Source organism: Homalodisca vitripennis, chromosome 1 (assembly GCF_021130785.1).
Source record: "Homalodisca vitripennis isolate AUS2020 chromosome 1, UT_GWSS_2.1, whole genome shotgun sequence".
NCBI classification, from domain to species: domain Eukaryota; kingdom Metazoa; phylum Arthropoda; class Insecta; order Hemiptera; family Cicadellidae; genus Homalodisca; species Homalodisca vitripennis.
The window spans coordinates 17178920-17323098 of NC_060207.1; the positions used below are offsets into that span (position 1 = coordinate 17178920).

General features: G+C 32.7%; 4 protein-coding genes across 7 annotated transcripts in view; 3 read left to right on the forward strand and 1 right to left on the reverse strand.

Annotated features, from left to right (window-relative positions):
• The window catches only part of LOC124357789, a 14454-nt gene extending 2752 nt beyond the window's left edge, over nt 1-11702 (forward strand). Inside the window, exons 2-7 of the mRNA XM_046809847.1 lie at nt 5720-6074; nt 6987-7093; nt 7614-7767; nt 8629-8876; nt 9877-10042; nt 11498-11702. Coding sequence (XP_046665803.1) covers nt 5720-6074; nt 6987-7093; nt 7614-7767; nt 8629-8876; nt 9877-10023 — 1011 coding nt within the window. The 3' untranslated portion in view covers nt 10024-10042; nt 11498-11702. The remainder of the gene's footprint in view (nt 1-5719; nt 6075-6986; nt 7094-7613; nt 7768-8628; nt 8877-9876; nt 10043-11497) is intronic.
• Nucleotides 11703-32131: 20429 nt separating this feature from the next.
• On the forward strand, nt 32132-56486 carry LOC124357798. 3 transcript variants are annotated; one of them, XM_046809855.1, is made up of 6 exons: nt 32134-32467; nt 40497-41033; nt 41470-41986; nt 44759-44920; nt 48666-48797; nt 55311-56486. In XM_046809855.1, exons 1-6 carry the CDS (start codon nt 32403-32405, stop codon nt 55890-55892), a joined length of 1995 nt encoding a protein of 664 aa, XP_046665811.1. In that variant the 5' UTR covers nt 32134-32402; the 3' UTR covers nt 55893-56486. The 3 variants fall into 3 exon arrangements, with proteins under 3 accessions (XP_046665824.1, XP_046665811.1, XP_046665819.1); XM_046809863.1 differs by lacking the exon at nt 32134-32467 and adding an exon at nt 33105-33132; XM_046809868.1 differs by lacking the exons at nt 40497-41033; nt 41470-41986 and having other exon boundaries at nt 32132-32467.
• Nucleotides 56487-61813: 5327 nt separating this feature from the next.
• LOC124357817 lies at nt 61814-101931 on the reverse strand. 2 transcript variants are annotated; one of them, XM_046809877.1, is made up of 6 exons: nt 101749-101931; nt 96950-97039; nt 65478-65607; nt 65061-65191; nt 64307-64465; nt 61814-62890 (listed from the first exon to the last, which is right to left on the reverse strand). In XM_046809877.1, the coding sequence occupies exons 2-6, from the start codon at nt 97029-97031 to the stop codon at nt 62778-62780; spliced, it is 615 nt and encodes a 204-aa protein (XP_046665833.1). In that variant the 5' UTR covers nt 97032-97039; nt 101749-101931; the 3' UTR covers nt 61814-62777. The 2 variants fall into 2 exon arrangements, with proteins under 2 accessions (XP_046665833.1, XP_046665841.1); XM_046809885.1 differs by lacking the exons at nt 96950-97039; nt 101749-101931 and adding an exon at nt 77540-77644.
• Nucleotides 101932-115400: 13469 nt separating this feature from the next.
• Nucleotides 115401-127990, forward strand: LOC124357830 (midnolin-B-like). The gene is made up of 2 exons (XM_046809897.1): nt 115401-115830; nt 127869-127990. Exons 1-2 carry the CDS (start codon nt 115595-115597, stop codon nt 127966-127968), a joined length of 336 nt encoding a protein of 111 aa, XP_046665853.1. The 5' UTR covers nt 115401-115594; the 3' UTR covers nt 127969-127990.
• The last annotated feature ends 16189 nt before the right edge of the window (nt 127991-144179 follow it).

Sequence of the window (144179 nt, forward strand, 5' to 3'; positions counted from 1 at the left end):
CACATGTATGTTTCTAATGGGAATCTGAATTATAATATCAATAATAAATACAATATTTAAATATAAATCAACAAATGTTTTCAGTATATTAATATTTTAATTTATTACAGTACAGTTAACAATAATAAATATAGAGACGGAAATAGAACCAAATAGTTAAGAACTCAAAGCGTCAAAGTTCAGTTTACTGGACGCTTTGAATAAAGTATACTAAAAATTCAACATTTTATATTTTAGAATTACTTAAAATCAGCTCACATTAAAAATAAACGTTTCCTGTTAAACACAACTGATCAATTAGTAGAAGTGAAAAAAACAATCAATATGGCTGTGCATCTTGTTTTTAAACAAAAACAAAATTGATCTAATAATTTTATATTTAGAGATGAGAAGCTAGATAAAGATTTTTTACGTGTAGTTGAAATAAAGTAGTCTTTTTGAGTGTGGATTGGTTGCATTGAGTGTAAGATTTTTTTTACTACTTCATTGGGCATTAACTTATATATTTTTAAGCATAATCTAAAGATTTTTGCTTTATTTGGAATAATGTTTTAAGAAAATTTTGAGTACAGTATGTAAAATGTTAATTTAGGCCTACACAAAAAGAATTATAAAAATAGGCTGAAAATAACAAGGACATGACAATTTTTAATCATTGCACAAAATTGCTGAACAATATAACCAATGTTCAATCAGATTCCTTATATGATGATTGGTATTTCAATGTTTTTCTTCTCCGATGGAGTTCAATTGAGTAGGCTATAATATCATGTAATTTGATCTTCTTCAATTTCTAATAGTTCAAGCTTATAACATCCCTTGACCACTTATTCCTTGTCTACTTACCTCACTTTTACCGCTTATTGAGGACTGGATCTAGATCTATCTAAATGCTTAGTATGAGACATACCATATCAACTAAGAGGTAAATTCCACAAGATCTTCTGTTTTGTTGATCCGGGTCAACCACCCACAATAATCTGTTGACTGGGTACTAAAGATTGAGATATCTCAATGAAACTTGGAACAGAGATATCTCAGTTGTAGTACCTGGTTAACATGTTTTGTCAGTTGTTGACACGGGTCAACAAGCTTAACGAAAGGTGCTTAATAATTAGGCACTTAACTCTTGTCTGATCGACTTAAAAATTTCAGGCGAAATAGAAAATCTTGTAATACATTTTTTTGTTCCAAGATAATGTAGTTATCGCAATTTTTAGGACCCAACCAACAGGCTATTGCCTGTTGCTGACTTTGATCCACAAAATAGTCAGACCCCAATTCCACAAGTAACTCTAGCACCTTGTAAAAACTGTACCACTCCTTGATCCTTCCTTAATCCCCTGTAGGCTACTGTTGCTTTGTTGACTATAGGCTCATACATTAGTTCAAAGTCATTACATACCACTGACCTTGATTATATTCTATTTCACTACTAATTTCATTATTCGGCATAATTAATTTTAACTTATGTACAAGATCTTAGCAGGATAAAAGCAGGGAATCTTGAGTAACAACGGTTGAGTGCGGGAATAGAGATCAGCACAGGGACTGATATGAATGAAACTGATTGAATTCAGTATTCAACTTATTGTCTGTACGCAACTTTTATTAGAGTGTGGACTAAAGCAATATTCTGATTAAATAATTGGATAATTGTTCGTGAGCATCTGAATGTCTGATTTGATACTAGCATTGGATATTTTTCATTCTGATTTGTCGAGGCTGTACTGCAAGGTGCAGAAGTAACAGATTAATATTCCAAAAGGTCTGATCAGGAATGCCTACGAACATCAATGTAAACTGTAGCAGCACCGTTCTGACCAGACTCTGTGTAATCTTGACATTGCCAATAAGCTGCTAATGGTTCTGTAAATTGACTTTCAGCAATTAACACATTTATAATGAGTAACAAACTTCCTTGGTGAATTTCAGTATGTAATGATGTAAAGGTGTCATTGTAATACATTTAATTAAATAAAATACATCTTTTAGACAAATCTTGAATTTTGCTTAGTATATCTTATTCAAATATACATGGTAAGTAATAAATTAAAAAGTACATACTACCTTAGTCTTGCTTAGCATCATCGTCAAAATAGTTTAACGACTACCGTTAAAATTTAATTATTTTATTTTTGTGCTACCTATATGATACAGTGTAAAATCAAAGTATTTCTTGTAGTACTTAATGCTTAATGTCCGTATTTACCTTTAGACCTCCAGTTAGGTTTATGACTCATATATTTACTTTTATACAGTGAATGATTATTTATACGTTATAATTTCATTAAGAAGTACAACATAGTAATAAGAAATAATTTGGAAGCAATTAAGTTATTAATGATTTTAATCTTACACCAAATTGTTTTTGTTCTGAATAAAGTAATGGAAGATGTGTTAAAACACTTATAATCAGGCCAATACAGTAGGGCTAATATTTATAAAATCTTAGTTAATTTGATATAAAAAGAATCTCCCAGTAAACCTGATTGTTAAAGGAAATAAAATCTCACATAGCCTAGGTCAATATAATTTTGTTACAAGTAAGTTAATTCTTTAGTATCAGTTTTGTCAATACCTAAATTTTTTTTACTTGTAAACAATTGTAAATTTTAGTTGTTGTGGATGAAAGGAATCAAATTCTTTTTAAAACTGTTAATATCAAAATATATTTATTCCTGGCTTATTCAGGATGGAATTTATTTTTTTGGTCTTAGTAGGCCTATTGATAGAAAACTACCTAGCTGACATTGTATGTATTAACAACGAAAATAAGTGTCTTTTTTTGTAACTATGGTACTCAAAATTCATTTTTGTAACTTACATCACCATGTTCATAATTTTCTAACACCTCTTGGCTTTGCCTTTAACCTAAGAAGTCCTTATGTAATATGACCATTGATATAGTGGTCAAAGCTATTATATAGTTAGGTGTGAGAAAGAGCGTGCACTAGTGGATATTAACTTGTTTAAAAAAACCCAGCTGCATTCTAAAGCAGTTTACATACAAATGTATAATAGATCATATAGTATACAAACGTAACTAAAAGATGTATGGTAGACCAAATCATTTACTAGAGCAGCTGGTCGTGTAGGCCTCATACACAGTTTTCCCCCGAGGTTAACTCTAAAACTAGGCTTTACCATTTACAGTGTTTTATTTTTCAAAAACTTCTTGGAATATATGCACTGTTTTGAAAGTTAATAGTCGAAACATTTTTAGTGGAATGTTTTGTGTGCGGCTTTACACTACCTTGTTTCACTAAAATTGGCAATTCATTAACTGCCTATCATACAGAGAAACTAATGACATGCACCCTTCACTAAAAAATGCTAAACAAGTTCAAACTTGGTACAAAAATAAATTTTATAAATATCTCGCTTATAATATTTTTAATCCTCTTGTTATAAACAAGTTTTTGTATCTCGGACAATTTTATAGATATGGAGTACGTGTAAATCCATATGAATAAATTTATAATATTTCACTAGTCACCAAAACCTACCTTCTTCTGACTGAACCGGAAGAACTATTTCCAATTTAATTTTTTTATACTTGATAACTTGGACTTCTAATAACAGACCAGTAAATGTTTATTAAAGACTTAGATCCATCAAATATTTATGTTAAGAGAATGAGGAAGTGCAAAAACTGTTCCAGAGTCCAGAATAAATAGATTGTAGCCTAGCTCTGCCCATCTGGCATCACAGAGATAGAAATAGCAAATTATATATTTTAATGTGCCAGTGAAATTTCTGATTACATTATAGTACTTTTATCAGAATAATTATAGATTTACCTCTCTATCGCTAATATGTGATATTTAACAACTTAAGCAAAAGCTCACATACAGTAAAATGTCTTACTTCTGGTTTTCTTGAAATCAATTTAAGTACAGCAACAGACCGTACTCATCTTTATTCTTCTTTTGTTGGTAATTTACTTCTGAACCCATCTCCTTTCATGAATTTTAGAATTTATATAGTCAAAAACTTAATTCACTCACATTGAATTAGTGTAAAAAAGTTTGGTTCTGGAATTTTTGCTTTGAAAACTCTTCATCTCTGGAAACCAAAAGTTTATTAGCATTTTATTATGGGCTATTTCACTCTTATCTTAATTACTATTTTACTTATCTGGGGCTACAATTATGTAAAATCGGACCTAGGCATTAAACTTCAAAAAAGGGGCTTTTCGAACGACAAGTTCTGTTTATTAGAAAAAAATGTTCTTAGTTCTGTGTTCTCTCTAATTGATTATAGTTATATACTTCAAACAAATGTTTTTAAAAATCTTAAATTCGAATCATGTAGAACTACTGTCTCATGAATATGTGACCCCTCAAAGAATCTTACCCATAAGCTATGGTGAAGATTTTTGTGTTGTTGCGTAATCAAGTCATTGCTACCAACAGTCATTAAAAGCTAATATATTGTTAGTTACATTTCTGCATCTTGACCTTTTGTTTTCTGTCCAGTAAAACTATTTAAAAATATGAGTGAAGTAAATACATGCAAATTAATCAAATACAAATATTTTTGTGATAACCGTGACATATTACAGTCACAAATAGTTTTGCGGACTAGAATAAGAGGACTATGTGCTTCAACACAGATGTCTGACAAGCCTATGTATACACCACTGGTGTGAGAGAAACTGCCCTGCTGATTTTACCCATTAAACAACAATTAGCTTACAGTGCATTGTTTTTAAGAGCACGAAAGTTGTTATAAATGCGAATTTGAGAAACCGTTGCATAATTCACACATTGAATCTTACACTGGAAGAACACATTAAATCAATAGGGTACTGGAGTTGGCCTTGAGTTATACAAGTGTGCCTATCAATTGACTTTGTCTCATTAAAATTAAATTTTTTTTTGTTAAAATTGAATAATTTAATACAATTTATTTCTGCTACACATAGCAAGAAAAACCATGTTTGTAGACTATAAAATATAGGCCTATATACTTAAAATTATCTTCAACATTTCTGGCCCACTTCCATGTATCTAATTTAAAATGTGCCATTTTTTGACCACATTAAAGTGAATTATACATTGTTAGATGTTTAAAATTGAAGTAAACTTTTAACAAATTAAAATGTCAACGATAAAAAATAATACATTTTGAATTAGTCCATCAACATATGTTCAATTTTCTCCATTCAGTTTGTGAAGGACATATTAGGATTTGTATTACTGAGCACATTTTTATAATTTTAAAATTTGTTGATTTTATAGCCAATGTCCAAAGTCAGGTGTGACGCTAGTCTTAATTCCCCCCTGTATGCGTAAGCTTACTTCATGTACTTAACACAGAATAGGCTACTATTTTTTCATCATCACTCAAATACTTTTACTATACCGTAGTATATATTATCCTGAAAGTAAGAAGGTTTTAAAATTTGAAATATGACTATTAGAAAAATACTTTTCAATACTTGGTACTTAATAATACATATGTTATCAGGTACCTTTAAGAAGAAAGTAGCTTTTAAAACGCCTATTCCCTCCAAGATAAAATAGAATAGATATGAAAGCTTAATGAAGAAATCTTCATTGTCTTCAGTGTAATATTCTAAATTTATAATTTGTAATGATTCAATTAAAAATCACAATATTAGGTACAATACGTGATATGGAATAAGATTATTTAATACAAAATTATGGGATGAAAAGGCCAAAGAGTTAAACACGTCATTTTTTTGTTACAGAGGGCAAGGATTGTCTTCGACCCGTCGGACAACAATTTACCAACTCGTGTAAATAAAAAGCGAGGTCCAGGAAGGCCCCTAGGATCTTTGAACAAAAGCACTACTGCCAACAACACAAGCACGTCATCTCCTGCCATTTCACCACCCACCAGCAAAACCCCCACTATTACACCGGCCTCCCCCACTCCCAAGTCCAGCGTTACCACCGGAACACAAGTGAAGTCCTTCAACAAAACCTATGACATCAGCAACACGCCCGTCAACCCAAGTCTGTGCTTCATCTGCCGCTCTTATGGCATCAGAGTCAAAGGTGTTCCTGAAAGACTGATTTCCTGTTCTGACTGCATTACTAGAGGTAAACAAAACATTATATTTGTCTGTAACTGAAAGCTGATTAAGTGTCTTGATATTATAATCACATATCTTAGTGTATTCCCACTAAGAAACCCTCATAGTGAGAGAAGTAAAAGCCAGGAGAAGAAAATGTGTACAGATCCACGCTTCTAGAGTAATTTTTTAATGGGTTTTCAAATACACAAATATTATAGTAGTCTCTCCCAACCGACCCTGATGGGACCAGGCGTTTGATAACCTATTAGTTGTTAAATCAAAACTTATGAAAAACCAACTTCAGAAAGTTTAGAATCATTGCTGTAATTTAAATTGATTATATAAAAACATAAGATCAGTTATGATATTTATAAACAAATATTATATAACAGTACAGCCCGAGAGATTCCATGTGGTCCTTGGCCCGAAGATGCTCTGTAGCCTACTGGTCATGTGGAGTGGAGGGGGACGTCACGAGCTCAGTCTGTGAGCTGAATCCACTCCACCGCCACTCCCCCTCCTTGCTAGGCACGATTCCTATCTGGCACATCTAGGATACCACGAATCTCTCAGCCTGTAACAATTTACTGTTTAATATCAACAGCACTCTTTTAATATTTTTTTAAAAACTACTTGCAAGTTAGGTTATAACATAGATAAATTATTGCCTACAAGAGTTGTGGTAACAAACGCCATTACAAACTTTTTTATGTAGCTACAAATTTATTGCTAATCTTGGTGTCAACTTCGCTTCAGAGTCCATATGTCCAAATGTATATAGGTACAATTTTCATCTGTTTTAACTCTTTTTGTCATGGTTTACTAGTTATATTTTTATCCATACAATTGTTTCAGCTAACTTTTTATAGCCGACTGCGGGTGTGTTTGTCTGTTAAAAATCTTGAGTTTTTCTTATTCGTTTATTATTGTTTTTCAGTTCACCCAAGTTGTCTCGAGAACAGCAACGATGGACCAAAACGAGATGGAACATGGCAGTGTACTTCTTGTAAATTTTGTGAAAAATGTGATGAAAACTACGCACTGGTAAGTAATTAATCTTTCTCTTCTGTTACATAGAACATTAGAGTTCATACATTATAGCACTTAATGATCTTTTAATAGCAGATAGCCTTGTAATAGAGGCAAATGAAAAAGGCTTTTTTTTCAATGTAATTGAGGATTTTTTTAAATTTAGTGATTTAAAAATAATAAATTAGGAAAGATATCAAGAAGGAATGACAAACATGCAAAATAACAGTGTAACTCTCATGTTAGAAAATTATGTGTGGTCAATTGTTTTACTGATGTTTTAACTTTTACGTATTTTATTTTAGTTTTATATTTCTATACAAATAACCAGTACATCATATATGACCATAGATAGCTATATGCCATTTGCAATCAATAATGATCAAGATGTGTTCATAACTATTTAAACATACAAACATCAAACAATAGATGGAAATTTATGATATTCATACAAAGCGTATTGAATTGTTAAAAGGCATATAATATGGTCTAGTACAAATTTTGACGTGTGTATGATTAGTCGGTTCTGCTGCAGGGAGCCAAGCCGCTGGCTATATGTGTCGTCTGCAGAGACGGCTACCACTACCAGTGCCACACTCCTGCCGTGCCAGAGCGTGCCAGGTCCAAACTGACCCCTTGGCACTGTTTCCGATGTCTTCCACAAGAGCCTCCTCCACCTGTCATCAAAGGTGAGCTATAAGTTCATAAAGATTAGGCCTAAATAAAGATTGCTTTTAACATAATAGAGTTTCGGTTTGGCCTCTAATCATAAAGAAAACTAGGGTATCTTCAAAATACAAGGTTATTTTTATGGCAACTTGTCTCAGAATTTAAAATGATAAAAGTACACTCCTTGAGATTTTGAGTAATATAAACAGATTTTAAGAGAAATACATTTGCATTTAGGATGCATCTTGTTTTTTTCAATTTATGTATTTGTCTTATTTTTGCAGATACTGGAATAGTTGCATTTTGTTACCATTACAATATATACCACCACATATATCCTAAAATATTGTTGTATATCTCTTACAATTTCAAGTTAATCCTCTAACATTTGCAGACATTTGTAACTGAGTTTATGAAACAGTTTGATAAAAAAAGTTAATAACGCTTCACTAATTTTCGTGTTAACATGCTTTAATACTTCGTCTACCAAGTAATACAGATGTGGAATCACTACAATTATTACTGTGGTCTGATATTGGAGTTTATCTACCGTAATCAGAAATGAGGTCAATTCAGTATTAAACCTTAATGTATATCGTGCATTGTTGCAATTTTATCATTGTTCCGACTCTTACACAAACACTTTCTACCCTTCTAATTCTTAATAAGAATAATGTAAAGTCGAAGCACTTTTCTTTTTAACTGTACATAATTTGAGTTTTCAAGCCAATCATTTAAGATTTAGATTACTCCAAAAAGTTATTTTTAACTGTCTCAGGTATATTGCTGTACAATGATGAAAACTTGAAATTTATAGAATAGAGTTTATTAATAATTAATAAGTAAATTAATCAGTTTCTTAACCTCGTCTATGTCTCCAGATGAACCTCCTGTGAAGGAGAAAAGTGAACCGCCAGCACCACAGAAGAAGGAAACTGTGACATCACCTCCCCCTCCCGCCCCTGAAGCTAAACCTCGTGACGTCCCGGCCAACTGTCTTCAAGACCCTTTTGAGGACATCCCTATTGATGAAACCATCCCTGATGCTAAACACTGGACAACAAACCAAGTTTACCAATATTTCTCAACACATTTCAAACCAGACCTAGCTCAGGTGTTCAAGGACCAGGTAATAATTCTTGTCATTATATTAATTCTTCGATTAGTTATTTTTTAGCCTGATAATTTAAATTTAGTTTTGTGTAAGGGTAATCTTTAAATTAATGCAAATTTGATTCCTTGTTAAATTGTTTAAACATATAGTGTATTCGTAATCAACAGGAATTTTGTATACACTTTTAGAGTGTAAATTTTTAGTATCCATTTAAAACTGATGCAAAATTTTCAGCCTTTCTAAAAACAAAATTTTAGAAACATTTTTGTTTTTGAGGTGTGTACTCGTGTCATTAAATGGCCGTGCCAAATTTTGCAGTTTGCCAATGTAAATATCAAGTTTTGTTACAAATTGAAAATTTCCTTGGTGCATTTCTGATGTGAACTTGAATGCAAGTACTGTGTAGTACTTTGGCCCTTAAAATTACCTCTAGAACTATTACAGTTTATAAATACTGCAGCAGCATATTAACCTTTAGATCTATAGAGTTAACTTTATTAATTGATGTATTTTTCAGTATTTTTACAGTTGTTAATTAAGAAAAACAACTATAATTTTCTATGTAATTCTGTTAGAGGGTTCCATCAAGGGTTAACACAAAATATATTTTGAGATCAAAAATTATTTCTTTTTTAAATAACAGAAGAGATTATTTTTGTTTTAACTAACTTAATTTATAATTTTGTATGGTAATACTTCAGATATTAGTGTCAAAAAAATTTATTTCTAAATTTGTTATATAAATTTGGCTAGTGAAAATTATATTATAGGCTAACTGTCCATCCCTAATTTTGATTGTCATATTTTTGGTTTTCTAATTTTTGCTATTACATTTCTTTTACTTTCTCTTAACACATAATGTATAGTAAGCTTTGTTCGTAATTTTCTTAGTCACAAATAACATACACAATCTAGACTCAGTCAATTTTTGGAAGTGAAAATTTTCTTTTCTGATTTCATAGTTCTCAGAATATTTATTCTTGTTCTAAAATCACTGAACATGCTTGTTGGACAGGATATCGATGGACAGTCACTGCTGTTGATGAAGCGGATGGACATCCTGACGAGTCTGAGTCTCAAGTTAGGTCCTGCCCTCAAGGTGTACGGCCACGTGAGGAAGCTGCAAACGCGCAAGAGTCACCCCAAGATACTCTGGTCCTAGTCACGGCGTAGAACTCAAGGTGGGGTAGCGATTCAATATTTAATGACATAACGTAGCTAGCTATGGTTGGAAGGGTTGATTCATTGTGAATGTTGAGTTTAGCTCCAATTTAGCACCGAGACAATGAGAATACCTCTTTACATACATTATACTATATTTTATTGTCTAGATGTCAAAACGATGTAAAGAGTTCATTTTTAGATTCTTTGTCACCAACATTTTCTGGATCAAACGAACATGACTCCAGATTCCAGGAGTCAAGTCTGTGACAGTTTCAGATTCCAGACGCTGCACTAAGAGGAAGGTGGACTGGAGCTAAACTCAATATTCACAATTTTGGTCTTGTTGAATTCTTGATTATAGTGATGCCAGGACATTACCAGTATTCATGTTGTGTGTGTCAATTAATTGAATATAAGAAAGATGTCTTTCCATCTTTTCTTTTGGCAGCCAGGAAGTCTTCTGCCATCAGGGTTTTCTTTCCAACCTTGCTTGATAAAAGCATCAACTCCCTTTCTTATTGTGTGCCTGGCAACCATAAAAATTAGCATTTGGCTTTGGCTGCAATGTCTGGTACTTTGAAGATTTATATAATTTCTTTATTTTGTTTTTTTCTACACATTTTATTTTATCATGTTGATCAAAGATATTACTGTTTTGTAATTTATTTTCAAAAATTTTTAGCTTTAACGCTAAGTTTTTGTTAACACAAATATGTATCTATTGGCTGAATTTATTGTACTTTGAATTCCACTTTGTTCACTTTTTGTGGGAGTTGATTAAGGTGCTAAGGTATCTGAATTCATTAAATTGCTTGAAGTCGTGATTCTCTATTGCTAATGTCTCCAGTTGTCATAATATCAACCAAAATATATAAATTTAGGTTTTTCATTACTAACTTTGAGCGCTACTTCAAGGGTATCTCTTATTTGTATTAAGCCTTAAGTACCCTCTTTACTCCGTGCCAGAAAACTAGGTCAAGAACTAAAATCTAAGTTCTTTTATCTAACTTTATCCATGTTTCAACTATTATCATTTTTACTTATTATTATTAACATTACAATCTCCTTAGTATGTTTTCCATTTGAGTTAATTTTAGTGTTGAAATGAGGTGTCTTGATCCAATATTTATTATTATTATGTTATAAGGGCTCTATAAAAATGTAATGATCTTTATGTATCAAGTAGCACTGAAATATTTCAGTCTTCAGAGATTGTAATTAAAAATTATGTATAAAGTGATTATTGCATATTGAAAATCAGTTTTGAATTAGTATTAATTCTTAAATGAAGTATTTATGAGAGTTTATAATAAGAATGGTAATAAGGAACTGTTGACAATTTTTTAATTTTCTTAGGATGTACCGTAAACATAACTACATCTTTATAGCTAAAAAAGTTGTTTTAGTTAATTTTTTTACAATTAATTAATTATATTTATTTATATATTCTTACAGAATTGTGTATTTTGCAGGCTGTGGTCCAACTTCCTACCTGTGGAAAAACCGGAGTGATCGATTCGTGGTTAAATGAAGTTATTTTGTTTTCTATCAGTATTTTTGTTATACAGCCACAGTGTATTCACGCCTATATATACTGTATTTATAACGTACTAAAAATATGTTTCATGTTAAGATAAGCAGTATTGATTTTCCGATTAAATTCAATATTGTTACAAATACTGTGGATTTTAATAATACCCTTTATTCCTTAAAAGTGACTGATAAATTGTGCTTTTGTGTATTGTTAATTTGAATATAATTATATTTTTACATCTCATAATCTGTTTTTTTTTTACTAGCTATGGGATTTTTAACACTTGAAAATTAACAAAAATGGCAGAAGTGGTGGACTTTGGTTATTATTCTGGACAGTTTCTTAACTCATATCAAGAATATAGTCACTGCCTCAACAACATGAGTACAAGCTGATTCTTATAAGATTTCAATTTGATATTTGTTCAAATAATTTACATCCAAAACTCTTGACAATTGAAATTTAAAAAATGTTACCCATCAAGATATAGACAAAATTTAGATTTATAGTATTGTCATTTACAATTTGGCAGGAAGCACACTTAACCCTCCGAGCGTCGGCCGACTTGTTTTAAGTCGACGGTACCTTTCTCTAAATGTCACCATCTTATTTTAAAATGGCGGGCACTTACCGATCAAAATAATTCAACCCGCACTATTATTGGTGTAATATTATAATATTATATTAATACATATATATAATATAATATAACAACAGTGTTTATTTTAGAAGAGGGCCTGTGTTAGCAGTAGGGTACAAACAAACAAATAACCTGAAAACCAGTAGTCAACAGCTTGTCATGCCCAAGACCTACGGGTTCAAAAGTCACCATGAGGCTGTAAAGCCATACATGATACAGCAGTATAATCTATACATGGGTGGATTGGACATGAAAGATAAATCCATCTATCACATATCATGCTCGCGGCTCACCACTCGCTATTGGAAAAAAATCTTTTATAATCTCCTTGACATGGCAGTGTTTGACTCCTTCATCTTATATTCAAAAAACACAAACAAGCCTATGCCCAGAAGAAAATTTGTGATGGTTCTAATTGATGAACTCACAAGAACAGCACTAGAAGAAGTAGCCCACCAGCCTGCTCAAATATCAGTAGAACATTTTATTGTTGTGTTACTTAGCAATACCAAATAGGCAAAAATTCAAATTTGTGCATATCCATGTAAGTTTGTATAACATTAGGAAAATATTCACAGAACCCTATACTTACTTACTCGTACTCTTACTCTTACTCCCAGGGCCATTTATATCGGAGGTGATATTTAGCCGCACCAACAAAGCTCCTCCATCTTAAACGGTCCTCTGCATCCTCCTCTGAAGCGCCCACCTTCTCCATATCAGCCTTCACCTGGTTCCACCATCTCACTTTCGGTCTCCCACGGGGTCGTCTTCCTTCTGGGTTACCGTACATTACCCTCCTCAGTTTGCATTCCTCTTCTCTTCTCAAAACATGGCCTGCCCAACGGAGTCTTCTGCACTTTATTTCTCCTATTACATCCGTCCTATTATAGAGCTCCCTGATTTCTCTATTATGTTTTCTTCTCCATACCCCTTGTTCATATGATGGCCCATAAATTTTACGTAAAATTCTATTCTCGAAAACTAGAAGCTTTTTCTCATCCTTCTTATTTAGCCTCCACGTTTCGGATCCGTACAAAAGCACTGGACATATAATTGTTTTGTATATTCTAGTTTTAGTTTTGTGAGAGAGAGATTTGGTTGAAAGTATCCTATTGCATGCATATACACATCTATTTGCTGAGTTGATCCTATTTTGTATCTCTGGTTCATCTGTGTTTTTATTTGATATTGTGACCCCAAGGTACTTAAAGTTCTCCACTTGCTCGAAAACATGCCCATCAATTTGTAGGGGTCCTCCTCTTTGATTTTGATTCCTTCTAAAGTGCATATATTTAGTTTTTGCATCATTCGTCTTCAACCCCACTTTCTCTGCCTCACTCATAAATAGTCTAGTTAGTGACCTCAAATCATCTACATTTTCTGTAAATATGACAACATCATCTGCAAAAGCTAGGATGTTTAGTTTAGCTCCAACTTCCACCCCTAAATCTCTCTCTGCTACACTCTGAAGTGCTTTTTCTATGGCAATATTAAATAAGATTGGAGAAAGACCATCTCCTTGTCTGACTCCTGAGTTTATCCCAAAAGGTACACAGTCCCGACCATTAATTCTTACTGAGCCTCTTGACTCTGTGACACTCATCTTAACTAAGTTTATTAATTTTCTCGGGATGCCAAATTTATCTAGTTGTGCCCACAACTCCTTTCTGATTATGCTATCGTATGCTTTTTGAAAGTCAATAAATATGGCAAAAAATTCTTTATTATATTCCCAGTATTTAGCTAATATTTCTTTGAAAATGAAAATCTGATTTGTGGTTGATCTGCCCTTTATGAACCCTGCCTGTTCTTCCCTGATTATTTCATTTGTATAATGTTCAAGTCGGTTTAAAACAATTTTGGATAAAACTTTATATGGGATGCTGAGTAGTGAGATACCTCTGTAGTTACCACACTCTTCTTTTTCACCCTTCTTGTGTATAGGTATTATTATTGCTTCTTGCCATTCAGCTGGCATTTCTTCTTTCTCCCAAATACGAAGTATTAGTTTCCATAGATTTTCCACTATTATTTCTCCTCCTTTCTTTAAGAATTCTGCTGTTATTTCATCCTTCCCAGGAGCTTTGTTGGTCTTTAACACAGAAACACAGAACCCTATATAACCCTGTATATTTATGTGTTCATGACTGAATTTGCTGCAATTTGCATATTATGAATTTGTTCTAGAAGTAATTTAATAACAACATGTGGATACTTTTATATTAAAAAATTATTTTCTAAAATATCTTTTCCCTTTCACAGCTGTTGCAAAAAGAAAATTATTTTTTAAATTTTTATTTTTATATAATCATATTCTGTGATTCTTTACTAGAAAAATGATGTACAGTATAATACTCTATATTTAAACCATTCTTAAGATTTTTTATGAATTATTCAAAAGAAGACTGCAAAACCTATAAAAACAGGTGGATGTTTAGGGAAATACGATGGACGCTCGGAGGGTTAATACAAAATTACCAAAGAATTAACATTTATTATGTTAACCTCTTCACTCATGTTGGCTGTCAGATTACAAATATATTTTCCCTTTCTCTATCACATGTGGACTGCCAGGTGACTCCACATTTTGTTTTTAATTACCGTAAATCTGGATGCTCAATTCGAGTGCCTTTTAGCATTTCTCTGTCGTACTTTATAATAATTATTGTGTATGATTTTCTTAATCTGTAATACAGAAGTCCGCTTTTCATTACCGTTGGTAACACCCTACCACTGACTGACCACAAGGAGTAAGGAAAATATTGACAATTGTTTAATTACATAGAACAAATGAATTAATATGAAAAACCGAAAATAAAAATTTTTTAGTATTTGCTTTACGGTTACGTTCCATTTTCAAAATTCCCTGTGGAATTTCTCTGCTGAAACAAGGAAAAATGTATTCTGTTATTTTACACCTAGAACATTCGCACAAACATAATACTCGCGTTGCATGTGTTTAGTTAACCCATCCGTCAATAGCTAAGGGTGCATGAAATGGCCATAGAGGTGCAGGGCATGTCCATCCCCACTCACTGGGTGTCTCTCTGCAGCGTTCTCTCTTGGCTGTGTGTGTCTAAAAGTTGATGTGTCAGATATTTCCTGAACTCCATGAGGTGCACATTTACATTACGGTTCCTACTTTTTACATTATAGCAGTACAAATAATAAGCAATCAGTACACTGATGTCCAAAAAGTAAAAGAAATGAATATTTTGTGAACCATTCTACAGTTTTTTTTTAAGAGTCATTGTACGATATCGTCATGTCACTTTTGTCTGTAGCACCCATGTTAGTGTTGTAGTTCAACACACATTTTAATGGCATAGTATCAACAGGTAGCAGGTACTATCTGTAGTCGATAAGACGGTTACTGGACGCTTGTCACAATACTTATAGTTTTCAGGTTCACAGTTCCACAAACCCCAGTTCTGTATTCAAAGAGCCATGCAAATAATTTAGGACTAGAATACCAATTGTCGATATACACAGCATGGCTGATGCTCCGCCTTCTCCCAAATAGTCATTGCCAATGTGTACGCAATAAACTCGCAATTCCCATTTTGCCATAACACAAAACAAAAGTTTTGAATCTAAATAGTTTTCTTTTGTTAGGCAAGTATTGACGGAATTAAAACCGGCCCGGCCCTATCACAACATTAGGCTCTCATCAATAACCAAAATTTGATCGGGGTAAGGTAAAAAGTTGAATTTTCCCTAGAGGGTTCCTTTCTGACTGGTTTATGCCTTCCAATTGAACCTGTACTCGGTACACTAAAATCCGAGACAAGAAACATAATTACGTTACAAGAAATCGGAACCAATTAGCAGCTCCAAATATCAATTTACAAGAAAAAAACCACTGGTTGCAGATATACAGTTTTATAACAAATTGCCACAACATATTGTAAGCATAAATAATGATTTTAAGTTTAAGAAATAATTGAAACTATACCTTATTTAAATGGTTTTACATTCTTTTGATGATTTATGAAATTTCATAGGAGAGTTGTCATTATTATTTTAGTTTATTGTAAATAATTAAAGCAAAAAATGTATTGATGCCATTCAGTGTTTGTATGTTCATTTGCGTACAAATTTTGAATGAAGTATGATTTGATTCGAGTCAATTGGTCTCTTAAATCTGGGCAACCTTATGGATGTCCATGAGCGGCATATCACTAACCGAAAATATCGAGATTCTGGGGTGGAAGAGAAAGGGTAGTTAGATTGGGCTATAAGTACGGGGGATAACTGTTGGAGTTGTTGAGGTTCCTTAAGTGTTAAAGGCAATTGCTAGTCTAGACATGAGGGCGTGCCACCTCTGCCCTTTTTGACTTGGAGAGGGTGGTACAGAGCTGGTTCCTCTTCTATGGAGAAATGACAGAAATTAAAACCCAAGTCATTCTTCATGGATCTCAACAGGAGGTGGTCGTCCTTGTCTCCAATCTTACCCATCCAGAATATCCTGTCACTTCGGAAGAAGCATGAAGGTCCTTTTAGGACTAAGTGCAGTCTTTCAGCTTCTTGTCCTAAGAGAAAAAAGAAGTTGACCTTCCTTTTCAGATTGTTCAAATTTTGTACAACTACTCTTTGCCTGAAATTACGATTGTCATCAAACTACACCACGCGGTGCAGCAGAATATATTGTTATATTTTACAAAATGTATATAACGATGGCAAATGTCTGAAACCCTTATTTTTTCAAACCTTCCATCGTTATTAGCAGATAGTAGACAAACAAGGAGATATCTGTCTTGTGAAAATATTGGGAGTTTCTATGATGTGGTTGGTAGTAGAGGTGAGACGGTATCTCAGTAATCAGTACTTTGCAACAGTTACTTTTCTCCAGTATCTATAACGGATACTAAGAATAAAAAATACTGATAGAGATACTTTGTATCCAGTACGCTATTTGGTTTCAAGATACAGATATTTTCTCGTACAGATTACTAGTCATTAAGTACTCATATCCTCGCTGATTCCGAATACTGATTTGAGGTTGACAAATACAAAATAAATACCGAGATTGTAGTACTCCAAATGGAAAATATTGTTACTTCACAATGTAAATCACTTATCAACCGCAATTTTATATTCTTGAATTAGGTATTGAGTTATATATTGTTTCAAAGAAAACTAAACAATTTATATAATATGTTGTGTTAAAAGCGTTAATTTTGTAAACTATGATTACATATTTTATAATGGTAATTGCTTATTTAATTTTTTCGTGATACTAATCTGTGGTAATGAACCAAGGAAAATTAAAATTAGAATTTATAAAATAGAATTTTATTTTCATAACCTTAAAGAACAACCAATATTACAGCCCATTTGAATCTATTTAAAGAAGCAGAAGTTCTATTTATCGTACAACTTATTAACTGCATCTCAATTAGTAAAAACATTTTTAATAATAATAAATTACTTTTATGTATTTTTTACATAATTGTGTTGAACTTTTGAAAAATATTAATTACATCAAAGCAGTTATTAAACTGTGTGAGTACTAGGAAAATACTCAGTATTTTAAGTTACAATTAAGGAAATACTGATGTAAAGACTTCTAGAAAATAAAACACTACCATTATGGAAAAAATACTGATTTTAAGTCTCCTAGTATTTAAGATGTTACAAGGAGTGAAATACTTATTTAAAGTCTCCTACTTATCAGATTAGGGGTATTCAGTTGATCAGTATCTAATTCTGTGCTTAGTACCCCTGAGTAACAGTATCAGAAGTAACAATTACAGATAAGTACTAATTTAGCACATCTCTAGTTGGTAGACCTATATTGTTTCACTGAATTCTTTTAGAATAGAACAAAATATTTATTCAGCCACCCACAAGATATTCCACAGAGATACAAAGGCAAGTCAAGATCAATACAAGTTTATCAAATATATGCAATATAGGCCATAAATATTGGTTACAGCATGTTGTTGTAAAAATGATAAATATTCAATACAAGAGAAAATATTCATATTACTAATTCAGTTTAAATTGTTCAGACAACACTCCCTGACAACATTGTTTTTTTTTTTTTTTTTTTTTTTTATTCTGCTGCAATGAGAAAAATAAAATCAAGTATTTCATGGAATATATTGATATTTTTAACATCATTAAATACTTAATCTTTATACTTACATTTTTATCTTTAAAGATTTTATCAAATCAAATTAAGGATGGATGAGATTTAAGGAAGTCTTCATTAAGGAACAGTTTACAAATAGAACAAACTTCATTGTTATTTAGCAAGTTTTCTGCAACTTCATCATCAATTAAATAATAATCTGAATATCATTGTCTGTAATCTCAGTATCATTAGTTATGTGAGATGACTCATCAATTGATGGGTTCACTGGAAATTTATTAATGTCATCAAACCTGTCATCACAAGTTCTTTTATAAACTGAACAGATCTGTATCTGATTCAACAACATCACCATTGTTGGTTTTGCTCATCTTCGCCACTACTAATGTGATCGTTCAAAGCACCTCATATGGCATCACTTTAATCAATATAATTGTTACTATCAGCTTTGATTACCTATATGTATTATATTAGGTAATAGACAGTTTTTTTATTCATGTACATAGAGTGACAGATTTGGTTTCAAGTAGGTACAGCTAATAGTTTAAAATATTAGTCAACAAAGAAGAGACAGTGGATAAACCAAAAAGATTAATAGTTCCTCAAATTTATAAATTATTCAAGGAAGTAAAATGCTCTCTGTAGAAGCCATTCTTCGAGTTTCTACTTGAAGCATTTCTGTCCACTGTTTGGGTCGCTGACAAAGTTTGAGTCCTGCATAGCTTGGCTTTCTCTTGTACAAACCAAGGTGATGAATTAGCAGAGCATAGTTCATGGCAATCCAGATGTGTAATGTACTGTGAGACAGCATAGCAAATCACTTCAGTCACAAACAGAGATATCACAGTAAAAATTTTAAGATTTTGAAGGGCCGGCCGGCAAGTAGCCTTTGATTCTAGTCCTGCCAATATTCTCACAGCTTTCTTTTGAAGTATAGTACCCGTTGGAGATTCCTGATGGAAGATTATCCCCATTTTGCTAATCTATATCTTAGATTTGCTTCAAAGAGTGAGAAATAAGCAGTTGCTGCTGTGTCCAGATTGTTCCTTTTTTTATTCTTTTTTGAAACAAATAAGCTACTGCTGAGCTTTCTACAAAGTTGGTCTACATGTGGAGTCCACGCTATTTTGTTGTCAGTAATGACCCTTAGGTTTAGCTTCTTTTTTCAATTCAATATCTGGCAAGACATGTATTACTGCACTTGTTCTTCCTAAGTTCAGTTGTTGGGTTTTACTTTAATACAAGATTGTTTTGATGATGGTATTGCTTTGCCATGTCCAGGACTACACAAGAAAGATGACTTGGTAGAACTCTGGTAGATATTTTGGGAGGTCATTAGTTAACATAAAAAGTACTGGTACAAGGACTGAGCCTTAGGGGACACCTATGTTAATTAAAAGTGGTGGTGATCTGGTTTTATAAATGGTATTGTTTAGTGTATATGCTATCTACTATTTCTACTTTTGTTATCTGCCTATTAGATAGCTTCTGGAATATTTCAATATATTCACTTCCAAGAGGAAGAGATTCCTCTTATCCCCATATTCTTCATCTTCTTTAATATAAGGTCATGCTCTCAGCAATCAAATGTCCTACTGAAATCCAATAAAATTGTACTGATGGTAGTTCCTTCCTCTTTTTCATTCAGCACAAGCTCAGTGGAATGTATTTGGACAGAAGTTGATTATCTGCCTTTGAACAACTCATGTTGTTGGGTTGTGATGATGTTGTTGACTGGTGTGTGGTTCAAGAGTCTGACAAGGACTATTTTTCAATTATTTAGGATATTGTTGGTAGGAGGGATATGGGGTGGTATTTATCGATTGAGGTGCACAGACTCTTTTTGAGTGTGGGAAAAACTTTTTAATGTTTTGGGAAAAGTTCCATGGGTGAAAGATTGGTTTATGGTGAATGTAAGTGGAAGTGAAATTTCTTCCTAACAGTGTTTTAGTAATATGGAGGACACTTCATCAATTCCAGAGGATGGTTTGAATTTGAGGGAAGTTATGGTGTTTGTTACTTCAACAACTGATACTGGTAGAAGAGTTAAGTCAGGAACACAGTAAATTTCTTGTTCATTTGGTTGTGGCCTTTGTTGAATGTGGCCAGCAGCAATAAGAGTTTCCTCAGCCACTGAAATGAAATGTTGCCTGTTGTGCGGAGCAGTTTCAAGCAGCTCCTTAATCAGTTCATTTTGTAATAGTAATTGAAGGTTGTTTGAACCTTCTGTACACAATCTTCGTTATACTTTTGCACCTATTATAGTTGTTCACCTCCCAAAGGGCTCTTTGTTTATTTTCACAATTTGTAAGGTAGTTTTTTTATTTCTTTTTGTTTTTCCTTCACTTTTAAGTCCTATACATTTTTCTAGCAGTTATTTTTGTTTTATTTTCTTCTGAACCATAAAGTAACATTCTGTCTAGTGCTTGTAAGTAGTTGTGTTTTAGTGTTTGTATATCCTCATCAATCACTACACCAAATTTTCTTTTTTCTTTGATTTTACTTTTTTGATAGTACATGATGTATTGAAGGCTAAAATTAAAATGTTATTAAAGCTGTCATAGGCCTGATCAATATTTGTTGCAGATGTCGCAGCAGGTTACGTTGGACAGTATAATTTTTAGTTGATTTAAGTTTTCCTGATTATACTACACACATGTTAAGGACGGGAGTTTAACGTTCTGGGGTTAAACGTTGATTGTGCTGATTTGTGCTTTGTGATTTGACAACACAAACTAAAAAATATACTACTATTATTTGTGTAGTGATAAGTTAAAGCATACCATGTTAATAGATGCGGGTGAGGTTGAGGTGACTGGTTGGAGGTAGCTCTAGCCTTTCAATGTTATGACGTTCTACATATTTTCTAATTTGTTTCTGTTTTTGTTTTGTGTCAGCATGTATATATTTGTCTGCCATGGTGATGGTAGGGCATTTCCATGTAGGTATTTGGTCTAAGGTACTTGAGATTATATCCAGGGTAACTTCAAGGTTCACACTTGAAGGTCTGTAGACATTAAGAAGGTATAAATTTCTTTTCTTCACTTTAATATTAACTGCTTATTGTTCACAACTTCAGAGCTTGCGTCTTCATTTTCTGCAACATTCCCAAATAATTCATGAGTGTATACGGCCACTCCTTTTCTAGAAAGCTTTCTGGAAAACTTCCAATTAATATGTAGTCTCTTAGTTTGGTTTGTAGAAGTTGGTAATATTTTAGACTATGTTCTGTTAAGACTACAATATGAGGTTTTGTGGTGTGACGTAAGTAGTCAAGCTGGTTGGTCTTGTTCACTAATGAATAAATATTTTGGTGAAGTACTTTCATATTTTGAAGAGGGTTTAGATTTTCAGTTTCAGCTGGAAGTTTATGAAATTTTTGGTTTTTGAGGATGTTTTAGTTTTGCTTTTTTACTATGTTATTTTTATTATGAACTGTCATGCTATTAGTTTACAGCCATATGTTCTTTATAAAGTCTAGTCATATTTCTTTATTAAGAAATTCTTTAAGAATAATAATAATGTCAAATTGTTTATAATTGCAGATTGTAGTCAATAAGTTAATACAGGGTATATAATAAAGAAGTGTGTGATGGAATATCAGGCATCAGTATCAAAACCTCCAGGCTTCTTCGTTTACTTATGTGGATTCTTCCATGGTGTGTATCAGGTGGTTTACCAGGAAGTTATGAAAGCTTCTTTTCAAGCAGCTTCTTAAGCCCTTTCACCCTTTGTGGTACAACGTTCCTGAACTTACTACCAATGCATGATGGTTTTTCCTGAAAAAGCGATGTCCGATGTAGAGGTTGTGTATAATTTACTGCATGGAGTGTGCTATGTGTATGGAGGTCTTTCCCTGTTTGTACATTCAGTTGGTCAACATGCAGAATTACTTCCTGTATATATAGTGCAGTGACAGTCCTAGGGATTTAAAAACATGTCGATACTTTGTTGGCGTTTAATGTCCGCTAGGGTTCTAATAGCTTTTTTCTGCAGGAGGAGAACTCTGTTGAGTTGCTGTTGAAGATCTGCTCCAAACAGCAAGTCCATACCACAGGTTTCCAGTAAAGAATAGTAAGCCTATTTTGCAGCCTCCAGGTTGCCAATACATTTTATTTTATTCGTCTTACCAAATATATGCCGCCGCTGACTTTTTTGTAGACTTGGCTTACATGTTCAGTCCACTTAAGTCCTCTGTCAATAGTTATACAAAGGAATTTGAAATGGTTTTTTCTTGATACATCAGGTATATTAGGGATTTGGTCCTTTCTCTTTCTAAATTTGATGTGAACTGTCTTTAATGCATTTACAGCTAGGTAATTCCTTCTGCAGTACTTAAGAGTCTTACTGAGAGAGTTGGTGGCAGTTCTTCTTCAGCAGTGTCGTTCTTGATCGACAGAGTTGTATCGTCCGCATACAACAAAAGGTTGTATTATGGCAATTATGTAAGATGGAAAGTCATTCACAAATAATGCAAAGAGCACTGCCTCCAAGAAAATGCCTGCGGTACTCTACAAGTAACGGGGAGTGGATTGAATTGATGAGAGGTGGTAACATCATCAATGGTGGTGTGCAGTTTAACTATTCACGATAGTCCTGTAGAGTAACTTACAAACCAGTTCTCCACAAATACTTACATACTCAACAAAGCTGATCATTTAATTGATTTTATTTTTAATAATGATTAAATAAGAATAATTTTCAGTTAGTTAAAGATGGCAGAGAGATGGAAGATGGTTGATTTTTCAGAAATACATGATGATTTTCAATAATTAGATTTTATTGATTTGAATAGGCCATGAGTCTGGGAACAACTACTTTTTTAATGAATTTTGAGATTAGAGAGATGGGGTGGTAGTTTTAAACTTCAGATGTTGAACTTTTTACGTTTTGGGTATACTTTATAAAGTTTCAGGGGTTGGGGAACTCACCACGGCCGAAAGACTTATTTATTATGCTAACTAAAGGTGGGATTAGTTCTTCAGAACAGTGCTCCACAGTTTTTGAAGAATATTCATCCACTCCACTTGAAGATTTTGATTTGAGGATCTTTATAATGTTCCATACTTTATTAATGCACGTTAGGCTTAAGTATCAAAGTTTATCAGTATAATTTGGAGAAGCTTAGAAAATAATTCATAAGATCTTTGGACTCATTCTCATAGAATCCCAGTTTCCTTTATGTTTTTGTCTGCATTTTGTTGTATTTTCAACTCATTACATGTTTTTAATTCGTTATTGGTGTAATTTGGAATAAGACTTTTACGGTATCTTTGCCTTTGTTATCTGCATTACACTACTTATCAAGCCGTATGTACTTAATATTTTACAAAAATTTTAATACAAAAATGTTTCAACCTCTGTTGAACTTCAGATGAAAGATCAACAGCTGTTTATTGTCAGTAAAATTTGTATTATAAAATATAAATATTATAATTTTTGTTATTTATCAAATATTCTAATTTTTGTCTTCATTAAAACATTTCTCAGACTTCAAAGAATATTTTTGAAAAGAATTAGCCGAATTGGTCCAGTCGTTCTTGAGATACATATTTAGCAACATATTTACCATTTTTATTAGTAGATAAGATATATTTCATTTCCAGATTTTAAAAATAAATCTCATATTTAAATTATTATTATCAAATGTTTAGACTAAATGGTATTCCCCTCTTATATTGATAAGCCATCGAAGAATATATTGATTTACATTTTGATTTTAGTGTGTAGGTTGACTTTATATTCTTTTCAAGGTGAAACATTTATCAACTCATTGTGTGAAGAAACTGTAAACAACTGTAGAGTTGTTTACAGTTCATTTCTACAAATGTAAAATTTTAATAAATACAAAGTGAAAAAGATCAAATAAAATAAGAAATAAACAAGTACATTTTATAATTAATAGAAAATGCAGAATCAAACTTTAAAAAACTAATGAACGATTTTATGAATATATAGTCATTATATTATAATTATGAGGAATAAACCAAAATTCTTAGAAATGCAATTTAAAAATGGTAAAAGCTCTATAAGTATTTTAAACAATATATAATTAGATTCATCTGCATTAGATAAAAAAGATGGAGATAAAACATTAAAGATTGTGAAAAAAATATTAATAGTACAGTTTATGCAGATTCCAATAATTTACAAAATATTTATGCAGTAAAAATCTAAAAGTATATGGTTGTAAAATAAAAGGATTAAATCTTAAAAAGAACATCAAATATGGTTGAGTACAAATTTAAAATACTAAACATGATTTTCTCTTTACACAGTGAGTCCCAACTAAAATATTTGGATTACCCCCAAAACCTAAAATCACTTTTGCCGCCACTTATAACAACTTTTGTAGGCTTAGTAAAACAAATAATCATGGACATTTTATTTTTAAAAGGTTTATTATTAATTGTTTATACAAATTGTAAGTAGAATGTTTTGCACTATCAAATACACGTTTTATATCATTATTTGATTATATATTGTAAATAATATAATTATAAGTAAAGTATATAATGTGCACAAATTCATATATTATTTACTAATTTCCTCACCCTTTATGTTCATTTTTAACATTACAGGACAATTTGGTTTAATGAAAATGCGGGCAATATGTACTACCTGATTGAGTAAAAAGAAACCATATACAACAAAAAATCATATCATATAAATCATCATATATTGTTTTTTGGTCAATAAGTTTAAAAATTACATTAAAAAACCGAAATTAATGTTTATTTACAAAACTGTATTAATACATTATTAATAAGAGTACTATTAAATAATTATTCCAATAACGAAAAGAAAAGAAAACCTAACATTAGGTACTTCTTTACTTTAGTGTGTAAATTTTCTTCTCATCTATCTTTGAATAATTGAAATGCATAACTTGATCACATTTTATCTCAAATTCGCAACAGGACTAATTTAGTTTATTTAACTTTACTTAATCATTTCTGATAAGTTGGGTTCATGGCTTCAACCTAACGAAAATCTGCCATAAAGCCAATCTAGTTTCTACACTTGTTTTGATAAAGCACAAGCAGAAAAGGTTATTTCACATTTATATGGATTACAGAGAGTAGAATGCTTTTAGACTCTCCTCTTGATTATCATCGGCCGTTTAACAAAATTCAATGAGATTTTCATCGTTGGAAACATTTGTTTACTGTCTCATTACTATAAATCTACAAGTTCACCTTGTTCATGTTTTTTGAGGTTAGAAACCTTTTATTTTCACTGTGCATTAAATGGATATAAGGATATTTACCTAATGACAATTTCAAGAGCTATGAATAATATTGCTTGAAGGAGAGTGGTAATTTTCTAAGATGCTGATATATTTCAACTGTTAGCAGATCAAGCAAATTTGCATCAGCTCATGCAATAAACTGTTTTAGATTAACAATATTGGGAAAAATATTGGATCAGATCCTTTCTTGTTACATGTTGCTACATCTGACACGTTTTCACCACTGCTCTTTATTGGGAACTCGAAATAGATCTGCATGGTTTCCTAGTATGCATTTTTTTTTTTTTTTTTTTTTTTTTTTTTTTTTTTTTTTTTTTTTTTTTTTTTTTTTTTTTTTTTTTTTTTTTTTTTAATTAAATAGTCAAACGTATCAGCCAAGTATATGCTGAAAAAAGGTCAGAAAATTTTCATATTGCTGCCACTAAGAAATACATGTACTTTGTATCTAAGCTTACACAAATCCTGTCAACGCCCTTCCGCGTGAATGCCAACGGTCTTCAGGGTGAAGAAGAGTTGGTCATGGTTACTACCCGTTTTGCACAATAATAATAAATAAAACAGTCTTGAATGAAGAAGCCAAGTTTTGCTGTAGCTAACCACTTTTATGACTTAGTTGAATTTATTTGCATTGATTCTGGTAAGTATTTTACTACCAGAGTTTTGCCATTAATACAACAGTGTGGTCACACAGCATTTGGAGCTACAGGTTTTAACGAGCCTGAAGACCTGTTTTCTCAGTAGAAATCACTTCTGCCCCTTCTGGAGAGATGCTGATCCAGTTCTCCCAAGTAATGGCGTGTGTCTTGAAAAACTCGTCAAGTTCTGTAAACATGTCATATACAGTTGTGTCAATAATTAATATGAAAAGATGCAGTATTAAAATAATTACTTCGCCCAGATAACACAAACGGTAACCAACATTGTTGATTTTTTTTGTGCTCTTACCCAATTTCAAAGTGAACATATCACACATACTTAGTTTTTCAGTAAATTATTTATAATTGAGCTTTTATGCCAAATCCATAATTCTAAGCTGAACGATGTTATTAACTAGTGGACCAGTACTTCTTGTATATTATTACAGCTTAGGATAGCATCAACTCTGCTGCAACTGTGTGAAATTTTCAAGCCTTTGCTAAGAGGTAAAGAGTCTTCATATATGATTAAGAAGCTTAAAAGACCTCATATGAATCCAAAATTGTATTTTCATCTAAACATACACCAGAAATTGTCCTAATTGTATTTTTACTCTTCTGTAACGTTAGTTTTTTTAATATTTGTTTCTGACGAGGTTTTACAGGCATCATGCACTCATTATTAGTACAAAAAAGTATTTCCAAACAAATAACAGATTGAAATTTGAGGTTATCTTGAGCCTCGGAATATATGAAGCCAAACGTTAAATATTCACTTATTATGAAATGTAAAAAAAAAAACACAAATGCGAATTCAGTGTTTCGCTTAACACTTTCGCAAATTATTCATTCCACAAAACAAGTAAACTGTAATATATATTAGATCCAAGTGTCATTACATGCTGCTTACTAAATGTGTTGACTATCTCTTTAGTCTTTAGTTGCGTTAAAAATACCCCTGGGAGTTCACGGGCTACCAGTTGAAAACCACTGCTCTAATACTTATTATTTTTTAAATTTTAAACATTTGTATACTTTGTTAAATTTATTTATTTATACTTATATATTATTTATTATACTTTATTAAATTTTATAATATATGCTGACTTCTCGAGGATCTCAGTTTGCAAATCAGAAAATTATATTTTAAGTACCTGAATTAATTTTGTATGGGTTGTCTATTGTTTGTAAAAATTTCATAATTGTTATTGGGTTCTTGTTTTGTATGTATTGTTGCATATGTTTGTTTAAAATTTGTCCTACTTGATACGTGTTATTGATTCATTAATACAATGTTTTACGTTACCTATATAGTTAGTGTTATTACTTTTAATTTGTACTTTAGTATTATTATTACTTATTAGTAAGTCAATTTTTGCACAATATTTTAGTGTTATTATTATTATTTAGTTGTTACTGTACGATATCGAATGAACTGACCTATAGACTTGAAATTTCGCATTTCTATGAAGGCAAAATCGATTTTGTAATGATGCATGTCATTCAATGAGATTTGGGTAAAAGTTAGCGAACATTTTACATTGATCTAATGTGTAACCATGCATTGCAGAGTATCTAATTTAGTAACTGTGTACAGTCATATTACATTTTAAAATTTGACATAGTACTATATGTAGCCTGACTGTTGCTATGATTCTCCAGACATAGTAACACATTTAATTTAACTGCCTGTAATATTTTAGAGAGAGATTTCATCTGTAGACTAAATTTTGCACGAAGATTCATTTCTTCACAGATAAGAATGAGTTCTATCGTTATAGGCTGGCAAAATTTATCTTTTGTTTGCCAGGAGGATTTTAAAAATGTGTTTTCTTTGATCTTTGTCTGTATGTCTAGAAATCTGCTGTTTGATTTTGAGAAACGTCTTCGACAAGCTCAATCATGAAATTCTTCTGGAAAAACTGTGCATGATTGAAATTGGAACCATCTCAGATGATCGTATTCAAAGACATGGGCTGCTTTTGAGACGACTTCCTTTCTGATAATGCTGTCAGATTCAAGGGAGTGAAAGCTACGAATTAGATCACATATATGTACATCTACACTTTATGTTTATCCATATCCAGTATCTATCACATTGCTATATAAAAGATTATTTACTTAAGTTTTTATCACTTTGTTTGCGTAAATCTTGCATGTTTTTATTTGTATCGTAGCGTATTCATATTTATTATATGTGTAATTTATTTAGACTACAAGATAACATTTTTATTTCATAACTTATTTGTTAATTTGTTCATATATTGTTTGTGTCAGCAAAATGAATTATATTAGTATCTACTGTTATTTCTCAGATTACTTTCACTGTTTGAAGGTTATTTTTGACGATGGAAGGATTGTGAAGGAAACAGGATTTTTTCCGGACATTTGCCATCGTTAAGTGTAAACAAGGAAAACAGTAACACTACGTTTTCGAGATCTGCAATCTGATCTCTCTCTTCTTCAGGTAAAGAACTAACCTAATACATAATTACAAACTAGGTTAAAATAAACAAATCTTACTAAAGCGTTGTGGCACGCCTGAGTCAGGAATCACAACCTACATGTTGTATGTCAACTTCACTAACACTAAAGACATGCACTTAATAAAAAAACTATACAAAACACTAATCATTAAACTAAACTACGGAATACAAGGTCACAATATGTCTTCACCTCGTCTACTAACCATCCTACGACTGACCAAGAGGGGGTAGCCAATGGTAATCGTGACGGCCGGCTAAAACAAGATGGCGGAAATACAAGGGAAGGGGAACAGGAATGGGCCCTTTCGTTATTATTGGTTCATGCGAGATGAACTTCTTAAAACCATATTGTGACTCCGCATTGGTTTTATTGCAAATATCCGATCCGTTTGATACTTTTGGTATTCTCTTTAGTTCATTTTTTTAGAATTTGGCAACCAAAGCGGCCTAATCTCGACTGATGGTTTGACTGATTGTTTGGTCTGCCAATTTAATGTATGTTGCCTCAATTAATTTCCTTTTGAAGAAATGTGGTTCCCGATGTATTATGTGGGCTTCATCCCAATTCATATGATGGTCTTCGGACCAACAATGGTGTGCAATTTTTGACTTTTCTGTGAAACCCTTTTCTCGTGTTCTTCTTTGTGTTCTTTTTATCCTTATGTTTAGTGGTCTTTTTGTCTCGCCTATGTATTCCCTATTGCAAGCTACATTTTTATACTGTAAACACAGTTTTTGGAATCCTGTGTGCCATTTTTTGGTTTTGTTTTTACGAGACTTTGTCTAAGAGTGTTGTGTGTTTTAAACGGTAAAGGCACTGGATTTCGTAACTGGAAATTGAGTCGGCTGTTTCACAGTTACCCTGAGGAACAGGGGGTGAACCGCTTCCGCTGCGAGGCCAGTCTTTTTACTCAGAAAAATTCCTCCCACAAAAACCCAATTTGACAATAGAGGAGAAAAAGGCCAGGTCGATCCTTGGGAAAGATGACACGGTCAAAATCTTACCTGCCGACAAAGGCAACGCTACTGTGGTACTTGACTCAGTAGCGTATAAAGAAAAGATTGCGGAAACTTTAAATACTGGCAAATATACAGTTTTAAATAAAGACCCGACTGATTCATTTGAACGCAAAGTAGCAAACACCTTAAGAAAACATAAAGAATTTTTTCAGATAAATTAGATCTAAATTAACTCCTCACCACTCCAAAATCCCCCATATGTATGGCCTTCCCAAAATCCACAAACCTACCATCCCTCTCCGGCCCATCATTAGTTCTCGTGATTCACCTTGCAGGGAATTGTCTAAAGTCCTCTTGGACATCTTAACACCATTGGTAGGAAAAACTGACTCTTTCATAAAAAATTCCAGGGATTTCGTAGAGAAGTCAAAATCCCTAAAGTTGACTGAAACTGACAAACTGGTAAGTTTTGATGTCGAAAGTCTATTTACAAATGTACCAGTTCCAGAAACTCTCGGAATTATTAAATCACGTCTCAAAGAAGACCAAAACATTAAAGGATAGAACTAAAACTTCCCGTGCCAGTAATTATGGAACTGTTAGAACTATGCACTCAATGCAAATTTATTTTGAGTTAGAGGGTAAAATTTACCGTCAAGATGAGGGATGGCAATGGGTTCTCCACTGATCCTCCTATTTTCGCCAATATCTTTATGGAGGAATTCGAGCGAAAAGCTTTGGCTTCAGCTCAGTTCAAACCGAAGATTTGGTGGAGGTATTATGTGGAATGATACCTTTGTTATTTTTTCTCATGGAGACATTGAATTAAATAATTTTTTGAATCACATTAATAGTATTTCTCCTTCCATCCGCCTCACAATGGAAGTGGAAGTCCAAAACAAGCTTCCCTTTTTGGATGTGTGTGTATTAAGAGATAGGGATGTCCTTAAGACAACTGTTTTTCGAAAGATAACACACACAGGAAAATATTTAAATTATCAATCCAACCATCAAAAATCTGTCAAAGAAGGAGTAGCCTACTCGTTGTTTGATAGAGCAAAGAGCTTGTGCTCAGATTAAAGATGGACTAAAAGAAGAATTTAAGAAAATTGAATCGGATCTCAGAAGCAATGGATACCCTCAATTAGTAATTAATAAGTGCAAACGAACCAGAAGAATCATTCCTGAGTCAGAAAAACAGAATTGTGATAAATTTTGCGTTTATTGTCAATCCCTTATGTGCCGGGATTTATCGGAGAAAAATTAGAAAGAGTAGTAGAAAGTACAACATTAGAACCGCGTTTAAAAACACACAACACTCTTAGACAAAGTCTCGTAAAAACAAAACCAAAAAATGGCACACAGGATTCCAAAAAACTGTGTTTTACAGTATAAAAATGTAGCTGCAATAGGGAATACATAGGCGAGACAAAAAGACCACTAAACATAAGGATAAAAGAACACAAAGAGAACACGAGAAAGGGTTTTCACAGAAAAGTCAAAAAATTGCACACAATTGTTGGTCCGAAGACCATCATATGAATTGGGATGAAGCCCACATAATACATCGGGAACCACATTTCTTCAAAAGGAAATTAATTGAGGCAACATACATTAAATTGGCAGACCAACCAATCAGTCAACCAATCAGTCGAGATTAGGCCGCTTTTGGTTGCCAATTCTAAAAAATGAACTAAAGAGAATACCAAAAGTATCAAACGGATCGGATATTTGCAAATAAACCAATGCGGAGTCACAATATGGTTTTAAGAAGTTCATCTCGCATGAACCAATAATAACGAAAGGGCCCATTCCTGTTCCCCTTCCCTTGTATTTCCGCCATCTTGTTTTAGCCGGCCGTCACGATTACCATTGGCTACCCCCTCTGGTCAGTCGTAGATGGTTAGTAGACGAGTGAAGACATATTGTGACCTGTATTCCGTAGTTTAGTTTAATGATTAGTGTTTTGTATAGTTTTTTTATTAAGTGCATGTCTTTAGTGTTAGTGAAGTTGACATACAACATGTAGGTTGTGATTCCTGACTCAGGCGTGCCACAACGCTTTAGTAAGATTTGTTTATTTTAAACCTAGTTTGTAATTATGTATTAGGTTAGTTCTTTACCTGAAGAAGAGATCAGATTGCAGATCTCGAAACGTAGTGTTACTGTTTTCTTGTTTCACTTAACGATGGCAAATGTCCGGAAAAAATCCTGTTTCCTTCACATTACTTTCACCATATGTAATGAAATGTATTTGCACGTTTTTATTTGCTATGTTGTAGCTACATTGCATTGAAACTGTTCAAATTGAAAATGATTCTCCGTTGAGAAAAAATATAAATTATTAAAAAATAAATGCTTACTGGGAGCTATATGTTCTTTTTCCTTCAGTGGTGTGTGTGTAAATGGACAGTCAAAGTCAGTGTTCTGTAGTGTAAAAAAACACAGTACAGTAAAAAAACCCAATTCTTTTATACTCTATGTAACGTTGGGTTTTAACCGATTCCAACCCCATTAAAGTTACTAGGATTTAAGACGTTTGAGGCGGATAATGGACGGTTACAGAATGAAAACACGGAATTGACTTTGATTAGGCCTACTTACTCAGACGGTTCTGTAAGGCATTATGAAAGTTTAAAGTTTAAATTATAGGTTATCTTAAGTGAAGTATACATTGGTGTTTCCACACTACAGTTTGCCAAACGTTTATTTTTATAAAATCGTTTATATATTGAGGAAACAACGTAATGCGATTGATTTTGCGTTCAAAATGAGTTGTGTTTGTGAAGTTCTATCGTGTAATTCAACTTACGAACCAGGTAGAACATATCACAGGTAAGAAAGTGATGGTTATCTGGTAGATAGAAAATAACGGACATTATAAGATTAAAGGTCGACCTGGCAAATCACGAATTTGACGTTATCAACGTATTCTGCTCATCCTCCTGAACAAAAATATATATATGGTTTTAGGGGTGGAAATGACAAATAACATGGTTTTAGAGGGTATATATACATAAATAGTTGTTCTTAATGTTTCAATGTTTTGTTTGTGTGCTGTGTCTGGATATCTGTAAATATTATCTGCGAGTGAGACTGATAGCGTATCTGCTATCTGAGCGCTCTGGGGCAGAAGTCAGAGATAACGTGTAACTTACTGTAGGTTGGATCGAGTTAGTGTGTGACAATCATGGATCAACCATCCACTAGTTCGACCAATCGTAGTGAACTGGTGTGTCGTAAATATTATCTGCGGCTGGGACTGATAGCGTATCTGTTATCTGAACGTTCTGGGGCAGAAGTCAGTGCTTCACTGGATATTGTGTACTGTAGTTTGGATCGAGTGAGTGCATGACGATCATGGATCAACCATCCACTAGTTCGACCAATCGTAGTGAATTGATGTGTCACAGTGTTTTGTCGGGCATGTTAAGAGTTTACGTTTCGACCGAAACAAGATTATTATTTAGTTTTTATACATTCTGTGGAACACACTAATGGTAAGTGTTCTCTATTAATGTCCATTTATATACATATTCATATTAGGGGTATTCATGATTTATTAAGTTTTTTATGCGTTACATAATTGCCTTTCCATTTCAATTCAATTTATATTTCTGATCAGCCCCTCTAGAATTTGATATTTTACTGATAGGTACTATCTCGAGGGATGTTTTTCTTTCGTTGACACCAGCGCGGGGCAGTGCTGCCGAAGCCCGCGCTGATGGCCGGAGGCACTTGTCTCAACTCAATAACAACTAATGAATTTGTAGCTCGAAATTTAAGAAAAACATTGTTCATTTGGATCAAAATTGTGCTCATTTCAGTATTATTTTTCACTTACGTTTGCAAAGATGGCGCCACATCCGATGACGTCATCACGAGGTTGAATCATGGTCACAAAAGGTCATGTGATGCCCGATGTGGATGTAGAACATGGAAATATTGCTCCGCGCTTGAACAGTTGTTCCATTTTTGATGTTCTAAAACTTCATTATTTCTCATTTCCACCCCGTGAAGCCTTATATTATTTTGTTCTGTAGGACGATTCCAATAAGTTAATAATGCGAAACTCGTATTTTGCCGCTCTGGCCGTTAATGTGACAAATACCGAAATAACTATATGTTTAGACTAGTATAGTTCATTCATGAATCCTATGACTTCTATCTTATTGCAGTGTCATTTGCAATACACAAGCATAAATTAGCTAGATTAATAAATGCCTAGGGCTGCAGTATAAATAAGAGGCCACCACCACAATAGAATCATAGTATATCCTTAAAAACAGTAACTAAATGTTAAACTGTTTTGTTTGTTACATTTTATAGATACACAACATAGATAGGTTTTATATTATGTAATAAGCGGCCACCAACACAATCGGATTATGATTATTGGTTTTAAAATATCCATACTATCGAATACAACATTTTACCTATAGATATTCATGAATATCATTGCCAGCTTTTTTTATTTAGACTAGTGACGTCATTACCAGCATTGCTGTTATTTCTTTATGTAGGAGAAGGCTAGTGACAACGACAGGCACAATGGCGATGAATATGCAGATATTGGCTCAAAATAAATTTATAAACACTAAGCGATGTTTTAATGGTTACAAGATAATGACCTAGCTCCTTTAAATCCGAATCGTCCAGTTTGTATTGACAAGAAAAGTAAGAGCACACATGATGTATATAATAAAGATCTTGAGAAGACTTTTTTTGAACATTCTGAATTTGATAATGAATATAATGAAAAATCATGTACACACCATTTTATTTCAGAAATCAAACAAACTATGACTTTTAGTTATTAATGAATGTACTTTTGACGGCATCAGTACCTGCAGAAATGCCTTTTCAAATTGGCTAAAGTAATCGTAAGTACTAAGCTGCTCAAACGTTGTTTAAATATAGTTTAGTTATTTTATGTGATCTGAAATAAATACATTTGTTTTACATATAAAAGTATAGCTTCACCATAATACAATTTTAAAAGCATAAAACAATTCAATTTGCTCAAAATTAATTCAAAGTAAACTCGTGTTTGGAAATAAATTAAAAATTAAAATCATGTGTTTCGTTATTGACTAATGGCGGCAAGAACAGGGACTCCTTTGTTTCACAAGCAGTCACGTTTATCCTTGAAAATATATAAGGTAATCAAATGTTATTGTTTTGTTGTAATTGTATATTATATTTTAATCGTAAATATTATATTAATATTTATACTTTAATTTCTAAGATTGATAACAAGCAAAACCATATTGTTCTTTAAAATATCTATTACGTTATTTGGTGTGACATTTTGTTTTTAGTCTTTGACACTTTGCTTTCAATTGATTGGATAGTCATGAATATTGATGATTCGAATAATTCGATAATCATCATCCCGATTGTGTTGGTGGCTGCGTATTATACTGCAGCCCAAACATCACAAAATAACAATACCAACTCTGCTTACATATCAGAAAAACATTACAATACTTACAGCTTGCGCAGATAGCAGTGAGCAACCGCTTTTGTGAAATGGAGGAAAGTTTTATCCCCATGGTTAATCAGGAGCCAAACCGACATGTGTATATAGAAATATTTCATATAATTTCCTCATATTGATTGCCAGTTTTAAATTCTTAAGCAATTAAATACTTGCTGTTTATTGCTTACATTGAAACTTACTATAATGAAGTTAAAATCATATGTTTAAAAATTGTAATATTGAATTATTCATTCGGTTAAAATCAATCAATCCATTTAATAACGAAAATCGAATAACGAGTGTAGGCCGCTTATTAAAGTCTACCCTAGAGAATTACTACTACTAGATGTTAGGCTCATTTGATATTTTTAATCATTTATTAATTTTAGTTTATTTCGACTTTCGACCAACTAGTCATCTCAAATGTTATTCAAGACGTTCACTTTGTAATATATTTCAATATTATAGCACTTAAATTGATACAGTAATTGTATAAAATAATCTTTTTTGTTTGACATCTGTTTTCGTCTCAAGAGTAAAGAAAAACATTCACTTTGAAATACATTTCAATATTTAAAAAGTTGAATTAGATACAGTAATTATTTTAGAGAATTTCCCTCACATGTTTTTACTAATTGAAATTTGTTAAAAATTTATAAATTGAACCTACAGATTGGCTTCCATCAACAAAAACCAAGTACTGAGTAGAGTAAACCATTTTTTCAAAACTAAAAATTCGAAGCTAAAGTAAAGCTGGCATGCAGCAAACAATGATTCCCTCAAGGTGGGTGGAGCCGAACATTCTTCAGAATTATACTGATAGAGCACAGACTTCTTTTCACACTTAGAGGAAAAACCGGAGCCAGATTCAGTTCTGATACTGGGAGCAATGTTATTAAATGTAGTCGTTCAAACTAAATCCGGTCTAGCAAAGTGACCTGCCCTACATCCGGTGATCGGTAATGCAGTCCAGTTGTATCTAAACCTGCCGGTTGCATTCTTATGTGCATGTTCACACAGGTACCAATTCACTGGAAATGGCAGGGGAAACTTGTTTTCTTCAGTACTGGTAGTATCTCTGCAGTGGATAATCATGGCAAAATTAAAACTGACGTGTCCTAAATTGAACTTGTGGAATCTACATCTTGTTTGTAGGGCAAACAAAGTGATGAATACTAGGATAAAGTTCTTAAGCAGAAAGCCTGGAAGGAAATATTCATGCATTTTGTGAAGACTTTGGAGACTTCGATAAGAAGGAGCAAGAAAGTGCAGGTTTCGTCTAAGAAACAATAAAACAAATATTTTGACTTGGGTGCCTTCTTCTTATTTAAAGGATAAGCTTCTCCTCATTTAAAAGGGCAAGGTTAGATACCTCAGGTTAACTCTTGGACACATCCTTACTTCACACAAACTAACTGTTTACTGAACTATTTAGAGAATAGAATTGTTTGGCTTCGGTTTTGCCTGTGTGTGGGAAAACGCCCTAATATATCATGGCAATAAAGAATCTTGATTTGCGCAATGTTCAACCCTTGAGTGCCGCAGCGTCGCTAATTTTGATGGTACAAAAAGTGCATCAAGTGCCGGCGTCGCTAATTTTGTCGTTTCGTATTTCGAGACAGGTGATTCGTGCGTCTAGGCCTTCTTGAAGAGTCGCTCGTCAAGGCCTATTTACAGGCGATTTGGCTACAGGAAGTATGACTCATCGAGTATTTTGAATCCATTATGGAAGAAGGAAAGTAAAATGAAGGATAAGGAAATTACTCGTCCAAAAATAGTGGGTTGCGATAATACCGAAGTACTATGCGATGATTTTGTGTTTCAGTCATGACGTAGCGAACGAGTATCGCGTTGCGTAACGGCCATTCTCGTTTGTGTGCCGATATCCAAGCATTTTAGTAAATAAAAACTAAACTAGCACCTTATACAGTGTTTTGCAGTACTTCTTTATGAAATTAATGTATTTATATGAGTGTGTCCAAGTGAAAAACGTGAGTTCAGTGTAAATATAATGGGGTTATTTTGGTTTTTATAAAGTTGCTGATAGCCATACAAAAGAAATGTAGAAAAGTTACTTGTCTCTACATCTAATAATAATATTTATTTGTGTTATCTTTTTGTCTCATTTGATGTACTGTAAAAACTACACTATTAATTAATATGTAATATTTAAACTCTAATAAATGAAGTGCAATTTATTAAATGCCGGTACCAGGTAGTATTTTGTTTATACAATATCATGCCATGTTTCTTTTTATTATAGACTCATATTATACAGGGTGAATATAAAGTCAGGACCCCCCCTCTACTTTTTTCCATAGGTAATATAAGGAGATATCCTTTGGGTAGTGGTGCAATATGGAAATGAAGTTTCATTTTATGATTTTGAAAATCTTTTTGTCCCCCAAAAATACGAAATTTTGGGGGCAACCCAAAAATTTCAAATGTAAACCCCTATCAAGTGACCCCTCATTTTAAAGAGAATGAAAATACTGAAATAGTGGTGAAAACCAGAGATTGCTATCTTTTTCCTAATCCGAAATAATAGCCATTATTACCAGAACAATTTTAATAACTCACCACGTCACGAAGTCAAATTAAATGTTCAAACTGAAGGCCTCATACTATTTGGCAGTGAGACAAGCGTAGAGTGAACGCCTCTCTGACGTTTTGTAAAGTCTGAGGTGGTATTTGGTTGCAAGAATCAATAATCCTGTTTCCTAAATCTTCGAGGTTTGCTACTGGTGTTTTGTAAATTATGGATTTTATGTGACCCCATAGAAAAAAGTCCATGGGTGTAAGGTCCGGAGACCGTGCAAGCCATTCTATTACACCACGCCTACCACTGACCACGTAGCTGAGTTCCCAGGAAATGTCGTACAGCACGATGATAATGTGGTGGGGCACCATCTTGCTGGAAATGAACGATTTCTTCTTCAAATTCATGTTGATTCTCCTTAATAACAGTATTTATTGCAGGAAAAATTTATTCTTGTAACATTTCCAAATACAGTTGACCATTGAGATTCCCATTAATAAAAAATGGTCCTATAATGTGATTCCCAAAAATCCCGGCCCAAACATCAACTTTTTCTGGGTACTGGGTGCGAAATTCACGGAAAACATGGGGATTTTCTGTGTCCCAGTACCTGCAGTTGTGTTTGTTCACATCTCCATTGACGAAAAAACTGCATTCATCACTAAACACAGCGTTTCGAACAAACAATGGATGAGCAGAAATTAGTGCTTCCATTTCTTCACAAAATTGTAGACGACGGTCTGGATCGTCTTCGTTTCACTCATGGATAAGCTTAATTTTATAAGCGTGATATTTATTTTTTTCAGTAACTTTACTACAGACATTTGGGAAACATCACAAAGATTTGCTACTAATCTGGTGGACTGCTGCGGATCTTCAACAAATTGTGCAACAATTTCAAACTGTTTGTCACCGCCTAAAGGAGGCCGACCTGAGCGTGGGGCATCTTTGATGGAACCAAATTCTCAGAACTTATTTACCAAAGTTCTTAAGTATTTCCTTGTCACAGGTCTATCAGGATGTGCCAAATTAAAAACCACCTTTCTGCCTCATGATAATTTTCATTCGAAGCCCCGAAAGTAAATATCATTTCTACTTTATCTTCGTGACTACGTGCCATTTTTACTCGTAATCAGTATTAATTAGATAATATTATTTAAAACTTACAATGCGAAAGTGCATATAAATAAATTATTGTAATAACACTAAAACACATAAAAACTTCTCAAAATACTTCACGGAACAGTAAACACACAATACCACTGGATAATAACGATCTACTAAGATAATAACTACTGTCAAAGTATGACCTGTTCTCACAAAATTGAAACAAGGAATGGACTAGTTTGTACTAACTGTACTTCGAACCGGGAAAGCCCAGTCACTCATTGACAATAAACTTCTTATCAGGTTACTTTCTAATATTGGATTCTTCGTCCATTCCATGCCTCACTCATTGAGAACACAAACAACCAATAAACCTGTTTCCATGCAGACGGAAACTGTACCCAAACAAAATAAATTTAGGTCTAAATATTTAATTACAATTTGTATTGGCTATGTTGTTGGAAAAGAGATAGCGATCTCTGGTTTTCACCACTATTTAAGTTTTTTCATGCTCTTTAAAATGAGGGGTCACTTGATGGGGTATTACATTTGAAATTTTTGGGTTGCCCCCAAAATTTCGCATTTTTGGGGGACAAAAAAAATTTCAAAATCATAAAATGAAACTTCCTTTCCATATTGCACCACTACCCAAAGGATATCTCCTTATATTATACCTATAGAAAAAAGTAGAGGGGGGGGGTCCTGACTTTATATTCACCCTGTATATGGGTTTTCTTAGAATTTCATGGTTTTTATTATGGTATAAAGAAATAACCTTAAAAATACTGTATACACTCAAATTAGGTTCAAACATTTTATAAAAAATCTTTTTTTATGAAGATGTCTCTTTAATTTAATTAGAAAAAACAACAAAATTATAAAATCTGTTAGATAAGTAGTTATTTTACAATAGCTTTTTTCGAGCTTTTTTTCAATAGTCCGGCACTTCATGTATATGACTTGGGGGAAATGTCAGTGGCATTCAAAGGGCGAAACTTAGTTGTGAACAAGTTGTTATTTGTTTCTTTATGTTATCAGAGACATTCAGTCTTGTAGTCGATTTACATAAATAAAGTTATCTTTGAACATTTTCAGTTATCTAACGGCCAGAACAAAAACATAGGTCCTTTCTTTACAGTAAACTTATAAAATAAAAGTAAACGTACTCTTGTACGTTGTAACAAGAGTAGATCTTTATTATTTTAAAGTTAATACTGTTAAGCGTTAGAACAGCACTAGTAAATATGCATATGCTAAGAATTTAACTGAAGTGAACAATTTGTGCAGGATCATATGGATGAAAAGTTTGTGGCATACTTCATAAAATGATGTCTTTTAAAATGCAGTGTTCTATCATAGAAGAAACATTTTTTTTAACTTGGCTTAAATTGTACGTTGTTTGGAAGTTTAAATTGCTATATAATTGTGAATTTACTATTAAAATACATGTCTAAACACATATTTTAGTCTTGTTTATTTTATAGACTCATTAATAATATGTACCCTATAATTTGGTAGTAATGCAGAACACAACATCCTTTAACATTCTTCAAAAGTCAAAGTCTCGTAATTGACTTATCCATTTCAACTAATTTTTGTTATTTAGTTATGTGTATTAAAAATAGACTGTGTAAGTTTGTATGTCATGGTCATTGTAATGGGATATAGACTTCCATTTCACAGTCTAACATTAGGTCTCAGGTTTATTGTATTAAGTTATATTTGAATTTTTGCAGGTTTCCGATTGATCCTACGAGGCGCAAGGAGTGGCTTAAAATATTGGGTATTAAAGCAAAGGACTTGAAAACTGTTTCCGCTGTCTGTTCAAGACACTTTCGCTCCAAAGATTATGAATATAATAAGAGGTTATTTCCTGACGCTGTTCCTTGTTTAAGGCTAAACATTGTCACAAAGAGAGTTCAATCAAGTAAAAGTAAGCATCTTAAAGTCAATATGGCATCAAAACCATCATTCAAAAAACAAAATTCAAAATTTTCAACCAAAATGAAGAAGAGCTCAAAATATGTGAAACTGGAATCACTTACAAATAATGAAAAACGACCATGTATCGATAGTAAATCAAGTAGAAAGGACTTTGATGAACATGATGTGAATAATCTATCAAAAATTACAAAATGTTTAACTCCACAAGGTCAGTTAGAGGAAGGTAAATTAAATATTTCATCAGAGAACCACAATCAAGAATCCTTCCCTAAAGAAATAATGTTGTCAAACACAGTAGAAAATATATCAGAATCCAAACTAAATACAAGGTAAATACTAAAGATTTTACTTATTTTACATTTAAAGTAGTTATTATCAGTTATAAAGTTTATTTAATGAAATTGTTATCATTCATTTTCTTTTTTTTAATCTGTGTTTTAAGAAGAACAGACTAAAATACCAAATTTTAACTGTTATAGTAAAAATTTGGTTTATTGTTGTAAGAAATGATCCTGAGGCTATACCAACACAAATAAAATTACCTAAAGTACATTATTATAGTTCATAGCATGCATCTAAAGTGTTACTTATCTGTAATAAAGATTTCAAACTGTAGTTGATATAGTACAATGCCTAATTCTTTTTTATGTTGTTCTCGAAATCTGAAATAAATCTAAGTAATAGTTGAAATACAAAGAATTGTCTGTAATTCCAATAAGTCCTGTTGTTATAATCAAGATTTTAAAGTTTTTATTTTGATTCCAGGCGATCGCTACAACTTAATAGGTTTCATGCAGGAACAAAAGAAAATATATCAACAGGCTGTCTGTATGGACTTTCCCCAATTAATAGAAATCAATTGTCAAAATATAAATATTGTTGTGCTGAAAATGTAGTTAAAACATCTACACCAATTCACTCATCAGAATCGAGTAAAAATCCTCATAAGAGGTCTCTGGAACACTCTTGCCCTGAAAGTGTTAAAAAAAGAAAAGCCACAAAACAAAACATTTTATCTCGCAGTAAAAATTCAAAATCAACTTCTCAAAAGAATAATTCCGTAGCCCGTTTGAGAATCGCTACAGAGGATAACATTAGCAACTCTAAACTGAGTTGTAGTATAATTCGCATTGAAAAAACAATTGCGGAAATGCAAAACAGAATTAGACATTTAGAACAAAAATCGATTTTAGATCAGAAGAAAATTGAAACTTTTAAGAATGCTCTAATAGAACAACGAAGAAATGATATCAAAACCTTGATGGATGAGAAAGAGAATGAGGTAAGAAAAACATAGCATCTTAATAATTGTGAGTTGTAAAACAATCTTGTATAAAATTATTTATAACAGGAAAGCTAAAATATGGAAGAGGTTTTAAATAAACCAGGTTAATGTTTTAGTATAGTCTCCTCTTAGGACCACACATTAAATCATGGTCCACCATGTTATTATTTAATACAGAAAAGAAGCATTTTCACAATTACATTCATGTTTGAAATGAATTCAGTCATTTGAGATTTTGAAAAACAATAAAAATGTTAGATAGAAATCAAGGTAACTGAATAAGGAGAGTAGTGTACTTAAGTGTGAATTGTCTTTATTACTTTTTATGACAGAAATCCAAACAATGAAAAATGAAGCGATGAGGAATGAGCTGGTGTATTTTTGTGTGTGGAAATAACATGTTTTTAATCTATAAACCATTGACATATCAAAAGATTCCAAATTTCCCTGTAATAGTTGTCAGTGAAATAAAAATGTAACATTTCATTACTAGGTTTGGTTTTGTGGATAATTTTATCCGTGCTAAATTAACCTCAATGGAATATCTGTTACATCAATCAGAAGCTCGTGAGTTAGTTGTTCCTCATGTTTTGTTATGACTGCCTTCGATAAGAAGACCGATGTCATTTTACATTGTTTCCACCTCTGTGGTTGGAAGCACTTTAAGCACTACATAACCTTTACCTGAAACCTGGAAAAAATTGCCAAGAAAAAGCTCCCAATAAAATTAGTAACTCAGATAATAAACACAGAGCAGCATGGGACCGTATAAACCGAGAAAGATTTGCATTGACAAGTGAGACAAAATCACACTGATTTAATCAAAAACAACAAATTACTGAGGAGTACACTGATTTAATCAAAAACAACAAATTGCTGAGGAGTTTAAGCATTGTGTCAGCAGTACTACAGAAGATGCCCTAAAAGGTGCTGGCCATACAATTTTTTAAAAGAAGGAGGTACCGTATTGTGGCAGATGCTACCTTAGAAAAGTTTGGTTCTTGCAACTACCAATAAAAATGAGAAAAAGAGAAATCATTGCTTTGTTTAGAAATAAGGCCTCCTAGTATTAATAAGATAAGTGAAAAATTAGTGTAACACTGTGGTATGCAAATTGCAATTACCATAACTGTAATAATCAACAGGTTGTTCCAAAGTGATGCTTTTTGTAATCTGTACTGAAAACTGATTATTGACAAACACCTCACCTGAGCACCACGTGTTGATGAACACTACAAAACTCTAAACTCAGCTGTGTACATCTTAAGAAGAAGAAAAGATATCGAACTATCAAATATAAAATGCATTCCTTGAAGCCAATCTGAGATATGCTGTAGTTGTGTGGGGAGGTACCTCTGGAATAAACATCTAAAGAGTGAACTAATAATAAGTTATAATATATCTGTTACTATACTAATATAATTTAAACTAAAGGATATATTATTTTACCAGACAAAGTGGGGGCTAAGAAGCCCTCTCTAACACAATATAGGGACAAACAGCTTAATTCTTTTTAAGTGCAGAGATTTCAACGGTGTTGTTATAGGCTACTGGCGGGTTTATTTGCAGCACACAGAGCTGCTCTACAGTCAGCACAAATGTAGTATGTTTCTTGCCCACCACGATCAACTTTATTGATATCTTCATTTTCCAAACTGTCATCAGAATCTCTTGAATCGTCAGGTCATGGTTGATAAATTGAGTATTCATCCCGATCACCATTCTCATAAAATTTACACTGGTGAATATCTAACTTACAACGGATCTCGAAGCATGTATAAAATTGATAAAATTTTTTTATCATTATTAGAACTAATTCCTGCCATACTGTGGAACCACAATCAAAATATAAAATAAAACTAACCTGTAGTAGAAACTCTAGAAATGCAATTGAAAAAATCTAGAAAATAACTTTCTGTTTCTAATATCCAGGTTAAATTTCAACATGTGCTTTCATGATAGTTCCTTATTTAACCATCAGAGTGTATTAGCAATTGAACAGCACTACTGTCGATTTGAAGTAGCTAAAATAAACACTACTAGAGTGTATCATTTTACAGCTGTCAAACTTTGTGTAGCGAAAAAGCAGTTTGTAATGTGATACTACAGATGTATGAACAATATAGTTTAAGTGATATTTATATAATAAAATATAGATACTCTATCATTATTACCCTGTCAGAAAGGACAGGTGTAGACATATTAGGGCATCAGTGGGTTAATATAAGTGATTGAGAATAAATGAATGTTTATTTCAGCAACTGTACATGAAATACACTTAAAAATTACAACAGTAGCGCACTAAATAGAATTATTAAGAAAGCAATAGTTTTAGCTAGCTAAGATATAAATTATATAATTAATAAGGAATAAAGCCTGCATGGGCATTCAGCCTGTGTGCAGGTTTCAGTTGATCGTCGGCCACGATAACTTGACATCTTTAATGGCATTAAAAAGAAAGTGCTAGAATTTTTAATATAAAATTTATAATTGAAAATAAAAGAAGGAAAACACGATTAAATTATGTAAACTGGCGTTACGTTTAGTAAAAAATTAATAAAACACGATTTAGTGTTAGTTTCTCTATAATAATGCAACAGCATCATATCATTATGCTTGGCTCAGGTGAGAAGCCTATATACACATTTAATTTACAATTTACGACCTTGTTTGTTCACTATATGAATAGTTTATCACGTTCAATGCTGAAAAATAAGTATATACCATCTTCTATGGCCAAAATGTTCTACGACATTGTAATTTTTCTAGTTGCTGTTGCGAATGGATCTTTTGTACATGGACTACGACCCAAAGAGAATTTGCCGGCTCTGCCTCGTACTTGTTGATAAAAAAGAGTCACTAACTTCGCTGGATTCTCATCCAAAAAATCAAGCTCTCATCTCACTTATAAGGAGTGCAACCAACATTCAGGTAATTATATTATTACTTAACAAAATATACTCAAAAAAAGAGAAAAACTATTAACATTTAAGATCTAGAATCTGATTTCTTCCTTTTCTTCCTTAGGTGTAAAATGATATGACAGTTAACATTGCAAATACAACAAAGAACTGTAACATAAAGAATCAAAAAACACATTTTCTAAATTAAGAAATACAATTATAACACACACTGTCAATAATAGTCTAAGAGCTAGTGGTCGGCTACCTGTATGTATTTGACGAGACCTGGGTTTTTGTACAGTGAGGCCCCTGTACCCCCTGTACATGAGATGGGGAGTCACTAAGCTCCAGGTGGCCGACCTTGGCGGCTCTCAGGTAAGACAGGTATCAATTTTTGGGCAATTTCATAAGTATTTGATGACGTCTGCCGTTTTGTAATTTGAAACTATATTATTATTATTATCGGAAAATAACAATGGCAGACCATTATCGCGCGGATTTCATTATCAGATACTATATCAAAATGTAAAAGGATTTGAGGTTAAGAAAATTCCACAAATTAAAATATAAAGAAATTATTTTACCGGACGAAACTTATGATTCAGCATATCATAGTAGTTGTGGCAGACCATTATCGCGCGGATTTCATTGCGGCAGACAATTTTGAAAGTGCTCAAAAAAAAAATAAAATTTAGAAAGTAATTGACGAGATCTGCCATTGATATATTTTTATTTATTAGGGTCTTAAAAACTTATATTGATCATGGCAGACGTCTATATAGCGGACATACTTTAGTAAAAAAAAAACGAAAATCTTAGCTACTCCCTGATTAAAAATATTGAAAATTGTATTAAAAAATTGTAATGGGTAAAGATCATCAATTGTTGAAATACCCGTTGGGGGCAACAATTTTTTTTGTTGGATGTCAAAAATTTGAATTTTATCGCCAAATTTCTTGCGAAGTTTTTCTTCCAAATAAGATGCGTTAAATATTGATGCTGGGTCCTGAGCTTTCACTTAATTCTTTAAATATTTCAAGATACTATTTCTGCAAAATAACTCAGAAAATAACAAAGTCCTCGTTTTATCACATCATCTTTAACTAAATGACATATTTCTTTATAAACAGTTTCATGTACTTCTCGGGAGATGTGCAATGCAGTACGAACATGACTTTCCACGAGTGATCTATTTTGATACCTAAAATTTTGCAGACAAATTTCATGGTAATGTACTTCAGAGGAGAGAACACTTTCTATTTTTGTTAAAGTTTCTTGGTAAATTGTAGTATCTGGCTTAAAGTTTAATAGGATACTCTTTTTAAATTGATCCTTCTCTGAAGTCCGTAATGGATCAATTTTATATCGAAATTGTTTTTTTTTTTGTTACAAAAAAAAAACACAAATTTGAGTTTGCAGAAGCTACAGTATCGGAAGTTACAATATCGGAAGCTACAGTATTCGAAAATTGAACATTCAATGATTTTGCTGAATCTAAAAGATGGACCCCTCCACCAACGAAAGTTCAGCTTCAGCGTCGATTTCATTTTCTGCTTCTTTTGTCTCAAGAATGTTTGCATTGTTTTCAAGGGAATCATGTACACGTGTATCCTCAATTACTGAACTATCAGCTGATGTAGATGTCTGTTCAATTGCAGACAAAGACTTTTTAGACTGTGATAGAACCTTTTTTTCAACATCTGTCGTCAAATACTGCCTTTTTAATGCTGTAAATGTCTTATAACAACTACTATGATATGCTGAATCATAAGTTTCGTCCGGTAAAATAATTTCTTTATATTTTAATTTGTGGAATTTTCTTAACCTCAAAAATCCTTTAACATTTTGATATAGTATCTGATAATGAAATCCGCGCGATAATGGTCTGCCATTGTTATTTTCCGATAATAATAATAATAATATAGTTTCAAATTACAAAACGGCAGATGTCATCAAATACTTATGAAATTGCCCAAAAAGTGATACCTATCTTACCTGAGAGCCCGCCAAGTCGGCCACCTGGAGCTTAGTGACTCCCCATCTCATGTACAGGGGTACAGGGGCCTCACTGTACAAAAACCCAGGTCTCGTCAAATATATACAGGTAGCCGACCACTAGCTCTTAGACTATAAGCTTTTAGGCTTATTTATCTGTAAATGTCAAGCACAGACGTTTTTATCATGGTGGTAAAAAACCAGCTGATTAATATATGAAGAAAATTATATATAATACATGATGGTTGGACTTATTTTGAATCATTCAACATATAGAGACGATATTCTTCAGTTCATAAATTCATTACTGGTACAAACATTTTTATTTGCAGCCAAGCACTCAGTTGTCTTAGAGGTTTGTTTGGTAATTTTGTTTAGTTCTGAGAAAACAAGGAATCTTGTACCAATGAATGAATGAATGCTTCTCTTTGGGGGAGTTGGTAGTCAATGTGTTGATATGGTAGGCATGGTGTGTTTGGTAGTCATACTGATCTGTTCCTCTTTCCAGATGAAGAGTGCACAGATGGTGGGTGACTGCTAGAATTTAGAGAGAGAAAAGAGGCTACCGTCAAAATTTGGAGCTTTTAACTTATGCTGCAGTTTTCTCTTGGTTCCAATTCACCAAGAACTCAGATAGCTTTGTTTGCAATACTAAGACTCATTGAGGATTGCCTGTTGAGTACTGTATTTAATTTCATTTCATTTTATCGTATTTTCTTTACAATATTCAAGTTTGACACCAGTAAACCTGTATGTGAGAAAATGTAGGATTATTTGTCACATAGGCTCACATTAGATAACATTAATTTTCATTTAAATATCTTAATTATTAAAGGATGTCATCAACATAGTAATAAGTCTGAGTAAGGAAGGTAGTGTCTTGGAGAAACTTTCAGTTAGGTAGAGTATTTAGAGATCTTTTTACAATTGTTAATGTTACGTGGTTTAACTAAAAAAATTTAGAACTCTAAATTTTGATTTTTAAAATTTCAATCCATTTGCTGAAAATCAAAGTAACTGCTTCATTGAGAGTCATTTGTATTTAATTATAGAGTTCAAATATCAGAAATTGTTAATTTGGTACTACCAGCAAAATGAATTACTGAAATGTCAGAGAACGTCTGTGGAAGATCATTTATACATATAACAAGACCGGTCCCAACAATGGCTTCTGAAGCTAACCACGATCATTGATAGTTGAGATCGTTCATACATGCTAAATGTTTCTCTAAAAGTAAGATATTTTTTCTTAATGCTTTTACCAATTCCAGTCACAAATAGAAATTTTTCACTTTGTAGTTTTAAGTAGAGACAGTTAATATGTGTTGTAAGATGAACAAGAAAATATAATTTCCCCAAAAAAAACAAATTGTCCAGCAGTTGAGTACCAGAACAATGCTGCTAAGTCATAAAAATGTCTATGATTTCACGTATTTAAAAAACCGCAACTCTTTGCCTCTGCTCTACTAATAAACCTCATAATTGTGGGATCACCAGCGTACGCAATATCAATTTCAGCAAGAAAGTTTATTGTGGCCGTATTTAAAGGAACTTGATTGATTGAATTACTGATTTTTTTCAAGTTTTATTAAAGTAATAATAACATTCACATCACCCATGTATTTCAAATGTACTGACTATTATGATTAAAGTATTTTAATTCAATCAATGATACAGAATTAATGATTTTTTCTTCAGTGATCAAATAATCTGTCAATGAATATAAAAGCCGATGATATGTTGCTGATGAAAGCAAATGATATGTTGTTTGTACACAGATCGAGCTCGAGGATGGCCTACCATCAGGTATCTGCAGCGAGTGTCTACATCAGATAAAGAGGATAGACTGGATACAACGTAAAACTCGCAAGTCAAACACACTGATTAAAAAATTTGTAATGATGAGAAAGGTAGGTGCCTGAAACATTTTTATTTTACAGTTTTTAAGTTGATTAACCCTTTGAGAACCATTGTTTTAAAGTAATTTTTTGACATTATAAAAATATCTATTGTCACATAGAAAGGAATATGTGAAAAAACCCGCTCATAAAAATGGTTGTTTCACAACAGTTTAAAAAATCATAACTTTGATAATATTTGTCATAAATTTATGATATTTCACTTCAATGATTGAAAATAAACATACTTCATTAGAAAAATTACTTGCAGGCATAATTTAAATATTTGCCCTTAGAGAGATTGGATAAAAACATCTGCTAGCCTACTGGTAATAGACAATGATACTCAGTAAATCGCTTGGGTAGACATGTACATTTATCGAACTCTTGTCTATGTAGAAATGAAATTTCATGCAAATTGAATGGCTACAGATGAATTCGTTCTTGATATATCCTTCAGATAGTTAGACTACGTAAAGGCTCAGTCAAATTGCATAAAAGGACATGTCTATTATCAAACACAACATTGCATAAGTAGAAATGACTTTGCATGCAAAATTTAAAGTCCATAGCTCAGCCTTTTTTTATGCCAACTGTCCATAGCTCAATCCGTTCTTAACCCTTTAAGGAGTATGGACGTCATATGACGTCTTCTTTTGATAGGCTAAAATGCTTAATAAAAAAGGACTATGTGTTCTACAAGTCAATATTTCAGTACTTTTTCAAAATCAAATGTCTTATTTCCTCACTACGGCAGACTCACTCAATATTGCCTGCCATTTGGACAACAGTAATTAACTAGATGGTTGCTCAACAAATATAAGTCACTCTCACAAGATAAATATGGCCACAGTATGCAGTATACAAGGAATGGCTAGTATAACGTGGTGGCCTATTCTGACAGCAAAGCAATGCGCACTCAACGTGACCTTGAGTCAGTGGCTTCTACAAGGTAGCTACTGAGATCTGGTGGTAAAATCAGATTACAAGTGAGTGTGAGCACACACATGGAAGTTAAGTATGTTGCCGATAGATGGAACCACTACAGACAAATCTACTTAAAGGCAATCAGTAATAGCAATGCATTTACGATAATACAAAAATACAGAGGCTAAACATCATATGACGTCCGTACTCCTTTGGGTCACTATGAGAATATACGTCATATGACGTCCTTACTTATTATGTAGAGTTTACACGCACTCCTTAACCCTAGAGTAGACGGGCTGGGTCTGTGGGACCCAGGCGGTTTTGTTTTGTTCAGATTTTCAAGGTCAAAGTGACTCACGGTGGCGAGACTCCGTGTAGCTTTTCCAAAAACACTCCACAGAGTGCTCTGCCGTCATTGCTTTTGTTTCCCCAAGTCTCAGTCTCTGCGTAGTAAGTGATTGATCACGTTTTGGGTCTGGTAGGCCCAGCCCGTCCGTTGGCGTCACGTTTTTTACAGATATTTCGAATTGTTGTTATATTATTTCGTCGTCTATTTTACATCGGAAAAGTGTTTATATACGATTGTTTTTTATTGTAATGAAGTTTTAGACCATTTAAATAAATATGGCTCATGGACATATTGACAGAAGCAGTGATATTGACAGACTATTGTTACGAGACAGTGAGAGTGAATCTGATGACACCGATCCAAACTTTGAAATATACAGTGACCATGATACGGAAAGTGAATTCGATTTGGATGAAGTTTGTGAAGCAGGACAACACGAAGAGGAAAGTGACAACGAAGCTGGACAGCAAAAGAGATGACAATACTGACGATCAGGTATTTGAAGAAAGTAGAGATATCAATATTAATTTACCAAGTCCTTCTACAGCGCGTAATTCTGATCCAGTACGACGACGAAGGGAACCAAAATTTTTATGGGGAAAGATAAAAAAACAAAATGTGAGAACAAGAGCTCACAATATTGTTACTCTTCATTTACCGGGAAGCATACGAGAGGCAATGACAGTACAAAATCCCATCGAAGCATGGTCTTTGTTTTTCAACGAACCAATAATTGATTTGGTTGTAGGGTCAACAAATATATTTATAAATACTGTAAAAGAAAATTATGTTCATGATCAAAATGTAGCAAGACTTACTACAACTGAAGAAATAAAAGCTACCTTTGGGATTTTGTACATTAGTGGGGTTTTACATGGAAGTAAAATGAGCATTGAAGAGTTTTGGAGTACTGATGGAACCGGAGTGGAAATATTCAGGGCGGGAATGTCCTTGAGACGATTTAGGTTCCTGACTAGATGTATTCGCTTTGACGATATTGAAACAAGGGAGCTCAGAAAAAGCCAAGACAATTTTAGCTCCACTCAGAGAATTGTGTGATATGTTCGTTTTGAACTGCAGAAAATATATTATTCAATTTCGGAATGTGCAACACTAGACGAGTCTCTTGTTCCTTTCAGGGGAGGATGTAAATTTAGGATGTATATTCCAAGTAAGCCAAAAAATATGGTGTAAAGGTATTTACGCTGGCATGCTCGAAAACTTACTACGTAAAAAAACCTGGAGGTTTATTGTGCAAAACAACCGGATGGCTCCTATTCAGTAAGTAATAAAAGTCAAGGATGTTTTGTTGATAGGATGGTTGGACCTATCAAGGGAAGTAATCGGAACGTTTTACCTTAGATAACTGGTTCACCTCGTATGAGTCTGCCAATGAGCTTTTAAAAAACCAAAAAACTAACAATTGTTGGGACTTTAATAAAAAAACAAACCCAGATACCCCCATGCTTTGTGGAAAAAAGGGGAAGAGAACAATACTCCAGCATTTTCGGATTTCAAGGACCATATGACCTTGGTCTCTTACGTACCAAAACGTAACAAATGTGTCATGATGTTGTCAACGATGCACCACAGCAATGAAATAGATCCAACTACTGGTTACCAGAAAAAAACCTTCGATAATAACATACTACAATTCCACCAAAAGTGGGTGTAGATGTTGTAGATGCTATGTGTGCTGAGTATACAGTTGCAAGAGGTACACGACGTTGGCCACTGTGTTTATTTTATTTCTTTATGAACATAGCAGCATTGAACGCCTATGTGGTCCTAAAAGGGAATCAAAACAACATTGTGAGACGTACCTTTATCAAGGACTTAGGACGGTCACTATTACAACCTTACATGTCACTTCGGGCACAACAAGGCAACTTACCTAGGGAAATTCGAGCCTTAGCTGCAAAAATTTTCGGGAACTCCTATTCTGCAAAAGAAAACCCTGAACCAGGAAAACGAGGCAGGTGCTTCTTTGTGCAAAGACAGCAAAACTAAGTATTTTTGTAAGCAGTGTAAAGTGTGGCTGTGCTTGTCTCACGCGGAAACTGTTGTGCCGGGATTGCGCTGAGTAGATCTAAGATAAGGACACAACCGACACCTACAGCTTGTATCTATGAGTGTAAAAGTAATTTAGTATTTTTCCCCCCTTCTTAAGTTAGTTATAGTGATAAAATGATAAGTTTAGTTGTGTAAATATATATTTGTAGAGTAAGAAACAGTACTTGTCTTCATTTTGCTATTCTTTATACGAAAATGTACATTTGCAAAAGTAGAATCTTTACGCCTATATATTAAGAAACCGGTTTGATTTCAGGAAGATTTTACATTTTTTATTTTATTATTTAGTTCTTTCTTATTTCAAAAATATGTATAGTTTAATTTTTATATACACATCATGGTTAGGATAACGTGTTTTTGAAAACATTTAACATTTTAAGTAAATTTGTAAGATCTAGTTAGCTATTTTTTTATAAAAGCTTTTCATTTAATTACGACATTAAAAACTAGCCAATACTAATACAGTCATGCCTGTATTTTAATGTAAAAATAAATTTGTATCAATAAACTGGCTTGAACATATTTTTTTTCATTGTTTTTATTTGGGTCTGTCAGACCCAGCCCGTCCTGATAACGTAACTTTTTTTGCCCGTCTACTCTAGTGTTAAAGGGTCAAGATATCCAGCAGAATCAGACATATAGGCAGATAGAAAAGGAATTTTGCCAGAACCCTTAGTGATAGTTAATCAAAATATACAAAATGTCAAGGTTAAGTTCAATTCATTCTTGAGATACCACCCTGAGTTATAGCTTTTTAATGCTTAGCCAAACCCCATGAAGAGACATGCACTACCTTTAAACTTTCATACAGATAAACTGATACAATAGAGTATCAAAGGACTTAATTTTTGCATGCAATCTCAGCGAAGTTATTACGTGATACGTGGTGTGGCAGTCGCCTACCTTGTATGGTAATAACAGAAGATTTAGAATAAATAAACATATCATCAAATTAAGCAATTCAGGCACTTTTAATCTAATCCACTCATAACTTCTTAACATATTAATAAATACAATTTGTATTATACAAATACTTGTATCTTTTAGTTTAACACCACTCTAACCTAGTGTGCACTTTTAACTTTGTGTATTTTTATTGGTTAAATAAAATAATATAATTTTTTTCATAGATTTGTTTTCAAACTAAAACATTGTCAAACCACTAATCAGTGTGTATAAATTAGAAGGTGCCAAACTACAGAATCTTATAAAACATGGAAAACTCACTATCATGGGAATTAGGTGTGATTAGTGATGATCTACTGATCATATTAGTGAATGAGATTCATAAATTCTGATTAGTAGAACTTTAAGGAGCCGGTCCAGATTCTAACACTTTGGTAGGAGGGGGGGGGCAACAAAGATATGGGTGGCCCGGGAGCTCAAATACAATAACATAACTTTTTCGTTTTTCTTTTGTTCTCTTAGAAAAAGACACTTAGAAATTGCATCTAGTCCTATAAGCACCTTTGTGCTGCTTCTAGAGTGACAGGATATTCTGGATAAGTGAGGTTGGGGGTAGAAGCTGTTTCCTGTCAAGATCCATGAGGAAGAATTTAGAGCACTAATTCTCAAGTCATGTTTCCTGGAAGAGGGGAGAAGCCAGCTCTGAACCAGCCTCTCCAGTCAGAGAAGGCAGGGGGTGGCACACCCTTATGTCAAGGCAAGCAAGAACCCTTTGATCTTAGAGAACGAACACCAACTCCAACAGTCGTAGTAGACTAAACCTATCGAATTACCCTTGCACCCCAGAATTTCAACATTTGCGGTTTGTTATGTGCCGCTCCTGGACATCCATAAGGTTGCCCAGATTTAAGTGACACATCTGTTTTTTCTGTTCCAAGTATGGGTTACAAACCAGCCAGAAGTGAACCCTCCTGGGTAAACTTTTTCCTTACACGTTACTTATTCAGTACCCTTATTCAAGTACCCTTCAAAATTACACTGGACAGTCAAAAAGGAAAACCGGCCTTAACCCTACATCGGGTGCTAAACAGAGTTTTCCTCCGTGTATTTTTTATTATTAAAAATAGTACTACTTTTCTGATGTTGGCAGTCGTTTCCCGCAGTGTTCTTCACGAGCATCTTTCGGGGAAGCGAAACAATAGCCTCCCGCTTGTCTTTGTCAAAATCTGTCAGTATGAGGTCTACTTCTGTGCGAGACTGGATGATTCCTCCGTGAGCGCCCGATGTTGTTTTGTAGTGCTTGGACGAAATCTCCGTGAGCTCCTTATAGTGTTTAGTTTCTATGGAGTAATAATCCGTGTGCGCCTAAATGTGTGACCTGTGATGGTTTCTTTTTAAGTTTTAGAATATATTTTATTTGAATTTTGTGAAATGGAGAATGAATACGAGAGACTTGTCAGTACAGTACCCGTGTGCTAGGGAACATTTCAGTACTGTTTATGGAGTGAACATTGTCGTTATAAGGACCAGAAGGAAAATTTTTTGAAACTTTGTGTAGTGTTTAAAAAAATTTTTAGTAAAGAATAAATTTTGATTTTAGAGTAATAATTGACATTACAATTATATAATACTCAAGTTAAACATTTTTACAATTAATTGCATTATTCCTTAAAATAAATCATGTTGTTATTATACAATAACATTACATTTGGAAAATGGAATATTTGGAAAATTCATTACATAAGAGAGAAATTTTTATTTAATTTCTAAAAATGAATATATTACATTGTAATTAAATCAGTATGAATATTTAAACAAATGAAAACAGTTTAAACTACTATGATATCCATTATTCGCTAACATGGAGGAAACCTCCGTGAGCGCCAGATGGTGTTTCTAATTTTAAGCACCTGATGGAGGGTTAATTACCAGTCCAAGGTTTAAATACGATTACCCATCCTCCCATTGTCTATCAACCATCTGCAAATGCCCAAAATTCAACTTGTTTGAAACCGTATGTTTTTATTGTCAAATACTTGTAGACAAAGTCTAAGGCAGAGCAGCTTGTCTAGTTCCAGATATAACCCTTTCACAGAGCACACAGAATTACATTTTTATCTTTTGTCCACCCTAAATATATAAAATTTATATTTTCATCTTTCTTTTGAATTATCATATTTTTTTATAATAATCCAATGGCATAGGCACTAATTGGGTTAAATTGCAATGTTTAGTTAACTGAAACTGATGTAGACTTAATTTTGCAGAACTTGAATGAAAACTGCAGCACTGGATCATCTTCAATGAACACATTGGGAACTGAGAAACTGCTTCTCAGCGATAATCTCTTTGATGAAATTGAAGAAGAGGAAGGAACAGATGTGTTCAAAATTGAAGATGTCTTCTCTCTGGAGAGTTCTACTGATACAATACCATTTGATGAGACGACAATCAAGCAAGAGGTGTTATCTGATGAGGAGGAAGCCAAAGAGGATTTCATGAGCCATCTGTCTTCTGTTGAACCGGTCATTCCAGTCAGGAGAAAGCGGATATGTAGACAATGTCAGACTAAGTTCACAAACAGCTGGACATGGATCAAACATTTTAAATATTGTAACGGAACATTCCAGTGTTCAGAGTGCAATAAACGGTTCTGGAACGCTCGGTTGTTTCGGATCCACAAGGTGAGACGACAGTCGTGTGTGTGTGATGAGAGCCTAAGGTACTGCTACGATTGCCAGATAGTGTTCCGCTGGAAGTGGGAGCTTGTATTCCATGTTTTCCGACATGGGTTGGAACCTTGTGGATGTGTAACTGGTGAATGTTGGGTCCTGACGAAAATTGAATAACCATGTTCCGCGTATGCACTCCGAGCAGTAATTTCCAGTTACACATGGTATGGACCTTTCAGAAAACAATATATTAGAAATCTGTTTAACTATTCTTTTTTTCCTGGTTTGTAATCAGAAATGGTTTAGTTCACTGTGCATCTAAAATATTTTTGACTAAATTATTGAAATATGTATACCTTATGTTAGAGCATAACCTGTGATCAACTGGGACACATTTCTTTATTTTTAGACATCCACAGAATTTTTAATCACGGAGTATTAGTTACTATTATTTAGGGATTTTGAGACAGGTCTAATGCAAATAGGCCAGACCCAGTTTACTCAAACATGTTGACCATGAAGAGTTTTATCCTTCTTCTCCACTTTGGGCACTAATTTTAGTTACCTTGTTTTGATTGGCTTAAGATTTTTACCATTAACTTCAAGATAAGTTAGTTAGTATGATTACTTATTATTCGTGTTCTTTACAGTTCTCGTGGTTTAAGCCATTGAGGCAGTAGTTATATGTGCCTCTGCAGGCCTAGTAGCATTAATTAATTTAGGTGCAAATGTAAGTGTTTAGTTATAACGTATTAACTTTTTTTAAATTTATCATAAAGCAATGAAATTTTAAACATTGTTTAAAATAATTGTTCCTCTATATTGTTATATAAAATTTAAAGAAACAAAATGCTTTATATAAAAACTTTTTGTTATGTTAATACAATTGGCAAAAAATAAATCAAAATAAAAAACCACACACTTTTTTAAAGTGAAACAGTTCAAACTGTGTATTCACCACTTTTTAATATTCCATATCCTTTTTGACACAGGAAAAAATAATTAACCATATATCTAAAAATTTAACTTAAAACAAACAATATTAAACACTTGCCACTGTTTTTTTTTATTGTTCCACACAAAAGTCAGTAGCTATAGTAACTATGATGTTTTATGGTAACATCCTAGTTCATAACACTGGATGCAGACAAGTCCTTTTTATATTAGATATTAAAAATATTAGATGAACCTCCATCCTCTGATCTGAGTAGTCCTAAAACTAAATAGTAAAACGATTTCTAGATCCGGGTAAAATGAATCTTCAATGCTTTCATCACTATCACTGTAACGTGAGTTATACTCACAATCACTGTACAACTTCAAAATCACGCAAGTTTTCACGTTCCATCATTACACATAGAGTAAACAAGCAGTCAGAGAACACAGTACAAGATGAGCTATCAGCTGCGAAACAGACACAAAATATTTGTTTTAATCAGTTTAGCCACAGTATGAAAATAAAATTACTTATTTGTTTGTCGCATGTAAACACTTAGTAAGAGACATACCTACGATATCTAGTGGAAATACGGTGAACTACGTGAACAGTATAATGTGAAATGCTGACCATCTAACCAACGTGTGACTTGGCGTTTGGTCCCGGCCGAGCCATTACCACGATTGTATTGCACTTACTATATACTTTCTATAAAGCAATTAAAATCAATTGAATATAGATTATCATGATTATTAACTTGTATAAATATAAATCTCAAAATCAATTCTTATAAATTAAATAACTGTATTTAAAATTTAGTTTTGTATATTACACACATGGTTTTTATATCACTACAAATTTAATATTAGTTTTCTTAATTTATTTTAGATCACTTAGAATACACATCCTAGATTATTAAATTTATAATGTCAACCAAATATAAATTAGAAATCTAGTATGAAACTAATATATTATTATTTAAATATTACTAAATGTTAATAAAAACACTACTTTTTTCCAAATTGTTTATTTTTTGGACGAGGCCTTTCGAAACCAAAGGTTTCATCTTGAATATTTAAAGAATTTTCCAATTGCTCCAAGAGTCTACAATATTATTATTTGTTATGTAAATCGTAAATGTTACCTGATACTGTATTTTTTATGATTGGGCCTTATTTTTACCAGCAATTTTAAACAATTATTGGCAAGAGAGTCAACTAAGTGGTAAATAATTGGTAACATGTCAGTTTTCAGTGTGATATGCTACCACTGAGCCATAATCTTATGTAAAATATAATAACATTAGCATGTATCTTCATCAAACATTTCAAGGTACACGTTAATGTTATTAGTCAATCAGCAGTTCAGGCCATATAACATTGAAAATAATGTAATAACCTCTAGTCAGTAATATTTTTAATTCTTAATTTAACTTTATTTTAATTATATTAGTGCCTATAATTCCTATTAGTATTTTCATTTACTTCTTTTACTATTTATTAATTTATATAATAATCGATGAAAGATCACATATTTCAGATCATGTTTTTAGTTTTTATAATAAAAGTACTTGTTTGTTGAATATTTTTTTAAATTTATAATGCTTTAAGTTTACTGTAATTATTGTATTTGCTTAATGAAGAATTGTATATTTGACTCATTATTGTACTGATTTTTTTATATTATTACTTTTATCACATTGATGTGACAGTCATGTATTTCAGCAATTGACACAACTGTTTAGTGAAATAGTGTCAGTTATGTTGTAAATAAATAATGTTTAGACAAAACGTTCTACTGTTTCTATTCACCACACTCTGCCTTTATTCCTATTAAGATGTTATAACGTACTATGGTCTGAAATCAAAATGAGTGGATTTCTGGTGTAATCAGCTTAAAGTATTGGACTCATACAAATTTGTAGTGCATCAAACAAGCTGTTGAATTGTAAAAAGTTGTAAAGAGAAAAAATTGAACAGTATATCTTGATTTTAATGGAAAAGACATTTTTTATACTTCCACATTAAATTTATTTAAATTACAAAGCAGTATATCTTGACAAAGTTGCAATTGTCACTGGATCATTGACTATTTTATTTTTAGATCTTTTCAGTTTTAACATGCCTTTGTTTTATTTTGTTTTGTTCATTATTTATAAATTTCCATGCTGTTTTATTCTCATTGTTTGTTTTGAGAATATCAGTAACATGTTTTGGCTTTATCAATTTGAGTACTGGCCTGTGAAGTCTTTTTTATATTCTTTAGAATTTACATCTTGTATTTTTGTAATTATTACTTTAAAATCTGAGGTTTTCTTTTGATTTAATAACACCCTTTGTTCTTTAAGAGTATTATTATATTGAAGTATATAAAGAAATTAATTTAATACGTTAAAAAGAGAAAAATAGTTACAATATTTTAAATAGGCATGGGCTGATACCAAAATAATTAATTTTTTTACAGACACCAAATAGTAGTCTTGATTCGTAATTCAATAATGATTCCTGTTATTTATAACTTAAAGAATATAGGCAGATTCTGAAACATTGTATCACCATTTGAAACATGGTGCAACAAACTAAAAAATACTGGTACACACTTTATTATAAAGTGTCCTATTAGTGTAATTGGATCATAAAACTTAATAAATAAATAACAATAGTAGTAAATACAATAATGGAACGCTCGCCAAATGTCAGCAGTACATTCCACCATATTATGTTTCAGCTAAACAGATGAAAGATGTCATCACAATAAAACGTGATATTGTCAGTAAATCTACTTTGTTATATTTTTACCCGTTGAACTATTCATTGAGGCCTTGCAGGATCAGTAGCAGCAATAGAATTGGGCAACAATGCAAGACCCAGGTTAAAGCTGTCTAAAACAACATCCATAAAACATTAAGAAATAATTTTGTTACCAGCAAAATGTCTTCACAGCAAAATTTAATACACTATATTTGTAATACAATTTTTTTAACAGTTAATTTTGTAAATATACACTTTTTATAACAAATATTTGTATTATTTTTTAGTTACTTTCTAACTAACTTTAACATTCTTCACCTAAAATATGACAATAAGTTTTACATAAAGAAAAATATTATGAGTTTTTTATGATTTTGCTGAACATGACTCAAAATTCTTGTTTCCTAGGAACAAGGGGGAGGAATTTCAGATTTTTTTTATTCACTGCATACAAAATTATTTTACAAATAATAAAAATACTCTACAATTGTAAAATAATCCTAATAACCTTCAAATTCTTCATCTTCACACAAACCGTGAATCCGTAAACAGATTTTGAGAATGGGAAATGATAACCTTCCAATGATGATCTTCCACACTTTCATCACTATCACTGATATCAGAATTGCACTTATAATCAGTGTCTAATAACAAAGCAACAATAGAATCCCACAGATTTTCCAAACATCTGTTGTGAGACTGTAATGTTTTTTTTATAGTTACTATAAAAAAAAAAACAATACATCTAACTTCACATTTAGCAGCTGACTAACGAAAACATTGACGAAACGTTCACAAAATAACAGGTGGTTAATTCAGTGTTGCCAGTAGCAAAACGAAATGAAATTTATTATTTTCTTATTAAAGGAAACAGTAAAGACCATGACCATATGTTGGATATTTTCAGAATTACAACGGTCCATAACAGTAAAGAGTGGTTAAACGACTACATAACCAGTGTATAGCTTGTTATTCAGTCTTGAACCACTCGGTAAGTAACCAGTGCTTATAGCTTCTCCAGTGGGTTGAATGTGAATATTATAATTCATTATTGTGAGCATTGTGACTGCCATTATCAGTCTGATTCTGTAAAAGGAAACACTAGATTATATATCACTTCAAGGAAATAATTATTGATAACCGAATTTGTCTAATCTTTAAAATTGTACTTGGTTATAACTTGCATAGAGATTGTTTGATTTATATAATGACTACTAGAAATGTTACAGTTCATTGAAAGCTCGCATTATGAAATATGAATTTTGTTTATTTCGTGTAAAAAAGTATTAATTCTAGAAATGGGATTGAAAACAACTTCATAATAAACAATATGGCACTGATGTGCCAATATCCCATACACATTAAGTAGTGCCGATACGCCCTAACAAGAACTAATTATCCAGCCGCTCAAGCAGAAAACAGTGCTTAATTTATTACTTCATAAAAAAGTTGTCTTTTTTACTGTTTTTATTTAGTACAGTTCTAAAGCTTAGAAACATGTTTTCAAAACTAACACAGCCTAAAAGATCACAATACGTTTTAAAGGTATTTACTAATATGATAAATGAAATGTTTTTAGTTTTTTCGTCTCAGTTTGTGAAGTAACTGCTCTATTTTTATTGTTAAAGTTGCAAGAATATAAAGTAAAATAATTGTAAAACATTCTTATAACATTAACTTATGTTAGAGCTGTCTAATTCACGACAACCAATGTCTATTTCGTTGCAACCAATGTTATGAATTGAACTCACTATATTTGTGAAGATAATAAAATATCATTGCAAATAACCACGTGTATAAACATAAACAAGCAAGAGAAAAATAAAAAGAACGGAAATATTCTGCAACTACCAACTAGTTGAAATAGTTCCCAGTACGACATCTTGAGCACTGCACTTGTTAAGGAAGTAACATAATGAGAAGTTATGAATAGGAGGCAGATTCAGACCAATTATACAGGCGGCGTGATCAGCTAATCGATTTGGGCCCCTTGTACGGAAGAGGGTTAATACCTTCATTGCGACTGTAGGCTACACGAGACTGGACAGATGTACAGCCTCTGAGTGGTATGGTGTCGGCTGCAGTCAACAAGTTAAATTGTTCTTTCTACAGATTATTCTGTGCTTTAATATTTTATTTATGAAACAATGACGACAAATAAATATTGTTACTTTATAAATTTATTTAATTAATATTGGCAAAATAACAAAATATTCGCATTGGAATCAAGTAAAAGTCATGGTATCAAGAACCCTCAATACCGAAACTATCGGGGTATTTAGGTATTGAGTATTGGAATCAACTAAGTCCTAATTGTAAGTATAAGCTTTATTTTAGAAAAAAACCTTGATTCACATCTATCTTACAAAATATTTAGTGGTTAAAGGGCTGAGAAAAGAATGAGATGCATATTTAAATAAAATTATAATTTATAATTGAATACATTTAAACATTTACATTACGATAACCCATACCTTTGTACAACAATGATTACAACTTAAATAACAAAACAAAAAAAACAATGACTGAAAGTATTGAGCACTACTTCATACAAAATTATATACAAGAAGTGATATAACAATAAAAGAAACAAAATATACAACAGACAGAAGAAAATGAAGAAATTCTGATTGTTTAAATCTAATAGAAATAACTAAAAATGTACAACAGAAATCAAAGAAAATATACAAATCACTGAAAGAGAAGGATAACTGATTGTAATATCAAATAAACTAATATTATTAACAAAGCAAGTTATGCTTTTCACTTAATTAATATTCACAGAATATAACATAGTGATAATATTCATTCATGAATACAAAATTTTACACACACAATATTGAATCATTAATATAATGTCTTTTTAAATCACCTCAATTCAATCAAAAAAATATTGTGAAGAATCAAAAATAATATTATTAGGCCAACATGCAAGTTTATAATTGAATACATTGTACAATTGAAGGATAAAAATAGTAGTTAAAAATTAAAATTGAATTGTATTGGCATTGAGTAACTATAACACATATTTGTATAACTAAAGTTATTTGTACTGATTTCAACCATACTGATATCTGTATAATAGTGTTACAACTAATTCTCAAGAACTTTAAAAAACTTCTGCGGTTTAACTATTATAAACATTCAACACGTAACACAAACACTGAAATTTCAAAAGTTCCAAACATTATTTTCATTAAAACAATGGCAGTTTCAAAATCAAGCTTACCGTTTACATTTTACATGAACCACTACTGAACCGTTTACTCAATTTTTAACCTGAATTCTGAGAATTTCTAAAAAGCAATCTGCACTACTAGTCCCACGGAGGATGGCATAACCTTTGGCATAAGCTGCTTGCACCGGTGTGGCAAGTCAATTCACCAGACTCTGGATGGTGGGCACCGGGTCGGATCTGAGTCTGGCCGTCTCTCCCTTCTGCAGCTTCAGCCAAGTCTCGCCCAGAGCCTTCGCGAAGTGATCGTCCACTGTAACAATTATTGTAACGTTGAATAAAACTGAAACACTACACCTTAAAATGTACTCTTTTTTTGTATATATGTATGTTTGGTACCTCATAAAATCTTTGAATTAAAAATTAATTAATTTTCTTGGGAAGGTTTGATTTTCATTACGTTGATATTAAAAGCCAAAGAAAAATGTGGCATAAGTTCACCCAATTTAATAAATACTTGATAAAATTATTACAACCTGGCATTGATAAAATATAAACTTAGGTTGAACTATAGTTTTCTAACGTTCAATAGATTATATAAAATACTTTTTTCAATATTTTTGTAGCTATAATTCCTCTCCAGAAAGGTTCTGAGGCAAAAATTAACCAAATTTACATGAATTTTGCATTTTTCAGGAGGAACAGCACAAACAATGAACATTAAAGCACATATCGTTAACAGTATGCATGACATAAATTTAATAAAATTCAATTATTAGAAAGCTATTATAAAAATAACATATCAAGTATGTAATAAAATTTGAGTTTCTTTGACAGTACTGAGTTGAAAAATTTTCTTTTCAACTTTTAAGAACGGATTTCAAAGTACTGATCTCACAATGTTATCCACCTTAGATAATCTATCTTAGAATGGACAATTTTAATACAAAAATAGAACATAACACTTACTGTTATTTTTATTACGTTTATTATTCAAAATTATTTTTATGTTCAATTCTTTGTTTATTGAAAATTCCTGAAAAAAAAAATTGTTGAGAACACAGTTAAAATTCAGAAAGTGATATAATCTTTGAAGGTGTTGCAATCCAAGCAGTTTTCCTGGCAACAGCCTTGGTTCTAACTAGACTGTGTGATTTGATTCTCTAATTCATTTTGTACCTATAGCCGATCAGTTCCGTTCTATTAATGGACATGAATGGATAATGTACTTTAAGGACACAAGTTCATTTTAAACAATATGGTGTGTCCTGCACCCAAAATGTGAAGTTTTACATATTATAAATGAATTATTGAATTTGATTTACTGTTGTATTTTAACTGTATTTCATAACGTGTTCAACTATGTCAGTGTTGAATTTAGCTCTAGTTCACCTTCCTCTTAGTGCAGCTCTGGAATCTGACACTGTCACAGACTTGATTCCTGGAACTGGAGTCATGTTTGTCTGAAGAGAACCAACAAAATTTGGTAACGTAAAAGCTCAAAATGAACACCACATCGTTTCAACATCATTTGCTGGATCTCTTCAGACCCACATGACTCTAGATTCTAGGAGTCAAGTGTGTGACAGCGTTTTCAAACGCTGTACTGCAAGGAATGTGGTACTAACATATTACACAGATGTATTGCAATAAAATCACATAGGTGTATTTAACTTTAGACTAATATGTGATTCACCGACCACACTTTTTGTAAATTATCATTTATTACCTGACAGAGATGAAGCAGTGTCCGGGGAATCCACGGTTACGGTGTTGTCAGTGGCTGGTTTCTTTATTCTGCCGTTATCAGCAAAAACGGACATGTAGTCTTTGCCTAGCGATCGACGGAAGTGTTCGTCTATCACTGGATCGCAGACTCCTTCTTCTTCTAATATAACAAAATTATCTTTATACACCAGTAAGAAGACACAAATTACGAATGCATTAATATTCAATATTTAAATTAATTGGGAGTGCCGATAGCTGAGCGGTATAAGACGTTGGACTTTGAATCTGAGTTTAGAGGTACTGCAGGTACAAATACTGTCTGTGACCATAGAACTTATTATCAGTACCATCGACCTTGTACTCTATCAGCTCTCCCCTTTATTCTTTTTGGAAAGATCCACACACTTGCACAGTCTAGTGGCCCATAAGGACGGGCAGAATAATGCTTAAAAGGGGATCAGCCTCTCCTTTTAAACAAATTGTCTTTGAGTGCTCAGTACAACCAAATTATGTTACACATCTGATCAACAAGAGTCTTCAATTACTTTAAATATTTCAGAGAAAAAGTTTTGTTTTGTGGTAGGGCACATGTTTCTAGTAATGTTCTCATAATCTTTACAGACAAATATTGATTAATAAACATTTAATTTAACTCTTAACTAGTATAAAAAATTGTAAGCATTACATTCTTACTGCAAGCAAAGTTCCTGTAATTTTTGAAATGCTTGTTTTTTCTGATCTGTCATTTGACTTACCCACAACTCCAGAGGGTTGCTGGACTGGAGTGATGACTGAGGGCCGGCGCACGTAACACAGGGACTGGGAGTAGGAGGGGGGAGATCCCCGAGGCCGCCGTGTCGACATGTCGATCGGTTCACTGTGGATACTGCAACAGTTACATTCACTCAATTTCTTTGGTACAAAACTGAAAACTAATATACTTGTCTTGATAGTTAACATGGCTCTATCTATGGGACCTAAATCCTGCTTGACAATACTTTATATTACACTTTTACCAGTTATCAAAAAAATGGAAAAAAACTACATGTAACAACTATCTGAGACTACCAAGCAGTACTGACTGTTACAGGAAGCGTATAACAACTCTCTGAGACAGCCTGTGATGAAATGTGATCAAACTATACTGTTACAGATGCAACCCTGATACTAACCCTGGGGCAGTCTTGTGGGGATACTCTGGTGGTGGTGCTCCTATTACCCTCTGTCTCCGTTCTCTCCTCCACTTGCCTCCACTCACAGGGCTCAACACTTCCTTGCACTTGGAGTATGAACGGGCTTCATCTGTAACATCACATATACATCTGTAACACCACATATACGTTACAGTTTAGTAACAAGGCAATAAATATTTCTTTGTGTCACTTTGGAATTATGTTTTGTAAAAGGGTTCATAAATTACGAAAAGAAAACAAGTTTTTTAAATCTTGGGATGAGTAATTTATAAATGATTAAATTATAAACAGTACTAGGGTTGCAGAGACTAGGGGGTCAATGTTAAAGGATAAATTTTCTCACTGGAGAAAGGCGGGGTCAGCCAAAGGACCATGGGATTAAATGCCAAGAAACCTGAGATAATCAACCACCTTGTTTTCAACCCCCACCCTGAAGCTGAGATTTGAAGGTCAAAGTTATTAAAAGGACAGAGTATTAAGTAGTTACAGACCAGCACCACCAGACTCAAAAGTAACCTGGCTGTAGAAATCTGAAAGTCAAGATATTTTGAAATCAAAATATTCCAAAAACTTAGAAGTCAGAGATCAGAGATCCAATTTGCCAGCTCGAAGGTTAAAACAATTTGATTGATCTGTAGATCTGTATTGGTTTAATGACAGACACAGTTTGGTAGAATAGGCTACATGTGTTGTAGTAATTTTCATACTAAGTTATTATCGTTCTATCAACCAATTGCAATACCAGATACCCCTCTATTATCTAGTTTGACAGACAGTATGAAGAGCCAAACTTCAGATATCTGTGGTGTAGGAATGCATCAGTTGCAAAGCACTTTCATTACTAGACGATCGGTTTTAAACTATTGTTCCATGTGGATCAGGAATGCTATTGTTTATGGAAACAATGGGTTTACTGACTTGGCATTCCTCCGAGTATATTTTTTTTGGCCGCCGAAACAGGTTCCCCGTCCTTGGCGAAGGTCACAATCCGACGGCCCCATTCACACACACACGCGCACGCGCGCGCACTGACGCCACGCCGTTCATTCCAACCCTCGCCTCGGTGGGCGGAGCGGGCGAGAAGGGTTTTTTTTAACAGCGGCTACAGACTTTCCGGTCTAGCCTTGTGGTTACTAGTCGTCCGACATTTCTCAAGTTTTAACATTTCTCAAGGGTTAAGGGAACTACAACGATCGATCTCCCTACAATAGTCAAAAGTAACAAGAGTTATCTCTGACGCACAAACGGGGAGTCCGGACGAAAAACAGAGCATTTTTCTTGTTGAGTGTTTGGCATAAAAACCCAAAGAAAATCAAAACGCACTACATGAGTTTACATGAGGTTTTTTATTACTTCAAGCCTACTTGTATGTATGTCTCTTTGAACCTGTTCCATCAGAAACTAGGCTACTATCGTTTTAAATTTAGAACATTTCTTGTAAAAGATTTTAACTCTCGAAATAATCGACAGGGCAACTCTATTTGGCTTACATCATTTATACGTAATCCATGCCCTAACTTACAAAAAAGGCCTGAAAAGTAAGCAATTCCAATGTTTAATTAATTACTATACTTCATGTTACGTACCATCCAATAGTATACGATATGTATTCGTTCACACTACATGTTTCTTGCCCTATCGTGTAAGAAAAACTCAGGTAAGTGTAAGTTAGTTACCCACATGAGGGAGAGATCAGATAGCAGATCTAAAAATAGAGTATTTTTTTGCTAAACTCGTCAAAACAGCAAGAAGCCAGTTCGGTCATAACATGGCGACGAGTTTTAAATGCCTGGTGAATTGGAGCACATTTTGTGTATTCTGGTGAAGTGTAAGAACACCTTCTTGCGAAGGAAGGCGCTCATAAACTGGCGTGTTCTGTTGTCCGGATCGGCAGTTCTTCCTGTCTCCGGTTTCGTAATTGTGTACGTTTCTACCTTTTGTGAGGACGCATTTGGTCATACAGTAGTTTAATGTTGGTTCTTACGACTTTCCCAACTGCAGTTGGACATCTTTCTTTTGAAGTCTTGAAAACTCGCAAAACGCTTTTGCGCGAGTATCCTGTCCACGGCAACAGACCATAGCTGAAATGATGATGGATAACCTTTAGTACGTACTTTATCATTACCACCTAAGTACGGAATTACTTGGCCAAATATTCCCAAGAGACAAATGCTTGAAAAAGGTTTTGCAAATACGTCACCATATGGTAATTCCACGTTAGCACTTGATCGACATACACGAGAGAAATTTCGTTGGTAAATTCCTTCGATATCGTATGCTTATCATTGTCAAACGTTCCAGTTTATCGTTTCTGTGTAAAGGTGAAATAAAGAGTCGACTAATATCCATATTGAACCCGAACAGAGCTCCCGTGCTTTGTGGATGACCTAACGTAATCTACGTGGAAAGAAACACAACATAACTGAGTTTAATCCCTGTGGGACTTTTTAATCAACAGTGACTTAGCACCTCCAATTCCGACAATTCGTACACAGACTAAGGCCACAAACGTTCCAGTTTATCGTTCCTGTTGTAAGGTGAAAATAAAGAGTCGACTAATATCCATATTGAACCTGAACAGAGCTCCCATGCTTTGTGGAATGACCTAACATAATCTACGTGGGAAAGAAACACAACATAACTGAGTTTTAATCCCTGTGGGACTTTTTAATCAACAGTGACTTAGCACCTCCAATTCCGACAATTCGTACACAGACTAAGGCCACAAACGTTCCAGTTTTATCGTTCCTGTGTAAGGTGAAATAAAGAGTCGACTAATATCCATATTGAACCTGAACAGAGCTCCCATGCTTTGTGGATGACCTAACATAATCTACGTGGAAAGAAACACAACATAACTGAGTTTTAATCCCTGTGGGACTTTTTAATCAACAGTGACTTAGCACCTCCAATTCCGACAATTCGTACACAGACTAAGGCCACAAACGTTCCAGTTTATCGTTCCTGTGTAAGGTGAAAAAATTAAAGAGTCGACTAATATCCATATTGAACCTGAACAGAGCTCCCATGCTTTGTGGATGACCTAACATAATCTACGTGGAAAGAAACACAACATAACTGAGTTTAATCCCTGTGGGACTTTTTAATCAACAGTGACTTAGCACCTCCAATTCCGACAATTCGTAACACAGACTAAGGCCACAAACGTTCCAGTTTATCGTTCCTGTGTAAGGTGAAATAAAGAGTCGACTAATATCCATATTGAACCTGAACAGAGCTCCCATGCTTTGTGGAATGACCTAACATAATCTACGTGGAAAGAAACACAACATAACTGAGTTTAATCCCTGTGGGACTTTTTAATCAACAGTGACTTAGCACCTCCAATTCCGACAATTCGTACACAGACTAAGGCCACAAACGTTCCAGTTTATCGTTCCTGTGTAAGGTGAAATAAAGAGTCGACTAATATCCATATTGAACCTGAACAAGCTCCCATGCTTTGTGGATGACCTAACATAATCTACGTGGAAAAGAAACACAACATAACTGAGTTTAATCCCTGTGGGACTTTTTAATCAACAGTGACTTAGCACCTCCAATTCCGACAATTCGTACACAGACTAAAGGCCACAAACGTTCCAGTTTATCGTTTCTTCTGTGTAAGGTGAAAATAAAGAGTCGACTAATATCCATATTGAACCTGAACAGAGCTCCCATGCTTTTGTGGATGACCTAACATAATCTACGTGGAAAGAAACACAACATAACTGAGTTTTAATCCCTGTGGGACTTTTAATCAACAGTGACTTAGCACCTCCAATTCCGACAATTCGTACACAGACTAAGGCCACAAACGTTCCAGTTTATCGTTTCTGTGTAAGGTGAATATAAAGAGTCCGACTAATATCCATATTGAACCCGAACAGAGCTCCCCATGCTTTGTGGATGACCTAACATAATCTACGTGGAAAGAAACACAACATAACTGAGTTTAATCCCTGTGGGACTTTTTAATCAACAGTGACTTAGCACCTCCAATTCCGACAATTCGTACACAGACTAAGGCCACAAACGTTCCAGTTTATCGTTTCTGTGTGTAAGTGAAATAAAGAGTCGACTAATATCCATATTGAACCTGAACAGAGCTCCCATGCTTTGTGGATGACCTAACATATAATCTACGTGGAAAGAAACAACAACATAACTGAGTTTAATCACTGTGGGACTTTTTAATCAACAGTGACTTAGCACCTCCAATTCCGACAATTCGTACACAGACTAAGGCCACAAACGTTCCAGTTTTATCGTTCCTGTGTAAGGTGAAATAAAGAGTCGACTAATATCCATATTGAACCTGAACAGAGCTCCCATGCTTTGTGGATGACCTAACATAATCTACGTGGAAAAGAAACACAACATAACTGAGTTTAATCCCTGTGGGACTTTTTAATCAACAGTGACTTAGCACCTCCAATTCCGACAATTCGTACACAGACTAAGGCCACAAACGTTCCAGTTTATCGTTCCTGTGTAAGGTGAAAATAAGAGTCGCTAATATCCATATTGAACCTGAACAGAGCTCCCATGCTTTTGTGGATGACCTAACATAATCTACGTGGAAAAGAAACACAACATAACTGAGTTTAATCCCTGTGGGACTTTTTAATCAACAGTGACTTAGCACCTCCAATTCCCGACAATTCGTACACAGACTAAGGCCACAAACGTTCCAGTTTATCGTTCCCTGTGTAAGGGTGAAATAAAGAGTCGACTAATATCCATATTGAACCTGAACAGAGCTCCCATGCTTTGTGGATGACCTAACATAATCTACGTGGAAAAGAAACACAACATAACTGAGTTTAATCCCTGTGGGACTTTTTAATCAACAGTGACTTAGCACCTCCAATTCCGACAATTCGTACACAGACTAAGGCCACAAACGTTCCAGTTTATCGTTTCTGTGTAAGGTGAAATAAAGAGTCGACTAATATCCATATTGAACCTGAACAGAGCTCCCATGCTTTGTGGATGACTAACATAATCTACGTGGAAAGAAACACAACATAACTGAGTTTAATCCCTGTGGACTTTTTTAATCAAACAGTGACTTAGCACCTCCAATTCCGACAATTCGTACACAGACTAAGGCCACAAACGTTCCAGTTTATCGTTTCCTGTGTAAGGTGAAATAAAGAGTCGACTAATATCCATATTGAACCCTGAAACAGAGCTCCATGCTTTGTGGATGACCTAACATAATCTACGTGGAAAGAAACACAACATAACTGAGTTTAATCCCTGTGGGACTTTTTAATCAACAGTGACTTAGCACCTCCAATTCCGACAATTCGTACACAGACTAAGGCCACAAACGTTCCAGTTTTATCGTTTCCTGTGTAAGGTGAAATAAAGAGTCGACTAATATCCATATTGAACCTGAACAGAGCTCCCATGCTTTGTGGATGACCTAACATAATCTACGTGGAAAGAAACACAACATAACTGAGTTTAATCCCTGTGGGACTTTTTAATCAACAGTGACTTAGCACCTCCAATTTCGACAATTCGAATACAGACTGAGGCCACAAACGAAACATTTTTCTGGCACTGTATATCTTTATTGAATAAGGAAAAGTACTGTTTTAACGCAGTGAAGGCTTTGAGAAGGTCAAGACACTAAGTGTAGGTTTTCAACCCTTAAATCTCTTAACTATCGTATCGACTTCATTGCGTCTATCGTCAACATGCATTTTCTGAAATCAAACCATTTTTAAGCTGTTGCTGAGGCTGGTTGCAATGGAAATAGATCTGTAAATTTTGAAGTGACAACATTCTCAGTCTTAAAGATTGACGTTATCTTGCTGAAACCAACAGCACAAGTATATCTTCGTGCCAGAGATGACGGAAGGTGTTATAGGCTACAGAGGAATAAACACTCAAGTCATTCGATTGTTTTGGTAATCTCTTCATGTGGCAGGAACCACGACAAAACCACTTTGACCTGCTCCAGAAAAGCCGAAATGTCAAAAGAGACAGCTACAGTTCTGAAGGATTAAATAATTATTTATTGTTTACACCTTTGACTATTATATGTTGTTTTTTTCATGTTTATATAAATAGTTCTATTTAGAACTTAAGAGTAGGGAGTCCATCAAGAAAGTACAATAATAAAACCGATCTAAAATATTAATTTTAAATTCAAGGATGGGACCTCATTACAAGCTCTGTTTTGGAGGCTGTATCTTTCTTAAAGTTTATATTATTAGTATAAATCTTATTATTGTTTATATTTTGTTACACTATAATATGTTATATTTTAAATATTATTAAGTGTGTTTTGTCTTAAGGTCAGATATATTACTTTCTTTAAGAAATTTCTTTCTTGTCAGCACCCAGAATCTGCTGACTTTGATGTTTGTGATTTCATTATCAACCCTTCAAGTAAATTGATCTGTTCTGTTGCAAACTGCAGTTGATGTGAGTACTGCTTTGTTGCCATCATAATCGTTCGTCCCTTTCATGACAGTTCAATAAATATTTTAATATTTTGTAACATTTCATGAAATTCTTATTTATTTACTGTTTCGCTATTCCAGAGAAAATATTGTTTTCTCTAGACCCAAAAATACCTTCAGTAGTCCAAGTGAGCTATGTTCATTTGTTTACAAGTAAAAGTTTTTGATGATTCACGTAGGAACTTCATTCCAGTGGATGTTGAAACAGTCTAAGCAATTTTAAAAGTAAATCTCAATAATTGTTTAAAATACGTGTTATTTTTTCAATTTTTAGAAATGTTTCTCGTGTCTCTTGTGGTCTACAGGAAACGAGATATTGTTGTTTACTTTAACTGTGGTAATTATATCTTTAAATTTGAACAAGTCGCTTATGTGTTTCTAGACTGCCATTACGGTCAACACAGACTTGGCCAGTCAGGTTGTAATATTGTTTTCGCCATACGCCGCTGTACAGACAGAACCGCACAGACAGTACCGCACAGGTCTGCAACACTCGCGCCGGAACAGAACCGGAAGGACACGAAGTACGATCTTTAATATTCCGTGCCCACAGCTGCTATATCAGTGGCATGACAGGCGTGTTAATAATATATCTCTACCACCTACGAATACGATCTCACTTACTACAGACGCATAACTCATTTCCTTCGATACGCTGGTGTAATTCGCGCATCCGTGCGCACTCAGTCTCATTACATGTCATGTTTCCCTTCAATATTGAAACAAAATATTACATTATCGATCAAAATATCAGCAAGGGATTTGTTGAGTGAGTTTTAAATATACAAAAGAAGCTGTTTCAGGACCTACTTCTAGAATTATTTCAAAACGCAACTCAGCATTTCTCAATTGTTTACGTTCGTACAATTAAAAAAATAATCACACACAATTAATTAATGTAAATTGTTGGCGTTTCGCGAGTTAACTTCTTATATATATATATATATATATATATATATATATAAATGAATGTTTGTGTGTTTGTCCTTTATAGACTCAGAAACTATTGGACCGATTTTGATGAAATTTTGTGTATGTTTTCAGTGGAATTCGAGAATGGTTTAGATTTACAATTTGGTCCAATTTAAAAAGTTTATTTAGTTAATTTTTTAATTATAAATAATTGTTGTTGATGTTGGGGTGTTTTATATTGGATCCGACAGACTGCGCTACGACACGTAATACAAAGTGAACTGATACTTACAGCTGTTAATACTTTCAGCTGAAGTTCATCAAAGAGGCAGAAACATTTGTTTACATTTAAAATAAAGAAAATTTTTATTGTAAAGTGTTTGATCAGTAGTGTAATGCAGGTTGCATAGAAGACGTCATTCCCTAATTTAAAATTCAGATTGCACCAATGATCAATAAACTATTTAATGCAATGAAAATACTATTAAACGCTATTATGAAAACAACCTCATTGTACAAATCCGTGAATGTTTGCACATAAGGTAATCGAATTTGGTTACATCGAAGGTAAATGAAAAGAGCCGAAAGAAGACACTTTATGATCGAAATAGGGTTTCTTTGATACATTGCCTTGAAGGCACACTCCTAAATAATACTGGAAATATCTTAGACAGAAAATTAATTTTAACAGGCCGAATTTGATTCTTTAGAACCTAATTAGTTTACCGAGATTCATCCATATACATTAATTGTTCTCAATAACTTATCAACACCTAGCAAAAACCACGAAAGATAGAGGCAGGAATATGGTACATACCTTCATAATGCGCCCAAGAGGCTCACGAAGGAACGACTATAAATTATCTCAGCAATGTTTAGAATGTGATAGAAAAAGAATAATTTAATAGTGTACTGTTTTCAACGGGAAATTGCGTGCGAAGCCGCGGGCAACTGCTAGTAGTTCATAAACTAAGAATAAATGTCCATTGCGAAATTAAAATATTTTTTATAAATAATAACGATCCCCAATTGCAAGGTCATGACTTTTACCAACTGACTGACTAACACTCACTTAATTATTCATTCATTGGTCTTACAAGGAATTTGGGCTGTAGAAATGTGAACACACCTGTGCGACGAATCTCAATTTGCCACCCAAGCATGTAGACACTAGTGATTAAAAAACAATTAATAAATATATGTCATCCTACTTGCATTTGTAATCAGTATACTAGTACTTTAAAAAATTCTTTATATTTCGCTAACTACTTAGGCTTCCATTGTTATCTCCCGTCCACTAAACTACAATTTTGAATGCTACAAACTATATTTGGAAGTTCCGACGTAAGATTTCAGTATTAAGTCCACTTTGATAACGTGGCTATTGTTTAAACAAGTTTGTATGTATCCCGTTTTTTAAATTCAACTGTTGGGTTTTTTAATTTTGATCCTTTCGTTTAAAACACATTTCATTTTCACGTGTTTGACATTTTATTTCGGCCAGTTCAGCTTTAGTAGATAAATAACTCTTAAGGCGAGGAATGTGGTAACTATAATCTAAGAATGCATATTCCGTACTATATTCAACGGAATTGTTTGTGTGACAGGCTATAGCTTACAATGACATTACCAAGAACCGCACATTGTCTAGCTAATCAACAAAACAGTAACATTTCTGTTACCGTCAATTTGTACACAACCTTCCACTACTTTTTCATATTTGACGAAAGCCAGTGTTACAAACGCTACAATACTAATTTACATCCTCATTTCTTCTATTTTTTCTATATTTGGTACAGACTAACTTCCTGAACATTTCCTTAAACAAATTCAAAATCTCAAAATCAATTACCCTCGATTTTGAACACTTGATACCATAAAAACATAATTAGCAGCTGAAATAGCCTCTCTGTGAGAAAATCCTGAACAAAATGTATAACGAATGTTAAAAATGACAACACTGACCTAGAAGTCTCACAATAATTAATTATGTTAAATGGAACAATCAGTTGATTATTAAGCAGACCGGGTTGCGCGTGTGACGGTGTGTGCGCGTTCGGGTGCAAGGGTCGTCTTGTAATCCTCTGGGGCTCTTGAGATACCGAGCAAACTACAATGATATTTATATATTTGAAATATTATGAATTTAGCTTACTTTAGCTTTAACATTTTTTAAATGTGTCCTTATGAATTTAATTTCAGCAGATGTTATTAATATAAACCCGTCCTCAGACTTAAGAACAAACTTAAAGTCCTGTGTAATTTCTTAAGGGAGATAATTTTCCTTGAGAAATGTCATTTCTGCTGTTTTTGTCTGAGGACGGGGCTATTTACAATGCTAACTTGCAGACAAGGTCCTTACTCTGGACTTAATTGTTCTCCTTGTACAATCACAAATATACGTGCGTCAATGCATCCATCCATGACACAATCGCGGGTTACACCCACTGTAAAACTTGTCATCAGAACTATAACGTTACTCATAAGGAAAACACAAATCTCTGTTCCACCAACAAGGTTTTATAGCTGCTGTGTATTGGCGACACAGTGCTGCTTGAATGATCACAAACATAGCGCCATTTAAATGTGAAGTCATCACTAATAAAAGACGTTTTAAGATGGAGCAACCGAGTTGAGCATTTATTAAGAGGTGCTTACTTAGGTCGTTGTTCTTCACTTCCAATTGATTAGGGCGCAAAACAATTACAATGGAAATGAGTAACAAATAAACGTAGATCGATTGTTGAAACCTTATGTAGGGCATTGAAAATTTTTAAATTTCCATTTAGGGTAGTGCAATTGACTTTGTGTTTGTAAAAGATTTTTTTATATTAAACTCATTGCCCTTTAAAAGAACTTCCCTGGATGTAGAAAATGTAAACCGTGTTTTTTTATCACTTCGCGTTAAATTTGAGGCTTTGAATAAAGTAGAATATATTGTTAATTTTTTATTCAGGCCCAAATAATGAAGATAATAATGTGAAACATTAACAGCATGTATACGATTTATAGCTTCAAGGAGTGGCATATTTTTTATTGATTTACAACTTAAGGAAATTATATTTTTTAATTGAATATGCTTTTAAATATTATTTTTATAAATGAAATTAATTATTTAAAACAATAAAACATATGTCACTCCCTGAAGCTGTAACTCATATACACGCTGTAAAAATTTCACATTTTTATCTTCAGCCGCTTTAATTTGGGCCTGATTAAACAATTGCCCTAAATTTCTTCTATAAACACATGTAATATTTTGCTGAGTGATCAAAACATTTTCTCCTTTTTGTATTCAGGGAAGTCATCTTTAAACAGTTCTGAATTTAATATAAACAAATTTACAAACTAAAATGGATTGCACCATCTTAAATGAACATTTTTCATATTTCCCAATAAATGAATGTTTTACCTTGGCCTAAGCTTCTTTTTTAACCCTCATAGTGTTAATAGACAAACTGTTGTCTCCTTGAGCCGTTTTTGTAGTGTTAACCGACATAATTAAAACATTCCCTCACACAATCACTTCTTATAAAGTACTGCGGTAACGTATCGATTTGATTCATGCACCATGGGTTTTGCAAAGAAAAATACTAGCGAAAACTATGCTGCTAGTTTTATACCTCTTTGTTATTATGGTTGTGACGTAGCAAGTTGATTATTCCAAACGTAAATGAAAACGTAAAAACTGTTGTGAACGCCATGTTGCCGGCGTTGTTTACTTTTTTACATCTGTGCCAAGCCGTGTACAATTCTAAGTTTTAGTAGTTTTATTAGTATTTTAGTGTTGTATCAAATGTTTTGTTAGACATAGTTACAGTGCAAATAAATATATTTTAGAATAAAGAAATATCTCATTACTGAAATCTGGTAAATGATCGGCTCTGAGTAGGGTATTGGAGTTCGTTTGGCTGAAATTCATTTCACATAAGTCTTTTTAATTGTTTTTCATCTCTCTATTATTCACGATTATATTATTAATTCTAATTCAGTAATGTTCAGGCTGATGTAATATAGATTAGCTAATTCAATAACAAGGTATCCGGTGTGGATTTGAATCTTTTCTAACTGGTGCGCATTATCTTTAATAAATGTGGTATTATTTTATATTTAGACATATTTTTATATTAGATATTTAGATTTTATATTTAGTTCGTGGTTTTCTGAAATTACTGAATTATCTGAAATCATATATTTGTATAAAGTTTATGTTTACTGAAACTAGATGAAATTTAACACAAATTGGTTATATCACATTTACATTTTTCTCACAATAAATTTGATTTGATAGGTATGGTCCCCCCAAATTTGGGTAATTCTTTTTTGCAAAATGTTCATTTCGGTAAAACAATCTTTAAATAAAATACTTTTATGGTCTACTTTAAATATTATGCGTTGTTTAATTCAATTTGCTTGTAATTTATATTTTTAATACATTAAAACTCCCTTGCATGAAGCTCTAAATAGACCGATACTACAGGATGAAAAGACCGCCAGTTGTAGGGCTAACATTTCAATCGTAATTGTTTCACGCCCGAGCCAATTGGAAGTACAGAACGATCAAAGCACCTCTTAATAAAGAGTTGCTAATTAGTTGCAGCTATAAAATATGTTAATTACAGCAGTTAATGACGAGTTGTGTGTTACCTGGGAGCCAGGGCTGCCAGAGCTTGGGGGCGACTGTGACGCTGAACTGGACCATACTACAGACCGAACCGTGGACCACGGACACCGACAACTGAATGGCGAGGCCGGAGCCACCAGCGAGTGCCCGGTCAGCCTGGCGCACACCTCCATTAATGCCACGGCCACCCTACCTTGGCCGCCGCCGCCGCCGCCACCGCTAGTTTACTACAACCACAGTCCTTCCGCTGCAAGATCCTCCTCGTCCTTCCCAGCCGCATTCATTCAGCTTTACCGGACCCTAACATTTCTCTCTCAGAGTTCCGACTTAACAAACATCCGTACTTACAGGACCGCTAACCATCTTTCTCAGAGTTCCGACTTAACAAACATCCATCCTCACCGGGCCCTTTACATCTTTCTCAGAGTTCCGACTTAACAAACATCCGTCCTTACCGGACCCCTAACATCTTTCTCAGAGTTCCGACTTAACAAACATCCGTCCTTACCGGACCCCTAACATCTTTCTCAGAGTTCCGACTTAACAAACATCCGTACTTACCGGACCGCTAACCATTTTCTCAAACTTCCGACTTAACAAACATCCGTCCTCACCGGACCCTTTACATCTTTCTCAGAGTTCCGACTTAACAAACATCCGTCCTTACCGGACCCCTAACATCTTTCTCAGAGTTCCGACTTAACAAACATCCGTCCTTACCGGACCCCTAACATCTTTCTCAGAGTTCCGACTTAACAAACATCCGTCCTTACCGGACCCCTAACATCTTTCTCAGAGTTCCGACTTAACAAACATCCGTCCTTACCGGACCCTTAACATCTTTCTCAGAGTTCCGACTTAACAAACATCCGTCCTTACCGGACCCTTAACATGTTCTCAGAGTTCCGACTTAATAAACTACCTTCCTTACCGGACCTCTAAAATTTTTTCAAAGTTCCGATTTACCAAACTACCGTCTTTACCGGACCCCTAACACCTCTTCCTCAGAGTTAAAATTTACCAAACTACCGTCCTTTCATAATAGTCAATGCACTGGTTATAAGATTATTAAGAAAGAGAAAAATAACGTTTCATGTCGATATTTATGTAGAGATTAATGTTTCTAAAATACAATACAATAAAACTTTAAAAATACCAACTATTTAATGTAAGTACTTATAAGTAACACAGTGCCAAAATGTGTTTGTACACCATTGTTCGTGTGTATGGCATGATACAACACTTAGCCTCTAGTCGACAGGGTTGCACATTTAGAATATATCACAGACACTTTCGATTGATATAGCCGTCCATCCATCGAATTTGCTCACCACTACGATCCATCGTCTCGTATTGGATGTATTGGAAAAGGCCAGGCGAGCGTTAAGAGTATGAATGCTTGTCAACAATATAAATATCTCTGTACGCATTTCAAATGTGTTTTTGTCATTTATGGGCACTTTTTGCCAACAAAAAACAAATTATATTCTTTTCCAAGTGTATAATGACTGCGTTACGAGGAGCAGCACCAGGCAGAGGCGGCTGGTGCGGCGGTCCGGTCTGCCATCCCGCGGCGAGCAGACCGTATCCGGCCCGGGGCCAGTGATTAAAAAGTAGTTTTTCAGAGGAATTTTAAAAACTGAACAAAAAGCGAAGACAATTTCCTGTGGAGGCGCCGCACTGGCACGCAGACCGCGGACCGCTTTAATTTATTATAATGCATTTAGTTGTTTATGCATCGGCATTACGTGTATCGGTCCATTCATCGAGGAACGCATTACGTCAGCTTACAGCATTCCATTCATGATGTATCCTTCTCCCACGCGAGTCGCACAGGATATCCTAACGGCCGCCAGGTATCCTACCGCCCACACCCGGGTCGCTCTCGGCATCCTGCGATCATTAAATTCGCTAATCAAGAGCGAAAGGTCAGAAAACCTGCTGGAGGAATTCCAATATGTTAGGCTGACGAACATTCCTTCCCTGGTCCGATCGCTTTATAAAGTTATATAACTGTGTGGAATCCAACTTTTATTGGTGCTACGGTAAAATTTTGCTACTAACTAGCACAATGTCGTAATAAAAAGAAGGGGGCTTCATTTTCAAATGTAATTTATAAAGTTTTGACTAAATCACTACAAACACGGTTCAACCTTCATACAGAAAAACTTAAGAACTGGCAGGCTATCTTATTTTTAATTCCATAACAACTATGTCAAACCTCATGTACATTTACATTATTTTTAGCCATATGGATTAAGGAAACGTCGCATTTTAAGGATATACTTAATGCACATCCAAAAGATTTTTCTATTTTATTTTAATATTTAAAAATTAATTATTTAGAAAAACTCAACATTTTTTTAACATTATTATTTTACATTAACCCTTTGAGCATCAAGCGCTGGTGAGATCGGCTTTTCACATATTTATTATTCTGTTACTAAATGTTGACATTTGGTATTGTACTTGTCTCATTGTATACATACTATATCAAATAAACATACTATCAATCATGATTTGATTTGTAAAAGCTATTTGCCACATATGAGAAACAACTTTTATGCGAGTGCAGATTTTCAACATTTTGCACTAATATACAGGGTGCAACAAAAAGGTTTGGCTAGATATGCATTTTCAGATTTTATGTGTGATTCTAAGCTAAAAATGAAGAATAAGTTTTTCCAATTTCCACTTCGTTTAGCTGGTAGCTGCCATTTTGTATTTTTTATTGATAAATTATTATCTCTAAAACTAGTAAAGCTAAAGAAACCAAATTTGGCACATATGTTTGAATAAGCAAGAGGAAAATAAAAAAATAATAATTGTATTATTTTCTCTAATATTAACAACATGGCGCCTGGTGAAAATTGTTAAAGTCAAATAACAATAAAACCACTATAGTTATAAAAAAACATACTAGACACAAACTACTTGGAGAATTTTATTGCAATTCCAACAGTGCAAGTTTCAACGAAATCCATCGAGGCATAAGCGAGCACGACCACTTTAAAGATACTCTTGTAGAAGCCATGAGCAAAAACTCCCATTATGTTTATTTTTGAAAAAGTTGTTAATTATTTTGTGGAGGACTACACAAGTACCAAATGTAAAAATGAATCAATACTCAGCTATACAAATACTCATTTTTTTGAAATTTTGTACGTTTGTCCCAATGTACATAAGGAACCATAACAAGATGCACAGAAATAAATCAAGATCATAACATTTCAATTTTTGTATTCCAAAATTTAATAAATCAAAATATTTAATTTTAGATTTTACGTTTTTACTAAAATGTGTTTAAAAAATATGTGTAAAATAAATATTACAGGTTATAGCCTACTTTCCCCTCAACATAATAAAAGATAAATCATCCCATTATGTTCATTTTAAAAGTTGTGAATTATTTGACTGAACACTACACAAATACCAAAAGAGTGCTTGACAGTGAGAGAGGTGACCTGTCATAAATGCTTGACACTGACAGCGCCACCCCTCCAAAAGTGCTTGGCACTCAAAGAGTTAAAAAATATAAACTTAAAAAAAGTGTTTGCATGTGTATTAATTATATCTTTAAATTAAATGGAATTGAAAAAATTTCATTTCTGCCTGTCTGTCTGTACGGTATCGCAAAAATAAAATACTTAACATTTTACATTGAACCTTCATTTCTACATCGAAACAATAACTAAATTCAATGATAAAGCTAATATTTTTATATCAGTCTTAAGAGTAACCATGACAGTAATGAAAAAAATCAGAATAAATAAATTTCTAAACAAACTGATTACACCAATATGAGATTTTAACATGTGACTTATTAACTAACATGTAGATTAACCCTAACATTTATTCAACGCCATCTTTTGGTGACTTAGTGTGTAGAATTTTATTATTTCAACAGTACTATGGAACCAAACTTGATGAACAAAAATGTGAATGTATCATGTGGCAAGATATCTCAAGAAAGCAGTTTATCTGTGAACATTAAATTTTGCATGAAACTTTATTTCTACATAGACAAGAATGAGTTCTATGATGGTGCATGTCCAACCACGGAATTTTGCTGAGTGTCAAAGAGTGAAACTTAGTAGGCTGACACAATAATTATTTTTTGTCTGTCTGGAATGTAAATATTTCTTTTCTGCATGAATGTCTGTCATTCTACCTCATGAGTAAAATGAGCTTTTGACTTAAAACTTTGCATGCAACCTCAGCAGAGTATATTGCACAAGACAATGTATGGCATACTCCTACCTTGTGAATACATTATAAATAGTTTTCCATAGTTTCATCAATTGGTTTTATTTCACTGGATTACAATAAATAGTCAGTAAAGGGTACATATGAAATATTAAAAAATATCTTAATTTTAGAATAAAAATCAATTTTATCATATATGTATAATAAATTGTAAAATAAAATAGTGTTAAAAAACTAACTCCCAACTATTCTATGTGTATAATTATTTACAACAGTACCCTGTAGCACTATTTATTCTTACGGGGCTTATTATTCTCTAAGGACCCTTTAACTGTTTATTTTAGGAGAAAAAATGCAAAGAATACAATGATTAGTCTATAACTCATACTATTAAAAACTTTCTCAAAACAAAAATATTTCAATTACAACTGAAATTCCTTGTAAACATCTTGTACACTTATAATATATCAAGATATATAATATTAATAATAATATATAATATTCCAAGATCACAATGGTATCCCATTTAAAGTATGGTGTCATATTTATAGTTTCCAAGATCACAATGGTTTCCCACTACTGTATGTATCTTTTTTATTTCTAATATTATGTGCATGCAGATTTATAAATGTCACAACACATAACTTGTATCAGTTTGGAATAAAAATACACATTAATGTTCAAACTCATCTATAGAATAAATCATGCCTTTTTTTTTATTTCAGTAATAAATTATTTTGTTGCATAAAACTGTTACTATTTGAGAATTCTGCAGTGTGTCTACAGAAATAAAGTTTTAAAACTCCATATATTAGCAGTATTTCTTGTACAGTTTTCTGTGAATGTCCAGTATTCTTATATTCAACTTATATGTTACTTTCTGATTAAGAAATATTCTCTTATATAGTTAAAGCTAATACGAAGCTAGTTTATTTATATATTTTTTATGCAACCTGGACCGATTTTTCTATTTTTTATTCAAACAAAAATCCTCCTTTACTTCAATATTCACTTCGCAACACTGCCTTCATTGAAAAATCTCAGCCAATGTTAAGAAATAAATTCTAATATGTTCTAGAGGAAAAGAGAAGAATACTTTATTTTGTTTTTATCACTGGTGTAGAAGAATACCTATATTTATGTCAGGGTCACGTAATATAAATTACATGGAATCATGGTGTATAGTGATAGTTGAACAGAACAGTTTTCTCATCTGCTAGTCAAAATGAATTTTAAAATAGGTTGAAATACATGTAAATTTTTACTTGCATTAATGATACGAGTTTACAAATGTTCTACTTTCACACTTCTTATAATGAAAATTATATTTTACTTTGCCATAGCTTTTGAAAATGAATCTGTTGAGATATGTAATCTGTTTATTGTACAATAAATACAACCATAATTTGAACAATCTTCATCACTTCATAATATTTGAAGGCTTTTATATTTACAAATGTTTAATCACACTACGGTCAGAAAAGCATTTTTATTTACAACATTTATTTACTATAATGGGTTTTGTATAAAAATATCTATTGATTGATTCTGTCTTACTTAATGTTGTGAAATGCTATTTTAGACAACTATGCTGACGTGCAAAATTATAAAAGTTGGCATATACCATTCAATTTAATGACCTTTAAAAAATATATTGTATAATCTGTACAGTTGTGCAATGACCAATGCTCCATCCGATAATTAACACACTGATGTAAAAAACTCCATATAAAATTATAATAAAATACAAAACTCTTAAAAAACTGCTGCTGTCAAATGGCTTTTTGTTTTTTATAATAAAATATTAGGTGGAAAATATATTTGTGAACTATTTGTTAAACTATTAAATTATTATTTAACTATAAAAATTAATCATATTGTTGCCAAACGAGACATAAAACGTAATTGGTTTTTAAAATGTTTTAATTTATTACAGTTATAATTGAATGCTACTTTTAAAAATAATCATATTGTTATTATTTTTGAAACTGGTTAGAACACAATTAAAATGTGACAACAAAAATTAACTTTATCATTTAATTAGGTTATGTTTGACAGGGTCAAACTAAGTATGACGTATATTTTCAAACTATGAGTGATTCCTAACATTATAAGGAGAATAGCCAATGACCAGTTAAAACAAATCTAAGTATGAGTATTTAAACAGTTTGTGTATTTATTATGCATATAATATTAAATACATCATACAATTTATACACAGTACTTATAGACTTTTACTCTAAAAAAAGTTAATTTAGGATGTTAAAGCTATTAATTTAGGTTATGTAAACTTTCAAATCTTTTATTGATGAAATGAAAAAATATGCTAAAAACACTAAAATGCTAATTTGTATAACCTTTATTTACCATACCACTTAAGTTTCTCTTCTACATCTATCAGTTTTATATATATATAAACTTATCTGTAGATCACTGAAGATCACGTAGATACAAATTGTTTCCCAAAAAATATTACTTTTTATTTACCTATTTATACATAAACACAAAATTTGAAAACTGTTATAGATCAAACAAATTTTAATGTAGTAATTCGTTTATTATATAATTTTTTAATGGATATCGTTTTAGAGCACTCAATTTACTATTAAATAAATAAACTATACTCTAAACATAAGCAATGTAATTTTTATTCAAAATACATTAAAAATATCATACATAACTATTAGTTCTAAACAAAATTACAGTGTTGACTAAAATCCAAAGTATAATAGAGAGTCTTGGAATTTTTAACATACAACTTTTTTAATGTTAATTTTGACTTTGACTTGTTTGCATTTTTTTCTGTTTTGTTAAATTTCTTGAATGCTTACTTTATGTTTTAGACTGTAACATCTTCAGAACAGAGAACAGATCATATATCAGTTGTCAAACCGCTGTCTGAATCAATTTTTGTAATATACAGGTATAACGGTTCGAGTAATCCTCTTGTCCATTCCATAGTGAGTTTTCACAAAACTTTCCATTTCCCTTGTGATATAATAGGAGTTCTTTGCCGTAATGAATAAATGGTTGTATGTAGAAAATTTTTGTAATGTTTTTAAATTTAATAGTTTTTTTTATATTCTCTACTAAAGAAGTCAGCATAAAACTGAACAATTATTTGTTTTCTTTACCACATAAAAGTGTGTAATAATAATTTATACCAAATTGTTTAATTTTTACGTTTTATAGTTAGTCCCTATTGCAAGAAAACAATTCATTTTTTAAATTCTATAAACATGGGACAAATACAGTATATTCCATACTATTTTTATGTAAAGAACTAAATACATAACTTTTAACAATTAACCATCATGGTAATCAGAAGTTTTAGACAGGCTATTTTTTTCTTTTTTAAACCTTTTTAAATCTATTATTGCTATTCTAAACAATATAATTAGATTTCTATGTAATAGACTTTTTTTCCAGAAAACTTCAAAGAAGTAATATAACCTTATACAGTACTAAATTTACAAGATTACTTTTTTTGTATTGGGGGAGAAAGCTCACCACAAAGAAATATAGATCTATGACAAGGTTTACACGCATTGGTGTACATATTATGAGTAATATGCAAAGATAAACATTACACAGCAATATTTTTGTACACAAATATGTTTTTCTATAAACACGTCTTATTGACTATATATACAAACATCGACATATAATAATGATACTAATAAAAAAGTGTACTGGTAGTACACTGAAGTCCATCAAAAAATGAGAGAAAATAATCACAGCTATAGTTTTAGAAAACAGGAGCTTAACATCTTGTGATCAGGGTTTGGTGATAACCCAAAGCCAAGGTCAAAAGATGTTCCCAGAACTGAAAGTGAATTTTTATTACTGTCAGAAAAGTGGTATTTACAAATATGTCTCCAATTGGTCAAAACCAAACAACACAGATAGAAAAACAAAATATCAAGGTAAATATCTCTTGTTCCCTACAATATGGACAGAGGAACAAAATATTAAGGTAAATATCCATTGTTCCTTATAAGAGCAGGCTATGGTGAGAACCCAAGGTAACCAGATAAGGCTACCAGCAGTGTAGCCATTACTATCATTGTCAGTGTTCAGTGTTGCTGAATCAGGTACATTGTATGCAGTCATTCACCTCTTGGCTCATTACAACAGTTGCTCCACAATCGTTGATATCTGAGTCCAAACCAATGGTGCACTATTTTTCAGGCTAATACCGACTTCAAATATTGCATGGCAACAAACATAAAATGCCACTGACCTATTACGGATTTGCATATAATTCAACTTCAGTGTGAATATTTTTTAACTCTCTAGAAAATCATTTTCGATGGGTAAAGTAAATGAAAACTTACAAAATATAAATTGTTTACTCTCATTACAGACAGCTTATCCGTTTACATAAATCTTTACTAATTGTAGTTATGCTTAAATAGGACGACTTTTCAATCTGGTATTTCATTCAATTTTTTAAAATTAAAGTTAAAATGTTATGGTATTATAAATAAGGAATTGCAGCTGGTTGAACGTTGATTTAGTCACAAAATAAAAGCAGTATGTATAAAAAATTTTTCTGACTTGTTAAATTTAGAAGTAGGGGTTTCCCAAAGCAAATAATGATACATGTGTCCTTGAACCCTTTTTACAATTTTTGAATGTACTTTCTACATAAATGATTTTCATTGATGACACATCATTAGATTTATCTTTCCAGTCAACTCATAGCTTGCCATAAGTGAGATATGTACAAAAAATTTAATTTGCAATGCCAGTGAAAAATGAGCACATATTTTTTAATTTAAAATAGCCTAGTGGTATTTATTTACATTAGCGTGACCATGGAAAATGGACTTTTTTTCATGTGTTGGGCATTTATAGCCAAGTATTATTATCACAGGTGCATATGAACTGGGGGGAAAGTATATTATTGTATTATATTTATGCCTTTCGGACATTATTGCGTTAAGGAGCAGGGACATCACGTGATCTGGGATTCGACTTTTGCAAACTCGAGTTAATTTTTTTTTCTAAAAGAGCAAGCAGTGCGCAGCGGGCAGGCATCGTTGACAGGATTAACGTATTAGTCAGACTCGTCTTTACGAATTGCTTCCACGTGAGATATCGAACATCCAACACAAAGGTGTGCCATTACCACTATTGAACTAGGAGGTTAAGAATAGACGTGGAGGAACAACGGTAGTTCAAAATGGCGCCCCTTCTTTATTTGAGGATGACTACCAAACTGTCAAATATGGATAGTGTTGCCAGAGGTACGATAATTATCGTAAAGGTACGATAATTTCATTGATTTTATGCGTCAGTAAGATACACGATGTGTAGTTATTATCGTACCATGAAAGATTTTTGACAAATTTATACAAGTAACAAACCAAAAGTTAATCATAACATAATTTATTATACGAACATAACATACTTTTTCATTAAATGTGTTTGGTACGATTATTTTATATGAAAGTACGATAATTTCTCGTTGTTGGTATGATAATCGGTTTTTAAAATCTGGCTATACTGAGTTTGAGCAGACGCGGAGTTATAGGAAACTGTCAAAAACGGAGTTTTCAGAGGATTTCAAAAAATCGTAACTTTTTTGATTTTCGTTGCCGACGAATTTTTTCTTCACTATTGTTTTCAGGAAAAATTGTAGTTTTCAGGAAAAAAAAAATGAACATACCTTTCCATGGTCACGTTATTATAAATTGATACCAAAATAGTTTAGATGTACCGTACATAATGACAATAATTTTTCAAAATCAGTGAACTTGGTATCACACCTGTCAGTGCACTTTGCCTGGGATGAGCATGTTCTCAAAATTTGTAAAAAAAACTATTCAGGATTAATTTTCTTGCTTAGAAAATGGAAGAATTGTGTGGATGGTGACGTACTTTAGTCTTTTCTACAGCTATGTAAAGCCATACACTTTTGGGGCAATTCATGTCAAGCTAAAAAGATTTTAATTTTGTAGAAAAAGCATGTATGTACAAGGTTACAGAAAATAGTACATCACAGTGCTTTGCTGGTGATATGAATTTCAAATAATGATAAATATCTGGACTTTAGACCGCATGTTTACTATTAACAAAAACCTCAAACCAAGCCTAATACTCTGATTTATGAATGGGTTAATATGCTCTATAAGAATTAAAATTTTATAAAATTTGCTAGCCAACAGGAAGAGATCAGTTATGAGTAAAATTAAAAAATAGCACAGCATTACTTATTATAACTCCAAACAAAGTTTTATATTTGACGATTTAAAAAAAGCAAAATTCTATTCACATTATCTTAAGAAGATGAACATTAAATGTGGTTTAATGTGTTGGAAATAAATTTTAAATTCCATAACAAAATAAAAATAAAATCTAGCAAAATTGGGAAAGGATAAGCCTGCTTTGCCAACACTTAAAATCCCAGCTAGTAATACTGTTAATAGCATAATATCTGCTGCCTGGAAACAGTTCTCAGAACTCCCACCAGAGGCCAGCAGCTAGCAGTGTCTGTCAGCTTGCCTGCCTTAACCCAAAAGCACATATGCTATTATAACCATTGCATTTAAAGTCTTGAGCCTCATCTAACAATACTCAAATCTCAAAATGAAAAACTTTATTTTATACACAAATGTTACATAAACAATTCATCAACATGAAATGTCAGATACCTGTTCAATTTATGTAACTACCAGTTATCTAACTGTTTAAATTGACACTTCAATGTATTGAAAAGTATCATTCCCAAATCTATCTCATTTTATAATTAATTTATCTAAAAGATAATCAATCAATTACTTGAATTAACTAATTTAGAATGTACCTTTACAAGAAATATTAGGAAAAGTTGGAGAAGTGTTATTCGAACAGAAGGAGATGTAATTGGATGTTTCAAAGTCTAGTTGGCAGAAGTTTGACAAAGATAAGAAGGGGATATTTGAATAACAAAGCAAGACCCTTTCTGCGTTCTAGAATACCAAATATCACAGAGCATAGCTCTCAGTCTTAAAACGTGTTAAACAGCTTTGTTTTTTTATGTTTATGTGTCTAACAGGAGTAAAGAATAATATATTCAATTTTGTCAATAGCAATAGTATTGACTAGAACATGTAATCTCATTCCTAACTAAAATCACTCTCTTTCTCTTTGCTGGCTTTATCAACCATAGACATAATTATATTACATGTCATATGCAGTTTAATTAAACAAATTGTTCAACACTGAATAAAGCAAAACTTATACCTGAAAGATGCAGATATCTACTTGAGAATTTAAATAATAAACACATTTTCTAATAGGCCTATTATTCATAGTTTAAAAAGTGCTTCTCAATACAGACATAAAAATAGACATACTATGTATATGCTGGGTTTGTCTGGTGTAGGTCCTATATTAGATGCATTCCTTGCAAAAACAAAATTACTAAAGGGAGCAGCTTTATTTCTTAAGGAAGACAATATCTTGACGATGCACCTGTTTTTTTTTTTTAATTTCTTATTGGTTTTATCAAATGTTGATGTACAAATAAATAATTATGACTGTGACCATAAATTCTATAAAAGTGGATGACAATTCTTGAAATTTTACAACATTGGCTTAAAACTTTTATAAACTGTTTTTAAACTAATACCTCTTTATATTCCTATAAGTTTTTTTTTTTTTTACTCTTGAAGTGTATAATAGAATTAACAAAAATGTTTAAAGTTATGTTCTAATAAAAATTACCTATTAAGAACAAATCTTAAGAACATAGATTCTGGCAGCAGTAATCCGCAATTACAATTTTTGAAATTGTAACAAGACAACACTAGTAATGGAGTTCAAATCAATACAGAAATTAAATTTATCTATTACTGAATTTTCCATTCAATTCTTATTTTCATTTTTGTGATATTTCACTGTCTTTTACAACTCTCTCTTTAAACTAAAATGTGTGGGGGAAAATGTTTCATAAAATTTCTGGATATAAAGTAAATATTTTTTATCTTGAAAATTATTATCAATACCATGAAACAGTAAGCTGAAAAATATTGAACAGTAAAATGACTAAATTATAATTGCAGACATTTATTTTATGAGCTGTGTGCTTTATTTGTTAAAGCACAGGACCTAAATTGTGGTCCTAGAAAAAAACCTTTATACATTAATTAACGAAATATTCAGGTAGACCTATCACTTCATCAAAATATTCTTTAGAATTCAGTTTCGGGATTAGTTGAACCATAATTTTATATATGAAGTTTGCATGGAAGCGTATTATAACCACATGTTTAATTTGTGATCTTATCTTTGAAAAAAATACTTTCTTCATTGAGTAATATTATATTTTTCAAATTCTATACATACAACAGTGAACTTCCTATATTTATTCAAAAGTTTAATAACCTTTGACAGATTCTTATATCAACTCAATCAAAATACTGAAATTAAAGAAAGCAATGTTAATTAAAAAGTCATCATTGTCAATTCAATGTATAGTTTTAAAATTTACCAACATATCCTGGTATCCTTTAAACACGTTTGTATAATTTCCGTGTGAATGTCAGCTCTTCTTAAAGATTTCTTAACTCTCTTGTTTTTAAAAACTCAGTTATTTATTTATTCTAATATAGCCTACTCCAAAAACAGACAGGTTAAACTTCTCAGTTTATAGTTGGTTCATCGTTTCATATTAACACTTGTGACAAAAAGTTAATCCACACTTATCTACCTTAAGTAATAAAAGACAGGGTATTGATGACTGGTGTTTTTAATTGCCCAACTACTGTATAAGGGGTACATAAAATACACCAATTAAGCCTGGATTGCACAAGCCATTGTTTGTTAATAGTATGATATTGCCATTGTCATGTTGGTACTACCTCTTGTACCATTTTCTGTTCATGTTTTTCAGTTGTTTTCTTCTCATCATGGCCATACTTTTATGATAAATATTTACAAAAACAAACATGCAGAGAATACAGAAACCAGTTCAACATTTTTATCTATTTTTTTCAATCCTTCACTTACCGGAACAAATTACATTTGAATAGTTGTAAATAATATAAAATGTTAAATACTAAAAACTTACCTCATCCTTGGCCAAAATATAATTTTTCATATACAATTATGTACATTTAAAATTTTAAATGTGTTTTCTTTACACACTGTGGGATCACTGACGGGAAATCGCATGTTTGTAAAAAAAAGAGTAAAGAATGTCTTATTTTACCAGGCGAAGTTAGGGCTAAGAAGCCCTCTCTAACACTTAACCTGGGGACCAACGGCTTAAAGGTGACTTCCGAACCACCACCAATGGCCGGGCAGTCAATGGCTGGTTTATATTATTTTGGTTGTTTGTACCAAAATAATATAAATTAGCTATTACATTTGAATTTATAATGTTTACTTCAAATGTTTTCAGGATTGTCTACTAGAGTGCTTGCACTTGACAGAAAATCAAGTCTCTGATAAAAAATTAACTTTCAAAAATACCTCAAATAAAACAGTATAGTATGGTGTACGTAAAAAGCTACAGAATGTGGTTTTTCTGCTAAAGTAGTATCTATTATTTTCCCTGGTTTACTTTTAAAAATAATGTATGAGAACTCTGGTTATTAAAGTCGGTCTAATAAAGGATGGTTTGATAAGTACAAAGCAAGTAAAAAACTTAGAGAAATTGTTTTTAATAAAAAGGAGAGGCCGATCCCCTTTGAAGTCTTATTCTGTCCGTCCTTATGGGATCTTACCAAACAGAACAAGGGGGAGAGTCGATACAGCACAAGCTGGTATTAAATCAAAGACAGGATTTGTACTTGCACTCTATCTTAGATCCAAAGTCTGACATCTTAGACTGTGCGGCCATCGGTTCTCCTAATTTTCAGCCTTAATGGATTTTACTCTGTGTTTATAAAAATGTTCATCCATCAGATTTTATTTTTGCAATTAAGATTTTGTTATGATCCTTGTTTCAACAAAAACTCTTGTTGAGACAATTTTTCATATTGTTGGATGGATATTTGTGAACCATATGAACAAAATTTAGACAGAAGGGATTATTTTGGGTAGTTTTGAAACCCTATCCCACTCAATATACAGCCACACGGGGTGTATCAGTACGATCTGTGGATGTAAAACTGTAAATATATTCCAAATTAACCATGGACAACATAATGTTCAAATACATAACAAGTAATTAAAACTCATGTTTTTTGCAGCATAAAAAAAATGACAACTCTATAAGATTGACAAAATCAGCAACATTTGTCATGCTTCGTAGTCATGCTTTTGTCATGTTAATAACAAAAATTAAAGTGGCAGCAAATGAGACTGGAAATGCACACAAAGGATGAGACAGACTGATGTAGAGAAGGAGGAATGTATAACACAGCATGGCCTGGCCTGCCACAGCACTTTCACATTCCATACTAAGTGCTGGCCAAACAATGCTGGTCTACACCATACACCACTGCCACTGCCAGATGTATAAGGCAGACCCTACATGCTCATTTACTCTTGTAATCATTTAATTATTATTAAATACTATTAATTTCCTTCAGTTTGTTGTTAATGTGTAATCATTAGTGTGTAATTCAATCTAATATTACTACACAATACCAGTTGGTATGAAATTAAATTGTTTTGATATTTTGCAAGAGGTATTAAATGTTACTTATAATACACTTAAAAACTATTAGTTCAAAATTTGTGCACATATTTTTTGAGCACCTGCACAGATTTTACCTTCATTAATTATGATGAAAATAAGTGTACTAATATATAATAGAATATTAACCTTTGATAAGTTTCTGAACTCTAAAATGCACTTTTCCTTCTTCATACAAAAAAAATTCAAAAATTCAATATGTGTTAAGTCAATTTGACATATATCACATTGTTTTAAAAATTATATTTTCATTTTCATTCTTACTTTCATCAATAGAATGTATATGACTGAAATGAGTTACCACAAGCTGTCTGTTTTTTATAGTTATTTTTTTGAGTCTACATATTAGGGTAATGTTTGATGCTGTTAATATTCTATACAATTAAAATACCAATTAAATATATCTTAACTTTGACCACATCACTGAGAACATTCCTATGCAATTACAGTTTTGTTAAAATTAGTCTATTTTAGTTTACAATTTATTAAAAATATTAACATTTTGGAATAAAACTCTCATTATTAAGTTTATGTGGTTTTAACAAGACACAACCTTTTCATAAATCCAAGAAATAAAAATTGTAACGAGAAAATTGTATATTATGTAAAGAACAAATATAATATTGCAGTTATTTTTTAAATTTTGCAATGTAAATATATTTATCAAAATCAAAGAATTTACAGTAATTTCAAAAAGCAAACATTAACTTTTTAATTATATAAATTTTTTTTACTTGAGTACACGTCATGTACATTTTTTAGACGTCATCAAATATTTAGGTGAAACAAAATTTTTTTAACATAGTACACCTTACTGATATGTATACAAAATGCAAAAGAAAATTAAATGTCTAATCCCTGAAAGACAACCTCGTTGTTTGTTCCCTCTACTATGGCCATCAATATAGTATTTAATGATAGGAAACGCAGAATCACTGGAAGACAATCTCGTTGTCTGTTCCCTCTACTATGGCCATCAATATAGTATTTAAAGACAAGAAACGCAGAATCACTGGAAGACAACCTGGTTGTTCGCTCACTCTACTATGGCCATCAATATAGTATTTAATGATAGGAAAACGCAGAATCACTGGAAGACAATCTCGTTGTCTGTTCCCTCTACTATGGCCATCAATATAGTATTTAAAGACAAGAAACGCAGAATCACTGAAAGCCAACCTCGTTGTTTGTTCCCTCTACTATGGCCATCAATATAGTATTTAAAAGACAAGAAACGCAGAATCACTGGAAGACAACCTGGTTTTTTGTTTCCTCTACTATAGAATTTTAATATAGTATTTAAAGACAAAAAACAACGTAGAATCACTGGAAGACAACCTCGTTGTTTGTTCCCTCTACTATGGCCATCAATATAGTATTTAAAGACAAGAAAACGCAGAATCACTGAAAGCCAACCTCGTTGTTTGTTCCCTCTACTATGGCCATCAATATAGTATTTAAACACAAGAAACGCAGAATCACTGAAAGCCAACCTCGTTGTTTGTTCCCTCTACTATGGACATCAATATAGTATTTAAAGACAAGAAACGCAGAATCACTGGAAGACAACCTGGTTTTTTGTTTCCTCTACTATAGAATTTAATATAGTATTTAAAGACAAAAAAACAACGTAGAATCACTGGAAGACAACCTCGTTGTTTGTTCCCTCTACTATGGTCATCAATATAGTATTTAAAGACAAGAAACGCAGAATCACTGAAAGCCAACCTCGTTGTTTGTTCCCTCTACTATGGCCATCAATATAGTATTTAAAGACAAGAAACGCAGAATCACTGAAAGCCAACCTCGTTGTTTGTTCCCTCTACTATGGCCATCAATATATAGTATTTAAAGACAAGAAACGCAGAATCACTGGAAGACAACCTGGTTTTTTGTTTCCTCTACTATAGAATTTAATATAGTATTTAAAGACAAAAAACAACGTAGAATCACTGGAAGACAACCTGGTTTTGTTCCCTCTACTTCAATACAACATACAGAACAATAGGTTGTTTGTTAATACATCAAGTCAGTAGTTAAAGAAAAGAAACGCAAAGTTAAATTTAAGCATGTAGTTCAATGTAATACTCTGTAATTATATAATTAATAGCCAGGGTAGAGTGGTTATATCTCATCAGTGAATATTTTCTCTTGCAAGTTAATAAATAGAGGAAAAAGTTTTTTTACATTAAATCTGCTAAACCCACACATAAAAGTGACAACAATATTCACTTTTGGAATCTGGTATGCCAACACATTACATGAGCAACATTCATTTGCTAATAGAACAACTTTCATGAATGAATGAGGCACTGTTTTTGGTTCCAGGCAAAAGAGGACATTCTAGTATGTAGAAATCAACAAGTTTTATGTACTGATCCATGTTTAAGAGAACTTAGCAAATACAGGAAATGAAAAGTGAATTTTAATTAGTCAGGTGTTTCGTAACAGCATGATCTCTGACTAGTTGGTTGGTCGTTATAGGGAATAATCTATAAAACAATAGAAAGGGAAATGTATTTTTTTTATATTGGTATAATTGCTTCTATCCTGAATATTTTCTTGTTTTGTAACCTCTCTTATAAAATTTTCAACTGGTACAGCAGAATACTAGCAAGTATTAGAAATGGCACTCATGCAAGTACAAATTCAATGAATAATAATGCAAGATCAATGTACGTACCAATTATTCCATTTTTGGACAATTTTATCTATTATTATCATTTGTAGATAAAACAATTTGTTAAGGAAGTGTCATTGATAAGTCTATGTGTTATATGGTTTATTGTTTATAACTAACCCGTTCTTGACTGAATTTTTAAATATTACCATACTGTATGTGTTTTGCTTTACTCTAATTGATGGTCCTCCATTAATAATAAATTATTATGGATTAGTAACAGGCATATCAATTTTTATTGCACTTATTTTTATTTTAACAATAATGCTTAGTAAGCTTTTATTAGGCATTGTACTATAATTTGTTCATTTTTATCATGTGTCACATAATTTATTTCAATTGAAACTGCACTAAAAACAAATATTTACAAAATTTTAAAAACTCATTTCTAATTTATTTATAGGTATAAAACTTACAAATTCAACACATTTTTTCAAGCACATTTCTAGTAATACATCCGTATAATTTGCATTGCTAATAGCTCATAAACAACAGTAACAATAAATATGTGTAAAAAAATATAAACCTAAAAATAATTGCTTATTTTATTATTATAATTGCTTAGTAAACAGGTTTCCTACCCATAAAAATAGCTATATGGTGAGGAGGGTTGATTCAATGCAGATGTTAGTTTTTAGTGGCCAGTAAAATATTAAGAAATATTTATGTATATAAAAATGAGTACTTAAAAAGAAAGTGCACAATTTTTTTATTACAATGATATAACTTTCATTACGATTTGAACTTAAATTGTTTGAAAGAACATGTAAATTATTAAATTACGACTCTGCCAGTTCAAAGCAGGACAAATTTCATTGTGCATTATGACTTTGCCAGTTCCAGTGTCAAGCTATTTAAATGTTATTTTCTTTATAATAAAGTCCGATACAACAAATATTACAAAAACTACGTGATTACAAAATTGCAGAGGTCCTTAATTTACCAGTCCAGGATTACATATACAGGAAGTTATTTTATTATCCTCATGCCTTATTGGTAAGCAAGCCTTAATCTCACACAAGCTAGAGTGTTGGGCACATAATATTTAACCTCCCCCCACCCCATCGCTAGCCTAAATTTTCTTAGAAAACCATACTGTACTGTTTAGGTTTTTATTTGATAAATGTTTGTTTCAGTTTGCCAGTTTTTGTGTATATAAAGAATTTCAGAAACTAGATATACATAAATTATATATTCTAATTTATTTTTATCACATTTAAGAATATAATTTTTTATGGAGCAATCAAGATTCTGAGCAAATAGGTACTATAAGTTACACTAAAAATTGTATAGGATTAAAGAATATTATTTATTGAACATTTTTAGCTAAAGGTCTTGTTGAGTCATCTTGGCACTTGCAGGAAGGGGTTGAAGGAGTAAAGAATGTTACTATTTTATACACTTTCTTAAGTAGTTCAAGTTCGTCACTCTGCCTTTTTACAGTGTGTGTGTTTTTTTATTCAGCACCACGACTTTATACTCATGATATAACATACTCAAAAATATACAAGACAAGAGATGGGTAGATGAAGTTATTTGGTTGATGAGCGGGCGTAAACAACAACAAATACGCATAAGACCGTACAACAAACTAGACTAGTAGTGTGGCCATAGCCACCAACTGCCATTATCCACCTGGCACTCGCACACAAGTACTAACTACATGCCAATCCTCAAAAAATGGCACTCTGGGCAAATGCTGAGTTTGCCCGTTTGTAAATTGGGACTTGTTGGTAAGAAAGTGTTGACCTGACAGTAAATTTAAATAAAAAAGAAACCAACAATGAACAAATTAAACAAAAACAAAATTGGTGAGTTTACTAAATCTTCTATAATTTTCTGTTTTATTAAAGCTGTATAAGTAATGTGAGAAATGTAATAATTTAAATGATAAAAGAAATGGAGTTAACATACCGTATGATGGTGGCAAGATATTATCTTGAACCATAGTTGCTGCTCTGGACAAAACTTCCAGGGGCGATTCGGAACTCTCCATTGCAGCAGCTGAAACAAGAAAGAAACAATCAAGAAGCCAGTTCTAGATGCAGACATATGCTCTAGATGTTGTAATGTCGCCATCATTAAGTGAAACAAAAACAACTGAAAAAGAACGTTTTGAAAACATACTCTATTCTTTGGGTAACAAAACTAAAACATAGTGTTAAACATACAAAAAGATTACAAAATAAAAATGAAACAATGTGATTAACAAGGCAACACCATATTATAAGCAGGAAGTTTTGTACTGCTGTGTATAACGAGACAATATGACAATAAGCTGCATTGGCAGAGTCCATTAGGTCAAAGTCAAAAGTGAAATGCATGCTTGTGTGCCTCTTTGATTCCAAGGGAAATTGTTCATAAAGAGTGGGTGCCTCCTGGACAAACAGTTAACCAATATTACTACAAAGAAATTTTAGAAAGACTTCATAAAGAGTTCTTTGTGTCCGTGCAAACATTACTGATAATTCAATTCTGTATCACGATAATGCGCCATGCCATACTGCTCTTATCAGTACAGCAATTTTTAACCTTAAAACAAATTTCAGTACTACCACAGCCATTCACTAGATATCGCTCCATGCGACTTTTTTATATTTCCAAGAGTCAAAACAGTGGTCAAGGGATACCATTTTCAAACAACACAAGATATCCAAAAAACTGTGACGAGGGTCTTAGAGGATATTACAGAAGATGAGTTCCAGAAATGTTACCATCAATGGCAGAAGGGCTGGAAAAAGTGTGTGTAATCAGAAGGGAACTACGGTACTTTAAAAGAGATAACACTAAACTTGAGTAAAACGGTAAGCAACATTTTTTTCACATCAGTCTCATTAGTTTATTGTCTCACCTCTTATATATATACATATATGACAGATCTTGTTACCTCAAAGAACTTTCACCATTGCCGTAATTTTACTTCAACGTTAAATCCAAACTAATTTTCAAAACCGTTGTTTCGAACACTAAGATCCATAATTAACCATTCATAACAAGAATGTAACTGGCCTAAAAATAGTAACTTTCAAAACAATGAGCTTAATGAAGACTCCTCTTGCTTCATTTGACCCAGAATTACTCCAAAGTTAATTGTAGACACTAATTTTAGTCAACACATAAAGAAAAAAATGCCAGGTAATGCCAAAAATGTTGTTTACCGGCGACCCATCAGAAATTGTTTGTCTTAACATCAACAATGATGTAACAACGTAATCAAACGGAAAAGATGCATTCTTTAGCTTACAACTTCAGACAACATCTGGTCTTAAGAATTATTCTTAGTGCCTATGCTAAGCAATTTAAATGTTTTAGCTCTATCTATCAACATAAATTATTAAAGCTTACTGTAAATCAAACAAAAAGGGTACTTTCTTATTAAACGGAGCCCAACCTTATACAATGTGTAACAGTTTTATTACAAGTTATTGTTGCAACATCTTAGTAAGTTCAGGTCATCAGGGAGAGAGAGAGTGAACAAAATAAATGACATACAGTGAGTGGCAGGGACAGACATTGATAAGGTAACCTATACTGTACATTGCTTAAACCTCATTATTGACGATGGATGAATAAAAGAATTCACAACAGAAATTTGAGGATTTACCAATAGTTTCATATTAACAAAATGTGAAACACTATGTTTCAAGATTTTGACAGATCTGTCCTCTCAATTCACAACAGAAATTTGAGGATTTACCAATAGTTTCATATTAACAAAATGTGAAACACTATGTTTCAAGATTTTTGACAGATCTGTCCTCTCAATTCACAACAGAAATTTGAGGATTTACCAATAGTTTCATATTAACAAAATGTGAAACACTATGTTTCAAGATTTTGACAGATCTGTCCTCTCCTTCAGGTGTTAAAAATGATGAAAAATAACAAAAATATTATTTATTAATCTATTAACTATAGGTTTGAGTACTATTAATAGTTACTGGAAGCAGTGGCCTAACCTTGAATAATAAAACTGACAAAACATAATTAAAACTACCATGAAGTATAATCTATATTACAGTATATATGTAAAGACTTTCAATCATCAAATTATTAACCTATTTTGTTAAATTAAGAGAAATCTTAGGATAAAATTACTGAGTTTAGTCATCAAGAATGTAGCACCGTTTGCACACTATGTCACACGAAGATGTTTACATATTTGAACAGCCATCAGATACGCATATGGAGGCCAATTTGTATGGATGTTTGCGTACATGTTGGAAATATTTTCAAAAGTGTACCATGAAATGCAGACGTTGATATCTGCAATAGAAACAAAATGACGGCTGCCGGAAATATATAGTTTAGATGGCAGAGCAAACACTAAAAATTGACTTTTTATTCTGTTAACAATAATTTTAATAATTATTGTTATTTTTCATATAATTACTATATTATAACAGTAATGGTCTATGAGGCTTATTCTATAATGGACGATTAGAAACAAAAAATTATAAAACCTCTAATAGAATAAATCCTAATTTTATTTTTAGTGCTGTTTAAACAATGCAGTGCTGGCTGCAGCTACCACTTTGTGTCTGTTTGTTGGACAAATCAATGTCCAAGATAAATTTTGAATATGTTTCTGACATGTATGCAAACATTCATACAAATTGGCTGACAAATACTTATCTGGTGACTGTTCAAAAATGTAAATACTTTCGTGGGGAACAGGATGTACTATTATCATTTTCTAAAATTGCGTGTTACATGCTTTATAATGTGTAAGCGTAAAACACAAGCTTGCAATAAAATCATCACTGTTGCCTTGATATTTTCTAGGATCTACTAATAATGTAATAAATCTAAGAACCACGAACTCTGGCAACACAGTAGCCTACCGACAATCTTTAAAAATGTTGTTAATTATACAAATCTATTTATGACAAAATAAGATCTTAATTAAACTAGAGAGAATTAATGTTGGTATCTAGTTGGCACATGAAAGGAAAACATTTTGTAAAATTAACATAAAGGTTTCCCAGTTCACACAGTGTTGAATAACTGATACAGTATCACAATTCAAAATTTTGAATTATTTCAGCCTTGCTATAGAGAGTTATTTTCATTCAACTAATGTTACACCAAAACACATTTTTGACATGGTTTTAACTGAAAACCTTGACGTTTGTCATAAATGGACCATGCAAGCCTAAAAATTAAAAATACAAACAAAAGCATAAAAAACAATAAAATTAGAATTTGATCTGACATAAACTATTAAGCTGCTTGTTTTTTATTTGTTCTTTTAATAAATTGAAAATCATTTAATACAATTATCTAATATAGAGCTTAAGCTCAAGTACCTCAGAAATTATATTCACGATTAATTTATTTGGCATGTGGAAGAGTGATGACATGTCAAGGAGATGATGTTGTATAGCCTGGCTCATTTTTATTCTGTAGTGCCTCGTATTCAATTCAGCTATTTCATGTGATAATATTTCTGTTTTAAAAAATTGCTATTGCAGAAAATTTTCTCTACTTCCACATTATAATTAATGTTTTAAAGGTGCATATATCTGCTGTGAACTTTGTACAGAATGAAACATTGCTATTAAAAGAATTTGTTTTGGTAAGGATAGACATACATTCGTAGAAAAAACATGTAGGCTATGATCAAAACCTTAAAGTGTGAAATGTTAGTATTTTAGTAACTTAACATACTAAGTCTACCTTGAGCAAACTATATTGTTAGCATATATACCAGTAGTGTATATTACAAAAATAATAATAAAAATGTTAAAACAAGGATAGGCTACATTGCAAAAGTTAATTTACAGATAAAAAAATTATTTATCAGTAAAATATATAGTTTGTTTATATCAATACATGGTAATAAGATCCCAAAATTCATATTATATATTTTGTGGTATTCTACTCTTAGTAGTAACAAGAATTTCAGTTCTTAAGATTGTGAATTTGATCCGGCTGTACTAGCAACTTGAGTTTACGAGAAATCCGTAATCCACTTTAGGAACAAAAAAAAAAAAACTAATCTACTGCTTTCAGATAAGACCAGGTGTCTCCTTACAGCAGGAATTCTACTGCAACAATCCTATTAATCCATGCATTAATTCTAACATAAAAGTTAACTTGTAAGCTTCTAGATAACTGATGCTGAATGGATGTTTAAAACAAAGTACTGCTCCTCCCTCTCTTTCTTGTAACTCACATAATATGTCCTTTCATTATCTTATCTTCTGATAGTTCCAATAAATTTAAGTAAACCTTCCTAGGTGTGACACCTAAATATTGGGGGAGGAAATAAATTAACTTATAAAATGAGTTATTTTTTACTTATAATAACAACTAAGCAATTTTTTTTGTATTTAAGGTAACATTTGGTAAACTTTAATAAATTTCAGAACTTTCTGTTATCTTAAAATTCATTTATACAAAAATTCAGCCTGAATAAATGTAATCACCAGATCAATAACAATCTTCAAAATCAAACTGCTTAGCCTATTTAAATAATCAGTAACTGTAAGATTTCATTTTACCACTCAATGTACGATAAAGTAGAATAATTAGTTTCATAACATTACCATAACACTAGGCTCACATTACTTTTGAAGTAGGAATGCAGCTCCAATAAATCACCAGTCACAAGGTGCTATTACACAAAAAATCGATGAACTCTGGACATATATTTTAAATATTATCATATATTTATGCGTCATATACATTAATATAGCCTGGTAACTTACTGTGTATTAAGAAGTCTTCTTTTCCCGATTTGAAAAAGTACACAACTGATGATCTATCCAAATTGTGTGGAAGAATTCCTCAGGAGTATTCAACAGAAACTTTTTGACATTTTGCCCAACCTCGGCATGTTGGAATGTCAGGAATGGAATGAAAAGAATGGAGCCAGCGATGAGAGCGCTATCTGACTGAAAGAATCTAAACCGTAGTGAGAATTGACGAGTTTATCGTTTCTTCCGATGGCCGCAGCACTCTTCAGCAGCAGTGTAGCATTGTCGTCTACGTCGCGTCGTTTCCTGTTTGTTTTCCTATATCCTGAGTTCTTCGGGTTTCAAAACGCGAGAAGTCACGTTGTTCTCGTAGAGTAGTAATTATCGTTTTAATTGCACACGTACATTATAACTTTGTTTGAGTAAAAAAATAATTAAGGATCTGCTAAAAAAATTATAATACGAATTTATTAAGATGGAATATTAAGCTGAAAGTGAACCAACCGCAGGGCCGTACTCAGCTCTGGCGTGCCCTGGAAGAGATATTTGGCCGTTCCCCGTCATGTCCCGCCATCACGCCGCGCCGTCCGCTGACGCGGTCCTGTCAAATAGACGTGTGGCGGGGCCCTGGTAAAATTGTCTGAAAAAAAAACCGGTATGAGTACGGGCCTGCTAACAAGTGGCGTATTGAAAGGAAATCAGGAGAGGTATTCTCTTCCAAAGGGTGAGAGAAATAGTCTTCTGAAAAGGAAAACTTATACAAGTAAATTTTAATATTAAAGGCATTTTCATTTTTTTAACAGAAATTTTCTGATTTACAGAAGATAGATTTGTACTATACCTTACTTCCAACGAATTCTAAGCTAATTCTATACATTTCGATTCGACAAAACTGTTCTGTAAAACGAAAATTCAATAGTTATAATTTGAAGTCCTTTCAAACTTATGGATTCTCAGACTGAGCGGTATGGTTACTATTGTAATGTATGGATGAATTCTGTGGCAGACTTGTACGGAGGCTAGTGGTGGGACAGAGCCGAATATCTTACCAGGGGCCCGCCAAAGCTGGGCCAACTATATGATTTCTATACTGCTCAAGAGACCATAAATGTTCTATATTTCTTATTTTCATTATTATTTAAATCTATAACCATATTTGAAAATTATTTACCACAGTTGAAACTATAGAGATATTTCTTTGAGTGAACCCAATTAACGAACATTACGCCATCACCTCCGACGAAGATGCAATAGTTGTAAAAGAATGAATTACTCGGCAAATATGACAAGCGACTCAATTCAAACGCTATTACACAAAATAAGTTTGGTGTGAAAGCAAGCGTCATAGATCAAAGTTCGATCGGCTTTTATCGACTGTTCAAAATCGATGTTTGTGAAACTAGGCTAAGACCGTGACGTAAACACTGGAGATAATTTCGGCGGCGCGACAGTAGGGACATGGCGGGTAGAAACACGTGACGAATGGTGATATGAAAAACGTAATACTGAAATCTGCATGTGGGACTATGATCGTTCTTTCCCGTGGCTCTTCGATTGCAATGCACCTCTTTTAGAATCTTCAATGTTATTTGTCTGTTCACACAGATGCTAACTGGTATTATAAGACGAAAAATAATTTTAAATGGTTGTAAGTTTTCTTGTAACGCATTGGTTTTTGGAAAGGTTTTGCTTGTCCTTGATTATGCAAAGATGATGTAGTTTAATCTCAAAGTACTTTATTTACATTAAAAATCAATATAACATAAAAATAATTCCCAAGTGAGTTTTCTTGTCATTAATAAAATAAAAATAATAATAAAAATGTATATTGTATATCCATTGATAAATTTAAAAAATAAAAAATTTTAATTATAAAATAAGTTATTGACTGAGTATTAGCAAAGTCTATCATATGGATGGGCTGAAAAAATTTTATTTTTATTTTTCTCTATACACAATATTTTAAGATCAAACTGACATACATATGTACTTTAAATCTGGCATGAAAGCTTAATTTCTATATAGGCAATACCGAGATCAATGATGGCAGATGTTACTCCATAGGATTTGATTGAGCATTAGTGAACATTATGATATTCTTCCTAAAGCCTACTTTTTTGGTATGAGTTTGAGAATGCACACAAAATTAGCAATTCCAAAATTTAACAATTACTTTATCGTGAAATTATAACAAGCTTCAATGTTTATTCAATTGAATGTGTTACCACCTTCAAGTCTTAAAAGTACCGGTTATACAGATAGAAATACAGATCACAAAGCACAGATATGCAATGTTATGACTTCATAAGCACATGAATATGAAATGATATGTATCAACCAAAACTTCAATCAGCATAATGTACAACACCTGAAAATATACTCTTGGACTAAATACCTGGACAAATATGCACAAAGCCAGCGACACGGAAGAAGTTTACAGCAGATTTCTTGCAACAGTCTAGTTATTTCAATGTTACAGTTAGAAACAACTTGTCCTAAGAGAAGAAAAAGAGAAGCCAAGAAGAAGGAAAGTGCAGGAAATATATAATGATAGTGAATCTTTTGAATTCACATAAAAATATTTACAGAAACTCAACAAATTTAAATGGACAAGGAATGGTGAAGATGAAATAAGCCTGCTATGTAGTAAAATAGCATTATAATTTAAGATTGAAAACACTGCGGAAAAAAGTCTCTAAGGAGTTTGTAAATAATTCCCAAAACAAATTCGAAGCAATTTGGACTATAATTAATTAATGGGGAATGGAATAAAAAGTAAAACGATGCCTAATCTGTCAGTATCCCACTGTAGCCTGTGCTAGTGTGATGTGTGATTGTTTTTTATCCTTGTACTTGTAATTTGTGCTCGGGACTTGCATCCTGTGCAGTGACAACGTCTGGACTGGACTCCAAGCATCTTTTGGGTATGTTTGAACCCATTTATTTCCCTTTTTTACTTCTTTCTGTTCGTTATTTTTGTAAGTATAAATGCCTCACCCACCGGACGAAGAGGATAGATTCCAGTCCTCAAAACGTTGTGTTATATATTTTATAACCTATAATGACGGCAAAAGTTCAACAACTATTTTGCAAAAGCAGTTGATGAAGTACTTTTAAATGATGATCTTCAGAGAACTGCTGAGAAGAATATCATTACTTCAAGGTACAACACCCCTCTTTCAGAATTTCCCATTCCACTCCAGATGGAGTCAAGGGCAGATCCAGTATTGATTTCAGGATGGGGCCATCTTGATTTTAGCTTAAAATTATCTTTAACCTAACAGGAAGTTTATACTGAATAAACTAAAATGTTTAGAAAAAAATTTACTCACACTCAAAGTTTGTGTGTTGTTTTGAGAGTGATTAGTTTTTTCATAGAAACATGTTTTTCAAAGTGTCAGATCTGCCCCTGGAAAGAATATAGCACATCATCCAATTATTTTAACCAACATGGTCAGCATGACTGGATTAATGTCACCAAAACATGCTCTACAGAATTAACTGTTCATAATACTAGGACAATTAGCATACTATTCAAAGACAGATTATTTCCCACTACTTTGAAATGTTCTAAAGTCTTTCACAGCAGATCCTGGAAACTACAGATCATATCGCTTGTATCAAACTTGTCTAAAATGATAGAAAATGTAGTTCTTGCAAAGAGTGACGAGAGAATAATCTAATAACAGATAAACAATACGGATTTATTGGATGGAAAATCAACAACAGTAGCATTTGGCAGTCTCATGGAATGTGTTTTAAAGCAACTTGACGAAGGAAATCTAACTACAGGAAACAGGATTTTTCCGGACATTTGCCATCGTTCAGTGAAACAAGAAATCAGTAACACTACGTTTCGAGATCTGCAATCTGATCTCTTCTTCAGGTAAAGAACTAACCTAATACATAATTACAAACTAGGTTAAAATAAACAAATCTTACCAAAGTGTTGTGGCACGCCTAAGTCAGGAATCACAACCTACATGTTGTTTGTCAACTTCACTAACTCTATAAACATGCACTTAATAAAAAACTATGCAAAACACTAATCATTAAAACTGAACTAAGGAATGCAGGTCACAACACGTCTTTACTCGTCTACTAACCACCTACGACTGACGCCTACCTACTGACCTTCTTGTTTCACTGAATGATGGCAAATGTCCGGAAAAATCCTGTTTCCTTCACAATCCTTCCATCGTCAAAAATAACCTTCAAACAAAGTAACTACAGGAATATTACTATATTTTAGTAAAGCTTTTTACTCTCTAAAGAGAACATTGTACTTTCAAATTGAAATCACTTGGCATAATGGGAACAGCTAAAACATGGATATGTCCAAACTAATGTTGCCAAGTGTAGGATTAAGATACACAGCTATCTGCTGAATATTGCTGAATTTTAAAAATAACAATAACAAACATTTTATTAATACACAGTACGTAACAACATTAAGTTTAAAATGCGATATTGTTTCCTGTAACAGATATGTTATAGGTAACAATAGCTAGTCACCGACTATTGTTATTTATACTTGCTAGTCACCGAATAGCTAGTATAAATGGTGTGAAACTTTTTTTCCATTTCATAAGTCACTGATTCCACTTAATGAAAAACAGTGAAGAGAGATAAGACTAACCCCTTTTGCTAGTTCTCTGTGTTTTGATATTACTGGATCTCTTCAGGTAGGTGTCGATCACAGATTTCAGTGATCAAATCTACGACATGATTATCAGATTACAAAAATCTTGGGAATGGTAGGAATCCACAGAAATTGTAACCTTAGACAACATTAAGTTGTGTCATCAATAAAAGCAACACAAACGAAAATATAAAAATTGTAAATAAACTTTTTTTATTTACAGGACATGTTTTAAATAAATTATTCTGGGTCAAGTCCTGTTCATTTTGTTCACCAACAACAAATTTTTTCTCTTAGGACAAGAATCTTATAAATTGCACTTAGTCCTGTAAGAACCTTAGCGCTGCTTCTGGAGTGACAGCAGGATATTCAGGATGGGTAAGGTTAAGAGGTAGGGGCCGCCTCCTATCAAGATCTATGAGAAAGAATTAGGGCACTAACCTCAAAGTCATGTCCCCCTGAAGAATGGGAGGCCAGCTCAGAACCAGCTTCTCCAGTCAAAGCAAGGAGGGGGTGGCACACCCTTGTTGAGGCTAGCAAGAACCTCTGATAATTAGAGGACGAACCCTACCAACTCCAACCGTCATTTTCTACAGTAGACTAGACCTATCGAATTACCTTTGCACCCAATAATTTTGACATTTACAGTTAGTGATGTGCTGTCCCTGGCACCCATAAGGTTGCCCATATTTAAGTGACACACCGGTTTTTGCTGAGCCCAGTGGTAGGTTCAACTGTAAGGTATAAACCAGCCAGCCAGAAATTAGTCCTGCTGGGTATCACCAACAACTTACCACAATATCTAAACAACCTCAGCACTTTCTAAGTGTGCAGATGACACCACACTCATTGTAAGTAACAACACAGATGAGCAAGCTATGTAATTATGCATAAGCGACAATATGGCATATCAACATTGTAAGAAAAACAATCTAGTTGTGACCAAATAAAAAACTAAACAAATCAATTATGGAAGAAGAAATAACAATAGGACTATCAAATGTGGACGGACATGATCAAGTTAAACTCCTCAAAATGATCATTGATGCCAACTTTACCTGGATAGCACATGTTTTCAAAACATGTGCATAAGTGTCTCGTCAGGCCTTTATCCAATAAAACAAATCAAACAGATAACTGACACCAAGATTGTAAGATTGGTCTCCAGAAGATACTCGTATACCACCACATTCGGATTACTCATATGAGATGGTACGTGGATTTATAATATAGAAAAAGACCTCATTCTGCAATAGCGAGCTATAAGGATACTTGCTAACCTATAAACCATGGAAATGTAGAGATGCTTTCAGAGAATTAAAGATGATTGTGATTGGCCTATATGTACAAAGAGGTGATTCTGTATGCTTAGATTCTTCAACAGAGATTTACATCTAACTTTTATTATTGTAACTTAATTTCTTTGCAATAATCCTGTTAGTTTTAAGAAAGTATTTGACACATCTATGGCATTAGAATTGAAAAATGAAATGAAATTTGAAGGCAGTTCTAAATTGATTTTATGAGCTGTCACTTAAACAATACTATCTTCTCTGAGAAATTATTACCTGGAATATTATGAATGATGAAGTTTTTGAAAACTTGATCAGTAAGAGTTTCTGAAGACAGAGTTATAATTGAAGGTCTTTTCTTTAGGTTTTGATAGGAAAAAATTAGGTGAATCTGATAGAAATAGTGCAGAAAGCATACTTCTGTAGCAGTAGCACACTTCTCAGTACCATGGATTATGATTTTATCACAAAAGTTTTGCAAAAAAGTAATATTAAAATAAAAGTAATGAATAAAGTTTATAATTCATTACCTAGAGGTTTTTGCAATGGAAAATTTCATTAGCCGTTTCGTAATTTAAGTGTTGTTGAACACTGAAGATATGAAAGTTTATTGTCCTGGATAATGTAATATGAGAAAACCAAACTGAATAGAGGAACAGAGGAAGCGAACCAAGACAAATTGTTTGAATCTTTTCTGTAATCTATATTATAAAAGGACATGGCGTCAAGTTGTTTACAAGGACAATTTAACTTTCTTTGTATTAATGTTTGGTGATTATTTTATCCAAAAGTTTCTGAGGATTATAAAAATGTTTTATAAATTTGAGATTTAATTAAACACATTTCCTACAAAACATTTTGTAATTGTATACATAATATTAGAAATGATTTAATTCTATAATTGACTGACATTAAAATGCATTAAAAGTGTTTTCAATACTTATTTTCAAAATAGTTTTGGGAGATCACCTTAGGACTTTCTCTTTCAAAATAACAAGGGTCTCATCAGTTAAAATCTCCTCTTTTCCCACATTACTATAATGGCAATCCTAACACATTCAAAATTGTGTTCATTAATTAAATTAAATTTTACAATGTTTTGGATTCATCACTTTTAACTCCTTCCGTCTATGGTAAAAGTAAAATAACGATATTTTTATTGCTATTTGCATAACTCAGCCATGGACAACTAGTTGACTAGCAAACTTTAGTCCAGTCAACCAGTTGTACAACAGCATAGTTTGAAATCATCTCAGTTAGAACAAATGCAGCTGATTGAGCTGAAAAGTGTTATCTACAAGCGCTCTAGCCTACTGCGCATGCGCTCAAACATTGTTGTACAACTATTTTTAGCTGAGCAACCGCTCTTCCAAGGCTAGTAACCCAGCTGATTCAATACACGCAACACAAGCAACACGACCGTTTACTGGTGGTACGAGTTGTAACACCTGTTGTCCATGACTGATAGTGGTATGAAATAGCTGCTATTTATTTATGTGAATACAAAATGTTATGATACTGCATGGCATGTTGCGTTCTGTGATCCAATTAGCTGTCAACAGTTTCATCCTTACAATAAATACATTTTTTATATGACTTTTTGAAAGTATTTATGGATGGTATTTCAGAATAAAAATTCGTCTATTATTTAGTCTCATATCTAAGCGATATACACACCAAATTTGGCTAAATTTAATTTAATTTCGAAAAGATTTTATTTTACAGTATTAACAAAATGTACAAGAAACTGATACAAAACAAAAACATCAAACAATATAAAACCATTGATCATGAAATATTTACAAACTTAAAAATAATTAAATAATAATATAATCTTCAAACAAACTAAATGTAAACTTAACAATAAAGAAGAACTTATAACGAAAACAAAACTTAATAATTGTGAAATAAAATGGAACATCCAATAGGCAAAAACACGATGAAAGATGCACATCAGATTAAACTAACATAGTAAAAGAAAACTCAAAGAAGGATTGAACCGCTACATAAATAATATATTAATAAGATATCCGTACAAAATGTATAAATCAAGTCATGAACATAAAAATAAAAAAGATTAATTGGAATTAACTATAAAAGGTAATAAATAACAAACTAAAATATACACATTATTCATTATTTCATTCAACAATTCTCAGAAAGCACTCGCAATTATTATCTAACGAAAATAAAAACATTTTAAAACTGTTTAAAAACCCGATTCATTAAATCTAGTACCATTGTGCTAGATGATCTATTTTAACGGAAATAAGATTAAACAATCTTGGAGCATTAAAAGTAAAATATGTTTGAAAACAGTTAGATTAGGCTTTGGAAATGGAAAAAACAAACTTCTTAAATTATATCTAATATTACGTGTGAGAGCCGGGTTTGAGCTTCTTATGAAAAATAGTTTCAATAACTTATACATGTAAAGATTTTGCAAAGGGAGTAACAAATCCGTGCTCTCTATTTTGTGTGATTGAATATAAAACATAAATTCAAACATTCAAAATCGTTTGCATTTATTATATTAGTAGAATGAGATAAGATATGCTAATAAATCATAAAATCAGTATTAATACTATTCCATGCCAACTTTATAGGAATGAGCAAAACAATGAATAGTTTGTCATTGTTCAAATGATATTAGAATAATGGATGTGTGACGAGCTGACCGCATGGCTCCCTCTCTGAATCCTCTCACTCAAATCACTAATAATATAGCAGAGATTCTCTCTAAAATGTCCCAGGGGAGAATTATCATCCATATCAATGCTAATGAGTAGCATATTGATAATTTGTGTTCTGAAATGGGATATTGGATCAGACTTAATTAATACTATTAATTATAAATCTTATCACTTTAAGTGACTCTCAACTTAAGGTTTTCTCAGCAAGGAAAAATGTAATGCATTATTTTAAATTTAAGATCAGAAAATGCTGATGGCTTGGATCTAGAATATATTAATAAATTCTGTTAAACTTCTTGGTATATTTATGGATAAATATTTGAAATAGGGACCACATAGCCAGGAGACTTTGAAGGATAATTGTTCTGCTTAGACAGTTAACTTTCTTTGTGGCTGAAAACTATGTAAGATCTATTTTGCCTTTAGTCTAATTCTCAGATATGACCTCATATGCAGGGGAAACTGTAGTACGATACAAGACATATTAGTAATACAAAAGAAGGCTTTAAGAGTATTAATTAATTCTGATCCATTATCCCATTTCAGATCACTTTTTATGACATTGGAAATACAAACTGTTATTAACCTGTAATTTTGTACAGTATATTTTATTGTGTGTTTATTATGTTTTTTTATTTTCAATGTTTCCATATATTTACATTTTGAAGATTTATCACTGTTATTTATTTTATTATTTATGTGATGTTTGTGTAAAATCTTGTTATCTATTTGTTTACTGGTTATATTTTGTGAAATTTTGAATATTTAAACTCTTTAACTACTCTTTTACCCAATCAGTGTATAATAATTTTTCATGATTTGTGTAACATTTATATTTTGTTTTGTTTCTAGTGTTCAGTACTATTGTATATATTAAGTAGATTGACATAATATACTTGTATGATTAACACATTTATTCACTGCTGCTTTATACTGAATGAAGATAACCATTCTCATAAGATAGCAAGTGTACTAGAGCGTCTGCCACAGTCATTGTTATAATTATTGACATTATCATTCTCACAACATGGCTCACAACAAGTAAAGTTGTTATTATTGTTGTTATTGGTGATTTAAAAAAGGAGGGATGCAGCTTTTAACCTCATGGAAAATGTTGGTGGCTCTGCCTTAACAAATGTAAGAGAACTTTCAGATGCTTCAAAAAACCCTCCAGGAGCGTATATTATTGTAGGAAGTCTGCAAAGTGTTGGGTATATGTACTTAATGGAAAGTAATTTAACTATTAAGTATATATTTGGAAGTGTGAGTTTTGTGAGTATTAAACAAACTTGTAAGTCCCAACAGAAACCGGGCTCGGAGCTGTGTTATCAGTGTATTAATCGACTTAGAAATAAACTAAAACTTCATATTACCTCATATTCTCATGAACTAATAGCCCTGACAGAAACAACCCTATCATCATATATTACTAAGGTTGAACATGGTTTTGCTAAACTCTCAATGTACAATTTATATATGTGATAGATATACACTTACTCACACTAGAGCGTGTGGTGGCAGGGCGATGATAGTGGTTGACAGTGTAGTAATATTCTCCATTTCTTTTAGCATATGAAACTTTGAATGCTTCTTCATCTGGCTTTAATTAAAGCTGTGTATCAGCCTTTAACTTTTTTTGCCAGAATTTGAAGTGTGCTCTCTATTGTTCAATGGTGAAAGATGTAGAGGCATTATCTACTTCTTTTGGCAAGATCATCCATGTTGAAAACTTTCATTGCCACAGATTGACTGGGCTGTTGAATAGGTACCCACTTGTGCCAGAATTTATTTTCAGGGATTGAATGAACAGTTTTGTGGGCTATCTTAACATAAAGCAATACAACTTTATTCATAAATGGAGAGGAGTAGCTCTCTTATTCTCAACTACATATTTGGATGTCCAGAAAGATTTATTGCTAATGGTTCTGGTTGTCACTCACCACCAAAAGTTGGTTGCTATTGAAGATTTTCTTGCAACTATTGAATAACTCGGAATAAAATCACTGAAATAACGTCATTCATGAATGTTTTGTGAGAGTTAACTTAAATAAACATCAGCCCCATCTGTTCTTGATCTGGAATGCACTTTTTTGGATGGACCATCTGTTTCTGACTTTAAAAAGGTACGATCATCACTGGCTAATTGTCTACAGGTCTAAGATCTTCCCCAGTATCTTACAGATAAGCTTAATACTATGTGTAGTTATTTCATTTCTACTCTGAGGAGTATAGTTTTGCTTAAAAGTTAAAACATATAGTATAAGAAAATTTTAGCTTTTGGTTTTCCTATATGGTTTACTTCAGAGTTGAAAAATTTTAGTGCTTGAAAAGCTTAACTTCTCCATATAGAATATAAGAAGAGTTCATGTTCTATAAATTACCTGCAGTATTCAGGAGAGAGAGAGCATAGTAGTATCATAAAGTAGTCTAGGCGACAGGATTCAGGCTATCAATAATTCTGTTGGGGCTTCAGAATGTTGGGTTAGTACCTAAGAATCCATTATGTGATATTTGTGGAAAGGTAACAAATGTAACTGTCAGAGGAGCTAACATGGTCGTCTTCAGATGCAAAAAAGAAGGTAATGGTTGACACAACTTTAGTAAAAACGCACTGAAGAATAGTTTTTTTTGAAGGGTCAAAGTTCGGACTGCGCAATATTGTGACTTTAATGTACTTATTTTCCAGAAATCAGACAAATTACGATTTTTTTAATTCTTGAGTGTAGTTCTGATTTACACAGTCCATCTAGAAGTACGATATCTGACTGGCTGTCGTTTTGCAGGGAAGTTTGTTTTGTTTGTATAGATGATAAGTTTAATAAGGAAGAAAAGCTTGGAGGTCCTGGAGTGGTGGTGGAAAACATATGATTGTTATTACTTTTATATCGATTGATAGTCTATGATTCGATATGCGAATATTAGGTATCGATGATTATATTCTGCTATATTAAAAACCGGGTCCGCTTATTGGACCCTACCCGTTAGGTTTTATTAGACACAGAAGTTATAATAAACATTCAACTTTAGTAGTGAACAGTAATAATTATTAAATGTAAACAACAAATCAAGGAACAGCTGATAACAAATGTAGGCTAGTGCAATGAACAGCTGAGTATTAATTTGCTACATATTTTTATTATATCAACTCTTTAATAGATCACTTTAAGAGGTTTCCTGATTCCCTGAAGCAGGGCTGCCTTGTACTGAAGCAGGGCTGCCTTGTACTATCTAAGTCTGATTCTAGAGATGTGACTGGCAGAGATCTTTGAAAAAAAGTATTTACTAGAACAACTTACTGTTTTATCTTTATCGGCATGGATTCTTGCCTCTTAAATCTACTGCAACAGATCTTGTCTCATTTCAATCTCATATTATATCAGAATTTAATTAAAGCAGCTGGATGCTAACTTTTTGGACTTGTCCAAAGTTGTTTTTAGAAGTGAGCTACATCCATCTTTTGTTCAGTTTGAAGCTCTTAGCAATACTGGATCACACCTATAATGGTTTTCTACCTACCTTGATAGCCGCATGTTAAGTGAAGATTTCTAGATGAATTTCAGAGGTACCTAATGTCTACCTCTTGGGTACTACAAAAAGATTTTACTAAGAGACCTAGATAGCTAAATTATGTAGCTATACAAGAAACACTATGAACATGTATTATATTCCAATTACAAATGACACCAGAAGCAATGTTTCCAAGAGCAATAACACATATTTTGAAGAATTAATCTAAGTAACAATGGACTTAATGTAACAACAATAAATATTGACAAAGAATAAATTATAATTTATATGACAAATAATAAATATGTGTAACCACAATAAATATTTACCAACATTAATAAAGCTATGAAAATGTGTAACAAATTAATTATCAGCATAAATAAATAACCAACTATTGCTCAAACTAAAGAGAATCGAGCTAAGCATACCATACTGAAAAGGATGTTATAAAAGCGTTGTAAGATAATACAATACATTTTATTATTAATGAACACACAAATCAGATGAACAACTATAAATTTCAAAATACAAAATAAGAATTAAGGGAAAAAGATTAGTTCCTTCTGAATCCAGTGATAGAGTTGACAAAAGGTCTACTGAAAGTGACACCATATTGCCCAACCTATCTATTGTGGAATACAGCATAGTTCATCCCTTAGAACCTGTGCCAAACAGCTCTCTTGAGCATATCCTATATTCTAGCTGAGGTACTGTATTAGCAAAACATGGTCCATGTTTAAGTGGTTCAGGTCCATATTTTTGAGGACTGGGATCTGATACTATAGAAGTAAACACAAAAATATATCTTCTATGACACCTCTGTAGAGTTAGAGAATTTTCCAACAAATCTTATGTTTCTTAAATAATATGTTTATTTTATTTTTACATGAGGCATTCTACCTGGGCAGTGTTGATGATGGCATTAATAGGTAAATTAAAAATCTGTGGGTCCAGTGAATTCTTTTTGCAGCTGTCACATACTGAAAGCTGATATTGCTTAGTATTTGGTCTATTAAACTCAAATTATTTTCCTTATTTATTAACCACTTCAACCAATTTTCTTAAACGTGGTATCATTTGATTTTAAAATAAATTAATCAGAATAAAATATAATAACTATAACTATTTTATCATTTGGGGTTCATAAGATATTTATCTATAAGTTTAAAAAAAGCCACCATTTAAAAAATAATGCTTGTAAAATGTTAACAATTTGTTCTATAATTAGGTCTTTGGGTTATAAAGCTGCTATATGACAATATTCAGCTTATTACAACAAGTGGTTTCTATTAAAAATATTGTTAAGTTAAAAAACAAATGTGTTCAGTAATTGTTTTATTTTAAGAAACTTTATATATTTTGTATCTTTGATATAGATAGATGAAAAGGTTAGTAGATATTTCTGAGATATTCTGTATATTCCTCCTAGGTAGCGCAGTGCTACATTTTTGTTGCTGTAATCTGTTGTGGTTCACAACTTCACTACTAGTAGCATTAGTAATCATCGACCTGGCCAAGCTTGTGTTGCCAACTGCATCTTCCATCACCATTTCAGTCGTAATCGGACAGTCGCTGTAGAGACTATCTCACTGTTTGGGTTGGTCTTGGTGAGGAAATAGTTTTCACGTTGTAGAAATCTTGTTTTGTGATCAGTTGGAAAGTGAAATCTCTTGTGTGGAGTTGTTCGCATAACGTATGGTGATTTAGTGCATTTTAGTTTTATAATGGAGAGTAGCAGTGGTAATGCTACAACAGAAAGTACTCAAAATAATTCAGATAGTGACTTGGGGTGTGGCTGTAAAAATTCAACGTCTAGTATAACAATTTCGGTAACGCCTACTACCGGAGGCCAGTTCGATTTAGCCGTAACTAAAAACGATACAATAGAAAATCTGAAAAAACTTATTTCTAAAAAGTTGAAAGTGCCAAAGGAAAGGATATGCCTGCTGCACAGAGAAAGGTAATTATTGTGTAATTAGATAACTTATCTTTTGCTTGTAGATTCTTGAAACAGATTTAAATGAACCCTTTTAGTCCCCCCCCATGTTTAGTTATTAGGTAAAATACTAAAATTTACCAAGTAATTAACCCATGATATATAGTATCACATTTAAGTGTAATTGAATAGGCCTAGGCTTTCTATAAATAACAATGTATGGGACATTTAAAATTTATTTTTATTCAGGGATTTAAAAACTTGTTACAGGCCATATTTGATTTCAAAATATGTTAGCAAAATAAGTAGGCTATGGACTCCTTTCAAATGACTGGATATTTCATGAAATTTGTATGAGATAATGGTATCATCTGATAGACTTTATGTGCATGGGATTCAATATTTTGCCAACAACCAAATAAGGAACACAAAAACTCATGCTAAAAACATTCAAATGATACCATACAAATATATTTTCGAGTATTTTATTTCCAGTACTTTTAATTAAGTAATGCAGAGTTGTTTGTTGTAATTTCAAAGAAATTACCTATCTAAGGCAAATGGCTATATCAAACAACTGCCTTTTTACTAGTTCACAATATAAATGTTTATACAGTTCAAAAAAAACCCCAATTTTTGCACTAAAAATTGTTCAAGGCTCCTCAATGTGTACTAATATAGAAAGAGGCCATTCAGTGCGAAGAAATATATATAAAGGAAGTTATTACAGAATATAAAGAAGTTCTGGCAGTTGCTCGACCTAACATTTTAAATTAAATAAAACTGTCAACAATTTTGTAAGTCATTAAAGCTTACACTTGAATAGATATGTAAAGAAATGATTAACAGACAAAATTAAAGGAATATGAATGTAATCTCAGAATCATATCAGGCTTTTAAATTTTAAAAGGAAGAACATATCATTGGAAAATTTAAAAGAAATCTGAATTAGCCTAATTGCATAATTTGGGAAAAAGATGATAAATTAAGAACATTTATGTAAGAACATGCTAGTTGTTGAAGACACAGGAAAGAGAAGCACAAAGATGAGTGACTGTAGTTCAGCTTCTCCAGGATGGTGAAATCCTAGGAGTACGATATTTTTGGTAGTTTGGAAGTCCTTAGCCTTAGTATGAAGTCCTAGGAGATTGTGATGCAGTTGAATTTTGATCAGTTAGAACTGTATTGTAGTGGGCTGTTTCCTTCAAGTGGGTAATGTATGAAGGAATCAAGGGATCATGGTATATTGCAGTTCCAATAAAAAGTCCTTGATAATTTCTGTAAATTGTGTAAGAAAATTTCAAAGAGGAAGCAAAATCAAAATTGTACAGTATGTAATCTAATTAGCTACTGAATTTCTAACTTTTCTTTCACAAAACCATGTTGTAAACTTAGTCTTAGTAATTTAATTATTTACAAATAAGGTTATAAGTCTTCTCTGAGTAATTAATACTAATTACAATATCTTGTGTAGTGAGTGTGTAAATGATATTAATAAAGAATGGAAACTATAAGTTTTAATACACTTTATAATATATTTATTCTAAAATATTCATCATCATCATTTATGAGTACTGTGCTTTAAAAATCACTTAACAAAGCCCTAGAAAAAAATACTTAAAAGAAACTAGTAAATGAACTGTTAATTATACCTCTGTTAATTTGGGCCCTTAATACATTGAAAAAAGTTGTATGTCTACCCCAATGGAGATTTGTGGATCTGCAAATGGAGAAATATTGGAATGAATTTGTGATTGTTGCCTGTTAAGCAGAAGAACATTACAGACTATTTTCGGCTGGTGCAAGATAATTAATTGTTTCATGACATAATTTTTTTATTAAGTATATCCAGTGAAACAGTCATGTATTACAGGACATATTTACAGGCTTAGTGTTTCATAACCTACAGTGTGTTCTCTCAACTTACTACTTTAAGTATTATTTCGGGTAGAGTACGATAAGCTGACCCGGTTTTTTATATCGAAATTGGCAAACGATATTACTTAACCATCGATATAATCAATCGATACTAAATAATTATTTTGAATAATTAACTTAAATAATCTATATCAACAGCTGTAAACCCTTTCAAATAATACACGTAAGGTAATATTTCAATTTTACATAATTAACGTTTGATTATTAAAAATAGCAGCAGTCAATTTTAGAAAACTACACGACTTTGCTTTAAAATAAGATATATTTTCGTGTCCTCAACATGTTGTATTCGTACCGAAACACCCATTATGTGAAATTTGTGGGAAAGAAACAACTGTAACTGTGAGAGTAACAAATATGGTCGTCTTCAGTTTTCCTAATTTTGGTTATAATAATTTGTTTGACCACTGTAAATATTAAATTCATATTTTTATTTAAAACATATGATTGTTATTGAGGACTATAGATACTTTTATATCGATTGATAGTCTAGGATTTGAGATGCGAATATTAGGTAGCCTATCAATGGTTACATTCTTCGATATAAAAAACCGGGTCCACTTATCGTACCCTATTTCATTTGTGTTTATGATTTACTGCAATTTTATAATTTGTAAAACACATGTACAGTAATATTTTCAGTTAAACTACAGTTTTATCTCAATAAATGTGCTTCTCTGATAATATGACCTTTTCATTTATCAGGCAGGCCCGTAGGTGACTGATTAGTCGGTTTCTACTCTGCCTAAAAAATAAAATATCCTTTCAAACTCTACCTTACCCATGTCATTTCTTTATCTTTGTTAATTTAGAGTCCTTGTATACACCTTCAGTTTTATAACCATCACACGTCATGTTCTTCATGCATTTACCATTTTGTCACAAACTATATGAACATACAGATTGAGGATCTTTGTCCTTTATCAATCTTAACTCCCAAAGTTGGGCTAGTCTTAAGAGGGAGCTGTGTTGTGAAATGGCCTTGAAATTTACCATGTTAAACTTTAAACCCTTATTTATTTTGTTGAATTAAATAAATAATAAACTAGACTGTTGGAGGTACAGTAGTCTTAAGTTTTGTTGATTAAGGATAACAAATTAAATTTGAATTTATTCACATTTTCTGTAGTCCATTCCTGTGGCTTATGCCTAAGTTTGTTAGGTATTCTAAAAGTGTATGTCTCCTTAAAGTAATTTGAACGGTTATTTTGTCTCTCTAAAGTTATTTTGTTACCTAAATGGTAGGGCATATATTATCAAGAAAATAATAATGTTTAAGTACACTCTATAAAAATACTTGTAAGCCAAATTTTTTAATTTTACACCTTAACACGTTTGTTACCAAAGGTTACAGGACCATTGTGTGGTCTGTGTGCCAACATTACACATTATTGCTCAGTAATCAAAGTGTTAATATTGAATACTATAGCTATCGTAGTGTCCACATGTAAACTTACACATTCCATTTGTAATTTAACATCTATTACACATACAGGTAATCCAAATAACATGTTTATAAAAAAAGAAGATTTTTAGTGTTCTCTGTTGTATTTAAATTACCATTGCACTATTTGTGTAAGAATATGATGATCACTAACAAATTTATATAGGAATTATTATTTTAAATATATGTCTAGTTTGTTTGGGTGACATGAGATGATAGTTTTTTTTAGCAAATATTATATATTCCCTAAAAATAAATTATTTTATTTTGTAATTATTCTCAATATTGTCAGTCAAAATATAGGATCTCAGTTATGTAAAGAAGAAAGAGTATTTATAAAATATTTTTTATGTTCATGTATCTGAAGTAGCCTAATTAATCTAAAGCCTTATACCAACCCACTTCTAACAACCTGATCTTTGGTTTTCATCCAATAAGCTTATTTTAATTTGTGATAAAACTGAAGAAATTATCTTTATTTTAAGAAAATCTACTTTGCACAAGACAATGAAACTTCTTAGAATTAATTTGGATTCTAAACTGATGTGAGACATTCATAAAAAAGTGTATATGTACTTGTCTTTCTATAGTTCTATTTCCGATTGGTAAAAATGTGTACTCATTTAGATTTAGTGACCCAAGCTTTTTCATTCACGTTTACTTTATGGTATTACTCTTTGGGATAATTCCAGTAGAGCTCAAGAAGTTTCCGTGTGGCAAAAAAGTAGCCAGGTGTATAAAAAGTCTGGGGCATAAAGATTCATGTTGAACTATATTTCCTGAGCTTAAAATACTCACATTACCTAGTTTTTTTTCATTTTCTACAGTCTCGTCCATGTTGAGGAAAACTTAAATAACTTCAAGATCTGTTAGGTTTAAGATATGCTAGATGAACTAAAACCAAAGGACCTTTTAACTTTGTTTGTACTGTATAACACTTTTTAACAAATTGCCTTTAAACATTGGGACCTTCCAATTAATGTGTTTAAACAAAAATTGTTTGATTGGTCAAGCATTTATGGTGTGACTGAAATTGAAAATGGAAATTTCTTCTCTGTAAATTTTTAATCTAAGATCTTATGTAAAAATGTGTTTCTTACTTGAATGTTTATATTTATATGTGTGTTTATTTGTATGTTTTTAACTTATTACATGTATTGTTTAATTTTAAATGTAGATACTGTTAGTATTAATTTTTTGGACTATAGATGTACTTTTTTTGCATTGTGTCCATTTAATTTGACATGTAATTTTTAATACCTAATATAAGGCTACACTAAGGCTTTGTGTGAGTTTGTCTATGTCTATTGCAACCACTGTTGATTAATGATAATAAATACATTTCATTTCACTTCGGGCGAGGTCAAGATTTCTATTATTTTAAAAATAGTTAATAAAAGAATTTAGTTATTGTATTTGTGTATCTAAAAACATGACCTAAAACTTACATATCATATACTTCAGCCTAGGCCAAGATAATTGTTTGTCATTGTGTGAAAATATAGTGCCCAAACCAGGATTCAAATCCATGTACCTAGGTTGATAGGTTTTTCTTTCTTCAGATAATTGTAGAATGAGCACTGAATTATTGCATTACTGAAATTTTAATAGTTTTAAATTAAAAATTAGAAAACTTATTGGGTTGTGACTGATTGTGGATCTTTTTCTAATCTAGGTTACAGTTAGTATAGGTTAGTGTTAGTACTCTAACCAATTTAGAGTACTTTCAGTGTATTTGTCAAAACACTGCTTGACAAATTAGAATCCCACGGAATTCAAGGCGTGCCACTTTTATGGATTAGTTCATTCCTAAACCATAGAAAACAGGTCGTCCAAATTTCAAATCAAATTTCAAAACCTACTTCACTGAAATATGGAGTTCCCCAGGGATCAATACTCAGTCCAATTCTTTTCCTGATATATGTTAATGACATTGAACCATCACTACTGCATGGAAAGCTTGTGCAGTACGCAGATGACACGACTCTCTGTTTTAGAGGAAGTACAAAACAAAATTTAGAAATACAGACCTTTGTTGACCTTAACAATTGTGTCCAACATTTCAATAGCCTCAATCTTCAAATAAACTCATCAAAATCAAATTTCCTAAACTTTTCAATGCGCTCTATAGATATTGAAAGAGGTCCTGCTGTTATGGTTGCATTATTGGAAGAAGTCTATTCTTCAAAGTTCCTTGGAATACACCTTGATCGAGGGTTGACATGGAAAAATCACATTGATTATGTTTGTGCCAAATTATCCTCAGGAGTTTATGTCTTAAGATCTTTGGCAAAATATTGCCAGAGTCAGGTACTGATTACAGCGTACTACAGGCTAATTTATCCTCACCTTTCGTATGGAATCGTTTTGTGGGGAGCCTGTGCAAACAACCATTTTATGAGAGTTTTCAAATAACAAAAAAAAGCAATTTGCATTAACGCTAATTTAAACTTGAGAGAGTCGTGCAGGACAGCGTTTAAAAATTTGCAACTGTTAACTTTGCCATGTCTCTACATTTTAGAAACAACCTTATATTGTTTGTCTAAATGTGCCTTAACCAGAGGACGAGACATACATGAATATGAGACAAGAGGCAGAGATAACTACCGTTCGGGAATGCACAGAACAGTGGTTTATGAACATTTGACTTCGCAGGCAGGTGTTCATTTATAAACAGATTGCCAAACAAAATTAAAAATGCCCAACGCCCAAGGCGTTAAAAACTCGTATCAAACTCTGCCTGGCGTCAAACGCTTTCTACAGTGTTGATGAGTTTCTGGCATTCAACTGGGAGACCACGCAATGAGGAAACTGACTCCAGCGCCGAAAGTGGGCGTAATTGGCATGGAATGAATGGAGAATGAATGTTTGAATGTTGTAAGTTTAAATATGGCCTTGATGTGGGATGAAAGTAAAAAATTTAGACATGAAAATTGATGTTTGCTATGCAATGTATATTGTCAACTGCAATTAAACGATTTGATTTGACTCTGTAAAACAATTTGTAACTGAGATAAACTCAAAATAAAAAGGCATTTTCATTTATTTCATTCATTCATAAGTTGAGTCGCTGTTTGTGAGCAATGGAGTGATGTGTTTTCTTTCATACTTACTTACCATATGGTGATACTTTTATTTGCTATTTCACATAAGATCAGACTGTCTTTAGAAAAACAAGTATTTGATTGCAGTGTCAGCAAAAATAAATTCAACATTGTTTAGTGAATCAAGAATTGTTTTAGCTTACTTATTCCTTTTCTTCGGGCTTATACAGCTGGTTTCAAAAGTAAAATATAATTTTTCTGGTTATTAGTGGGTGAGACACTGCTTACAAAATTACATTATAAAGATATTTTTGTTTTGCTATGAAGAGCCATTAAAAGTTAACTCTTTTGAACATCATTTTCAATATCTGGTGGTTCCATTATTATTCCATTCAAGAATATCCCATTATTTAACTATTCTAGGTTCAGAATTAAATATAAATTTCACACTCTAAAATATCATGAAATGGCATAATCAGTACCTTTCAGGCCCATGTAAAAATATCAATTGTATGAGTAGCTTAATTCCAACATAGGTTTATGAAAAGTTTTGGAACCACCCAAATGATGATCAAATTGACACTTGTGAATTCAGTAAGCAGAGGTGGATCGGATTCTTTATCTCAGGTTTTTGCTATATGGCTTAAACTTTTTCTAAGGAATTACATGCATTTGGTTAATCTTTGTTGGGACAGGTGGTAAAATAAGTTTTTGTTGGATAATTAGCTGAGATATGGCCTTGCGGTGTGGGGTGCCACATCAGCCACAAATCTAAAAAGAATTCTGATCATCCAGAAGAAAGCAGTCAGAGTCCTGGCAGACCTACAACACATGGAAAGTTGTAGAGATGCTTTCATTAATCTAAAAATTATTGTTGTTTCCCTGTACGTATTAGAAGTCGTGTTACATGTTGATTGAGAATACCTGCCAAGAAATAGAGACATTCACTGTCACAATACCAGAAATGGCGCACTGTACAACCTCCCAGCACACCACATGAAGCTGTATGAGTCTAAACCATCGTACATCGGCAGGAAATTCTTCAATAGGCTACCACAAGAACTGCAACACAAGAGAAGCTCCTCACTGAAAGCAATATTGAAGAAATGGCTATTGGACAGACCTTTTTATTCTCTCGAGGAATTCCTACAAGGAACATTCCAGAACTGACTCAAGCCACCTCAGAATAAAAAGCTATTGTAATTGTTTAAAACGTTGACACCATTTGTAATCTTGATAATTATAAATAAAGATAATTCTGATTCTAATTTATTTAAAATTTGTTAGTAAAAACCCCTTAAGACAACTTCTCTAAACTAAACATGAAAACAGAATTGGAAAATTTTTTTATGATTTATGACGAAAAGCATATTATAATATTTTTATTAAATATAATTTAAGAAATAACATTAAAAAATAAGTGTTATTAAAAAAAATTGTATAGATAAAACTACATGTTTTCCAGTCATCTTTCATCTATTTACATAGGCCACTTCATGTCTTGATATTAACTTTTTATTTGGACCTAAATTTGATTAAATAATATATACTTTTATGAATTAAGTGTTCTTTGGTTTATTTTAACTACATAAACATTATTCAAATCTACATAAATAATAAAAGTATTGAATTTTAAAAAAATAAAAAAGCAAGTAAGTTTACATACCACTTTTAGATAGCAATTTTTACACAATCATGGGTTTCATTTTTAGCGTAGTCTGCTTGTTTAAATAATATATTGAGTACTTTAAGGTGAAAAGTTAAAAAAAGATCTCTTGTATTAAAAAAAAAATAAATTTGTAATAAATTGTACAGTTTTATATAAATACATGATTATGAACAATTTTACCAAGTTAACAAATATGTTGCTTTAGAACTGGCTGTAGTAAAATGATCTTGAGTTTTTCCTACAAGGACAATGTTTACCTCGTGCAGTTTTACACCCTTATTTTTAAGTAGTCGTAGAATTATGGTAGATGTCTCATTTTAAAGATATCATTAATACATATCCAAATATATTTTAGTTTTTTCAATATATATATATATATATATATATATATATATATATATATATATATATATAGGTTATTCATAAAAGATCTCAAACTTTGTTTTACTTCGTTAAATATTCAAAAAGTATGTAAGTTACGAAAAAAGTAAGTCATATCTCTAGAATAAGACTAACGGTACAATCTAAAATAAGGGTGTTAAACCACATGAGGTCTAACATTGTTTTCATGGGGAAAATTGAAGCTTATTTTACTACAGCCAGCTCTTAAACATTCATCAAAAGCACTAATGCACAATTTTATGTTATTTATTTGTAGATGGTGTACATGTTAGTTGCAAAATAACTCTTTTTTTATAATGTATACATCCTATAAGGTTATAACATCTTCTTGTAGTTACCTAGTTTTTAACCAACCCGATACACAATAATGGCAGGAGGAGAGTGTCTGGTTGACCCTGGGCCAGGAGATAGTGGTACACAGTGACCCACATATCCTGCTACGAACCTTGGTCGGTGTCTAACTCTCCAGCTCGTCCTATCTCCATTTTTGAGATCCTCAAGTCAGTGTAAAGAGAGACTGTAACATTTAAATCAGCTGTACACTAATCTATCCCAATTAAATCAAACTTTCAAGCCTGGAAATCTACAGTTTAAAAAAAGCTTGTGTAGGTTGGTATATGATATAGGAACGATAATTAATTTTTCCTGGTCATTTCCATGTAATATTGTCTGTTTTAGCCTTACCAATTCCGGTGTATTTTATTATGTGATTAGTCATAGCTGACTAGTATGAAATATGCCTAAAACTCCATTTTATAAAAATATTTCAATCAGTTTTGAAAATATTACTATGTTGTGTACTATACTGTGTTTTTTCGTGACTCAGTTTATAGCATTGGATTAGTCTCTTGCACAACTAATACAATTAAAAATTGTACAGTTTTGAAGTATTTATAAATTTTGTCTTCTTCAAGAGTACAATATTTTCCCACCTTTCTTGCATTTATGTACAATTTTCAAACTGTTATTAATTTCTCCCATGTCGTGACTGTTGGCAATGAGAAGCTGAGCAAAAGACAATTTTTGTTTATTTGTTTGTGAATTAGAACTTATGACAAAATAACAGTAACTGTAAGATACCGTAGATGATTTTAAGTTTGAACTCAAAATAATCTATTTTCGAATACCAGTTCTGTTTGTCCAATGTTACAGTTCTGTATACTGTTACAGTCACTACATTTTTTCCTGTATGCACCATTGTTGTTGTCGTTCCTATTCCTTCACGATATTACGCGCTCTGTTACTCGTTTTAAATGTCAAATGTGTGTTTGAATCTTTCAGTGTTTTCCTGAGTCCATGCTGTATAATCTAGCTATGCTCTACACAAATAAAAGTTGTTGTTTATTTATGTAAACATAACTTTACTGAGTATTTTTGTACTTTAAAAATAATTTTGTCTACTAGTTGCTATCCCATCCATTAGGTGTGGCAACTTTTTATAATATTGACTTCTCTTTGGTAGTTCTTATGACCTCTAACTGTAAGTTCAAAAGACAATAACAGTGAAATTGTATACAGCAAATTTCTGTGAATATGGGGGAAGATGTAGGGAGTTTGGCTTGGTCTGAAGAGGGAGTTTCCCTGTATATATGTATTTTGACTTATTTTTCTTTCTTCCAGGGAGAAATAAATACATATATTTGAGATTATTTGTTTTATTTTTATTTGAGATGACAAACTCATTTTCAATGAGATGTAGGTAAATATCATATATTAGAGGTGAACCCGTCGCCTGTCAGTCTGACTGTACATTTTTTCATCAAACTAGAAATAATTTTGTTTTAGGACTTCTTTCGACAGTGCAGTTAATTCATTTGTAGCTTCAAGTAGCAGGTGGGATTGACTCAGGTGACTTTCTACTACTGTGTATTGAGTATTTCGGAAACCAGTTTGTTTGTGTAGAGGTGTACCACAGCAAAAGAGACTAGAATTGGATGGGGTAATACATTTAATTTTTTTCTACAAAACCAAAAGAATTCCTTAGACTAAAATTGTGATATGAAATTATATGTCTCAAAACTTTTTCTAGCTTTGAAGCAAATCTGTAAGTGGAGGGAAGAGGCAGAAGTATAGTCCACAATACGCATAATAGAAGTGTTATGTTTAGACGCTTTTGGAATGCCATGAAAAATTGGTCTTTAAGATTCATTACCTATATTGATTTCATTTCATCTTCTGTAAATAGTATTTTACCTTTTTATGAGGTTTTTTTTGTAGATGTTGGTAGGATCTTTCAAGTGAGCGACTTTATTTTTGGGTTTTTCATTAATTTTATTTACAGTATTAATATACATCTGGAGCCATTCTATGGATCTTCATTAGGGATGACTTTTGTAGCTAATTCGCCTTGAATTAGTGAACTGAAGATGTATGTGGTAGGTTGTAGTTTAGTCCTTTATAAAAGTTCCTCTCTGTCAAATATAATTTGCTGTTTGTGTACAGTTCTATGGTAAAAGTCAAAATCATATTGAAAAATAAATTCAGTGAATTTTTGTTCATTAATCAATTTAGTACATTTCTTATTGAAAGCAGCTTTTTTATTTCTTATTAACAGGATACAGACTTATCTATTCCATGTAATAAACATTGGAGAATGACCACATGGATAACGTTAGTTCAAAATATTTTATTAACATGTTGAGCAGGTCTTTTTTTTATAAAACTATTTAATATTGTTTTGTGATCCGTACATTTTCAACGGCAGATTGAGTACATTTTGCAACAGAAGTATATAATTAGGTTTTACATCATGCTGTAAAACTATTAATTAAACTTTATATTGTGTGTTGTGTTGGCTGTTTTCAATATCACGTTTTTATATTCAATGGCTAATTGGTATCTTAACTTCATGGTCTGTATCTACCATGTATCTTGTCAAAACAGTTCCAAATTTCATAGTTATCCACTAGATGTTCCAGAACAAAAGTTATATCATCAGGAGGTTAAAAATGTGATGTGCTCCACATTGGGTTGTCGAAACTTAAAAATGTAGAAATAACATAAACACACCACAAAATAAATGGGGATAAAAATACCAAACTTATTTTTAACAATGATTTTACACTATGGCTTTAATGATGCTCAGCCAAATCTCATGAGGTGATGAAAACCATCATCAAACTCAATTGCTGCTCATGTAGAAATGAAGGTTTGTGTAAAATTCCAAGTCTATAGATCAGTTCGTTTTCAAAAATTTGTCCAGACAATTGATTGACAGGCTTCGCTAACGATCAGCCAATAATGTCAATAGTTAATTGTGTGCTCATTTTCTGAGCACTAGTAGTTATATTAGTTGAACTCGGACAGTGTCTAATTTCATTACATAACTGTTACAAGGATTTAGAATATCGAAACCAATTTTTAGTAAACATATGACAAAGTTAGTTGGTATCCATAACGTTTGCTTAGTTTACAAGAAAATTACTCTCACCTAATGTTGTTGTTTGTGGCTTATATTAAGTAATCTAATCTCAATTTTTTTTCACAGACAATTGAGGGAGAGAACAGTACAACAAATTATTTGTGGCTTATATTATGTAATCTAATCTCAATTTTTTTTTCACAGACAATTGAGGGAGGGAACAGTACAAGAAAATCAACTTGTAGATGGCAGCAGGCTGACTCTTCTACCTAGCGTTGAAACAGGACTTCTGGTGAGTTTCTAGTTGCTTTTTTTAATTTTAGTTAGTGTTTTATTTTTTTCAGAAATAATTACAGTCATGATGTGCTTCAAATGCTATATTTTCATTGGTGCAAAACAGAATGGATTATGGGTAATAAACCCGTTGCAATAGTTCAAAAGCACTTTGTTAGATTTATTCTAAAAAAGAAAAAAGACAGATAACTCATTCCCACTTTTTTGTTCATTGGGGATTTTACCTTTACAATATATGTTTATGTATAAAGTTTGTGCAGAGCATATGTAGTTTAACAGATAAGGTTTACAAGTCTAAATTACAGATTTAGAGAACTTTACTGTGGCCAGCCAACACATTTTTCAAAAAGACGTATAATTTCTTAGGGCCAAGTTTTAATAAATTGCCATTTGAAATTCAAAATCTGTACATTACTATAATAACAAATTAAGACTATGGTTGTTTACCGTACAAGGCATAGAAGAAACATTGTTTAGTATTATCCAGTAGTATTGTGTCAGTTCGGCCTTGTTTAAATGTTAGTGTGAATGTTTGAAGGTCATTGCTTTTGGCGCAGTTGTGTTTACAATCCTCTAGTTTCAAAACTAAATTATGAATTCAGGGTGAATTTTTTGTTGAAACCACAACTATCTTAATTTCAGGGGCTTAAAATATTTAATAGTATATAAATAATACAATTTTTTAATATTTTGGAATAGGAACTAAAGTTTATAATAATATTAACTAGTACATATTCGGTAGCTACCATTATTAAGATCCCTTTTTTAAGTAAATGAAAGTATCACCAAACAGGCTTTTACCATGGAGAACTTTTTCCCCATTTGTATTAGAACTTTAATAACTGTTTTTACAATCTTTGATATAGTTATTTTTTATATCAAAACATGTTCAATACCCTTATGGTTTGATAATTATTTTGATTAATCTTATGTATATATGTCAAAGTAGTATACCATTGTTTCAATCACAAATTACTTGAAAAAACAATATATATATTATTTATATTATAATACCTAGCAATTTTTAAAACCTTTGCCTTACAAATGAGATTATTCTAGTCAAGCTCAAGATTGGAATGACTTTTGAGTGACAAAAATTGGCCTACTTGATTATAATGTTATAGGCTGCAATATTAAATTATTGGTTGTTTTCTTCTTTTATTTAGATGTATCAAAGATATAGTAACAATAGGCAATAATAATTTTAAAACTTTTGTAATGTTCTATGGCTTACTCATTTGATCCTAATCTCAGCTTTGTTATTGACGAGGTTTGCTTTTATAATTGCTTATTAATGGCACAAGACATATTGAACATGAAAATGAATATCCCCCCCCCCCCACCCCCCCCCCCCCCCACCCCCCCCCCCCCCCACCCCCCCCCCCCCCCACCCCCCCCCCCCCCCACCCCCCCCCCCCCCCACCCCCCCCAGAAAGATTGTTCTCAACAAAGAAAACGGGTGAAGAACTTTTTAAGGAACAAAATGGGCCCTTACTCCCTGTCCACTAGGGAAAATATCAGTTGTCTGGACCCCCCAAAATTTGTCCTGGTTGCGTTCTTGCCCATTTATAGCATTTGAATGACTTTTCTCTTATGTAATTAATACAATCAATCATTATAGAACTGCAGTGAAGGTGTTAAGTTTAAATAAAATATTTTAAGTAAACAATGTTTTTGTAATAAACAGAAATTGAGCAGTAAACAGCAGATATAAGCAGTTGGGTAGCCAGTTGCAACAGATGTGTCTGTGAATCAGCTATGCACCGAATCAGTTACTTTAATCCAGATACTGATGAGTTACTCTCAGCCAATCCTACATGGAACATAGCTGATGGATAAATTAGTACATAAAAATAAAAAAGTCCCAACTACTGTTCAACAAATGTTACCACATAAATTACCCAAATATTCTTTTTTGTAGCAATTCTATTCAATTGGTAATATAATCTAGTTCATAACCTTTTCTACTAACACCAACTAAAAAAGTTTTCCATTAACTTCTCCTCTCCCCCTTGTCAGCAACTAAACATTATTGTAGGATACAACAGCTTTGCCAAGAATTGTTTATTTCGCTAGCCTCATAGAACTATAGCAATACGAAATATATGATTTTCACAGAAGGAAAGCTTCACTGCTGCAGAGCGTTCAGGAAACCGACTTCATCAGTTTAAAAGTTACTCTGGAATACACCAAATTCATTAGAAATTCTAAAGGTGTATGTTTGTTTTTTTAATTGATCTCTGAACTTATGGTTGACTAACCAGCATAAAGAATGGATCTTTCTCATCCATAACACCACAAAAAATATTAAATTAATTGTTTTACATTACCTTGTGTTTTAAATTAGTACTAATTGCCAATTAACAGGGACATCATGTCTTCAAAAAAGGATATAATCAAGAACCCTAACATAAATTGTAAAATTGTCTTTACCATCACTGAGGCTTTTGCAACACAACTTTTGTAATACTGTATCATCTTGGAAAATGCAGTCAGACTCTTGTGGGAGCAATCATTTTTCAGTTTACTTTAAAATTGATAGTACAATTGGGAACAGAATAAGTTATGCCCGTGGAGACTATCATGGCGGACCTAGAAATAAAGAGTGTGGACTGGTGTAAATATCAGAAGTCTTTCAGTGATTTTAGTTTAGACGATACTCATCTTCTTTTGAAACAATGCCATAGTATATTAGAAACCGCAATAAATGAAGTGATTCCTCCTAAGAAACAAGTAAATTCTTGTACGGATAAAACGTTTAAACCTAATTCATGGTGGTCAAATGAATGCGGAAAATCAGTTCATTGTGAAGACTTTCTTAAAACTAAAAATTTATGTTAAATACAATGCTTGAAAGCTATGTAGTGTATAGGTTATATGCCTTTAAGGTAAAAGATGTTATTAAAAAGGCAAAAAACATTATCATTGGAAACATTATATTCTAATTTACATGATAAAAATGTATTTAATGACAGGAAATTTATTAGAAGTATTCAGGGAAGATATATATATATGTGTGTGTGTGTGTGTGTGTGTGTGTGTGTGTGTGTGTGTGTGTGTGTGTGTGTGTGTGTGTGGTGTGTGTGTGTGTGTGTGTGTGTGTATATATGTATATATGCAAGAGCCACATTCCTTTTCATTATAATGAAACCTTGGAGGAGGATTTCATGGACAGCATTGTTCCAGCCAGCGTTCCGGAATATATCGAAACATGTGTTACAATTGTGACTAACTTTGTCAAAGAGACTGAAAGAATAAGTGTGGCCTTATAATATGAGGGAGCTGGAAATCGTTCTTGCAAGTAAGAATAAGGACACATCGCCAGGTGTAGATAGTATATCATACTGTATGTTCAAACAATAATTGCCAGAGAAATGTAAGAGGCTACTCTTAAATCTTTATAACAGTATTTGGAAATCGGAAGGTGCCAAGTTGCCCACGGCTTGGAAGAATCATGCCATTTTTCTATTGTTAATTCCAGATAGTGATAAAAATTCTCCTAAGGGATACAGTCCCATCATGGTTATCTCCTGCCTAGCTAAGGTCTTTTAACAGTCTTGTTAAAATAAAAGCATATTAGAATGGACTAGCTGTTTCCCGCGGCTTCGCACGCGTCTCTTAAGCTTTGCCCGTATATTTCTTTGCCTTCAAATAGTGTTTGGCTATTTAATATACGTAACTGTGTCGTAATTGCAGTTTATAATGTGCAGGCGCTTTGATAACTTTTATATCTTGCAGTACAGCCTGGTGGTGAGTTACATCAATGGGCATTGCATATAAACCTTCTACATAGAAAAATACAAATAAATACAAATTTTCATAGTGATCGGTCCAATAGTTTCTGAGTCTATAAAGGACAAACACACAAACATTCATTTTTATATATTACTAGCGGGCCCGGCGCGCTTTGCTGCGCATTTCAATAATTTTTTGCAAAAGTTGCCCGCGGCTTCGCACGCAATTTCCCGTTGAAAACAGTACACTATATTCACTTATTCTTTTTCTATCACATTCTAAACATTGCTGAGATAATTGATAGTCGTTCCATCGTGAGCCTCTTGGGCGTATTATGAAGGTATGTACCATATTCCTGCCTCTATCTAGCTGTTACCCACGGCTTCGCACGCAAATCTTAAGAACCGAAGTCCTTATATTACTTAGTAAATTTTTTTTTTTACTATAATAAATTTTAGATTAAATTAGTTATATCTCCGATGCCACGATTGAGCTTGCTTTGTTGTCTCGATCGAGAGAATATGTACACACGGAGTTTTGAGAACCATACTTCTGTCAAAAAAAACAACTAAGGTTGATTTTATAACATTCTTTATATTTGTAGCCAACGTAAGATAGTAATTATGATATCTGCATTACTCTTCTGATCAAGCATGAGCATGGTTTATATTAAATAAATATTGCAGTTAAAGGTGAATTTTTACGTCAAATTTGAATTGTATTATCTGGATAGTAAAAGTCTATGTTTAACAGTGATTGCAAAAACAGTTTAAACAAAATTTGTCGTTTCTCTTAAGCTTACTCTATGCTTTAAAACTATAAGTGTAATATATGTTTACAAAGAACAGCTGATTAAAAATTTGAAAAGACGTTAACATATGTTTGCTGCAATGCATTTCTTATGGGTATTTCTGTAACCAGTGGGGCGGAATCCTGAATCGGGAAAGGGATGGGCATAGCTTATAAACCTTCTCCGTGGAAAAAATACATATACGTACAAATTTTCATCATGATCGGTCCAATAGTTCACGATTCCATAAAGGACAAACATACAAACATTCATTTTTATATATATAGATTATTGATCATTGGTGCAATCTGAATTTAAAATTAGGCAATGACGTCTTCTATGCAACCTGCATTACACTACTGATCAAGCACTTTACAATAAAAATTTTCTAAATTTTAAATGTAAACAAATGTTTCTGCCTCTTTGATGAACTTCAGCTGAAAGTATTAACAGCTGTTAAGTATCAGTTTGCTTTGTATTATGTGTCGTAGCGCAGTCTGTCGGATCCAATATAAAACACTCTAACATCAACAACGATTTATAATTAAAAAATTAATTAAATAAACTATTTAAATTGGACCAAATTTACTCTAGTATGTACTTGGTATAGTATGGTATAGTAGTATGTACTGGCCTATGTTACTTCCAGGAACGTGTAGAATCACTGTACAAAATTTCACGATGTTTCGTGCATTGGTTCCAGAGTTATAACGGAACATACAAACAAACATTCGCATTTATATATATAGATTGTGGAATCTTCTAATTTGATTCCATCAACTCAGTGTGGTGTTCGGAAAGGCAGAGGATAGCAAGACCATTTAGTTACTTTCTTCGCAGAATTTAACATAGTTAAAAGTAGAAATAAAACTTTAATTTTTCTTCAAAACAATTTATTGATTCAATTAAAATTGTACAACATGGCTGTACAAAATATAACATAGGAAGTGTTGTTTTTCATCATCAGTATCAACTGAAAATATGAAATATTTTGATTTATTTAAAGAATACCTCTGTGCGTATGTCTTTTGAAAGTAATATCCGTTTAATAATGTAATGTGTTCTGAAGAGCCAATGCTGGGTATATTGTGGTAGGAAGTTCAAATATTCAAATAAAACAAAAGCTGTTTTGTTTAGCTGTAATGAAATGACTTAAACAAAAAGCTTTGATTGTGTTTAGGAAATGCTACAGTGTAGCATAGACATTTTGCCTTTTAGATATAATTTAATTTATTTTGACTTGTACTTCCCACAATAAGTGTATGTATTTTTTTTATACAGTCATTTTATACTTGGTATATAGGACCCTTTTGACCTTAGAACTTTGTCATTACAAAGTTATTTGTGAGACAACAACAAAGAATCTTGATTTTTGATCGATTCATATGACTGTTCAACACACATGGATAAAAACTATTTATTTCATTTTTATCAAAATTCGATTACACACACAAAAAGATCTTTTCTCCAGGGGATAGAAAATTCCAACACTAAAGGACCTTGTGATTTAACATTTCCAAACACTAGAAAACTTGTCTCCTGAAAGCCTTTGATTTTTGGTTATATAGCAAGCCACTCTGAAACAAGTAACCGATAGAAGGTCACGGTCTTTTCTACCTACGGGATATTAGGATTACTCAAACATTGCTCCACCCAGACTCTTTAGATTTTTGAACACTTGTCTCGATCACCTGATCTTTTAACTCTTACTTTGAAAAAACTGACAAGAATGATTTATCTAGCTCCTTGTCTAAGGAAGATTTCAGCGTATACAACCTCCCAGAATCTGAAAGCCTCCAAACTCAGAAACTTTGGACTTCTGAGAGATTTTAGTAACTGGGATAGTACCAAAATCTAAAAATTTTCATATAAAGTTTACAAGTTTTTTTACTTATGTGTAACTTTTATAGGAGCTTATAACATAAAGAAGTACTTGATATCTGGTAGCTTTTGACTGATGTTTCTGTGTGTGAAAAATTTACGTTTCTATAAATTCTAAAAATTTGGCAGTTCTGGGCTTTAGGAGTGAGAAGTGTTTTGTGGGAATGAACTACCAGGCTATGGGAGATTTAAAGCCTAATTGAAGCATTGCTTGAGTAATCTTAATAACCCGTAGGTAGTATAGTATGTGTGAGCTATTGACCATTGGGAGTTTCCCATCTCTAGAACTTTTAAGCCTCTGAGAGTAAGATAACGGTCTCTTGGGTTTTAGCCAATAGAAACTCCTGACCTTTGAAAACACCAAGCACCTGAAAAATTCTAGCCTTCAGAAGTTCTTAGTCCCTGGAAAGTTCTGGAGTCTGGGAGACAATACAAGCTTTTGGCCACCAGAAGATCCTGTCCCCTGAGAGATTGCAGTATATAGAAGTCTCCAGAATTTGAGGTACGGTACTGTACTCTGGAAGCAAATATTGGTATCTGGGAAGTTTTGGCCCCTGGATGTTCCTGGTCTCTGAGATCTCACAATTTTTGGAAGCACCTGGTTTCTCAAACTTCCACATTCTAGAGACTTGGTCTATGAGAGCACATGGCCTCTGAAAACTATATGCTTCTGGAAATTCCTGGCCTCTGAAAGGCACCTAGTTGCTGGAGTTCAGCACTTTGGAATTTTGAGTTTTGTACATCCTGGAAGCTCAATGCCAATTGTCCTGCTCAACAACTTCGTTGTTTAAAGCAACATATTTCTACAGAAACCCATACAAACACTTATAACATTTATATGCCTAGAGGCTCCTCCAAAGGCATTAATTTTACCAAATTAATATTTGTTCCGTAGAATGAGTGTTTGTTAATTAAGTTCACAATTCATACTGAATGTCCAAAATTGCAGAGAAAAAGAGGTTAATCCTGAAACTGTAATCTTCCATTTCAAGGACAAAAGCGTTCAACAAATATGTGGTTAACTCTTATTCCATAGTATGTCCTTTGTTTGAAGTTTGTTTTTAACAATGGAAAGATTGGGAAGGAAACAGGGTTTTGGAAACAGAAAGGAAACATAGTGTTACTACTTTTTCTGTTGTTTGATCGACTAACACTCTTGATTGATTTTGTTTGTCTGCAGGTAAACTTGTAATTACTGTTTCACTATTGAGTATCAGTTTGTCAAAACCAATATATTGGACAAACTGGCCGATCATTCAAAATTAGATTTAATGAGCATATAAAAGCATTAAAGACATCATCAAATTCAAAATATGCTGACCATTTAAATGACACCGGCCATTTACATACACAAACATAAAAAAAATCTTGAAATTGTACACACAAGCAAAAAGAGTCACCTATTGTGAACTTTAGAACATTTTGAAATTTACAAAAGTGCCAAAATTAATCCTAGTGTATTATTAAATGACACAGATTTTCTAACAAAACATTTATTATTTGATTAGACTTTTAAATGATTTATATTGATTACATATAAAATTAAATACAACTTAGTCAGCAAGGTACTTAAAAACATATGACAATTTGGTTTCAATTATTTATTTACTTCATTTACCTTAACCTACAAGAACCTGATGATGAATTCTTTGAATTCGAAATTTACATTGTACAAAATAAAATCTATTAAAAAGTGTTAAAAGGTGTATTATTGTATATTATATATCAAACACTTGTTGAGGCTATGTCTCTAATACGTTTATAAATTCATTGCATTTTCCAATGATAAAGTTTTTGAACAAGCTGTTCTGTATTTATGTTTTTAAATGATATTCAAATGCAGTGACATTTTTCATTGATATTCATTAAACTTCTGTAGTGAATTTCAAGTGAAGGGAAGTAAAAGAAACAGCTTCAATATCTGACTTCTAAGTTAGGTATTCAACGATTCAGAAATGATTCTGGAAATGGGAATATCTTCCAACAATCATCATCTGCCTCAGAAATTAAGGATACCATTTTGAAACAGGATTACTTTTGAAGCCTCTGTTATAATCAAGGGAAATATATACACAGCTGCTGATATTGGCTAGGTATGAAATATAATCACATTCTCTGTAATATATTCTGAAATACGAGTAAAATTAGACTGTTACCTTTGAGGAATTGGTTTGTTCATCCAGAACATTTTCTCTTTGTGATAATCCCTTTAGTGATATTTTATCAAGAACAAGAAAAGATTTGTGACAACTAACTTTTTAAATCCACAGTCCGATTATTAATATACGCCCTTCAGAAATATAAGTGCCTCCAGGTTCCTGATACTAAGTTGAGTTACAGTACATCCTTTTCCTTCAAATTCTGAGGTTAGGAATTCCTAACTCTAAAAAAACATTTAACATTATTTTTTTAGTTCTCCTAACCTCAAGTTAGAACCAATATATCCCACCTTTCTCTCTCCCTCACATACTGGTTTTGCAAGTATATTTTTCATTTTAGTTACAACTTTAAAATCCAAATCCTAGTGTCTCATCTTCTAACTTAAGGCCATCCAGAGCTGGCATCTGTTTTATAATGTGTGAATCCCAGCTTTATGATAAGAATTGAATTCTGTGGTTTGCTACCTAAGGCCTAGGGATCAAGAAATTGGAGTTCATACTTTATAAAACAGGTGGTTTAGTTCAGGATAACCTTAAGTCAGAGAGTGAGACTCTTGGATCTGGACTTTGAAGCTGTACCTTCAATAGAGAACATATACCTTAGGTTAGCCTACCCGTAATATGCAAAACCAGCGGTGGGATATTTTGGTTTTATCTTGAGGTAAGAAAAATAATGTTAAATGCTTCATAGAGTTAGGAATCTCTAACCTTAGAATGTGAAGTAAAAGGATGTTGGGAGAACCAATGGCCACATGGTCTTAGATGTCAGACTGTGGATCTGAGTTAGTGATAGCACAGGTTCAAGTCCTTTTTGTGACCATAGCACTTTTTTCAGTGCTATCGACCTTGTAATGTTTTGACTCTCCTCCATGTTTGATAAGATCCTTGCACAGGCCAGTGGCTCATAAGGATAACAGAATAAAGCTTAAAAGGAGATTAGCCTCTCCTTTAACAATAATAACAAAATCTATAACTAAATTAGTATATTAGGAATCTGGATGCCCGTAGATGTGGTGCTTAAAGCTTTTGAAAGCTTTAATAGTGAGATCCCATATACTTGAAACAGAGTATACAGAAACATTATCTTGAGTTCAGTCAAATATAACTGAGGGGTATAACATAACTATCCAGAGAGGAGAAAATATTCTAGTTGAGCCAATAATTTCTTGCCATAGTTCTGAACATATCATTTCTGAACATTTAAAGTATTATAAATTTACATAGAACGGGTTTACATTTTATAATATCTAGCTGTTTCATGGGGCCCATCTACTTATTTCCCTGTAGTATAAAAAGGGTGTTAAATACAATCTCGTTCTAAATCGTAGTGGTATCCTAATAATTTCTAAAATAAGTGATAATAATTGGAAGATATTCCTATTTGTACAATAACTTGAATTATTGGTTATCTAGTCGTATAGACCAGTGCGGGCCATCTATAACTTACTAATCAAAGAGAGGAGCTGTTTCTCTGACAAACCATTAAGTTTCATGAAAATCTAAGAAATATTTCATGGCATGGAATGTAAAAAAAATTGAAAAATATAAATCCATAACTGCAAAATTTTGTGTTTAACATGCTATGTTAAGAATTATAATGATTTAAAGACAGCTACAATTTAATACAATACTCATTCAACTTCATTCTTTTAGTGATTAGTCTGCTACCTAAGATCTTCTACTTCTTCCTAAATGTCTGGGGATCATATTAATATGAGAATCACCATTTCTGTTCAGTCCGTTAGTTATAAGGTTAAACTCATTAACTTTGTGGTTTTTGTTAGAAATTCTTGGTGTTTTTGAAAGTGTAGACTTTGATTTACTTACCTTTTTGGAAAAGGAATATTTCTCAGTGTATTTTCTCCATCCCTTGAAGATTTTATGAACAGACTTTTAACTTAGAAAGCCTTGGTATAAGATGTAGGAGTGTGTTTGTTGACAGTATTTTGTTGATATAGTATTTATAGTGTTAGAATATCAGTAATACCTGTTCCACTGTTTGAAACCTTTTTCTTGACATTGCACAGAAATCTTAAAATAAGATATAAACAATGGTGATGTGGTTTATTGTGTCTAGCAGTTGTATATAATAATACACTTTTTAATATCAATCTATGTTTTTGTGCAAGTGCCATTAAAATGTTTATGATGCTTCAAATTACTAATTAGGTCAAGGCCAAGAGATGTGATTCACTTGTATGGGATGCTGCAATGAGTTTGAAGTTTGTTACAAATTAACACATTGACTGTGGCAGACGCCCTAGTGCAGTGCACCTCCTGTGTTGAGATTACTTATCGTCACTCAATATAGATCAACAGTGAAGATATAAAATGAGGTATATTATCACTCTTTATAGACAAAAGTGAACCAAAAACATATTATACTACAAAGGTGCTAATTAAAAAGTGCCAGAACTGAAGTACCAAACTAAAAGTGTAAGTCAGCAAGTACCACAAGTCTTAAAAAAAATAAAATATGCCAATAATAAAATATGATTCTCGTTGTTGTACTTCAACTATGAAAGCATAGAAACTCGGATGTTTATTTCCTATTAGCAACTGAAGCCTGTTGTACCACTCTTCAGAGGCATTATTATTTCTTGATTTCCCTTCCAGAACCGAGGTATACTGGTTCTATAAAGCAGGTGCATAGCAAACCGGTACAACTCGCTTTCTTCCTCTGGCTGCGCGAACTCTTATATATGTCACATCAAAGTAATCTATTACATTTTTTAATCTTTCGGGATCTTGATTCGCAAATAAATCAAAAACTTCTAGTACATCGTCAACTGGTACAAAGCGCAGAGCACACATCATTTTAGAGGCATCTTGTATGGAGCTATCATCTGCGTGTTGATAATCAACTTCCCAGTTTACCCTTCAGTTTGTACGTGCCAGTATACACTCTGGCACAGATGAAACAGACACAATTTTATATTATTATTTAGATAATTCTGTACTTCGTTGATTATCGCCAGCTCAAAATCCATCATAACGGATGAGGGACGTTTGAATGGTAATGTTAGATATAAATATACCCTTTGTAACACAAATATGAAGTTTTTCCTTTAATTATAAGTTGTGTCATACATAATACAAAAAAGTTTTATGTAAAACCAGATCAAAATTTATATACAACAAATATTTATTTAAGGTTTCAATGATAACATTTTTTACGATCGGGTTCTTCAACATTTTGGCAATTATTAGTTTTGGCATTGATTAGATTTGGCATTTCATAATTTTGGCATTTTTTATGATTAACACTTTTGTACTCCAAAAACACCCTAAATAATTTCTTAAAAAGCTGGCAATTATTAGGTTGGAAGCTGCTAAAGAACAGCTATAGTGTTATGAAATGGACCCAACAGGTTCTCCTTGAAATATTTGTGTTGCCATCCATCAGCCTTGTCCATCTACAACTCTTGATAGAAAGGTCTTAGAGACTTGAAATTTGGTACACAGGTCCAAGGAAGAACTCTATTGATTTTGAAATCAATAGGTTCAAATACAGTAAAATTAAATTTGAATGTTTTTCCATTGGTCTTATGGATAACCTGTTGACAATGAATTAAATCAAGTTTTCTACACTCTCTCTGATGTCAAAGCGATGTAGATGTAATGTTTTGAGCTTCTTCGTTGTCGACTTTCTTTGGATTTCTTCAGACGAACATGACTCCAGATTCCGGGAGTCACGTCTGAGACAGTGTCAGATACCAAACACTGCATTAAAAGGGAGGTGAACTGGAGTTAAACACAAAATTCAAATGAGAGAAAATCGCACAATTAACAAGTTTATAAACAAACTGAGTTTGTCATATGACATTTGATCATGTGAAATAGTAACACATGTGATGAACTTATTTCGTTGGATTGGTTGGTAGGATTTTCTTTATGTTCTGTTGGTCCTTTGATACTCTGTTGTATCGGTTTATTTAATTACAGCTATTTATTTACTAAACCATTACCTATTGCTTGTTTGATAAAGGACCATAAACATTAAATGAAAATGGGAATCTCCAAGGATTGGTAGGTAAAGGTGTTAGTTATATCAGAGTTAGCTAGGTGTTTTTTTTTAATATTCATTAAAAGACCTGAATTAGATTTTATAAAAAAGTTTTAACTGACTCATCCGTGTAAGGGAATCTTTTGTTCACAAGATATGTTTAGGTTTTCAGTCTAATTTGGTGAATTGTGTAAAATGAATTTGAATTTATCTTGGCTCTACATTTCTGTTTCCTCAAAGAACCGAACCATCTATCTGACTTGGGAAGTTTAATATCAAACAAATCTAACACTTGGTTAGTCTTCTTATATGAGAATAGATTTAATGTTTATCAGTTAGACAATAGACAATAGACAATAGACAATATCCTTTATTACAATTTCTTCAAGAAATGTTACAGCGTCAAATTTAAGTCAAAATTAGTATAATAGATAAGCTTCTTCAGTGTTATGTGGGGTCTCCCCAAGTAAAGAAATTCATTTAGGGTGTAGAAAGCCTTGTCTAGCAGCCATCTCTGTAGCTTCCCTCTTCATCAGCACAGGGCCTCCAGCTTTCAAGTGGTCTGGTATCTTGTTTAGCATCTTCACTCCTGCATACAACGGTTTCCTTTCATACATGGCTGTTCTGTGTGACCTGCAGCACATAGTTTCCCTGCATATCTGGTGTTGTATTCATGCACGTCACTTTGTTTAGGGGGCTCTTTGGTCACACAGTGAAGGACAGTATCTAGGATGTAGATGGAAGTGACCGTCAGGATGTTCAGGTTCTTGAAAACATCTCTACAACTTTGTCTTGGATTTAAGCCTGCTATTACTCTGATTGCCCTTTTCTGCATACCCAGGACGCGGTTGAGATTGCCCATAGTGGATCCACCCCAGACAGTAATACCATAGCGTAAATGGCTTTCAAACAATGCATAGTATGCAGTCCTTGTTGCCTCAGGGGTACTAGTTGCCTTGATTCGTTTTATGGCATAGAGAGCTGACCCGAGTTTTAGGCAAAGATTGTCCACTTGATTATTCCAGGGATAAATTTTCATCAAGTATGACACCTAGATGTTTGATTTTGTCAGCTGCTGTCAGATTGGGCATTTCAGATACTGTAGACTTTTTATTCCCAAATGACATTTGCTTGGTCTTACTTTCATTGAGAACTAAGTCATTTTTCATACAGTATTCTTGTGTCATATTGAAGGCAATAAAAGTGTTCACTTCTAGTTGATCTACGTTTCCTGTTTGCAGTAAGCAGCACAGTGTCGTCCGCATACATGACCATCTTACTGTATTCCTCTAGATGTTCTGAAAAATCATTGATAAACAGCACAAACAGAATTGGCCCTAGGACAGAGCCCTGGGGAACTCCTCTGTTAGTCCGGTTACCAAATTCAGATCTGACAGTATTTGTAAATCCTCTTGTTGTGTGTTTTTAGTTCTACCATTTGGCTTCGTCCTTTTAGATAACTTGCAAACCATTTTTAGTGCTGTTCGTTGGATTCCTAAATTTTGTAGTTTAGCTAGAATAAGATCATGTCCCAGGCAGTCAAAGCCTTGCTTAGGTCAAGATACAGGCTGGTGATAGTGTTGCCATTTTCTATGTTCTCAATTATATACTCAGCAAGGTCTATCAGTGCAGTTGTGGTTTGATTTTTCCAGTAACGAACCCATGTTGGCTGTCTGTCAATGATTGGTTTTGACTAAGATGTTCCTGGAGTCTTACTTTAACAATCTTCTCAATAAGTTTGGAGACAGATGAGAGCAGTGAGATAGGTCGGTAGTTAGAAAATGTTTTGTAGGTCCCCTTGCTTGTGTTTTGGAAATTTACCTTGGCTATCTTCAACTTGGATGGAAAAGTGCCCTCTGCCATGGACATGTTGACGATCTTCACTAGAGGCGATATTAACTCGTCTGCACATGTTTTCAGGATTTTTGAAGATATTTCATCAATGCCTGAGGATGTGGAGTTCTTTAATGATTGAATGGTTCTGCCTATCTCTCGTCAGGTGTTGTTGGACGTAAAGAAGTAAGAGTATTGTCTGTGGTAGCTGGAAGATTTTGAATTATTGGTGGTGTGTTATATATTTTGTTCTGTTTTTAGTGTTTCCTCAGCTATGTTTACAAAATAATAATTAAAGCGATTTGCTACATCTGTAGGGTCAGTAAATTTTATTTCCATTGTCATTTAGTTCTATTGTAGGATTGTTGTCAAGTTCTTTCCTCCCTTTCCTCTCACTATTGATGGTGTCCCATATAGCTTTGGGTTTGTTTTCTGCTTGTTCAATGTATGCAGCACATGTTTCCTGCCTTGCCTTCTTTAATTTTTGGTCGTAGGATTTTCTTTTTATCTGTGGCTGTCTTCTTGTCATCGGGAATGGCCAGTTAGGAAAAATCTGTCTTGCGCTTTTAAAAAAAACTCCTTTTTAATTGTCATAATTTCTTCATCATACCTCAGTCGTTTACCCCTTTTTTTTGTGTAGTTCGAGATCTTTTTTTTGGACATGCATTGTCAAGTGCAAGCTGGAGCGTTTTGGTTAAAATTAAAGTAAGCCTCTTCCACATCATTTGCTGTCAAAACAGAATCCCAGGTAATAAGGGAGAGTTCATTTTTTTAAAAACAGCAGATTGTTGTAGTTAAAATTCCGTCTTGAAGTGTATGTCATTTCTGCTTTCATTTTTGGAAAGTCCAGTGTGCAGTATTGTCCTCTGTGTGATCTGATAGGACCTGTGTGAGAGACCACTACTTTAATCCTGTCATGAATGTTTGAACACACCATATCAATTGATGACACTGAGGTTCTCTGAGATTCTTGTGGCTGGGAGATCAAGTCTTCTTATGTTGTAACCAGCCAGTAGCGCATTTAGTGCAACGGATTCTCTAGAGGCCTCGTCTAAACTGTCAATGTTAATATCCCCCATGAATAAGTGTGTCATTTCCTCTGAGTAGGAAGGCTGTCGAGGGCATCTGCCAGAACTTGTAGTGATGTATCAAGGTCAGTACAAGGTGGTCGATACACTCCAAGCAGGAACAAACTCTTTTTCTTGTTTATGTGTATTTTTACTGCTGTTACCTCACATACCATTTCTAAGCTGTACTCTTCAATCTCTAAATTTTCAGTTTTGTTGGCTATACTGTTATGCCTATAAATAACAACCCCTCCTTTGATATGTTCACTGACAATTCCAAACTTGGATACTTAACTTTTTTATCACACTGTCTTGTTTGGCAGGAAAAACAAAATTCCACCTCGAAAGAAATTTATTGTACACTGTCCTCCTCAGAGTTCACAGTCTGAGAGCATGGATGTTATTGCATCAGTGTTAGACAAGGTACCAACCTGGAAGAGCCCAGTTATTATGGTTGGTGACATCAATATTGACTGCCTTAAGCCTGATTGTGACCAAGTGTTATTTAGTGAGACACTTCTCAGCTGTAATATGAAAAGGATCCCTCTCCCTCCCACTAGAATAACACGCTAGTCTCAAACAACAATTGACTGTGTTTGCACTAACCAAAAGGAGGATAAAGTGTCTATCAACATCTTAAGTTCAGGAATATCTGATCACATGGCCCAACTGTGCATGCTTCAGATTTTAGCAGAAAGGACAACTAATATTAGAGGACCAAAGAGAATTTTGAGCGATGACAATATAAAT

Excerpts from the sequence above, each read along its gene's own strand:
- LOC124357817 (XM_046809877.1), bottom strand. The coding sequence starts at position 97,031 with ATGGAGAGTTCCGAATCGCCCCTGGAAGTTTTGTCCAGAGCAGCAACT. Across the intron at positions 65,608-96,949 it reads TATCTTGCCACCATCATACG|ATGAAGCCCGTTCATACTCC; the intron begins GTATGTTAACTC and ends GTGATGTTACAG. Across the intron at positions 65,192-65,477 it reads CCCCACAAGACTGCCCCAGG|TATCCACAGTGAACCGATCG; the intron begins GTTAGTATCAGG and ends TAACTGTTGCAG.
- LOC124357798 (XM_046809855.1), top strand. The coding sequence starts at position 32,403 with ATGAGTTGTGTTTGTGAAGTTCTATCGTGTAATTCAACTTACGAACCA. Across the intron at positions 32,468-40,496 it reads CCAGGTAGAACATATCACAG|GTTTCCGATTGATCCTACGA; the intron begins GTAAGAAAGTGA and ends GAATTTTTGCAG. Across the intron at positions 44,921-48,665 it reads GGAGTGCAACCAACATTCAG|ATCGAGCTCGAGGATGGCCT; the intron begins GTAATTATATTA and ends GTTTGTACACAG.
- LOC124357830 (XM_046809897.1), top strand. The coding sequence starts at position 115,595 with ATGGAGAGTAGCAGTGGTAATGCTACAACAGAAAGTACTCAAAATAAT. Across the intron at positions 115,831-127,868 it reads TGCCTGCTGCACAGAGAAAG|ACAATTGAGGGAGGGAACAG; the intron begins GTAATTATTGTG and ends TTTTTTTCACAG.